The sequence below is a fragment of the Narcine bancroftii genome, chromosome 2 (genome assembly GCF_036971445.1).
Source record: "Narcine bancroftii isolate sNarBan1 chromosome 2, sNarBan1.hap1, whole genome shotgun sequence".
NCBI classification, from domain to species: Eukaryota; Metazoa; Chordata; class Chondrichthyes; order Torpediniformes; family Narcinidae; genus Narcine; species Narcine bancroftii.
In genome coordinates, this window is record NC_091470.1 from 188,480,240 (window position 1) to 188,610,004 (window position 129,765).

Below are 129,765 nucleotides of genomic sequence, written 5' to 3' on the forward strand. Positions count from 1 at the left end.
TTGTGGCACACCACCGATCAAAACACACAACCTTCCTATAAACAAAATCCAGGTAAGATTGGGTTGCTACTTTTTTAAAACTCCTGAACATTTGTCTATAAGCCTCTGGGACTAGTTCATAAGATCGGAGTATAGCCTGCTTTACAAATTCGTAATCAGCTGCGTGTTGTACCGTGAGACATGAATACACTTGTTGGGCTTTCCCTTTAAGAACACTTTGTAGCAGGAGTGACCACTGGTCTGGTGGCCATTTTAAATTTACAGCTACTTTCTCAAAATGCTGGAAATACTGGTCTATTTCAGCTTCCTCAAATGGAAGAACTAACCTTACTTCTCTACTGACCAGAAACTTCTCCTCTTGACCAGCACATGGGTTTTGGGCTTCTCCCTCTCCTTGGGTTAATTTAGCTAGTTCTAGCTCATGTTTCCATTCTCTCTCTCTCCTCCCTTGCAGCTGCCCTTTCCTCCATTTCTGCCTGCCTTACTGCTTCCCGTTCGGCTTTCCTTTCTGCCTCTTTTTTTTCCTATTAACTCTAGTTTTCTCAAAGCCAACTTTATTTCCTCCGAAGTTTTCTCCTTTGGAAACTGTTCTAATGCAGCTTCTTCAAATACCCCCTTTCCTACATAGTGCTTAACAATCTTTTGGGCAACTTCCTTTTTTTCATCCCAGTTTTACTGTAAGAAGTTTTAACTTGCCAACTATAACCATCAGTTCTGACTTTTTAGCCATTTTTAAATTAACCACTAAAGGGTTCGCTATGAACTGGTCAGTATTCATAGTTGCTGGTTTTTCTGCTGGTGATTTATACCCTCACCATTTATTTTTAATTTCAAGCTGGAGGTTGAGTCAAACTCAGACGACTGATAACTAAGCACAAGTCAATCACCCCTAAAGCTTCCAAATTGGTTTGATCCCGGACGATTCCCCCAAATTATGTTATAAGATCAAACCAGCAACCACAAAGAAGGCAGATCACACAGGGGTAAAGATGAACAATTAATTTATTAATAAAAAATTCACCTTCAATTCAAAATCCCCCGGAGGAGTCACGTGATGGAGTAGTGGCCAGTCAGGGAATTACAGCCCTCTCCGGAAAAGTTTAAAAAATCGCACAAAACACAAAGGTACAAGAGTAAAAATTAAAACAAAGTAAAAATAAAGGTGAGAAGAAAATGGCAGCGAAGAGAGAAAAGTCTAAAACAACGGGAAGAAGAGATGAAGAAAGAACGTCGGAAGAAGAAGGTGAAGGCCTTACCTGTCCGAGGAGGCCCGCCGCGGAGAGAGAAGCCCGCTCCCTCAGGTCAGTGGAAGTCTCGAGCTCGGGACTACAAAAATGGCTCGAGGAGCCGAGTAAAAGTGCGCAACCGCGCATGAAAAAAAACACACTGACGGGAGGGGGGAACAGCTGCGGAGTCGATCTCCACAGCTGAGAGAGACACCTGCAGCACAGCAGCAGGTGCAGAACACAGACAATAACGACAACAAGAAAGAAGAGAGTAAAAAGGAAACAAGGAAACAACAGATGGTCAATCCAGAGGAAGAAGAAGAAGAAGAAGAAGATGAACAGAAAGAAGTGGAAGAAGAAGAGAAAGGCAAGACAATGGATGTATATTTTTTTAAAGAATATATGGAATCAGTGAAAGAATGGCAATTACAAGAATTTAATGAGATAAAAAGAAGAATTAAGAGTGCAGAAGAAAAAATGAATAAAATAGAAATGGTCATATCAGAGATACGAAAAAGAGTGGATAATGTGGAAGAACGAGAAATAATTGTAGAAATGGAAGTAGAGGACTTAAAAGAGAAATTAGAAGAATCTAATAAAAAAGTTAAAGAGGCACATGAGCTGTTAGCTCAGAAGATAGATATAATGGAAAACTATAATAGAAGAAATAATATAAAGATAGTGGGCCTTAAGGAAGATGAAGGAGGCAAGAATATGAGAGAATTTATAAAAGATTGGATCCCCAGGGTCCTAGGAAGACCAGAATTACAGGAAGAAATGGAAATAGAGAGGGCACATAGAACATTAGCCTCGAAACCACAACCGCAGCAAAAACCAAGATCCGTTTTAGTAAAATTCTTAAGATATACAACAAGAGAAAATATATTGGTGAAAGCAATGAAGAAAATAAGAGAAGACAAAAAGCCACTAGAATACAAAGGTCACAAAATTTTTTCCTATCCAGACATAAGTTTTGAACTCCTGAAGAAGAGGAAGGAGTTCAATACAGCAAAAACGATCTTATGGAAAAAAGGATATAAATTTATGTTAAAGTACCCAGCGGTACTTAAAATAGTTATTCCAGGGCAACAAAACAGACAATTCTCGGATCCAGAGGAAGCATGAAAATTTACAGAACAACTACAAAACAGGCAGAGAGATGAAGACATGTAACGAGAGTAAAAATGACCACAAACTATGCGTGTATGCGTGTATATGGGTATATATATATATATATATATATATGTGTGTGTGTGTGTATGTATATATGTGTATACATGAATGTATCCGTATTTAGAGGAAAATTATATATTATCTATACTCTATATAAGAATTAATAAGGGAAAGAAAGGGAATAGAGGGAATAAGGAGGGAATTAAAAGAGTGACCTTTGTTATATATGAAAATTGGAATCTTTTCCGGGGGGCGGGGGGCGGCTGGGTGAGGAGGAGTTACGGTCACTGCAAAATCAGTTGACGTTTGCGAATGAATTCACAAAGCCAAATGGAGAGGGGAGATGTGGTTGCCCGACAAGGGATAAAGGGCAACTCAGGAGGGGGAGGGGAGAATGGGGTTAAAGAAGTTTTAAATAGGAGAATAAGGAAAATGTTTGATGTTTTAGAAATGTTGTCTTATGAAGTGTTCAAAACAAGAAAGCAGAAATGGATAAGGAGGAAAGGTGATGATGAGGAAACGGAAAGGGAAGATTAACAAAGTATGAAATGGCTACGTTGAACTATATGACTTTAAATATTAACGGAATATATAACCAAATCAAAAGGAAGAAACTGCTAAATTTACTGAAAAAAGAAAAAAATTGATATAGCATTTGTGCAAGAAACACATTTAACTGAATTGGAGCACAAGAAATTAAAGAGAGATTGGGTAGGACATGTAACAGCAGCGTCGTATAATTCAAAACCAAGAGGAGAAGCTATATTAATCAGTAAAAATGTACCAATTAAAATAGAAGAGGAAATAATAGATCCAGCAGGGAGATATGTAATGATAAAATGTCAGATATATTCGGAGTTTTGGAATCTACTCAATGTATATTCACCTAATGAAGAAGATCAAAAGTTTATGCAAGATATTTTTTTGAAGATAGCAGATACGCAAGGGAACATATTAATAGGAGGGGATTTCAACCTGAATTTGGATTCAAATATGGATAAAACTGGGAAAAAAATTAACAGAAAGAACAAAGTAACCAAATTTATAATTAAATCGATGCAAGAAATGCAACTTTTGGATATATGGAGGAAACAACACCCAAAGGAAAAGGAATATTCATATTATTCGGGTAGACATAAAACATACTCAAGAATAGACATATTTCTGTTATCAGCTCGTATGCAAGATAGAGTAAGAAAAACAGAATATAAAGCTAGAATATTATCGGACCATTCACCCTGGATATTGACAATAGAGTTAGAGGACATCCCTCCAAGAATGTATAGATGGAGATTAAACTCCATGCTACATAAAAGGCAGGATTTTAGAGAATTCATTGAAAGACAAATTAAAATGTACTTTGAAATAAATACGGAATCAGTGGAAGATAAGTTTATACTATGGGACGCAATGAAAGCATTCATTAGAGGGCAAATAATAAGTTATGTAACCAAGATGAAGAAGGACTATAATCAGGAAACAGAGCAGTTGGAAAGGGAAATAGCAAATATAGAAAAATAATCAGCAATGAAGGAAGATACAACTAAAAGAAGAGAATTGGCGGATAAAAAAAATAAAATATGAAACACTACAAACATATAAGGTGGAGAAGAATATAATGAAGACAAAACAGAAATATTATGAACTAGGTGAAAAATCGCACAAAATCCTAGCATGGCAGCTTAAGACAGAACAAGCTAAGAAAATGGTATTGGCATCAAGGAAAAAAGACAAACAAATTACATATAATCCAAAAGAAATTAAGGAAAACTTTAGAGAATTCTATGAACAATTATACCGAATTGAAAACGAAGGGAAAGAAGGGAAAATAGATGAATTTCTAACTAAAATTGAACTACCAAAACTACAAATAGAGGAACAAAATAAATGAACAGAGCCATTTGGAATAGTAGAAATACAAGAGATAATAAAAAAATTACCAAATAATAATACACCAGGAGAGGATGGATTCCCAATAGAATTCTATAAAACATTTAAAGACTTATTAATTCCGCCCCTCCTGGAAGTAATCAACCAGATTGATAAAACACAAAGCTTACCAGATTCATGTAAAACAGCAATAATTACAGTGATACTAAAGCAAGGGAAAGATCCACTCACACCAGCGTCATATAGACCAATATCTTTACTAAACACAGATTATAAGATAATAGCTAAACTATTAGCAAACAGATTAGCAGAGTATGTACCGAAAATGGTAAATCTAGACCAAACTGGATTTATCAAAAAAAGACGCACAAATTTATTAACTTAATTCATGCAGTAGAAGGGAATAAAGCACCAACAGTAGCAGTTGCTTTAGATGCAGAGAAGGCCTTTGACAGAGTAGAATGGAATTATTTGTTCAAAGTATTGCAAAAATTCAGTTTACCGGAGAAGTATATTAATTGGATTAAAGCATTATATAAGGGACCATTAGCGAAAGTGACAGTAAATGGACATGTATCAAAGCAATTTAACTTAAGCAGATCAACACGGAAGGGATGCCCACTATCACCTTTATTGCTTGCGTTAGCTATAGAACCACTAGCAGAATTGATAAGAACAGAAAATAATATAAAAGGAATAAAAATAAAAGACAAGGAATATAAAATCAGTTTATTTGTGGATGATGTTATAGTATACTGAACAGAACCAGAACTATCAATAAAAGAATTATATAAGAAATTGAAGGAATATGGAGAAGTGTCGGGTTACAAGATCAATGTAAATAAAAGTGAAGCAATGCCAATGAATAATGCGGATTTCTCAAAATTTAAGAAGGAATCACCATTTATGCAAATGCAAGCAATAAGATACCTAGGTGTACAAATAAACAAAAATCTCGGCCAACTATATAAACTCAATTATTATCCACTAATGAAAAAATTACAGGGCGATTTAGAGCATTGGAAAGATTTACCATTAACACTAATAGGAAGGATAAACTGTATTAAAATGAACATTTTCCCAAGGATATTATACCTTGGGAATACAGTTGACAGAGAAATTGCCAATACACTTGACAGAGAAATTCTTCAAGGAGTTAAAGAAAATAATAAGGAAATTTTTATGGAAAGGGGGGAAACCGAGGATAGCACTAGATAACTTAACAGAATGGTATAAACAAGGAGGCTTACAACTGCCAAACTTTAAAAATTATTATAGAACCGCACAATTAAGATACCTATCAGATTTTTATCAAACAAGGGAAAAGCCAGATTGGACTAGATTAGAATTAGATAAAATAGGGGAAAAGATACCTGAACACATATTATATAAATGGGATGAAAAATTGGTACAACATAGAAGTTCTCCAGTATTACATCATCTACTCAATATTTGGAAGAAGATTCATGTAGAAAGAAATAAAACAAATTATCAATTACCAAAACTAATATTGACGCATAACAAGTTACTCCCTTTTACAATAGATAACCTTTCCTTTAGAGAATGGGAGAAAAAAGGGATTAAAAGAATAGAAAATTGTTTTTCAGGAAATAGATTATTATCCTTTGAACAAATGAAAGATAAATACAATATAACTCAAGATACAGCGCTGGCATATTACCAATTGAGATCCTACTTGAAGGATAAATTAGGAAGCAGTTTAAGTTTGCCAGAGGGAAGTAACTTTGAATATGTGATTACAGATACAATGATAATCAAAAGATTTATAACAAATATGTATATTAAACTGCAAGAAAAGGAGAATGAGGAAACAAATGGTAAAACTAAACAAAAATGGGAACAAGATTTAAATATAAAGATAAAAAAGGAAACATGGGAGAAGTTATGCTCTGGAACAATGAGAAATACAATAAATACGAGGTTACGTATGATACAATATAACTGGATACACAGGCTATACATTACACCTCAAAAGTTAAATAAATGGGACCCAACAGTATCTGATAGATGTTTTCGATGTAAAAAAGAAATGGGAACATCAATTCATGCAATCTGGACATGTGAGAAAGTAGAAAAATTTTGGGAAGATCTCAATCAGATATTAAATAAAATTACAGAAAACAATATACCAAAAAACCATTCTACTCTGTCAAAGGCCTTCTCTGCATCTAAAGCAACTGCTACTGTTGGTGCTTTATTCCCTTCTACTGCATGAATTAAGTTAATAAATTTACAAATATTGTCTGTTGTGCGTCTTTTTTTGATAAATCCAGTTTGGTCTAGATTTACCATTTTCGGTACATACTCTGCTAATATGTTTGCTAATAGTTTAGCTATTATCTTATAATCTGTGTTAAGTAAAGATATTGGTCTATATGACGCTGGTGTGAGTGGATCTTTCCCTTGCTTTAGTATTACTGTAATTATTGCTGTTTTACATGAATCTGGTAAGCTTTGTGTTTTATCAATCTGGTTGATTACTTCCAGGATGGGCGGAATTAATAAGTCTTTAAATGCTTTATAGAATTCTATTGGGAATCCATCCTCTCCTGGTGTCTTATTATTTGGTAATTTTTTTATTATCTCTTGTATTTCTACTATTCCAAATGGCTCTGTTAATTTATTTTGTTCCTCTATTTGTAGTTTTGGTAGTTCAATTTTAGTTAGAAATTCATCTATTTTCCCTTCTTTCCCTTCGTTTTCAATTCGGTATAATTGTTCATAGAATTCTCTAAAGTTTTCCTTAATTTCTTTTGGATTATATGTAATTTGTTTGTCTTTTTTCCTTGATGACAATACCATTTTCTTAGCTTGTTCTGTCTTAAGCTGCCATGCTAGGATTTTGTGCGTTTTTTCACCTAGTTCATAATATTTCTGTTTTGTCTTCATTATATTCTTCTCCACCTTATATGTTTGTAGAGTTTCATATTTTATTTTTTTATCCGCCAATTCTCTTCTTTTAGTTGTATCTTCCTTCATTGCTGATTATTTTTCTATATTTACTATTTCCCTTTCCAACTGCTCTGTTTCCTGATTGTAGTCCTTTTTCATCTTGGTTACATAACTTATTATTTGCCCTCTAATGAATGCTTTCATTGCATCCCATAGTATAAACTTATCTTCCACTGATTCCGTATTTATTTCAAAATACATTTTAATTTGTTTTTCAATAAATTCTCTAAAATCCTGCCTTTTAAGTAACATGGGGTTTAATCTCCATCTATACATTCTTGGAGGGATGTCCTCTAACTTTACTGTCAATATTAAGGGTGAATGGTCCGATAGTATTCTAGCTTTATATTCTGTTTTTCTTACTCTATCTTGCATACTAGCTGATAACAAAAATAGGTCTATTCTTGAGTATGTTTTATGTCTAGCCCAGTAATATGAATATTCCTTTTCCTTTGGGTGTTGTTTCCTCCATATATCCAAAAGTTTCATTTCTTCCATCGATTTAATTATAAATTTGGTTACTTTGTTCTTTCTGTTAATTTTTTTCCCAGTTTTGTCCATATTTGAATCCAAATTCAGGTTGAAATCCCCTCCTATTAATATGTTCCCTTGCGTATCTGCTATCTTCAAAAAGATATCTTGCATGAACTTTTGATCTTCTTCGTTAGGTTAATATACATTGAGTAGATTCCAAAACTCCGAATATATCTGACATTTTATCATTACATATCTCCCTGCAGGATCTATTATTTCCTCTTCTATTTTAAATGGCACATTTTTACTAATTAATATAGCTACTCCTCTTGCTTTTGAATTATACGATGCTGCTGTTACGTATCCTACCCAATCTCTCTTTAATTTCTTATGCTCCAATTCAGTTAAATGTGTTTCTTGCACATATGCTATATCAATTTTTTCTTTTTTCAGTAAATTTAGCAGTTTCTTCCTTTTAATTTGGTTATGTACTCCATTAATATTTAAAGTCATATAGTTCAACGTAGCCATTTTATACTTTGTTTATCTTCCCTTTCCGTTTCTCCATCATTACTTTTCCTTCTTATCCATTTCTGTTTTTTTGTTTTGAATCCTTTATAAGACAACATTCCTAAAACATCAAACATTTTCCTTATTCTCCTATTTAAAACTTCTTTAGCCCCAATCCCCCCTTCCCCTCCTGAGTTGTCCTTTATCCCTTGTCGGACAACCACATCTCCCCTCTCCATTTGGATTTGCGAATTCACTTGCAAGCGTCAGCTGATTTTGCAGTGACCGTAACTCCTCCCCACCCAGCCCCCCCAGAAAAGATTTCACTTTTCATATGTAACAAAGGTCACTCTTTTAATTCCCTCCTTATTCCCTCTATTCCATTTCCTTCCCTTATTAATTCTTGTCTATACTATCTATATTTTCCTCTAAATACAGATACATTCATGTATGCACATTATACATATACACACATATACCTCTTTACCCACATACATATAAAACGTGGTAATTTTTACTCTTATTACATATCCTCATCTCTCTGGTTGTTTTGTAGTTGTTCTGCAAATTTCCTTGCTTCCTCTGGATCCGAGAATAGTTTTTTTCCATAAAATCGTTTTCTCTGTATTGAACTCCTTCCTCTTCTTCTGGAGTTCAAAACTTATGTGTCTTTTTAGTTCGCAGTCTTTTGTACTCTCGTTACACGTCTTCATCTCTCAGTCTATTTTGTAATTGTTCTGCAAATTTTCGTGCTTCCTCTGGATCCGAGAATAGTCTGTTTTGCTGTCCTGGAATAAATATTTTCAATACCGCTGGATGCTTTAGTATAAATTTTTACCCTTTCTTCCATAAAATCGCCTTTGCTGTATTGAACTCCTTTCTCTTCTTCAGGAGTTCAAAACTTATATCTGGATAAATGAAGATTTTTCGCCCTTTGTACTCCAGTGGCTTGTTGCCCTCTCTTACTTTTTCCATTGTTTTCTCCAGTACCTTTTCTCTTGTAGTATATCTTAGGAATTTTAGATTTTGGCTTTTGTTGTGGTTGTGGTTTAAAGGCCAATGCTCTATGTTCCCTTTCTATTTCCATTTCTTGCTGTAGTTCTGGACATCCTGGTATCCTAGGGATCCAATCTTTTATAAACTCTCTCATATTCTTGCCTTCTTCATCTTTCTTAAGGCCCACTATCTTTATGTTATTTCTTCTGTTATAATTTTCCATTATATCTATTTTCTGAGCTAACAGCTCTTGTGTCTCTTTAACTTTTTTTATTAGATTCCTCTAATTTCTTTTTTAAGTCCTCTACCTCCATTTCTACTGCTGCTTCTCGTTCTTCCACCTTGTCCATTCTTTTTCCCATTTCTGATAAGGTCATATCTATTTTATTCATTTTCTCTTCTGTATTGTTTATTCTTCTTCTTAAATCATTAAATTCTTGCGCTTACCATTCTTTAAATGACTCCATGTATTCTTTAATAAGAGAAAGTATATCCTTTGTCTTGCCTTTCCCTTCTTCTTCTATTTCACTGTACTCTTCCTCTTCTTCTTCCTCTGGGTTGGCCATCTGTTGTTTCTTTGTTGTCCTTTTTTTCTCTTCTTTCTTGTTTTCATTGTCTTCTATGTTCTCCTCTTGCTGCAGCTGTTCTGCAGCTGTCGATGCCGGCTGTGGAAATCGACTCCCCAGCTGGTCACCCCTCCCGTCGGTGTGTTTTTTTTAATGCGCGGTTGCGCACTTTTACTCGGCTCAGCGAGCCATTTTTGTAGTCCACTTTCTACCGACCTGAGGGAGCGGGTTTCTCTCTCCACCGCGGGCCTCTTCGAACAGGTAAGGCCTTCTCCTTCTTCTTCCATTGTCTTCTCTTCCTCTCTTCTTACCGTTGGTTTTTATTTTTCTTTTTTTGCCGCCATCTTCTTTCCACCTTTATACTCAATTTACTTTAATTTTTATTTTTGTGCCTTTGTGTTTTCCTTTGTTTTTTCCGACTTTTCTGGAGAGGGCTGGAGTTCACCGTCCGGCCACTACTCCATCACGTGACTCCTCCCCGGGGTTACAAGATTAACGTAAATAAAAGTGAAGCAATGCCAATGAATAATGCGGATTTCTCAAAATTTAAGAAGGAATCACCATTCAGATGGCAAATGCAAGCAATAAGATACCTAGGTATACAAATAAATAAAAATCTCGGCCATCTATATAAACTCAATTATTATCCACTAATGAAAAAATTACAGGGCGATTTAGAGCATTGGAAAGATTTACCATTAACACTAATAGGAAGGATAAACTGTATTAAAATGAACATTTTCCCAAGGATATTATACCTTGGGAATACAGTTGACAGAGAAATTGCCAATACACTTGACAGAGAAATTCTTCAAGGAGTTAAAGAAAATAATAAGGAAATTTTTATGGAAAGGGGGAAACCGAGGATAGCACTAGATAAATTAACAGAATGGTATAAACAACGAGGCTTACAACTGCCAAACTTTAAAAATTATTATAGAGCCGCACAATTAAGATACCTATTAGATTTTTACCAAACAAGGGAAAAGCCAGATTGGACTAGATTAGAACTAGATAAAATAGGGGAAAAGATACCTGAACACATATTATATAAATGGGATGAAAAATTGATACAACGTAGGAGTTCTCCATTATTACATCATCTGCTCAATATTTGGAAGAAGATTCATGTAGAAAGGAATAAAACAAATTACCAACTACCAAAACTAATAATGATGCAAAATCAGCTAATCCCTTTTACAACAGATAACCTTTCCTTTAGAGAATGGGAGAAAAAAGGGATCAAAAGAATAGAAAATTGTTTTTCAGGTAATAGATTATTATCCTTTGAACAAATGAAAGATAAATACAATATAACTCAAGATACAGTGCTGGCATATTACCAATTGAGATCCTACTTGAAGGACAAATTGGGAAGCAGTCTGAGGTTACCAGAGGGAAGTAACTTTGAATATGTGATTACAGATACAATGATAATCAAAAGATTTATAACAAATATGTATATTAAACTGCAAGAAAAGGAGAATGAGGAAACAAATGGTAAAACTAAACAAAAATGGGAACAAGATTTAAATATAAAGATAAAAAAGGAAACATGGGAGAAGTTATGCTCTAGAACGTTGAGAAATACAATAAATACAAGGTTACAATAAATACAATATAACTGGATACACAGGCTGTACATTACACCTCAAAAGTTAAATAAATGGGACCCAACAGTATCTGACAGATGTTTTCATTGTAAAAAAGAAATGGGAACAACAATTCATGCAATCTGGACATGTGAGAAAGTTGAAAAATTTTGGGAAGATCTAAACCAGATATTAAATAAAATTACAGAAAACAATATACCAAAAAACCCAGAGATCTTCCTCCTAAAAAACATAAAAAACAAAGAATTTGGACTTGATTTGGATGGTGCACAAAAAAGATTTGTTAAGATAGCTCTAGCCATAGCAAAAAAATGTATTATGTCACCCTGGAAATTGGAAGAAAATTTGAGAATACAACAATGGTATATAGAAATGAATAAATGTATTCCATTAGAAAAAATAACATATAGTTTAAGAAATAATATTGAAATATTTGAACAAATATGGGAGCCATACATGAAACACAATAGAGAAAACCTACCGGGGACATTTGCCACCTAAATTAACGAAAGGAGAAGGAAATTAAAAGATTTGACTCAGTGGAATTTCTTGTTTATTTTTATTGAATGGCAACATTGTTTGACTGGTTTAATGTATCTTAGATTTTGTACTTTAAATGAATGGGGGTGAGGTAGGGAGGGTGGGATGGGAGGAGGGAGGGGGGAGAAAATGACACTGTATATATTTGAAAAGGAAAATGTATGTATCTTGGTCAATGTGGTTTATGGTGTGAAAAATAAAAAAATTAAAAAAAAATTAAAAATCCCCCCTTTTATAACAATGCCCACTGGTTACTATGCAAATTTCTATAACAGAGTAAAACTAATAAATTCCCCAGCCTAAATATAACACATGTAATTAAAGTCGAAGTTATATTTCCAACCAGCCCACAGAAACATTTAGATACAAAACACTCACAAAACTTCGATCTCAACTGAAGCAAAGATCATAAACAAAAATCAGTTGGTCTGGTAAACTGAAGCCAAAAGATCTTTGAGAGAGAGAGAGAGAGAGAGAGAGAGAAAGAGAGAGAGAGAGAGAGAGAGAAAGAAAGAGAGAGAACAAAATTCGAAGTTGTCTCGTGTTGATGCAGAGAGAGGAACCATGGGCTTGATCCAGATCCTTCTGGCTGCCTTTGGAATGTTCATCCCTTTTAAAATGCCCAACATTCTAAACGATCCTCCAGACAATGACTCATGCCCTGGGCCTCCTTCCACTCCACAGCACCACCCAGTGGTGGTTTATCGTCCAAGTCCAGAAATTTTTAGATCACTTTCTGCACATGCTCAGTTCGTCTCCCACTCTCTCAGCAGTCCACCTTCACCTTGGCTCTCTAAGGCAAACTGTCACTTTTTAACATAAAACCACACAACACATAGGCCAATACACAACACAGAACTCTGTAACATTGCTCATTTAAATTCCCTGCCCCATTCCCTTGCCAACATGTCTGTCCACGGTCTCATGCACTGCCAGACTGAGACACCCACAAATTGGAGGAACAACACCTTATCATCTGTCTAGGCTCCCTCCAACCGGATGGTGTTAACATCGATATCTCTGGTTTCTGTAACATCCCCTCACCCCACCACCGTCTCTCCTCTCTCCCTATACCCCCTGTCTCCTTTCCTCCATACATATTTATTTTAAATATCGGGGAATACAGGTACATAATTCCCTGAAAGTAGCATCACAGGTAGACAGGGTTGTAAAGAGAGCTTTTGGCATATTGGTCTTCATAAATCAAAGTATTGAATGCAGGAGTTGGGGTGTTATAGTAAAGTTGGATAAGACATTGGTGAGGCCAAATCTGGAGAATTGTTTGCAGTTTTGGTCACCAAACTACAAGAAAGATATCAATATGACAGAAAGAAGGCAGAGAAGATTTACTAGGATGTTGTCTGAACTTCAGGAACTGAGTAACAGGGAAAGGTTAAACAGGTTAGGACTTTATTCCCTGGAGTGTAGAAAGATGAGGGGAGATTTGATAGGAGTATATGAAATTATGAGGGGTGTGGATAGAGTAGGCTTTTTCCACTAAGGTAGGTGAGATACAAACCAGAGGACATGGGTTAAGGGTGAAAGGGGAAAAATTGGGGGAATGTCTTCACACAGCGAGTGGTAGGAGTGTGGAATGAGCTGCTAGCTGATGTGGTGAAAGTGGGCTCCATTTTGACATTTAATAACAGGTACGTGGATGGGAGGGGGTGGAGAGATATGGTTCGAGGTGCAGGTCAGTGGAACTAGGCAGAAATGCAGGAGGAATTCATCAGGTCTCACTGTATCCATAGGAGGTAAAGATACATCACTGACCTTTTGGGCCTGAACCCTTCTTCAAGGTCTTGATGCCTAAAGAACAGAATGAAAGGCAGCAAACAAAGTCAACTCCACTTGCAGAGGGGTTCACCTGCTCTGGCTCTGGGATTTTCACCAAACAGTGTTACGTGCAAAGATTGGGAGGCAGCGAGAGAAAGAGAGGAAGGAATGAAGGGGGAGGGTGCAATACACGAGGAAATGATAAGGCAGCATGGATTGCCATTGGCATCTCTTCCTCAATCTCCATCAGCACTGGAGCACGACAGGAATGAATACTCAGCCCCCTACTCGCTTTACACCTCATGAAAAGCTGCAGGCAGTTGGGAGACTGGCTCACGGGAACTCGCTATCGGAACTGGGACTCGAGAGGGTGCTGAAGACAAAAAGGGTGCTAAAGGCTTCCTCATCATACCCGAGGAGCTTGGGTTGCTGAGGGATCGTACAGGAGTCTGTGCGGCCACAGGAGCGCTAGAGGCGAATCCACGGGCACTCAGTGACTCTAAAGGGACCCTCTTTTGCTTCTCTTTCTCTGACTGTAAGGGGCACCGGGCAATGCTCATGGCAAATCTTTGTCTGCCTATTGGCTCTCTTTACGACCCTATTGTATGGTTCAGTACAACAATAACTCCAACACCATATAGAATTGGATGATGATACCACAGTCGTTGTTCGTCCTTCATAGTTGAAGATGACCATGGCCGCAAAGTCACGTTGGGTTTCAAGTCGTGACTTGTGCTTGACTTGGATTAAAGTGAGGGAGAGTTGTGCAAGTTGTCAGCCTCACCCTCTCACCCCGGCCTATCTGGACCCAGTGGCAAGACATAGTCGAAAGGTTAGGATGCAGTGGATGGCCGGCAGTGTTCTGTGTGTGTCTCACAGTGCCCTCTTAGTGCTCCATGATGCTTTGCTGAGAATCGCCTTTCTGTTCGTTGAACCAGTGATGGTTTCTTCCGCACAGTTCACTGAATTCAGGCTTCACACATGAGGTAGACAGGCCCTGAGTGTTGTGGGTCCACAGCAGTTCTTGCAAGCCTCTCCACCCAATGTTGGGCATCCTCATCCGCCTTTGCAGCCACTGGGAGATGTCTCCTCTTCCGCCTGCTCCGCTGTTGGGGTGATCACCTAGTGGTGTAGTAATGTCACCACCCCTTCACTTGTTTTCACCCACTAGCTGAAGCGGTTTCCAGGGTGTGGCACGAGGAGCCAATAAGTGAGAGATTTAGGAGATGAATGAGGTCCAGGATTGCCTACCACCCCCACCTTAGTGAGACACAGCTATCAGCACCAAAGGTACTCCCTCTCCTCGGAGCTCTTTACACTCTCTATACCACTGTAATGGGCTGTATAATGGGGTGGGGGGTGGGGGGTGGGGGGGGGGGGTGGTTGAGTCAGCATACTGGAGTGGGATTGAAAACTTGGCTAAATGGTGTACGAACAACATCCTCACGCTAAATGTCGACAAGCCCAGTGATCTGGTTGTAGAGTTTTGGAAGGAAAGCCAGAGGTGTACAATCCAGTGATCATTGGGGATCAGAGGTGGAGAGGATGAGCAAATTTAAATTCCTGGAGTCACTATCTCGGAGGACCTGTCCTGGACCCAACACACTAATGGCATCACGAAGGCAGCAGCGCCTCAACTACCCGCGGAAGTCTCGTTCGACATGGGAAATCTTGGCAGATTTCTACAGTTGTGTGGTGGAAAGTGTGCATCACGGTCTGGTGTGGGGACACCAATAACCCCAAGTGTAAACTCCTCGAAAGGGTAGTGGACACAGCCCAGGACACCTATGGGGAACGTTGCCGTCGGAGAGCAGCAGCAATCAAGGATCCACACTACCCAGCGCACGCTCTGTTCTCGTTGCTGCCATCAGCTGGCCTTAACGCCAACGGCTCCATTCAGGCTCAGATGAGCCAACGGTGTTTAATCCTGCAAACACGAAGGTCTAAACCAAAGGTGGCGGCGCCTGTGCTCTGCAACATTCACGCAGGGTTGCCAACTCGGGGTGGGGGGAGCAGTGAGCTAGCGCAGGACACCAGCAAAAGGGAGAACACCCCCCCCCCCCGTGAAGCAGAAGAGGCGACTCTAGAGGATGGTGACCACAGCAGCGTATCAGCGAGGGACTCAGTGGCTGAAGGGCCCACAAAGGCCGTGGGCAACTTACGGTCGAGGGACTCACTCTGGAGACTGGCTCATGAGAACCAGGTGTTGGAACCAGGATTCAGGAGGGCACTGAGGGCAAGAAAGGGTCCCGAGAGTGCTGAAGGTTTCCTGATCGTGTCAGGGGTTCGGATCTGGAGCTCGGGTGGCCAATGAACTGAACAGGAGTCTGCACAGCTGCAGAGGCTGCGGGGGCATGGGAGGCAAATCCACGAACTCTGGGGGGGCTCTTTTGTTTCTGTTTCTCTGACTGTAAGAGGTGCCGGGCACCACTAACGGACCAAAGGCAATTTCATGTAATATTACATTTCAGTTTTATTAAATAGTTTCTGATCTGATCTGATTCTCCCAGAGAGTTATGAATCTGTGGAATTCTCCGCCCAATGAGTTAGAGGCTGTCTCATTGAATGTATGAAGGGAATTAAGAGTTCCTATTGAGACATTTCAAATGCTGGAAGGTGTGGTGATATGTAATTACACCACTAGGTCACTCTGGTGAGTGACCAGAGCTACAGTCTAGTCTTCCGGGTTTGTCTCGCAGAGAGGCAAGACCTATTAGTATACATATTAGTTTATTAAAGCTGTCTTATACTCGCACTGCTGCTGTGGTTATTGTCAGTACAGAAGGTATGGACAGAAAGGATGTTTCCCACAGTGGGAGAGTCTTGGACAAGAGGGCACAACTTCAGAATTGAAGGGCGTCAGCTTAAAACAGAGATGCAGAGGAATTTATTCTGCCAAAGGGTGGTGAATCTATGGAATTTATTGCCACAGGTTGTGGAGGCCGGGTCATTAGGTGTATTTAAAGCAGAGATTGATACGTTCTTGATTAACCAGAGCATCAAAAGGTATGGGGAGAATGCCAGGCAGTAGGGCCGAATGGGGAAATGGATCAGCTCATGATTAAATGGCGGAGCAGACTTGACGGGCTTATCTCTTTTGGGTTATGGGGAACAGGCGGGAAAGTGGAACCGAGTCCACAGCCAGACCAGCCATGATCTTATTGAATGGAGGCTCGACAGATCCTGCTCCCGTTTCTAACTCAACTTACTGAAATGGCACAGCAGAAGATTAAAATTTCACGATTTGTTTGTTTAATCATTTTAATTAACAATTTTTAAACAGCTCCAAATCAGCAGTGAATGGGCACCATACAAGCAATAAAAGTAACTATTCATGTCTTTACATGTAGCTCATTTGAGAAAACAGCTGCAAAGATCCACTGTTTCAGGAAATAAAAAAAGGGTGTGAAGTTTTTGTGTTAACACTGAGATTTACGGAGATGACTACAGGAGACATCTCCCAGAATTAAACGGTCGCAGGGGCTGCGGGAGCGTTGGGGTGGGGGGTGGGGGGGGTTGGAAATCAATGTGTCTCTCTCTGAAGGGTATCTGTTTTGCTTCTCTTTCTCTCCTATTGTTAGGGGTGGCACTAATGGCGACTTTTTGTCTCCCTTACAGCAGGCAGAAGGCAATTTCATGTCATAGGTGACTCGAGACTAGGAACCCCATGCAGGCTGCGGGCTGCTGGCGACTGTGGTCAAGGGACTCGCACCAGGCTGTGGGCTGCTGGAGACTGGCCCAAAACTGGCTGAAAGGGTGCCAGGTATTGGAAACAGGATGTGAGAGGGCTCTGGAGGCTCTGTGACAGAATATAGATAGCCTTCTGGGAGATAAATTGGGGAAGGGTTTTTAGTGTAGGTCACAGAAAAACACTTTAAAACAGATACTGGAGATTTGCTCATGCTAGACATGTTGGAGCCAACAGTCTTTGCAAAAGCTTTGATGAGTGCCCAAGAGATTTCATTAATGGATTGTTGTTTACAAAACGGTAATAGATGAAAGAGCATGTCAGAGCTGCAGACAGCCTGGAGTGGAACTTGCTGTTCTGGGAGGGTCATGTGGTTTTACAAGCAGAGAGAGTCAAACAGGCTTTCTCTCTGAGAGAGAGAGATCATCTTTACAGTCAGAAGCAGCAACTGGAACTGGACAGAACAAGCCTGCAGACGCTGTGATTGTTGTAAAAACACAGAAATGCTGGAATAACTCAGCTGGCTTCACAGCGTCCATACGTTTCTGGCCTGAATGGTATGAGTGAAAAGCAGGCAGGGGCCTGAATTAAAAGGCTGGGGGAGAAGGCCAGGGGAGGAGCACAGACCAACAGAGAAAGGGTGCTAATTGGATAATGGAGGGGACACAGGAAAGGGGATAATTGACTGGAGGAAGGTGGGGGTTCTTTTTAGCTCTGTGGACGCAGAGCTGGGGGGGGGGGAGGAAAGGAGAAAGGGAAAAAGAGTCAGCGCTAGAAAGAAAGAGATATGGCTAATGGAAACCGGAGAAGTCAATGTTAACGCCATCCGGTTGGAGGGTGTCCTGACAGAAGATGGGGCGGTGTTCCTTTGATTTGCAGGAGTTTGAGGTGATGTCCTCCAATTTGCAGAAGGGCCTGTAATCATGCCGTGTCTCTATATTTAAATAAAAATTGCAACACAGAATAAAATTCGTGATGTGAGAAAGTGAATGAATAAACTTCATTTATATTTTTAACTTTCGTCTCTTGACACATGTGTATAGATGGCCTATGTTTGGATTCTTGACTGATACAACTCCAAACGATCTCCTGATCTCTTTCCAGCTGGCACAGGCAAGCAAAGGAGCTTTTCTTTAGAATCCCTCAACCACAGAGAGGTCTGTGCCCAAGATGGCAGCAACTGTGCTTGGCAGCAGCCAAGCAGAGGGGTGCTGACTCTGGGGTGCTGCGGACCGGTGCAGGGCACCAGAAGCGGGGAAAACACCCACCTGTTGAGAAGGAGAAGCCTGGGAGATGACCCTGCAGGACGGTGACCATGGTGGAGGACCAGCGAGGGGCTCAGCGGCTGATGGACCCACGTGGGCTGCAGGCAACCTGCTGTCGGGGGTCCTGTGCGGGCAGCTAGAGACGGGCTCATGGGAACCAGGTATTGGAGCTGGGATACGAGAGGGTGCTGAGGGCGAGAAGGGCGCTGAAAGTTTCCTGATCATGTTCGGATCTGGAGCTCAGATTGCTAACGGATCGGACAGGAGGCTACAGAGGTTGCAGGAGCGCTGGAGGCAAATCCATGGATACTCAGTGACTCTCTTTTGCTTCTCTTTCTCCTGTTATTAGGGGCGCCGGGGAATGCTCATGGCAACTCTTTTTTTTGCCTTATGGTGGTCAAACATTGAAACATATCATGTACAGTAAAACCCCCGGTATCTGGAATTCAATCAACTGGGGAACCCAGGTAACCGGCAAAAAAAAAAATCAAGGAAATAAATATATTTAAATAATGTAAAACAAATAAAAATTTGAATAAAAGTTTAAAATTGTAAATGATCTGTGAATCAACACACAACGCTTTGGTGAAGATGGGAGCAAATATTCAGCCAGCCCTGGTTGTGCCCTGCCTGTTTGAATAAAATGGCGGTGCCCAGGACAAAGAGCCAGCTGATCCACTGGCTCTTGTCTTTTAAACTGTGTATTCTTAATGCAGGTGTATTAGTTGGGCATTGGAAGAGTGAGTCTCAGGCAACCGGAAAATTTGCATATCCAGTATCTGCAATCCCCATAGATGTATCCCCAATACTGGGGATTTCACTGCTTATTGATTTTTTTTTTACATTATTATGTGACAATAGAAGGAACTTTGAATCTTGAGAATGAACAGAAGAGCAGAGTTAGGGTTCAATCAGCTTAAGGACTGTTGGAACCAAGGTAACCAAAGTAATCATGGAAAATATGCCTATGTACTATTCATTATGTATTCATTAATCCATTACTATGTAACAATTTACTATTTACTTCAATTATACTGTTTAAGGGAAATATTAATGCAATTAAGTAACAGCCACAGTATGTAGAAAAGTTGGCTGATTATAGTATGTGTAGAATTTGCTGCCTCCAAATACAAAGAGAGAAAATACTTTAATCCCCAAGGTTACACTAAACTGCTAATTGTAAAGCACAAGTCCAGAGAGAAAGCATCAAAGGCACACATGGAAGTAACAGGATAGCAGATAGGAGAAGTTAGACAGGATGAGGTTGGAGGAACCACAGGGACAGTGATTTATTCTGAAACAGGCCAATGACAGGAAGATAAGTGTATTGCAAGGATTAGTGACTGAGAATGTCAGAGACAAATAAAATGAATAAACCACTTGCGTAGAAATGAGGAGTCATAAGAATACGTGGAAGGTGTTGATTAAAACAACAGAATTTTCTGGCCTTGGAGAATTAAGATAGGAGGTCTACACCATAGATCATTGCAGAGCAGGAAATTGCTTGAGGTAAATCTTATGCAAGGAGTCTATCAAAGAAAGCCAACTCTTGGTCAATGTAACAAGGTTGATCTAGATAAACAGAAGAGACTGGACAGTAGGAGTCAGTCTTGGGGAATAGCTCACCGAGAAGGTGATCTATGAACTAACGTCTGAACCAGAGCTCTGTTAAGCTTTATTCTTTTACTATGTAATAAACTGATTGTGAAACTGAATACCTTCTCCTATCACTTCATTCAACGAGCACGCTGGATTCAGGCGACACATAGACCAAATTGAGGGTAGGGTAAAGCCAGAGTCTGACAGGACACATGGAAGCATCCCCTTTTGGGGAGGGAATCTGGGTACAGGCGTTCAGACAGAACTCCATCTGCACCTCTACAGCTCAACAGCAAGGAGCTTCAGTGGGTTGCTCTTACATTCTGTGCTAAAGTAGGGATGGATGGTCTCGGTGAATGTGTCAGTGAAGGTGTATATGTGATCCATGGTGGCGGAATTGTAAAAGGATATCTGGCCCTCCTCGTAGTCCAGGAAGACCCCCAGTCACTCGGGGGTGACGTCAAGCGACAAGGAGGTTCGCGGGTTGGTGAAGGCGCTGTACTCCTGGTCCCACAGCCCCACGGCCCAGATGCCAGACTCTGGGATGGACTTCCTCGTCACCGAGGACTTTGTGGCGCCAACGTCCCAGGCCGTGTTGCCACTCACATCCACCTCCCAGTAGTGGCGGCCCGTGCTGAAGCCCTGCTGAGCCAGCACACTCAGCAGGAAGCTGAACCGCTCGGGGAGCTCAGGCACCTTGCGCCAGTCTCCCCGCCTCACCTGGGTGTCTCCCTCGGAGAGGATGAGGCGGGGGTGGGCCGTCTCCGGGTCCAGTGTTAGGGAGGCTGGAACTGAAGCAGGTTAGAATCACAATCAGAATTTATTGTCATCAACATGTCACAAAAGATCACTATCTCGAGGATCTTTTCTGGACCCAACACACCAACAGCATCGTGAAGAAAACATGTCAGTGCCTCAACTTCCTCAGGATTTTGAGGAGATTCAGTATGACACCAGAAACCCTGGCAAATTTGTACAGAGGTGCGGTGGAAAGTGTGCTGACCAGCTGCATCATGGTCTGGTGCGGGGACTGTGATATAGAGAATTTAGGTTAAAAAGACTTAAGTTAAAATGTGATGATTAATCATAAACAGGGAAGCCAGAACGGACAGAGAGTTTACTAGCAGTCAAGGACAGAAGGAGCTGCTGAATATGTTTTTTTAAACCTATCTTTTCATGGTCATAGTGAGAGACATGCAGGAGACAAAGGATTGATAAGAAGTGTGAGAAACAGAATTCAGTGAATGTAGAGTTCACAGCGTACGTAACGAACGTGATAATTAATAATGCAGTTATACTTAGAATGTTTTTGTAATACTAACCAATTAAAACAGTTTTAATAAGAAGGGGAAGGGCAAATAATAAAGGTATAAAAATCAATGCACTGTATGTATCGGGGCTTAACTGGTGAGAAACCAGTTGAGTCCAACTCTGCAGACTTGTAAATAAAGCTTGTCGTGTCATCAGTTTTAAAGAGACTCATGTGTGAGAAGTTTTATTTCTGACAGGGACACCAATACCCCTGAGCATAAAGCCCTGCAAGAAGTAGTGGACACACCCCAGGACATCACAGATAAAATCCTCCCTAACATCAAGAACTTCTACAGGGAACACTGTTGGAGAGCAGCCCCAATCATCAAAGATTCACACCTCCCAGTCCTCGCTGCTACTAGCAGCATGAGTTCCACAAGACTCACACCACCAGGTTCAGGAACAGCTGCTCCCCCTCCAACAACAAACTCAATTCAAGGACTCGCACTTTTGCACATTATAGATTTTCTTTTGCTCTCTCTATATTTCAGAGTCAGTTTGATTCCATTGCCCCTACTATCTCCTCTCAGTCCTGTGTTGGTCCCCACACTGATCCCACTCTCTCTCCCCACAGTCCCGTGTCAGTCTCCACACTGATCCCAATGCCCCGCTCTCTCCCCACAGCCTTGTATCAGTCCCCACACTGATCCCACTGCCCCGCTCTCTCCCCACAGCCCTGTGACGGACCCTACACTGATCCCACTGCCCTGCTCTCTCCCCACAGCCCTGTATCAGTCCCCACACTGACCCCACTGCCCCGCTTCCTTCTCGCACCACCATGTTGGACCCCATACTGATCCCTACTTACAAATAAAAAGTTTACAGGTACTCTACAGTATCCCATATAGCTTTGCTACGTGTATAATATGGTGTTCACACACCGTCCACATCACATAATGCCCAATCCAAATCCGTATCGTGGTCGTTAAGTGGCACATACCCTGTATAGGGTTCGGTACGATCCTCGGTTTCAGGCATCGGCTGGGGGGTGGGTGGGTCTTGGAACATATCCCCTGCTGTAAGGGGAAACTGCTGAGATGGACGCCAGCATCGCATTTGCCCTCTTCACCACCGACTCAACCTGCAAGTTAACCTTCAGGCCGTCCTGCACGAGGACTCCCAGGACCCTTTGTTCAGCAAACATTGAGGATGAATGACTCGACCGTACCTGGGTTGATGACTCTCAACATCCGCTTCCACACTATGTACTGCAGAGGCCCAATGGGCTCGTGTAGTTTCAGATCAACGCGCACTTCCGCAGGTTTGATGTAGGGCATCTCGGCACTGTGGCAAGAACAATATTTGCGCAGGGTTAACTGAACATAATTGTCAAGAGTCTTTTTGAAATACCAGTATCAAATAAAACCCTTCGTTCTTATTTTACTGGGGAGGGGGGAAATATAAAATTAAATTTGAAACTGAGATTTAAAACTTTAAATTTAGTCTTTAAAATGTTTGCATTTTAAATTTAGAGATACAGCACCCCAACAGGTCGCCCGATTACACCCCACTGACTGGTACGAAGGGTGGGAGGAAACCCACGCAGACACGGGGGGAGTGCGTGGATTCGAACGCGCGTTGCTGGTACTCCAGCAGCGTGGCGTAAATTCAGTGCAGAGACAAATCAGCCGAGCTATTCTGGTTGGATCTTCAAAAGACCTTTCCATGCCAATCCATGGCACTGCTCGAGCTGCCACAGGAGTGGACCTGGGGCAACAGAGAGCAGAAGCCCGGTGCTGCTCTACTGGGTTCTACTGCCCGCCTCCAAAGCCGTCAGCTCTCTACCAGCTTTGAACGGCCTGTTAAAGGAACAATTTTAGTTTGTTTTAAAATCCCGCAACCCACCGTGGCCGCGTCTGCGTTCAGCAGCGGCCACGAGAGGTTGCAGACGCCAGAAAAAGGGGAGACCACCTCCCGTTTGAGGAGGAGATGCCTATGAGACGACGCATGGGACAGTGACCACGGCGGCAGACCGGCGGCGGGGGTCCGCGGCTGAAAGGCACACACAGGTGGCGGGGCTGTTGCTGACCCGAGGCATGGAACCCACGCGGGCTGCTGGCGAGTGCGGTTGGTGGGGGGGCTGGGAGGGGGCGATTCACGCCGGGTTGCGGGTTGCTGGAGACTGGCTGAAGGGTATCGGAACTGGGACGTGAGGGGGCGGCATGGGCTTCCTGATCAGGCCGGAGGTTTGGACCTGGAACTCAGGTTGCCGATGGTTTGAACTGAAGGCTGGGGAGGCGAATCCACAGACACTCGGTGATGGGGGGGGGGGGGGGGGCCTCTTTGCTCTTTTTCTCTGACTGTAAAGGGCAGTCTCTACTTATAGTGAATCTTTGCCTTGCGGTAGACTAAAGGACATTTTGTGTAATATTAGATTTTCTTTTTGATTACATGACAATAAAATAATTTTGAATCTTAAACATAAGACTCTGTTTTTAACTGGGTAAATTTCAGGTAAACGAGACACAAAACTCATACAAAATATAGACTGTTGTCCGAGTTACCATGCCGTTATAAAAATCCACTCACAACAGACTGACCGGTGTACTAATGGGAGAGGCACAAGTCAGTGGAGGATTCGCCCACCACCACGTTCCGGCTTCAGGAGAAGGGAAACACAGAAGGCAATTCCTGGTCTTCTCTGTGATCAATGTAAGAACACAGAAATGGTGGAGGAACTTGGCCGGTCTCGCAGCATCCATAGGAGGTATAGGTACATTTACCGATGTTTCGTGCCCGAGATATGAGCAAACACCGGGCGGACGCCTAAATTAAAAGACTCGGGGTGGAGTCAAAAGATAGGAGGTCAAGAGAGGAAAGGGAAAGAGGAGAACTGATCGGGGGAGGAGGCGGTTCTGTCTCCCTTGTCTCTCTCCCCATACCCTTCGTTCCCGCCCCCTCCCCGTGTCGCCTCAGCATTTTTCTCTTCTGCCCTCACACCCATACACACCTGTTGGCCTGTATACTCCTACCCCTGCCCCTTCTTTTCCACCTCCGCGCCCCCCCCCCCCACCTTTTCATTCAGGCGCCCGCCTGAGGAAGGGCTCAGGCCCGAGACGTTGGTTTCCTCTTCACTTCCAACGGGTGGTGGTCTCCCCTTTTTCTGGTGTCTGCGAGACCTGTCGAGTTCCTTCGACACGTTTGTGTATCAAACTATATTCGCAGCGTCTGCAGACTTGTTTAACTCCAAGGACTAAGCAAACTGATTTTTATCCAAAAAGAAAAAAACATTTACTTTGAAAGAGGAGAGAAGGAACGGATTACGTACCCTTCAAGTGCCATTTTCACGTCCTAGATGCAAAGAACGGAGAAGGTTAGAGAATAAACTGATGCAGACGTTCTCCTTGCAAAAGCATCAGTTGCACTTTGACGTGTGCAGATGATTCTGACTCGAGACCAGACATCCTCAACCTTTTTATTTTTGGTTTAGGACTCTGCTCAAAGTTTACGGGGCCCCTTCCCTGAAGCAGTCAAGTTTAGATTCACCATATAACCATAAAAAATAGACTATTCAGCCCATCGAGTCTGCCCCTCCATTCAATCATGAGCTGATCCATTTTCCCGACTCAATTGGTTTCTTCTGTACTTCACTCCTACCGAGGACATAACAGAAACCATAAAAAGCCATTTTAGGATTGAGGGAGGTGAGTTTTTTTTCCACTGGTGGCAGAGACTAGAACTGGGGGACATGGCCTCAAGATCCAGGGTTTAGGAGGGGGATGAGGAGGAACTGCTTTTCCCAGAGGGCGGTGAATCTGTGGAATTTGCTGCCCGTTGCAGCAGTGGAGGTGACCTCAGTCAATATATTTAAGACGAGGTTGGATAATTTTTACATAGTCGGCAATGAAGGGATATGGGGAAAAGGCAGGTCGGTAGAGACGAGCCCATCATCAGATCACCATGATCTCATTGAATGGTGGAGCAGGCGCGACGGACCAAATAGCTGACTCCTGCTGCTATTTCTTATGTTCTTTTTAAATTTTAATATTTTTTAAATTAAATGTGGACATACAGCAGTGTACCAGGCCCTTCCGGTCCACGAGCCCCTGCCGCCCAAACACCCCAATTGACCAACAACCCCTCCGCCCCCGTGCGTTTTTTTCAAACAGTGGAAGGAAATTAGAGTGTCCACTCCATACCCTCCCATCCAGTACCTGTCCGAATTCTTCTTATATGTTGAAATTGAGCCCGCATTCACCACTTCAGCTGGCAGCACGTTCCACACTCCCACCGCTTTCTGTGTGAAGACGTTCCCCCTCATGTTCCTCCTAAATATTTCCCCTTTCACATGCCCTCTGGTTTGTATCTTACCAACCCTTAGTGGTACTCTGTCCATACCCCTCATAATTTCACATACTCCTATCAAATCTCCCCTCGTTCTTCTATGCTCCAGGGAATAAACTCCTAACCTGTTTAACCTTTCCCTGTAACTCAGTTTCTGAAGTCAAGCCAACATCCTAGTAAATTTTCTCTGCATTCTTTCTAACTTATTGATCTCTTTTCTGTAGTTAGGTGGCCAAAACTGCACATAAGACTCTAAATTTTGCCTCACCAATGTCTTTTATATCTTTGCCATAACATCCCAACTCCTGTACTCAGTACTTTGATTTATGAAGGCCAATATGCCAAAAGCTCTCTTTACAACCCTGTCTACCTGTGATGCCATTTTCAGGGAATGATGTATCTGTATTCCCAGATCCCTCTGTTCTACCGCACTCCTCAGTGTCTGACTATTTACCGTGTATGTCCTATCTTGATTTGTCCTTACAAAATGTATCACCTCACACATGTCTGCATTAAATTCCATCTGCCATTTTTTCCCAGCTGGTCCAAATCCCTCTGCAAACCTTCCTCGCTGTCCACAATGCCTCCAATCTTAGTGTCACCTGCGAACTTGCTGATCCAATTTACCACATGATCCAATCATAGATAGAGATGACAAACAACAATAATAGTCCCAGCACCGATCCCTGAGGCACCACTCGTCACAGGCCTCCAGTCTGAGAAGCCATCATCCATTACTACTCTCTGTCTTCTCCCATCCAGCCATTGTCAAATCCAGTTCACCATGGATACCTAGCGTCTGAACCTTCCTACTAACCTTTCATGTGGGACCTTGTCAAAGACCTTACTTTAACTAGGAGAGAGCTAAGACCTCCACTGAATACCATTATTGGGCTACCTATTCCTGACTGCCCTGACTCCATTGGTGCTGGGTGTTAGGAGGCATGACCTTTTCCCACCTTCAGCAGCTCTGCCTCCTGCAGGCCCATCCTCCTCTGGATATCCAAAATCCGCTGGTTCACTGCAGAGTTTTCCACGGAGACCACCCTCAGGTTGTCCTGCAACTGCTGCAGGATGTCGTCCTCCTTCTGCTTCACTTTGTTCATCAGGACCATCTCTTCCTCATGCAAATACTGCCGGAGATTGGTAAACTCCAACTCGACGTACTTCCGCATGTCGTCCGCTTGTCTCTGTGGGTGTAAAGGCTCAATGTCCGAATGTAAATAGCGAGGCACTGACCCTCTCTCTCTCTTCACTGCTCACCATATCCTAACCCACTCACGGTTTAAAGTGACTCTTCACAGCTCCTTGTGGATGGGCCTGCCCATGAGGCTCTGTCTTCAATAACCTTTCTCCCCCCAACCCCCAACGCTCCTCACTGTGACAATTTGCTTTGTCTTTTTTGGAATCAGAATAGGGGCAGGGGGGGGGGGGGGGGGGATGCTCAAAACACCAATGGAGGCTCAGCGGTTGAGGCATCCACACAAGCGACTTGCTGTCGGGGTGACCCACACACCAGGCTACCAGTTGCTGGAGACCGGCTCCTGGGAGCCTGGTTTCAGAGCAGGGATTCGAGAGGGCAAGAAGGGTTCCCGAAGGGCCTCAGGCACTGACTGTGGCGGAGGTTAGGATCTGGAGCTTGAGTTGCTAGTGGATCGAGCAGGTGTCTGTGCGGCTGCAGAAGCCACGGGAGCGCCAGAGGCAAATCCACGGACACTGAGTGACTCTGAAGGGACTCCCTTTTGCTTCTTTCTCTCTGACTGTAATGGGCGCCGGGCAATTTCTGCTCAGGGCAAATTTGTCTGCCTAATGGCTGACTCTGTTGCGTTTTATGTAATATTTCACCTATTTTATTACATGACAGCAAAGGATCCTTGAAATCTGATTTAAAAAAAAAGGTATCTTGACTGACTTTGAGCCTCACCTTCAGCTCAACCACGTTGCTCTGTTGATTGACCTGAGATTTAGAAATCTCATCCACTTGGTTGTTGAGGAATTCCAATGCACTTTGCAGCTTTCCCTGAAAGTATTTCAGTAGGGTTAATAAATACATTCTCCTTTTGTTTGAATGGAATGTGTAAAAATTTAGAAATTTAATTTAGACATACAGCACGGTAACAGGCCCACGAGCCCATGCTGCCCAGTTAACCTACAAACCCCTGTATGTTTGTGGAGGGCGGGAGGAAACCGGATCTCCCAGAGCGTCACAGCCCAGGACATCGCAGGCAAAACCCTCCCAACCATCAAGAACATCTACAGGGAGCGCTGCTATCGGAGAGCAGCAGCAATCATCTAAGACCCACACCACCCAGCACATGCTCTGTTCTCGCTGCTGCCATCAGGAAAAAGGTATCAATGCCACATGATGCGCACCCACCAGGTTCAGGACCAACTGTTCCCCCTCCACCATCAGACTCCTTAAAGACAAACTCAACCAGGGACTCATTTAAGGACTTTGACGTGCACTTCATTGATTTTTTTCTATTTCTGTATTGCATTGATTGTTTACATTTCTTTATTTGTTTACATGAATATGGTGTGAACGGTTTTATTACCAACACGTGGGAATTCTGCCTGACCCTCAGGAAAAGAATCTTGGGATTGTATGTGATGTCCTGTATGAACTCTGACAATATGTCTGAAATCTGAATCAGAATCTAGATTTCATATTGCCTTGTCGATTACATATTTGCCTGATAGATTACATACTTGCCCAGCAGATTATATCCTTGCCGGGTAGATTACATACTTGCCTTGTAGATTTCAGCCACATCCCGCAGTGGACTGATCTTGTGCTCCTTGTGTTCCTGAGAAACGGCGCAGACCACGCAGATCGCCGCCTTGTCCCTCTCGCAGAACAGCTTGAGTTTCTCCTCGTGGAGGGAACAGAGAGGATCTCCCGCGTCCCGGTGTTGCTGGCGGAGTTTGCGGGCGCTCTCCACCATGGTGGCGGCGAAGCGGTTGATCCTGAAGCTTTGCTCGGGGCACTCCTCCCGGCACTTGGGACAAGCGATCTTCCCCTTCTGCTTCCCCCAGTAATCCAGGATGCATTCTTTGCAGAAGTTGTGGCCGCAATCTATCATCACCGGGTCCTTGTAAAACTCGAGGCAGAGCGAGCAGGTGGTTTCATTGATGATATTTTCCAATTCTCTCTCCGAGGCAAAATCCTTTTCCCGAGATCAGGCAAACCCCACTTTGTAAACCCTGACCGCTGCTTCATTCACCATCTCCTCCTCGACCTTTGCCTTCAAGGTCTTCTGGTGTTACTTTTGTCATTTTTAAAAAAAAATAGCTTTTCCTCCCCGTAACATTGGTCACTCGCTGGGCTCGAACCAACGACGTTCGCACTGAACGTCTCCAGGAGCTCTGCTGTAGACCCCAACATTGGCCAACAGGCGGCGCTTCGATGCCGGAAGCCCGCAAGGAATTGCAACTGGTTCTATTGCACAAGAATCTAACAGAATCATGCAACACAGACCACTCTTTCCCTACCAAAAAGACCGAAACCCTCCCTATTTCATAACCCTCTAGTTTTCTTCCATCCATGTGCCTGTTTAAGAGTCTCATTAATGCCCCCTAAAGCTTCAGCCTCCACCTCCACCCCTGGCAAGGCATTCCAGGCACCCACAACTCTGTGTAACCCTGACATCTCCCCTAAAGTTTCCTCCCTTCACTTTGTACAGATGTCCTCTGGTGTTTGCTACTCGAGCCCTGGGAAAAAGGTGCTGGCTGTCCACCCATCTTTAGCTCTCATAATCTTGTAAGTCTCCTCTCCATCCTTATTCGCTCCAAAGAACTGCTAACCTTGCCTCATGAGGCTTATGGTGTCCGTAGATTCATTGATTTGTCAAGTTTATTATCATCTGATTGCACAAGTACAACCCGACAAAACAGCGTTCTCTGGTCCTCGGAGCAAAACACGCAGACACACATCCTGACATTACACACAGTACTTGTGCAGGGCCAGTATTCATCTGTACCAATAAATAAATATTATATTGTCAATGATGGTGAGTGTGAGCGGTTCCTTTGGCCGTTCAGCATTCCCACTGTCTGTGGGAAAAAGCTGTTCTTCAGCCTGGTGGTGCTGGCTCTGATACTCCCCTGGATCTCTTCCCCAATGGGAGCAGCTGTAAGATGCTGTATGCAGGGTGGAGGGGGTCTTCAATGATTTTGTGCGCCCCCTTCAGACAATGATTCCCAATAGATCATGTCGATGCGGGAGAAGGAGACTCCAGTGATCCTCTCTGCTACTTTTATGGTCCTGTGGATTGACCTCCAATCCATTTCTCTGCAGCAACTGTACCTCACTGTGATACAGATGGCCAGGACACTCTAGACAGAGCTCCTGTAAAAGGGTGACATAATGGTGGCCAGTAGCCTTGTCCGCTTCAGTCTTCTCAGCAAGTGTAGCCTCTGACAAGTGAGGCGATGTTGATAGGTCTCTAGTTAAGTGAACTCCAAGGAACTTGGGGATCTCCACTCTCTCTACTACAGAGATCTTGATGTGTAATGGAGGGTGGTCATTCCTAGTCCTCTAGAAGTCTATGATTATCTCAAGATGAGTTCACGTTGAGACAGGATGTTACTCTCACACCATTTCACGAGATTTTCCATCTCTTCCCTGTAGTAGACTCATTCTTGCTGCTGGTGAGGCCAACATGTCGCCTGCAAACATGATGAGTCAATTGGAGCTGGATCTGGCGACGCAGTCTTGGCTCAGTAGTGTGAACAGAAGTGGGCTGAGCTGACAGCCTTGAGGTGAGCCAGTGCTCAGTTTGATGGTGCTTGACGTTCTGCTGCCGACCCGGACTGATGGTAGTCTTTCCGTTAGGAAGTCCAGGATCCAGTTACAGAGAGGGGTGTCGAGTCCCAGCGAGGATTGTTTCTCCACCAGCCTCGGTGGAATGATCGAATTAAATAGCGAGCTGAAGTCAATGAACAGTAGAGGCATCATTCTTCAGGTGGGCCATGGTGGAGTGAAGCCACAGCATCGTCTGTGGAATGGTTTCTTCTATAAGTTTTCAGAAATATGATGGTGGAAGGGGAGAAGCTGTTTTTTTTTAAGTGTCATCTTCATGCTCCTATACCTCTTTCCTGATGGTAACAGCAGGATCAGGGCCAAGAGTGGGCATTACACCCCAAGCAAGGTGCTGTGCCCCCCCAAACGGTTGCGTCTATTGCTCGCTGTCAGACCTGCCCCTGCCCCCATCCATGTCACTAGCTCTAGCCTGTGACCCCTGACACAATAAAAGCAGTGCTTTTGTTTTCTATGTCAGAGGATGTTAACGTTCACGGGCAGGTAGGAGCAGCATCCACTCCCCCCCTCCCCCTCCCACCCCCGCCAATGAGCAAGCCTATGAGTGTTGCACTGCGCTCCCCTAACATGGTAATGCCACCCTCTAACATTCGTTCTGGCACCGACCTTGGGTAGCAGCGAGAAGAGGGCATGGCTTACTGGTCCTTGATGATAGAAGCTGCTTTCCTGATGCACTGCCTCTTAAAGATGGCCTTAATGGAGTGAAGACCGGTGCCTGTGACGGTGCTAGCCAAGTTCACAACTCTCTGTAGCCTTTTCTCATCCTGTGGATTGGCACCTCTGTACCAGACAGTGATGCAACTGGTCAGAATCCTCTCCATGGTCCACCTGTAGAAAAGTACAAGTCTTTGGCAGACTCAAAGTGACACGGTTAGTGCAACAGTTAGCGCGATGCTGTTACAACACCAGTGACCCAGGTTCAAATCTGGCACTGTCTGTAAGGAGTCTGCACATTCTCCCCGCGTCTGCATTTGCCTCCTCCAGGTGCTCCTGTTTTCTCCCACCTTTCAAAATATACCGGGGGTTGTAGGTTAATTGGGTGTAGTTGGGCAGCACGGGCTCATGGGCCGAAAGGGCCTGATTCCGTGCTGTGTGTCTAAATTTAAAATTTAATTTGGTGACATACAAAATCTCCTCAAACTGCTAACAAAATATAGCTTCTGATGTACCTTCTTTGTGATTGCATCGACACGATGGCCTCAGGACAAGTCCTCAGAGATGACCTCACCAGATCTGAATTTACAAAGCTTTCTTAGGCTGTCATCCATTTTGAAAGTCACAAAGTTTTGGCAGAGGAATGTGTTGGAAAAAAAGCCATAAAAAAACTCACAAGGACAAAAATAATTAGGAATTTTCCCCAAGGCTTCGTAGTTCAACGTGTCCGAGGACATTGGGTCAATTTTAGAATGTTTAGACAAGTAAAAATATACAATATATCCGGATGTTGCAGTTTTGCCAGCAATTGATGATCTTTGTAGCATTGTCTGCCAGCCCCACACAGCAATATTAACATGCTGCATATCTCTGAATATGTTTGGGTACTAACTGTTTGGACAAATAGGCCAGATGCGTCATAGATTCACGCAGCATGGAAACAGGCCCTTTGGCCCAGATTCAAGATTATTTTATTGTCATGTAATAAAACAGAAAAATTGGCAGGATAACAGCCCATTTCAGCCCATGAGCCCGTGCCGCCCAATTACACCCAATTAACCAACATCCCTGGTATGTTTTTGAATGGTGGGAGGAAACCGGAGCTCCCGGGGTTAAACACATGCAGACACGGGGAGAACATACAAACTCCTTACAGACAGCGTGGGATTCGAATTCAAGTCCCGATCACTGGCGCTATAAAGGCGTTGCGCTAACTCCTACACCAACTGTGCCACCGTTAATATTACACAAAATTTCCTTTAGTCCACCGTAAAGCAGACAAGGATTTTCCATTGGCAGAAATAGCCCGGCATCCCTACAGCCAGAGAAAGAGAAGCAAATGAGAGTCCGCCCCAGAGTCCATGGATTCACCGTTGGCGTTCCTGCAGCCAAACCATCGGCAACCCAAGCTCCAGATCCGAACCTCCAAAATGATCAGGAAGCTCTCGGTGCTCTTGATGCCCTCACCCATCCCAGTTCTTGATACCTGGTAAGCCCTTCATCCAGTCTTGAGCCAGTCTCCTGCAATCCGTGGCTTGTGTGGGTTCCTCACCTCAATGCGCCAACAGCCCGCCACGTGTGTGTCTTTCAGTTGCAGAGCCCCTCGTTGGTCCAGCACCCTGGTCACCCTCCCATGGGTCATCTCCTCTGCTTCTCCTTCACAAATGGGATAGGGGGGTGGTGGTGGTCTCTCCAATTTTATGATACCGTACACAGGCACTGCTAGGCTTAACCAGAATGTTCCCACCATACTTGTGTCATCTGCCAGCATTTGGCCCTTATTCCTCTAAACTGATCCTATCCAAGTTTCTGGTAATGTAAGCGCTGCTGCAGGTCTGGACCTGGGAGAGCGAAGGATGGAGGTACAGTGCTGCTCTGCAGGGTCTTACTGCCTGGTCCTGATGTAGGCTTTTGCTGAGCTGTTACAATGGAGTATTTTTAAAAATTCTGTGACCATGGAGATTTGTGCCCAAGATAAAGGGTTGCAGACTCCAGGGTAGCAGTGCACTGGCGTGGGCCGCCATTAAAGAGGGGAACAACACTGTTGAGAAGGTGAAGCACAGCTAATTCATGCAGTTCAAGGAAATAAGAAGCCAACAGTGGCTGTTGCTTTAGATGCAGAAAAAGCCTTTGACGGGGTAGAATGGAATTATTTATTCAAAGTATTACAGAGGTTCAATCTACCAGGAAAATATATTAATTGGATTAAAGCATTATATAATGGACCATTGATGAAGGTAACAGTAAATTAATATGTATCGAACCAATTTAAATTAAGTAGGTCAACTTGACAGGGATGTCCATTATCCCCCTCATTGTTCGCTTTAGCAATAGAACTATTGGCAGAACTGATAAGAACAGAAAATAAAACAAAAGGGATAAAAATAAAGGAGAAGGAGTATAAAATCAGTTTATTTGCAGATGACATCATAGTATACTTAACAGAATCAGAAATATCAATAAAAGAACTACATAAAAAATTGGAGTATGGAGAAATATGGTTCACAGTGTGAAAAATAAAAAAATTATATTAAAAAAAGAGAAAAGGTGAAATAAAAGTGAAGTGATGCCAATGAGTAATGCGGATTATACAGAATTTAAAAAAGAATCACCATTTAAATGGCAAACACAAGCAATCCGATACCTAGGTATTAGGTTAGATAATAATTTAAGCCACTTGTACAAACTAAATTATCAGCCACAAATAAAGAAATTGCTGGAAGACTTAGAACATTGGAAAGAATGTTAGGGAGGGTAAACTGCATTAAAGTGAATGTTTTCCTATCAAACAAGGGAAAAGCCAGATTGGACTAGATAAAATAGGGGAGAAGATACCTGAACATATATTATATAAATGGGATGAAAAATTGGTACAACGTAGGAGTTCTCCAGTATTACATCATCTGCTCAATATTTGGAAGAAGATTCATGTAGAAAGGAATAAAACAAATTACCAATTACCAAAACTAATACTGACGCAAAATCAGTTAATCCCTTTTACAATAGATAACCTTTCCTTTAAAGAATGGGAGAAAAAAGGGATCAAAAGAATAGAAAATTGATTTTCAGGAAATAAATTACTAACCTTTGAACAAATGAAGGATAAATATAATATAACTCGAGATACAGTGTTGGCATATTACCAACTGAGATCCTACTTGAAGGACAAATTGGGAAGCAGTCTGAGGTTACCAGAAGGAAGTAATTTTGAATATGTGATTACAGATACAATGATAATCAAAAAATTTATAACAAATATGTATATTAAACTGCAAGAAAAGGAGAATGAGTAAACAAATGGTAAAACTAAACAAAAATGGGAACAAGATTTAAACATAAAGATAAAGAAGGAAACATGGGAGAAGTTATGCTCAGGAACTATGAGAAATACAATAAACACGAGGTTACGTATGATACAATATAACTGGATACACAAGCTATACATTACACCTCAAAAGTTAAATAAATGGGACCCAACAGTATCTGACAGATGTTTTCGTTGTAAAAAAGAAATGGGAACAACAATTCATGCAATCTGGACATGTGAGAAAGTAGAAAAATTTTGGGAAGATCTAAACCAGATATTAAATAAAATTACAGAAAACAATATACCAAAAAAAACCCAGAAATCTTCATAAAAAACAAAGAATTTGGACTTGATTTGGATGGTGCACAAAAAAGATTTGTTAAGATAGCTCTAGCCGTAGCAAAAAAATGTATTATGTCAACCTGGAAATTAGAAGATAATTTGAGAATACAACAATGGTATATAGAAATGAATAAATGTATTCCATTAGAAAAAATAACATAATTTAAGAAATAATATTGAAATATTTGAACAAATATGGGAGCCATACATGAAACACAATAGAGAAAACCTACCGGGGACATCCACCACCTAAAATAACGAAAGGAGAAGGAAATGAAAAGAATTGACTCAGTGGAATTTCTTGTTTATTTTTATTGAATGACAACATTGTTTGACTGGTTTAATGTATCTTAGATTCTGTACTTTAAATGAATGAGGGGGGGGGGAGGTAGAGATGGTGGGATGGGAGGAGGGAGGGGGGGAGAAAATGACACTGTATATATTTGAAAAGGAAAATGTATGTATCTTAATCAATGTGGTTTATGGTGTGAAAAATAATTTTTTTTAAAAAAAGTGAATGTCTTCCCAAGGATACAATACTTATTTCAATCATTACCAATTCCCTTAACAGAGAAATTCTTTAATGAACCAAAGAGAATAATAAGGAAATTCTTATGGAAAGGGAGGAAACTGAGGATAGAGTTAGATAAATTAACAGAATGGTAGAAACAAGGTGGTTTGCAGCTACCAAACTTAAAAAATTATTATAGAGCAGCACAATTAAGGCACCTATCAGATTTTTACCAGAGAAGGGAAAAACCAGACTGGACTAAGATAGAACTAGATAAAATAGGGAAGAAGGTACCGGAACATATACTTTATAAGTGGGATGAAAAGCTGGTGCAATATAAAAGCTCACCAGTATTGCATCATTTCCTCAATATATGGAAGAAGATTCACTTAGAAAGGATAAAAAATGAATGACCAAATACCAAAATTATTAATGACACAAAACCCACTAATCCCTTTTACAATAGATAACCTTTCATTTAGAGAATGGAAGAGAAAAGGAATCAAAATAATAGAACATTGTTTTTTGGGAAATAATTTATTAACATTTGAACAGTTGAAGTACAAATATGGAATAACTCATGGTACAATGTTTGCATCCCACCAACTGAAAACCTACTTAAAGGACAAATTGGGAAGCAGACTGAGATTACCAGAAGGAAGCAGCTTTGAATATGTGATTGCAGACACAATGATAATTAAAATATTTATAACGAACATGTCCATCAAGCTGCAAGATATGGAAAATTATGAAATAAGCTATAAACCCAAACAAAAGTGGGAAAAAGATTTAAACATAAAGATAAAAAATGAAACATGGGAAAAGTTATGCTCTGGAACTATGAAGAATATAATAAACACGAGGTTATGCATGATACAAAGTAATTGGTTACACAGGTTATATATCACGCCCCAAAAATTAAATAAATGGGATCCAACAGTATCAGACAGATGTTTTTGCTGTAAGAAGGAAACGGGAACAACAGTACATGCAATTTGGGCATGTGAGAAAGTGAAAAAGTTTTGGGAAGATCTAAATCAGGTATTAAATAAAATCACAAAAAGCAACATACCAAAAAATCCAGAGATTTTTCTTCTAAGTAACATAAGTAAGGAATTAGGCCTCAAATTGGATAAAGCGCATAAAAGATTTATTATGATAGCCTTAGCCGTAGCAAAAAAATGTATAATGTCAACTTGGAAATCAGAAAAGAGCCTGAGAATACAGCAATGGTACATGGAAATGAATAAATTTATTCCATTGGAAAAAATAACATATAATTAAAAAAAATAAAGTCACATTATTTGAACAAATTTGGGAGCCATACATGGAACACAACAGAGAGGGCCTACCTCGGACCTCCACCCCCTAAAATGACAAGAGGACAAAATGACCTGATAAGGTGTGTAAAAGTAGATGACACAATTTTCTTGTTTATTTTCATTGTGTGATGGCATTGTTTAATGGACTTATTGTATTGTATATGTTGAATATTTATTGGTTTTGGAGGGGGTTGGGAAGGGGCGAGGGAGGGTAGGGGGAACAAAATGGAGAAAATGCCACTGTGTATATTTAATGAGCATATTTAATTTGGTTGATATGGTTCACAGTGTGAAAAATAAAAAAATTATATTAAAAAAAAAGAGAAAAGGTGAAGCACAGGAGAGGACACTACAGGGAAGGTGACAACAGCAGCGAACCAGCGAGGGGCTCAGAGGCTGAACTACCCACACAGGGGACTAGTTCATGGGAACCAGGTATCAGAGCTGGGATTTGAGAGGGCGCTAAGGGCAGGAAGGGATCCCGGTGCTCAAGGGCTTCCTGATCGTGTCGGAGGTTTGGATCTGGAGCTCGGGCGGTCAGGGGTCCGTGCAGCTGCAGAGACCGCGTGAGCAGTGGAGGTGAATCCACGGACACTCAGTGTCTCTGAATGGACACTCTTTGGCTTCTCTTTCTCCTATTTTTAGGGGGTACCGGGGAATACTCATGGTGACTCTGTTTGTCTGACATAGTACGTGACCCAACCACCTCATTTAATGCACCCACCACCCTGTGTAAAAATGTTATCCTTCAAATTTCTGTAAAATCTCTCCCTCCCCTCACCTTGAACCCTTGCCCTTGAGCTGCCCTAATCCATGGATTAGTGGCCTGGGTGGGTTAATGGGCTCTTGACTTAGTAACCTCTGCATGGAGACAGTGTGATGGGAAAGGAGAATACATGGACTGCTCCTTGTTAAATATAACATAAAAGTGCTCGAGTTCTTCTGAAAACCACGAGAAGCTGGAGGAACTCAGTGCGTCAAACGGCTGAGTAGAAATCTCCAGGCAACATTTGAATCAGGAACCTTTATCCAAGGTTCCAGTTTATTCATTCTCATTTTTTTTCCAACCAAAAATAGACTTTATTCACAACAAATTATGTACAAAAGGGAAACCATTCAGAGTCTGTTCCCATCCTTAGTTTCATATCTCAACCATATGCCGTTACGTTCAATTCCATTTACACCATTACCACCCCAGTGGCACTTTGTCATTCCTCCCCGTACCCCTGTTGTTTGAGGGACTTCCCCTTGGTCTGAGCCCCTGGGTCCACTAACAGGAGGGACTCTAGACTGTGGTCCATCCCCACAGCACCCTCCCATTGGCTGCACCAAGCCTCGTGCATCCTCAGCATGTACCCCTGCAGCCTGGAATGTGCCAGTTGGCAGCATTCCCCTCACCGACTTTTTCCATGTGCTGACTGACAGGTTTCACCGAGGAGATGGCCTTCCAGCAATTCTGGTTGTCAGACTCTGTGTGTGTTCCCAGGAAAAGCCTGTCGATCAGAGTCCTGTGTCATGCTGCCACTGGGATGAACCATGAGGACTCTCACATCCTCCTTGTATTGGGAAGGGTTTGTGGCTGTCATGTCGGAGGACACCCCAGCTGCCAATCAAGGTTCATGCTGCCACTGGGATGAACCATGAGGACTCTCACATCCTCCTTGTATTGGGAAGGGTTTGTGGCTGTCATGTCGGAGGAAACCCCAGTTGCCAATCAAGGTTTATGCTGCCACTGGGATGAACCATGAGGACTCTCACATCCTCCTTGTATTGGGAAGGGTTTGTGGCTGTCATGTCGGAGGACACCCCAGCTGCCAATCAAGGTTTGGTTCCACCCCACCCATCAGTGCACACCTTGCTGTTGGTTCCTTGTAAATTACCTGGACTGGACTCTCCAGCCTGCCTGTACTTGACCTTGGGCTGTTGTAATTGGATTAACCCTCCTGGCACCGAGCCATTGGCTAACGAACTGGGCTGGACCCTCCAGCACTGTAAAGGTGCCATGAGCTCTTTGTTCTTTCTGCCAGCTTGGGACTACCTTGCTTTACTCCAGGCCTAGAAACATGGAAAGGCGCTGGAGAAACTGTTGTTAAGATGTCCACTGTTAAAAAGGGTTGGCAGCATTTAATTAGTGTCCCTTGTAGCATAGGGCCATGGCTGCACTGAATCAAGGGGTGGTGGGGCATTGTAGTGATTTTTCCTTGATCATTGTATGTACCAGCTCATTGTGTTTGTGTGTGTGTGAGTGCTGCACCAGTCACCATTTCCCCATCAAAACTGTGTTCAGAGTTCTTGCCTTTGAAACCTACCAAACTGGTTTCCTCACTCACACTTCTCCACAGCAAAGAGATAGGTGACAATCTCCACTCCTTCGCAAAAGATTCAGGATTCCTTTATTGTCGTGTAATAATACAGAACAGGTAATATTACATGAACTTGCCTTCTGCCTGCAAATGGCAGAGTCTCCTTTAGACTATGAGAGAAAGAGAAGCAGCAGAGTCCCTTCAGAGACAGAGTGTGCGAAGATTCACCTCCAGTGCTCTCGCAAGTGGGGGGGGGGGGGTGGTATTACAAACATGGAGGGGATAAGAAGCTGGTTAGGTTGAAGTGAAAGGGCCTTGGATCCATTGTGGGAGAGATAAAAGGTTGGTAGAGGGAGAGTGGGGGGGGTGGGCAAGAGGCCACCTGCGCCACCCACCTGCTCAATCACATCAGATACTATTTGTCATGTAATAAAACAGAAATCTAATATTACATGTAATTGCCTTCAGTCTGCCATGAGGCAGACCAGGATTCGCCATCAGCAGAGATTTGCCTGGGGCCCCTTACAGACAGGGAAAGTGAAGCAAAAGAGAGTTACCGAGCATCTGTGGATTTGCCTCCTCTATCCACCCCCCACCACTTACTTTATATAATACCACATTTTTAATATGAGTTAAAACAGCAGTACCATCTCCGCCTGACCCACTGAAGCCATCCGGTTTTTCTTCCTGCGGTTTGTGCATTTCCCTGCGGATAGGGCGAATTAACATCGCGGAACACAAAGGCACTGGAGAAACTCAGCAGGTCACACAGCATCTGTGGGAAGCACATTTTGGCTCGGAGCCCTTTGCTCGGAGAGCCGAAATATATTAATGTAATAAATCTATGTCCCAATACCTCTACAGATCCTTAGGCCCTTCGCCCCTATGAGTCTGTGCTGATCTATTATTCTTAGCCCCACTGACCAGCACCCAGTCTATAGTCTCCATACTTGAATGTTAACATTGAGCCCACATTCACCACTCCAGCAGGCAACTTGTTCAACACCCCCACCAAAATTCCCCCTAATATTCCCTTTAAACCTGTCTCCTTTGACCTCTGATTTGTCTCACATCCACCTTCAGTGGTAAAAGCCTGCCCCTCATAATTTTGTAACCCTCTATCAAATCTCCCCTCATTCTTCTACACTCCAGGGAATAAAGTCCTAACCTGTTCAACCTTTCCCTGTAATTCTGTTCAAGTCCCGGCAATATCCTTTTCAATCTTATTGTTATCCTTTCTGTCATTCGGGGGGGGGGGGGGGGGGCGGTGTTATGGGTTAATTTCATGGGTATTTCACAAAAAGCGGCACTATTTTGCCTACCTTTTGACCAGATGTGGGTCACTGAGCACTGTTTCCAGTAATCATAAATATATACCACTAGGTTTATTGTATCAGAATCAGGTTTGTCATGAATGTGGGGTATGAAATCTGTTGTTTTGCAGCAGTGGTATTATGCAAAATAAGGTGGAAAGTTACAATAGAATTAGTTCTCTTGGGTTCGAATCCTGTGCTGTCTGTAAGGAGTTTGTACGTTCTCCCCGTGGGTTTGTTTCCTCCCACCGTTCTAAATGTACCGGGGGTGGGGAACTGTAGATCAATTGGGGTATTTGGGCTGCACAGACTCATGGGCTGAAAGGGCCTGTTACTGTTCTGCATGTCTAAATTTAAAAAAAAATCATTTAAATTTCAAAAATAACAGTGCATCAAAAGAAAAAGTAAGGTTGTGTCTGGTGGTTCATTGCCCATTTGGAAATCAGATGGCTGAGGGAAAGAAGCTATTTTTGTAAGGTTGGGTTTTCATCTTGAGGCTCCTGAACCTCCTTCCTAATGGTAGCAGTTGTGGTTTTTAGACTATAACAGCACTATCAAGGAATTTTACCGCTGCACGGGCTGTCCAAAAAGGAAAATGCCAGAATTTTGAGTCAAGTCCTGTGATTTATCCTGCAGGATCCCTACAATGTTTTGGAGGAAGCCTGCAATGTAAATTGTACTGTAAAAATTTGTTGATGGTCATCCACTTTACTGCATGCCCAACCACCGGGACTGTTGCACTCAGGTACTTGCAGCTTAGAAAGGCGCCCAGTGTTAACGACCACACGGGCAGTAATTATTTCAATTTTTTTCCTGCAATTTTCCCAACATTGGTCTAAAAACCATAAATGAGAAGAGGGCATGACCTGGGTGGTTGGGGTTCCTTGATGATAGAGGTTGCTTTCTTAAGACGCCCCCTCTCGTAGATGTGAACAAGTCACTACGTTATCTAGATGATTATCCAACAGGTTGGACAGGAAACTGGTCTGAATAAAGGAATTTCCTTGTGCTTGCTCCTGGAGGGTCTTCTGACCTGGCATTTCGAAAATTATTTCCCCATTTCAATCAAGGTTAGATCCACCCTCAGGTGAGACTGCCATGCAATTGGTTCTCCTCAGTCAAGTGACCCCAATGGCCCCCACAGGTCAAGTGGCTGCATCCGGGGCTGGCACCTTTAGCTGACTGCAGCATAACATCCACCTCGTAGAGCAGAGCACCTTCTTTGCTCCCTTGAGAAAACCCTCCTGGTTGTGAGCCATGGGCGACGTTCTGTGAGGTGTGTGCCTGGACAGGGTGGGGGCTATTGTGGCACACACCCTGGGGATAATGTAGTGTCTCACCTGTTGTAGATTGTAACCAGATTTGTACATTTTAGTTACTCGGTATGCCATGTCTGCTAGCGAAAGGGGTGGCGGAACCCTCGCTTCACAATCGGGAGTAATTTATCGGGAGCTGTGATTACACTGGACAACAAATTCCTTTAAAAGGTTGACTTCCTAAAAGAAAATTGGAGGTTACGATGGACGTAAAGCCCCATGGTGTAATAGAACCAGAAATTGGGAATCCCGCGCTGTCCGTAAAAAGTTTGTACGTCTGTGTGTTTTCCCTGTGGGCTCTGGTTTCCTCCCACCATTCAAAACATACCGGGGTTGTAGGTTAATTGGGCAGCAGACTCGTGCTGCAGGTCTAAATTAGAAAAAGGAAACTTCAAGCTGAACACAAAGATAATTTCAGATTTGCTGTATCATGTAGGAAGTTGGAGAAACACTTAGTATGTTTAAGCGATTAAATAATGCTGACACATTGCATCAGTTCAACTGACCTAAAATTGTTTTGCCGCTGATTTTCGTTTGTACTCAGCATCTGATGCCTCTTGTGTCAGTGTCCATTAATTGTCAGTAGCATTGATGGATTCCATTGCTGATACTGTTTTTCCGTGGTGGCAATGACCTGGTGAAACCTTTCACCACATTCGTCACTGACGGCACCACGATCAGCAGGGAAGTGTGAATACACAAAATGAATTCTATTTTTTTAAAAATTTTTTTATTTTTCACACTATAAACCACATTGATCAAGATACATACATTTTCCTTTTCAAATCTATAGTGTCGTTTTCTCCCCCCTCTTCCCTCCTCCCCTCCCTCCCTCCCCTCCCACTTATTTAAAGTTCAGAATATAAGATACATTAAACCCATTAAACAATGTTGTCACTCAATAAAAATAAACAAGAAATTCCACTGAGTCAGTTCTTTTCATTATCTTCTCCTTTTGTCATTTTAGGTGGTAGATGTCCACGGTAGGTTTTCTCTATTGTGTTTCATGTATGGCTCCCATATTTGTTCAAATATTGTAGTTATTTCTTAAATTGTATGTTATTTTTTCTAATGGAATACATTTATTCATTTCTATATACCATTGTTGTATTCTCAAATTATCTTCTAATTTCCAGGTTGACATAATACATTTTTTTGCTACAGCTAGGGCTATCATAACAAATCTTTTTTGTGCTCCATCCAAATCAAGTCCAAATTCTTTGTTTTTTATATTACTTAGGAGGAAGATCTCTGGGTTTTTTGGTATATTGCTCTTTGTGATTTTATTTAGTATCTGGTTTAGATCTTCCCAAAATTTTTTCACTTTCTCACATGTCCAGATTGCATGAACTGTTGTTCCCGTTTCCTTTTTACAGCGAAAACATCTGTCTGATACTGTTGGGTCCCATTTATTTAACTTTTGAGGTGCAATGTATAACCTGTGTATCCAGTTATATTGTATCATACGTAACCTCGTGTTTATTGTATTTCTCAAGGTTCCGGAGCATAACTTCTCCCCAGTTTCCTTCTTTATCTTTATGCTTAGATCTTGTTCCCATTTTTGTTTGGTTTTACCATTTGTTTCCTCGTTCTCCTTTTCTTGTAGTTTAATATACATGTTTGTTATAAATTTTTTGATTATCATTGTATCTGTAATCACACATTCAAAATTACTTCCTTCTGGTAACCTCAGACTGTTTCCCAATTTGTCCTTCAAGTAGGATTTCAGTTGGTAGTATGCCAACCTTGTATCGTCAGTTATATTATATTTATCCTTCAATTGTTCAAAGGATAATAGTTTATTGCCCGAAAAACAATTCTCTATTCTTTTGATCCCTTTTTTCTCCCATTCTCTAAAGCACACATGTCAAACTCTGGCCCGCGGGCCAAATTTGGCCCACGATATAATTATATTTGGCCCGCAAGATCATTTCAAAAATGTATTAGAGGTGGCCCGCTCCAGTATAGCGCATGCACAGTAATACAACAAATCGTCAGCCTGCTAATCGCCCCCACCTCCTCTGTTTACGTTGCAGGGTCTCACCGTGGACTCTGGTTTTGGGGCCTGGCCGGTGTCAGGGGAAGCCAATGCCGCTTCCCAGCACCCGGAACCGGAGGCCTCGGACCTGATCTCGCCAGGACCGTTGCCCACTCCCCCTCCCTGCCGCAGGCCAACCCGCGACTCACGGTGACGGGGCCGCTGATCCGCCGATGCCGCCCTGCAGCGAGAGCCGATGCCCCTGCACTGTCGTTGTCCAACCCGATCGCCCACTAACCCTGCCCTCCCGCACACAGGCCTGAGTAAGTATTATGAACTTTAATCTTAGGATAAAACGATCTTCCAATAGTTTCATGTCACAGTGATAAATATATTCCTGGTTAAAAATGGTCCTACACCTGGATACAAGCTCATTAGGCATAAAACTTGAAAAGTGTGTAAATCAAAGGATATCTGTACCAATGGAAAAAGGGCATGGCAAATAACCCTGCTAGAGTTCATGCCCACAATCAGTCACTCATTTGATTGTTTCAGGAATCATGTTATTCTCCCACATTCTCAATAGCCCTCAGATTTTACTATTCGACAGCACACTAGCAACATTTGACAAATCCTCTATAGAGAAATATTATTTATTGAATATTTTATTTCTCATTTGTTAATGCTTCTGGAAAGAGTTTATCCAAAACTATTATTAAACATTTATTTTAATAAGAAAAAGTTTAACATTACATATGTTGAAAGAAGAGAAAACATGCAGATGTTGTTGAAAATTTTCAATAAATATTTAGTTCGGCCCTCGACTTAGTCCAAGTTTTTAATTTTGGCCCTCCGTGAATTTGAGTTTGACACCCCTGCTCTAAAGGAAAGGTTACCTATTGTAAAAGGGATTAGCTGATTTTGTGTCAGTATTAGTTTTGGTAGTTGGTAATTTGTTTTATTCTTTTCTACATGAATCTTATTCCAAATGTTGAGCAGATGATGCAATCCCGGAGAATTTCTACATAGTACCAATTTTTCATCCCATTTATATATGTTCAGGTATCTTCTCCCCTATTTTACCTAGTTCTAATCTAGTCCAATCTGGCTTTTCCCTTGTTTGATAAAAATCTGATAGGTATCTTAATTGTGCGGCTCTATAATAATTTTTAAAGTTTGGTAGTTGTAAGCCTCCTTGTTTATACCATTCTGTTAATTTATCTAGTGCTATCCTCGGTTTCCCCCCTTTCCATAAAAATTTCCTTATTATTTTCTTTAAATCCTTGAAAAATTTCTGTTAATCGTATTGGTAATGTCTGAAATAAATATTGTATCCTTGGGAAAATGTTCATTTTAATACAGTTTATCCTTCCTATCAGGGTGATGATGGTGGCATCACGAAGATCCTGAGGCAGTTTACCTTGGTCCCAACAAAGCTTGAAAAACTCATGCAGTTTGGCATGCAGAGTTTTGCCGCCAGCCTTCCAGACTTCTGGGGGGATTCCATCCATACCTGCTGCTTTGCCACTTTTCAGTTGTTCGATTGCCTTATATGTCTCATCCAGGGTGGGAACCTCATCCAGCTCTAGCCTTAGGGGCTGTTGAGGGAGCTGGAGCAGGGCGGAATCTTGGACTGAGCGGTTGGTACTGAAAAGAGATTGGAAGTGTTCTGACCATCGGTTGAGGATGGAGATCTTGTCGCTGAGGAGGACTTTGCCGTCTGAGCACGTCTCCAGAATGGAGGACCATCGCCTTCCCAAGATCGTATTATATGGCGAGCTCTCCACTGGCCACCGTGACAGAGGTGCACCAAAGAAAAGGTACAAGGACTGCCTAAAGAAATCTCTTGGTGCCTGCCACATTGACCACCGCCAGTGGGCTGATAACGCCTCAAACCGTGCATCTTGGCGCCTCACAGTTTGGCGGGCAGCAGCCTCCTTTGAAGAAGACCGCAGAGCCCACCTCACTGACAAAAGGCAAAGGAGGAAAAACCCAACACCCAACCCCAACCAACCAATTTTCCCTTGCAACCGCTGCAATCGTGTCTGCCTGTCCCGCATCGGACTGGTCAGCCACAAACGAGCCTGCAGCTGACGTGGACTTTTTACCCCCTCCATAAATCTTCGTCCGCGAAGCCAAGCCAAAGAAAAAAAGAAAGAAAGAAAAAAATCCTTCCTATCAGTGTTAGTGGTAAATCTTTCCAATGCTCTAAGTCGTCTTGTAATTTTTTCATTAGTGGATAATAATTGAGTTTATATAGATGGCTGAGGTTTTTATTTATTTGTATACCTAGATATCGCATTGCTTGCGTTTGCCATCTGAATGGTGATTCTTTCTTAAATTTTGAGAAATCCACATTATTCATTGGCATTGCTTCGCTTTTATTTACGTTAATCTTGTACCCCGACGCTTCTCCATATTCCTTCAATTTCCTATGTAATTCTTTTATATTTCTGGTTCTACGAAGTATATTATAACATCATCTGCAAATAGACTGATTTTATATCCCTTTTATTTTATTTTCTGTTCTTATCAGTTCTGCCAGTGGTTCTATAGCTAACACGAACAATAAGGGTGATAGTGGGCATCCCTGCCGTGTTGATCTGCTTAAATTAAATTGCTTTGATGTATATCCATTTACTGTCACTTTCGCCAATGGCCCCTTATATAATGCTTTAATCCAATTAATATATTTCTCTGGTAAGCTGAATTTTTGTAGTACTTTGAATAAATAATTCCATTCTAAGGCCTTCTCTGCGTCTAAAGCAACCGCTACTGTTGGAGTTTTATTTCCTTCTACTGCATGAATTAAGTTAATAAATTTACAGATATTGTCTGTTGTTCGTCTTTTTTTAATAAATCCAGTTTGGTCTAGATTTACTATTTTTGGTACATAGTCGGCTAATCTGTTTGCTAAATGTTTAGCTATTATCTTGTAATCTGTGTTAAGTGAAGATATTGGTCTATATGACGCTGGTATAAGTGGATCTTTCCCTGTCTTTGGTATTACTGTAATTATTGCTGTTTTACATGACTCTGGTAAGCTTTGTGTTTTATCATTCTGGTTGATTACTTCCAGAAGGGGAGGAATTAATAAATCTTTAAAAGTTTTATAGAATTCTATTGGGAATCCATCCTCTCCTGGTGTTTTATTGTTCGGTATTTCTTTTAATTATCTCCTGTATTTCTTCTATTTCAAATGGTTTTGTTAATTTATTTTGTTCCTCTGTTTGTAATTTCGGTAGTTCAATTTTAGTTAAAAATTCATCTATTTTATCTTCTTTCAGAAAATAAATTTTCGATGACGTTACACTTCCTGGTTTTGTATGCTTGAAGCATGTTGTCAATCATCTGGATGTAAACTTGTTCAGACGTGCACTGAGTGCATGCCCAGGCATTCTTGGACTGACCAAAACAGCTTGCTTTGTGAGCTATATATTAGCAGACTTAAAATATGATAGGAAATCATAAAAATGGGTTATATCTAAAAAAAAGGAAGATTTTGAGGTGATTTTCATAACCAGTAGCCCAAAATATTTAAAATACACCCAAAAGTGTTCAGAATGCAATGGAGTTCCATTACCCTTTTCTGATTCTAAATTAACTGACACTTTCATTGTTAAACATCAGTTGAGGATTTGGTTTCAATTTAGAAAACATTTTGGATGCCATAGAATTTTATTAATCAGTTGTAGTTGCCCACTACCTAGGAGATGGCCTGACATACAAAAGGGCGGTTGAACGCAGCAATCGCACAAGGCCTGCACAGGCTAATTCCTTAGCACACTGATGCACGGTCAATTGCACAAAGTCTGAAGTAACCGAAACCGAAGGCTGTTATTTGCAAGAGATGAACAGCATTCCTGTGTTGGTTGCTCACCTTGACCCGAAATTGAACGGGGGGGGGGGGGGGGGGGAAGCTTTTAAAATTCCTTGGTATTAAAACTCCCTGAAGATTTGGAATTAAAGATGATAGAGATTTAAAATATTAAACCAAATACAAAAAAGTTGTCAGTTATTTGTGAGTTATTACTTGATATGGTAATTTTCTGGACAAGTGATGGGACCAAGATTTTCTGATGCTATGCGAGATTCTTAAAATGTCTTCCCTTGTTTTGTTGTTTAAACACTGAAAGAAGTGATTTGCTGTTGCTTCCGGACTGGTTTTAAAAAAAATGACCAGTTCTCCAAGAAAAAACTTTTATCCGAAATAGGCTATTTTGGATAATCGAGCTTACTTTTCCGAAGTTCAATTGGCTAAATTTTATTCTAATTTCTCGTCAAAGTGTGAAAGATGTAAGACTGAAGAAGGTATGTTATTTCACATTTTGGGCACGTTCCTTGCTTTCCAATTATTGGGAAAGTATCTTTCGTACCTTGCCCTTTGTTCTTAATATTAATTGGCTCCTAATTCTTTTCTTGCCCTATTTGGGGTAAGGCAGACAGCTGATTTAAATTTGTCTGGGCTACAATCCCATGTAGTTGCCTTTGCTCTTCTCATTGCCCGAAGATGGAAGAATGCCGTCCCTCCTACTCAATGGTTATTTGATGTGATGGCATGCTTTACTCTGGAAACAAATCAGATGCTCTACTAATATAATAAACCTTATATTTATGGTTGTTTCCTTACTTGATTTCAGAGTTTAGGTTTTTGTTTTGTTCTTGCTTTCATGCATTAATGGAACATAGATGTTTAATCATAACTCCACGAGGGATTCTACTAGAATTGCTCTTTGGAATAAGTAGTTTAATTCTGCCTCACAATCCCATATCGTTGCCCTTACCTCCTTGATTGCAAGGAGGGCCATATTAATGATAGAAAGCTGACGTCCCTCCCACTCACTCTCAATAGTTGTCCAAAGTGATGGCACGCCTGACTTTGGAAAAAAAATTAGACGTTCCACGACTGAAATTAATCTGAACTTTGTTTCTTTATGGGGTTCCTTAATTAATTACAGTGCAGTACAACTCGGATATCCTCATTGATCCTAATTTTTTTTTTGGAGCTGAATTGAGCAGTACCCTCAGGTTCCCAGGACGAGCAGAGCCTTGGTGGGAAGCGTCGACGACGGCCAGCATATTTTGGTGAGAATTAAACATAAGGCTTAAAATGCTTTCCCTTGTTGTTTACTAGTGATTTGCTGTTGCTACTGGGGTTTAAAAGTTCGAAAAAAAATTATTCGAAATGGGCCTGGTCCCGACCATTTTGGATAATCAGAGTTGTGGTGTACTTTCAAAATTTGAGAGATTAACTTGTTTTTGAACCCAATGTTTACCTTCCTTTTTTATGATTAGCAGTGGATTGTTTGTGTCAAGTCAGAAGCCTCCAAAGGGAGGGGATTGAATTAGATAAAACACCTGATTAAATATCTTTCTTATTAATGTAACATAGGTCTCAGTTCTATTTGTATTGCTATATGAGATTTGTTCATATATTGTTATATACCTATGGAATATTTTGATGAAACATAAAAGCAATAAAAATATTGCAAAGAGGAAGCAAATCCTTCATTGTCCAGGGTTATCTAACGAGGGTCTGATGAGCACGGTTTGTGTGCGTACGTGTGCTCCCTGCTGCGAATTCCTCCGTGGGTAAAGATCACTGTTTTCTCCTGATACATGCCCAGCACTTGTTACTCTTTGAACCCGCCAAACATATTCTCATCACTGGAAAAATCTCCAATCACAGGGATGGACAGAGTGGGTGAAGTGGCTCATCCAAGGTCCTTCACACAACCAATGAATAAATTTGCCACTTTAATTATGCAGATTATCATGATCTGGCGCTTGGTAGACATTTGCTGATAACTTTTTAAATAGATAAACTAATCTCAACTCTCCAAGGCACGCAAGACATTTCCCCAATCATTACTACCCATGTTATCCCGTGAGCAGGGACGAGGGTCTACGTTTCCACACCATTGTTGTGTGGCACGGGTACGTAGCCATCGCAGCGCCAGCAACCCGGGTTCGAATCTGGCGCTGTCTGTAAGGAATTTGTACGGTCTCCCTCCCACCCTCAAAAAACAGACAGGGTTCCAGTGCATCATGGGGTCGTGAACAGGAAAGGCGGTCACCATGCTGCAAGACTAAAGTTTTAAAAAAATGTAACGACCTATGGGTGACATTTCAACCTTCTCCCTCAAAGAGGGCAGGCTTCAAAGGGACATTGGACAGAGTGGGATGGCCAGCTCCAAAGCAAGTCACACCGTGACTTGTTTATGACTGCAGGGAACAGGCCTAACAGCCCAAAGAGCCTGTGCTAGTGAACTGTTTCAGCCAGGAAAGGTTTAGACAAGTTTTTAAACAGTTCCCTAAACTCACATTCCATCTTAAACAATCCTTATGCCACAAGTGCTCTGTGATTAGTAAGGAATTGCTTAAGGTGGTATGTGAATGGGAAGGGAAGGCTGAGAACCACTGTTCTAGACCCAATTGTTACTGAAACAATTTGGCTTGAGAAAAATTGTCACTGGCCCATTCATTTGGAGTTATGAATCTGCACATAACACGTCAATTAGGGACGATTAAGTTGTTTTCAAACCTTTTTCTTTCCACTCACATACCACCTTAAGCAATCCCTCACTAATCACAGAGCACTTGTGGCATAGGGATTACTTAAGGTGGAATTTGAGTTTAGGGTGCAGCTTGAAAACCACTGGTTTAGAGGGACATGGGACGAACACCCTCTGGTGTTGGAGCTCATTGGAGTGAACAGCATCAGTGGGAGAGAGACAGGCCAGCTCAGGGAGACACCTTGCTCCATATAGATCAGATGGGCCAAAGGGCCTGCCACAGATCACTTCAAAGTGCTCAGGTCCAATCAAGTGTTCAGAATCAGACCCTTGGCTGCAAACCCCTCCCAGGGATCTGAGCAGGGTGGTGAAATTTAACCCACTTCCCTCAGAAAGGAAAATACCCCCCACCCCCCCCTTGAGATCACAAGCAGAATAGACGGGGAGATGCAGTGGATGTAATGTATTGAACTTTCAAAAGCCCTTTGATAAGAAGCCATACACAAGGCTGATGAACAAGACGAGAGCCCATGGAATGAGAGAAGGACACTAGCATGGGTAGAGCATTGGTTGATCAGCAGGAGTGTGGGAATAAAGGGATCCATCTCTGGTTGTCTACTGGTTACCAGAGGTGTTCTGTGGGGATCGGTGTTGGGGCTATGGAATACATGGCTTTGTGGTTAAATTTGCAGGTGACACCAAAATAAGTGGTGGTGAGGTGGTATGGAAAGGCTGCCAAATGATTTGATAAAAGAGCCTCTTGGGCAACAAGGTGGCAGATGAAATACAATGTTGGAAAGTGAACGGGGTCATGCACTTTGGTAAAAGAAATATTCGAGCAGACTATTATTTAGATGGGGAGAAAATTCAAATTTCCGAGGGGGTCCTGCACGAGGACTTGTGCAGGTTAACCTTCAGGTTGTTTGATGAAAAAGGGAAATGCAATGTCAGCATTCAGTTCCAGAGGATGTAATGTTGAGACTCCATAAATGAGACCTCATTTGGGGAATTGTACTTTTAGGCGACGTATTTAAGAGAGTTCGAGTGGGTTCAGAGATTTAGTGGAATGATACCAGGAATGAGAAGGTTAACCTACGAGGAACGATTGTCAGCTCTGGGACTGTACTCAGAGGATGGGGGTTCCTGAGACATTTTGAATGCTCAAACACTTGGGACAGATTAGATGTGGAAAGGATGTTTCCCATGGTAGGGAGGTCTAGTATAAAAGGGCAACAATTTAAAACAGTTTTTAATTTTTATTTAATGCAGATGAATTTCTTTAATCAGAGGGCCATGAGTCAGTGGAACTGTGGAATGGTGGTTGTGGAAGCAAGGTCGTTGAATGCATTTAAGGCAGAGATTGACAGGTATTCGATTAGTCAGGGCATCAAGGATTACAGGGAGAAAGTTGGGGAGTGGGTGGATGGATCAGCCATGATTAGAATGGTGGAGCAGACTCATTGGGCCTATTTCTGCTCCGACATCTTGTGATAAAAATCCATTGATGAAGTTATGCAGAATTAATACAACTGGGCATTTATTGGCGAATTCAACACCAGCATAGGAGGTATTTACTTCTTCTTGGACACGCCGACTGTGCGCCCCCTCCGCCCTGTGGTCTTGGTATGCTGGCCACGCACACGGAGACTGTTGATTAAAGAAGCGGGATTAGGGGCAGAAACTTGAAGCATCCAGCGGGCTTGTAAACAGATATGACCACCCCCCCACAACCCCCAACTCAACCCATGGAATCCACAGGACCTGTCATGACAGGTCAACTTAACCCACGTTCACACTGGACCTTGAGGATCCCTGGTGACTACGGCCAGATTCACACCCAGCCATCAAATCAGGGCAGAGCACAGAGGTCTTCTAGCTGACGTACTATTGTACACAAGATAGAACCACTACCCGGCTTCTCTAGAGCCAAAACAGCTGGAATCAGGCTGTTCGGCTCAACACATCTGTGCCCAGCTGTCTGGGATGTTTCTCCCCATATGAGCAGTAAGTGGCCAACTTTCCGGGGGCGAGAAACTGTACTGGGCAGCAGCATGACTTACCCCCAGAAGTGGCGCAGGCCCCTGTGCGCACGGATCTTCTTTAGCCGCTCCAGATCCTCGCGCAGTTTGTTATCCAGACCGTTGGCCAAGACCTGGGAGATCACAGAGCAAAAAGCGGGGTGAACATGCTGCGAATTAACTGCCCAGGAACGGGGGCTGGAGGCGCCCAAGAGCATGACCACGGGGAAACCAGCAGTGCAGTGACGGGGAGGAGAGAGCATCGCTTAGAGCACAGACCTGCCAGGAGAGCCTGTTCCTGTGTTACAGATGCAATACAACACACACCCTCCCTCCCGCCTCCACTAGGTGCTCCCACTACCTCCATTGGCTGCACACACACAGGCAATCTTGTGCGCTGTGTCCAGCACCAGCATGCTGCAGGAACCACAGGGGCCGTGACGCGAACTGGGATTCAGATGCCGCCCGTACAGGACAAAAATCTCAAGCACTGTACAGGGCCTTCTGCCCCAGTATTGTCGACCCAATTGCCTATTCTAACAACTGGCTAGAATTTCCCCACTGCATATCTCTCCATTTTCCCAACTCCACGTACTTATCTCAGTCTCTTAACAGATCCTACTGCACCTGCCTCCTCCATTACTGGCAGCACATTCCATGCACCCACCATTCCCAGCACCTTAAAAAAAGGTCTCCTCATGTTAGCTGCTGGCCATCCAATCAACCCCCTCTCATCATCTTGTACAGCTCTAGTAGGCCACATTATGGAGAAAGACGACACTTCCATTCCTCCCCAAGGCACTGATCCCCAAGAGATGCTGAACCAACCTGGGAGTTCTTGTGCAGGATGGCCTGAAGGTAAACCTGCAGGTTGAGTCGGTGGTGCTTGCATGAGCCCTCACGTGGGGCACTGCAAGCACTTGTGGGCTCCTCAATTAAGAAAGGATGTGCTGACATTGGAAAGGGTTCAGAGGAGGTTCATGAGGACGATTCCACGAATGAAAGGGTTATCATACGAGAAGCGCTCGGCTGTACTCTTTGGAATTTAGGAGAATGGGGGTGGGATGATCTCATTGAAGCGTTTTGAATGTCGACAGAGTAGATGTAGACGGGTAGTTGTTGAAGGACTTGGACCTGGGTCGTGTTAGGTCTGCTTTGTTCATGAATGAGTGAGACAAACACCAGACTGAGTCGAAATCAGGGTTCTTTGTTCTTTATTACCGGATTGTAACACTTGCAACTAACCATGTTAGTCGGAGAATGCATTCTGCCGTTATCAGCAAAATGGTGATTTTTTATACCCTTGGATACATGCTTAGAACATCATCATATCATTACTTGTCCAATGACTAAAACTGTTGCTATCCTTTCCCTGCTAGCTTCCTGCCTCTCAATCCATCAATGTCTCTCTTATCTTGTAAGTACAAGGATGCATTCACATCTTGTTACTGCCCTGTACAGGGTAACTCCTTACACATTCCCATCTCATGATGTTTTACCTTACAGTCGCTGGCGCCAACCATTGCCTTTTCCATACCTGGCTGTACTTGCCATCCTTGACATCCTTCTGTCGGTTCAGGAACCAGTCGGGGATCTTGTACTGCCGTGGATTCTGCATTATAGTTATGATGCGTTCGACCTGCACGGCGAGGACAGAAACAGACAGGAGTCACCTGCAGTGGCTAGCCAGGTCGCTGCTGTGGGCCTGCCTTATCGTTTGCTACACAGGATGGATTGAGAGGGGGCCTCAGGCACTTGAAGGCTTCTTTTCAGAGGTTTGGATCTGGAGCTTGAGTTGCCAAAGGATGGAACAGGAGTCTGTGTAGCTGCAGAAGCTCTGGAGATGAATTCACAGATACTCAGTGACTCTGAAGGGATGCCCTTTTGCTTCCCTTTCTCCATTTGTTAGGGTGCCAGGCAACGCTCATGGTGACCCCATTTACCTTATGGCAGACAAAAGCTGGCTCATCACGTAATTATATTTTTATCTATTATTACGACAAGGTTCTTCCACTCGAACTCCATTTTATCGATGACTACATTGGCCCCTGGGGCTCTCTTGATGAACTGGTCAACTTTACTCCCAAGTTTCACCCTAACCTCAAATTCACTTGGTCCATCTCAGGCAACACTCCCCTCTTTCTTGCAATCTCAGGAGACCAATTACCTATCAATTCCTTGCGTCTTGCCCCCCTCCCCAACCTTTTATTCAGGTGTCTTAGACCTGACTAAGGGCTCAGACCTGAAATGTTTTCTAGGATGCTGCGTGACCTGTGGAGTTTCTCCAGCACCTGCTGACTTTTTGTTCATCTCCCAGGTCTTGCAAGCAAGGAGGCCGATTGCCTAAGATGGTTAGACATGGCACAGCAACAGGAGGCAGGCAGCCAAACCTCTTCCCCCACCCCCCCGTACATCCCAGAGCATCAATGTGCTGGCAGCTGAGAGTTCAAAGGACACTCACAAGGACGATTCATGGGACAAAATGGTGATCACGTGAGGAACGCATGACAGCTCTTGGCCTGCACTCGTTGGAATTTAGGAGAATGGGGAGGGATCTTGTTGAAACATTTTGAATGTTGAAAGGCACCACAGTCGATGTAGACTGTTGGGATCGTCTCTGACAAAAGGGTACAACTTTAAGGTTGAAGGACGCTGGCTTACAACAGAGATGCAGAGGCATTTCTTCAGCCAGAGGGTAGTGAATCTGTGGAATTTGTTGCCACAGGCAGTTGTGGAGGTTTTAAAGCAGGGATCGATAGGCTCTAAATTAGCCAGGACACCAAAGGTTAAGGCGAGAAGGTCAGGCAGTGGGGAAAAATGGATCAGCTCATGACTGAATGACAGAGCAGACTCGATGGGATGAATGGCTTAATTCCACCCAACATCTTATGAAAAGTGACACAATAAATTACCACCAGGTAATACGACAAATAAGCAAAAGCTCAATAAAAGAGACAGGTTTAATGCTAGCAATGATGTGTCGAGATTTGTAGAGGGAACTGAGGACCAGGAACAGGGAGAGGCAGCGATTTGTAGAGGGAACTGAGAACCAGGAACAGGGAGAGGCAGCGATTTGTAGAGGGAACTGAGGACCAGGAACAGGGAGAGGCAGCGATTTGAAGAGGGAACTGAGGACCAGGAACAGAGAGAGGCAACGATTTGAAGACAAACAGGGTTAGATTATTTGAGAACAGACCAGAGGCCATTTCACTGGTGTAATGGTAGTTTAGCAACTTCAGGAAGGGGATACCAGAGGGATACAATCCAGTGATCATTGGGGGAAATCAGAGGTGGAGAGGGTGAGCAAATTTAAATTCCTGAGAGTCACCATCTCAGAGGATCTTTCCTGGACCCAACACACCATTGGCCTCGTGAAGAAAACGCATGACATCGAAAATCTTGGCAAACTTCAACAGATGTGGAGTGGAAAGCGTGCTGACCAGCTGCATCACGCTCTGGTATGGAGACCCCAATAGGCCTGAGCATAAAGCCCCACAAAAGGTAGTGGACACAGCCCAAGACAACGCAGGCAAAACCCTCCCCCACCATCGAGAACATCTACAGGGAGCAATGTTGTCGAGAGAGCAGCAGTGATCGTCAAGGATCCCCACCACCCACCGTTCACATCGCTACAATCAGGAAGGGGTAGAGGTGCCACAAGACTGGTGCTATCTCTCCGCCATGAGAATCAACAACAAACTCTGATGCATTGAACGCCTTTTACTTGCCCTTTTCTTATTACTGAATTATTTTTTAAGCAGGGCAGTTTATTTATATTTCTCTGTTCTGTATGTTCATCTTTTGAGTATAGTTTCTACACTACTGATTAAGTAGAAATTTTGCCTGGCCTGCAAGAAAATAAAAGTCTCAGGGTTGAACTTTTGAGTCGGCTAACAGTCTGATAGATTCTTGTGCAATGAGAGGGACACCGGAATCAATAGAACCATGGACATTACATTACAGCACAGAAATGGGCCTATCATCCCTTCTAGTCTATGCCGAACTATTATTCTGCCCAGCCCATCGACCTATACCCAGCCCACACCTCTCCCATCCAAGAACCTGTTCAAATCCTTCTTAAACGAAGAAATTGAGCGAACCTGCATTCACTACTTCAGCTGGAAGCTTGTTCCACACTCCCACCATTCTGTGTCAAGAAGTTCTCCCTAAAGCCCCAACCCTCCCCTTACCCATGTCCTCTGATTTGTAACTCACCTATCTTCAGTGGAGAAAGCCAACCTACATTTACTCTGTCTATACACCTCATTCTTCTATGAACCAGGGAATAAAGCCCTAACCTGTTTAACCTATCTTCAATACAGTGGCTCAACTCTGCTGGTAAGAACAGCAAAGCAGGGTGAAGGGTCAACAAGCCACTTTTTTTTAATGGATCCCTAAATACTAATAGACTTCATTCCCATGTTACCGCAGTTGAAGAAAGAGGCTGAAAGAAGGGGACAGATAAGATGTACTGTGGAAGAGATTGAGTATCCCAGATGATACACTGCATCCCTGGTGCCAGGATCCAAGATACCTCAGATAGAGTTCAGTTCACAGCATTCTCAGGTGTGAGTAGCCAGGTGTCATGGTCCATGCAGGGACCAATGACCTAGATCGGAAGGGTGAGGAAGTCCTGCAAGGAGAGTTCAGGAAATTAGGCTCTAGGTTGAAGGACAGGACCTCCAGGGTTGTGATCTCATGATTGCTACCCGTGTCAGGTGCCAGTGAGGTTAGAAATAGGAGGACAATACAGCTTAACATGTGGATAAAGACACGGTGCAGGAGGGTGGGTTTATAATAGATTTGTAGGGAGAGGGGAACCAGAGTGACAAAGAAGAGGAGTGGAGAGGGGAAAAGATGTTAAAATTGTATGCACCATTAGGTCAACAGGTTGAATGTGGTGGAAATGTTCTCATGTCTATCTATTTCAATGCAAGGAGTGTTGCAGGAAAGGCAGACAAGCTTAGAGCGTGGATTGGTACGTGGAAGTACGACTTTGTGGACATTAGAGAAACTTGGTTGCAGGAGGGGGCAGGACTGGCAGCTCAATGTTCCATTGCTTTAGACGTGATAGAGTGGGGGGATGAAAGAGGGAGGAGTCGCAATGCTCTTTAGGGAAACTATCACAGCTGTGCTCAGGCAGGACAGACCAGATGCTTTGACAATTGAGACTATATGGGTGGACGGTAACAGACTGCCCAATAGTAAGCAAGAATTGGACGAGCAAATCTGTAGAGAGATAGCAGAAAACACAAGGTTCTGATAGTAGATTTTAACTTTCCACATATTGACTGGGACTCCCATACTGTAAAAGGCTGGATGGCTTGGAGTTTGTCAAATGTGTTCAGGGATGTTTTCTAAATCAACATAGAGAGGTACCAACTGGAGAGAGTGCAATAATGGATCTCCTATTAGGGAACGAGACAGGACAGGTGACAGAAGTATGTGTAGGGGAACATTTTAGGTCCAGTGATCATAATACCATTTGTTTTAAGTTAATTATGGAGAAGGATAGGTCTGGGCCTTGGATTGAGATTCCAAATTGGAGAAAGGCCAAATTTGAGGAAACGAGGAAGAATCTCGACTGTGTGGATTGGGATAAGTTGTTTTCAGGCAAGGATATACAAGATAAGTGGAGATGAGAACCTTCAAAGGTGAATTTTTGTACGTTCCCGCCAGGATCAAAGGCATAGGGAACCTTGGTTTTCAAGAGATATTGGTGATCTGGTTCAGAAGAAGAGGCGTATAACAGATATAGGCAACATGGAGCAAATGAGGTACTTGGAGTATTAAAAAAGGCAAGAAAACCTCAAGATATCAGAAAGGCTAAAAGAAGGCATGAGGTTGCTTTGGAAGATAATTTGAAGGAAAAGACGTGGCAAGGCTGGTGTAGCGGTTAGCCCAAAGTCTTTACAGTGCCAGCGATTGGAATCCCACGCTGAATGGAAGGAGTTTGTACATTCTGTGTCTGCGTGGGTTTTCTCCTACCCATGGAAACGTTCCAGGGATATAGGTTAATGGGGTATAAATTGGGCAGCACAGACTTGTGGCCAAGATGGCCTGTAACTGCGCTGTATGTCTAAATATTTTTTTTTAAATCCTAAAGGTTTCTACAGGTATATTAAGAGCAAAAGAAGGGACAAAATTGGTCCACTTGAAGATCAGAGTGGTTGGCTTTGTATAGTGTCAAGAGATGAAAGTAGATCTTAAATGCTTTGCTTTCATCAGAATTCATTCAGGAAAAGGGGAGTAAGGAAAACAAGCAGTGAGGACATGGAACCTATACAGATTAAAGAGGAGGAAGTGCTTGCTTTCTTAAAGCAAAAAAAGGGTAGATAAATCCCAGGGCCTGACAAGATATTCCCTTAGTCCTTGAGGGAAGCTAGTGTAGAAATATTTAAAATGTCGTTCACCATGGGTGTGGAGCCAGAGGATTGGAGGGGAGCTCATGTCATTCCATTGTTTAAAAAAGCTCCAAAAGTGGAAATTATAGGCCGGTGAGCCTGACGCCAGTAGTAAATAAATTATTGGAAGGCATTTTAAGAGATCAGTTACACAATTATTTTGGTAGCCATGAAAGTGGCATCACAGGCAAATAGGGTTGTAAAGAGAGCTTTTGGCACATTGGCCTTCATTAATCAAAGTACTGATTACAGGAGTTGGGATGTTATGGTAAAGAGAGCAGAGATTTACTGGGATGTTGCCCAGAGTTCAGGAACTGAGTTAAAGGAAAAGGTTAAACAGTTTAGGACTACTCCCTGGAGCATAGAAGAATGAGGGGAGATTTGATAGAGGTATTATGAGGGATATAGACAGGGTAAATTGAATGTGGGCTCAATTTTAACATTTAAGAGGAATTTGGACAGGTTCATGGATTGGAGAGGTATGGAGGGCTATGGATTGGATGCAGGTCAGTGGATGAGGCAAAAAATGGTTTGGCACAGACTAGAAGGGCTGTATGTTCTATGCTCTAAGAGCGGCAAGGTTAACCAGCAAAATAAACACAGTCTTTACGAGTGCATTGTTTGCCAACACCTTACCTCCTCTTCAGAAAGCTCTCCGGCTCTCTTGCGCAGGTCAATGTCCGCTTTCCTCAACACTACATGTGCGTAACGCCTCCCGACACCCTGGCAACAGATAACCGCAGACGATTAAGAGCTGCACGACCGACAAGAGCAAAGAGCCGGAGGAAGTGCGGCTGGGATTGGTGGGGGACTAATCAGCCAGCACCTTCCAGCAGCCACAGCCTGCAAAAGTACCTTCCTCGCAGAACTCCGCAAAACCAGGGGTATTTAGAATTCAATCAACCGCAAACCCAAGCAGCAGGCAAAAAAAAGGAATTAAATAAAATTTAAAGTAAGAATCATCAAAATTTCAAATCAGTAAAAGTTCCCCGAAGCAACACAACCCCGTGGTGAAGGTGGGAACAAACATTCAGCCAGCAGAGCACCCTTGGTCGTGCCATGCCCGCAGCTGCTGTTTGAATAAAATGGCTTGGCCCAGGATGAAGAGCCAGCTGATGCCGCTCACCTCTGGAGCGACTTTCCCAAAGGGTCTCCCTATCCCTGCCCTTGTGGGGGTGGGGGGTGTGTTAATTATGACAGCGGCACAGTTAGTGCAGCGGCTAGCACAACACTGTTTCTGTGCCAGCGATCAGGGATCGAATTTAAATTTTCAAAGTATGGGGAATTATCTGATTAAAGTGAACTTTACATGATTAAATACAATACTGATTTAAAAAAAATTACTTTACATTTTGCACTGTCTTTTGTCCTTTAACCTTTTAAATGCAGGTGCATTGTAAGAGTGTGCTCAGGCAACCGGAAAATTCACACATTCATCATGCAGGTGCCGGATAATGGAGATTCTACTGTACTGAGGTCCTAAATGCCTGCGCAAGGGGGATGAGGGGTTTTGAAAAGCAAAGCAGGGAGAAGGAGCAACAACTACACCCATTTGATGTCCATCCCACAAGCCTGTGCCTCCCAAATATCCCAACTAACCACACATTTCTGGAGGGTGGGAGGAAACCAAAGCACCCAGATGAAACCCACGCAGATATAAGGGAGAACGTACAAACCCCGTGCAGACAGTGCTGGTTTGAAGCCAGGTCGCTGGTGTTGTAATGGCACTGTGCCTCCCATTTCGTGTTAGATCTCTAGGAGCAACATTACTAAGCCACCCGAAGCAGAGCTTGGAAGTGACAACCTGATCAGTGCTAATCCCTGTTACCGTCACAACCAAATGTGTGACTGGTTTAGGATCTCTCCTTTCATTCTGATTTACATCTTCTGCAACTTCTAAATCTTGGGCCAAGACCCCGAGGAGACTCCCCCCCCCACCACCCCATTGAGAAGCACAGGGGAGATAACCCCACAGGAGAGTGACCACAGTCCCGCACCAACGAGGGAGCTTGCGGCTGAAGGACACACAGGTTGCAGGTAACTCGTGGTCCAAAGTCTCACACAGGTGGTGGGCGGCTGAAGACAGGCTTACAGAAACCAGTTATCAAGCTGTTGGCGACTCGTAGGTGAGGAACCCACACAGGCTGTGGGATGCTGGTTTTCTTTGGCTTGACTGCACGGACGAAGATTTATGGAGGGGTAAATGTCCACGTCAGCTGCAGGCTTGTTTGTGGCTGACAAGTCCGATGCGGGACAGGCAGACACGGTTGCAGAGGAAAATTGGTTGGTTAGGGTTGGGTGTTGGGTTTTTTCTCCTTTGTCTTTTGTCAGTGAGGTGGGCTCTGCGGTCTTCTTCAAAGGAGGTTGCTGCGCACCGAACTGTGAGGCGCCAAGATCCACAGTTTGAGGCGATATCAGCCCACTGGTGGTGGTCAATGTGGCAGGCACCAAGAGATTTCTTTAGGCAGTCCTTGTACCTCTTCTTTGGTGCACCTCTTGTCACGGTGGCCAGTGGAGAGCTCGCCATATAACACAATCTTGGGAAGGCGATGGTCCTCCATTCTGGAGACGTGACCTACCCAGCGCAGTTGGATCTTCAGCAGCGTGGATTCGATGCTGTCGGCCTCTGCCATCTCGAGTACTTCGATGTTAGGGATGAAGTCGCTCCAATGAATGTTGAGGATGGAGCGGAGACAACGCTGGTGGAAGCGTTCTAGAGCCTTAGGTGATGCCGGTAGAGGACCCATGATTCCAAGCCGAACAGGAGTGTGGGTATGACAACGGCTCTGTATACACTAATCTTTGTGATGTTTTTCAGTTGGTTGTTTTTCCAGACTCTTTTGTGTAGTCTTCCAAAGGCACTATTTGCCTTGGCGAGTCTGTTGTCTATCTCGTTATCGATCCTTGCATCCGATGAAATGGTGCAGCCGAGGTAGGTAAACTGGTTGACCGTTTTGAGTTTTGTGTGCCCAATGGAGATGTGGGAGGGCTGGTAGTCATGGTGGGGAGCTGGCTGATGGAGGACCTCAGTTTTCTTCAGGCTGACTTCCAGGCCAAACATTTTGGCAGTTTCCGCAAAACAGGACGTCAAGCGCTGAAGAGCTGGCTCTGAATGGGCAACTAAAGCGATGTCGTCTGCAAAGAGTAGTTCACGGACAAGTTGCTCTTGTGTCTTGGTGTGAGCTTGCAAGCGCCTCAGATTGAAGAGACTGCCATCCGTGTGGTACTGGATGTAAACAGCGTCTTCATTATTGAGGTCTTTCATGGCTTGTTTCAGCATCATGCTGAAGAAGATTGAAAAGAGGGTTGGTGCGAGAACTCAGCCTTGCTTCACGCCATTGTTAATGGAGAAGGGTTCAGAGAGCTCATTGCTGTATCTGACCCGACCTTGTTGGTTTTCGTGCAGTTGGATAACCATGTTGAGGAACTTTGGGGGGGCATCCGAGGCTGGTAACTTGAGGTCAAAAGACTCACACAGGTGGAGAGCTGCTGGAGACTAGTGCAGAACCAGGTACTGGGATTTTAGAGGTGCTGAGGGCCAGGAGGGCTCCTGAAATCTTCCTCATCCAGTTGGAGGTTTCGAACTGGGGTTGGGTTTGCCAATAGTTTTGAAATGGACTGAGAGGCGAATTCATGGACACTCAGTGACTCTGAAGGGGCCTCTCTCTCTCGTTGACTGTGAGGGGTGCCAGGCAATGCGAATGGTGATTCTTTTATGGCAGACAAAAAGGTGATTTTGTGCATTAAACTTGGAACCCGAATTCTCACCTTGATGGCAGTGATAGCGAACGCAACTTTTCTTCGCCCGTCAATGTTGGTGTTGAGCACTCGAAGAATGTGCTGAAACTTCTCGGGTATCACCAAAGACTGAAACACAAAAGGACACACTTGTTAACAGAGAAAAAAAACCCAGTAAAGCAAAGCCTGCAACTGAAACCCGAATTCTTGAGTACTACACATACCACTCACACCATCAGACGCAGGAACTCTGCCATTTGAATTGTGCATTTTTCTTCTCAACCCAGTCCTCCCCATAAACCTGATGCCCTTGCTCATCAAGAACCTCTGTTTTAAAACTAACCAGACTTGGCCTCCACCACCATCTGTTGCAACAAAATCCAGAGATACACCTCCCCAGGCTGAAGAAATTCAATTTTTTAAAATGTCATTAAACAACAGGATTTCATACAATTCAGTACAAACAAAAGCAAACATCATCGCCAAAGGGTAGACGGGGAGGGGAGGGAGGGCTTTCAGCCTAGTTAGCCTGTGCCCACATTACCAATCGGGGCAATTTCCTGTCTTTATCTCATTTTCCAATGATTTCCTCCCTACAGCACGAGGTTGGTAGTTAGCTCACTGCCTGGGATCCTGAGACCTAGGTTTGATCTTGACCTCTGCAGCCTGCATAAATTTCCTCCAGGTTCCACATTCGTATTTCAGACGAGAACTCCCAGACCCGTTGGAATATTCTGAATTGATCGGGTCACGCACCCTATACATTCGTCACGAAGGCACGGCAGCGCTTACACTGCCTAAGGAGGTCGAGGAGGAGCAAGGCAACCTGTCCACGTCTTGACAACATTGTACAGGAGCACAATTGGGAGTGTCCTGTCTGGCTGCATCATTGTGTGGGATTGTAGCTGCAAAAGATTGGACTGGAAGTCAATACAATTGATCACCAAGAGGCCAAGATCACTGTGGTCTCCCTTTCCTCTATAGTCAACATTCACTGGTCATTTAAGCAGTGGTTAAACAGGGCTCAAAGAATTATTGAGGGGCATATCCATCCAGCACATGATATTTTTAACCTGCTACCACATCAAGGGAGGGGGTGGTATAGAAGCATCAAAATCAAGACCATCACAGCATCTGCAGAGTTTGTTGGAGTTGATTGAATGGCCTCATATTTCAGACAAGAACTCCCAGACTCACTGCAGTCTTCCGAATTGATCGGGTTGTGCACCCAAATACCGCCAGTTTGTACAAAGCGGTAATAAACACACATAGGATATGGAGAAAGTAAGTGAGAGTCTGACAGGAGCAGGAAAGAAAGTGCAGTGAAACCCAAGTCAGCAGATGCTGTGATTGTAAAAACACAGCATTTGTTGGAGATTCTAAGAATAACCCAAAGTTTAGGGTCCGAATCCTTCATCATTAAGCAAAAAGCAGGCAAGTGCCTGAATTAAAAAAGGTTAGGGGAGGAGGGAAGAAAAGGCAAGAGCACAGGGGAACAGGTGGTAACCCGACAGGGATAGAATAGCAGAGGAAGGTGAGGCTCTGAATGCAGAAAGGAGTCAGAGGGATAGGGGAAGGGGAAAGACTGGGGGTGGGGGGGAGATTGTTCCATCAATTTGTGGGTGATCTCAGTCTGGCAGTGCATGAGATGATGGACAGAAATGTTGGCAAGGAAGCGTATGTGACATTAAAATGGGAGGCTATTACTGAGGACAGAGGCGAGGTGCTCAACGAAGTGATCACCAAGTCTGTGCCCAGTCTCTCCAATGAAGAGGAGACCACAAAGGAAACAGCGGACGACCCTTGCACATTCACAAGTGAAATGCTACTTCACTTGGAAGGACAGTTTTGGGGGCCCAAATAGTGGTGAGGGAGGAGGTGCGGACACAAGTGGAGCTCTCCCACAGTCACAGGAGTAGGTACTGGAGGATGATTGGTGGAGAGGGAGGAGTGGACAAGGGAGTCAAAGAGGGATCCGTCTGGTGGTTGGATCAGATGGAAGGTGCTGGATGTGTTGGATGCGGGAGCTGGTGGGGATGCTTGGTGAGGACAAGAGGAAAGAAAATTACCTTTAATTTAGAGGAACAAAATTTAGCAAAGTTAAAGATACATAACCAACATTTCAGACTTGAGCCCTTCACCTTTCTCTTCGCTGTCTGAAGTACATGGTTTGATCTGCTAAGTATCTACTGCATTGCTATTTTACTTCAACCATGGTGTCCGCACATTTTCATGTTTTACTCCTTGGTTTGAAGCTGGTACCCAAGAAGCAGGCACCCCACAAGTACCTCCATCCCCAGGCAACAGCTCCTTCCCCCACCACCCATCTACGCCAGTCTGGGCTCCCCCCTCTCCTCGCGCAGACTGAGTTCCACCTTCTTCCCCCAGGCCAGCCTCTAGGCCTCCACCCCCAGGCCAGCCTCTACCCCTGCCCCCTCCTTCCCCAGGCCAGTCTCTACCCCTGCCCCCTCCTTCCCCAGGCCAGTCTCTACCCCTGCCCCCTCCTTCCCCAGGCCAGTCTCTACCCCTGCCCCCTCCTTCCCCAGGCCAGTCTCTACCCCTGCCCCCTCCTTCCCCAGGCCAGTCTCTACCCCTGCCCCCTCCTTCCCCAGGCCAGTCTCTACCCCTGCCCCCTCCTTCCCCAGGCCAGTCTCTACCCCTGCCCTCTCCTTCCCCAGGCCAGTCTCTACGCCTCCCTCTCCCCTGCCAGGACAGTCTCTCCCCTCCTCCTTCCCCAGGCCAGTCACTATCCCCCTCCTCCTTCCCCAGACTCGGCTCAATCTCCGCCACCACAGCGCAGGCCCGTGGCCTCTTCCCCGCGTTATTCATCATCCCCCGCTCCCCAAACCACCCCCGGGCCGGGGACCCCGTGCCTCCCCGCCGCCCCCAGCCCGTCCCGGGCGGCGGATGGAGGCGGATTGCCCGCCGCCCTCTCACCCACCATGATGGCCGCCACTCCAGCTGGGACTGAAAGAGAAAGCGGAAGTCGATGGCGCCGATTATATTGGGCCGGGAAACAACTTCCGGTGGGTGCTCCCGAGACTGGTTCCAGCTGTCACTGTGTCACAGTAAGAAGAGCCCTTCCCCAAGTCAGCTCCAACACCCAGACAACTGTGCAATTCATTCAAAACCGGCCACCCTGGGGTTCATTTAGTGCAAAAACGAGATGGCCATCATCCTGCATTTAAAATGTTTATTGTGCAAAAGCATCATAACAATCTAAAGTTAAACAAATCACAATAACCTATCACCATTAAAATGAAAATGTGAAAGGTGCAGGAGTATTATTAAGCAGTAACATCAAGAATGTAGGACATACAGCACAATTCTTTGGAGTTCGCCTAACTAGTGACCGATCGTGGACACCAACATCTCCTCACTTGACAGGAAGGCGCAACAGCGACCCCATATCCTGAGAAGACTGAAGCGGGCGAGGCCGCCCGCCGCCATCATGTCAACCTTCTACAGGAGTGCTTCCTGGCAGCTGCTGCATCACGGGTTGGTACGGTTGCTGCAGAGAAATGGATCGGAGATCAATCCGCAGTACAATAAGAATGGCAGAGAGGGTAACTGGAGTCTCCCTCCAACACCCCCCCCCCCCCACCGCCCCATTGACCTGATTGACTGGGATCTTTGTCTGAAGAGGGCATGCAAAATCATTGAGGATCCCTTCCGCCGTGCCCACAGCATCTTTCAGCTTCTCCCATACGTGGGAAAGGGATACAGGAGATTCAGAGCCAGCACCACCAGGCTGAGGAACAGCTTCTTCCCACGGGCAGTGAGAACACTGAATGACCTACTACTTTCTACTATCAATATTTCCTTCTTGGACACTGGGATGATGGAGGCTGCCTTGAAACCCGCAGGGTCAGTGGACTGATGTACTGAGATGTTGTAGATGTTCGTTACAACCTCTGTCGACCTGCACAGAGCTTCAGCCCCCGACCAGGTATGTTACTGCTTTGTGTGGGTTCACCCTGGATAGGATCTTCCCCACCTCAGCTGCAGCTATGCAGGGTGCCTGTTCCTCAGGGGAATCGAGGCTTTCTTTGAAATCACCTTGATTTTCTCGTCAAACCATGCTTAGGAAGTATTGAACCTGTCCAGAAGGGAGGCATCATTGCCTCTGATCCGCAGGGTTGACTTATAGTCAGTTATGGTTTGAATACTCTGCCACATGCACCTCATGTTGCTGGTGACTGTGCCTCCCCAGCCTTTTCTTTCCTGCTTGCAGGGGAGAGTTCAGCTCTTGCTGATCTTGTCCCCTTACATGAAAGCAGCATTGCCAGCTCTGAGTGATGCACGAACCTCCACAGTTCGACATGATTATCGATTTGTGATGGATGTGACGCAGTTCATCACCATGACCTCTTAACAGAGCCAGGCCTTTTCTCTTTGGAACGACGAAGGATGACGGGTGTCATAGAGGGGCTCAGAACTGACAGTCAGACCCTTTTTACAAGGTGAGTGGAGGAAGGTTGAAGGGAGATGTCAGAGGTAAGTGTGATGGGTGCCTGGAGCTCATTGCCAGGGGTGATGGTGGAGGCTGGTATAATAGACATTCAAAAGATTCTTAATAGGCACAAGGGGTGCAAGAAAAATAGAGGGTTATGGGTATGTGATGGGGTAAAATGAAACGGTCCCGACTGAGATAAACTCCCTCTGTCCCGGGGATGGGAACGGCTGGGAGACGGGATGGAGGGGAGGTTTTCACATAAAACCCGTCATCCACCCGCCAGATGCTCCAGTCTCCGGGGTCAGGGGGAACCTTCCCTTCCTCCCCAGACTCTGCGGCGACTCCCAGCCTCCAGCCCCGATTCCCCGACACCTCCACCTCCCAGTAATGTCTCCCCGAGGTGAATCCCTCCGAACCCAGCGCACAAGCCCGGTCTGTGAACCTCTTCCCGGTGTCGGAGAGGTCGATCCGAGGCCCCGGACCCGGGCTGTTTGACAGCTCTGCCACTGGAGCGGAGACACAGCGCTGCTCCGCAGGGTCCCACTTCACCATGGGTCAACACAGGGGTTCAATGGCCTTTGAGTGGAGCCGGCCGTAAAACCCTGCAACAGCGGGGTCTGTGTTCGGCAGCGGCTCCGAGGGGTTGCAGACTCCGGGGGAACAGCGATCGGCGAGGGCACCAGTAACGGGGAGAACCCCCTCCCCCCCCACTCCCCGGAGGAGAAGGAGAAGCCGAAGAGACGACCCTACAGGACGGCGGACCAGCGAGGGGCCCCGTGGCGGAGGGACCCACGCAGGATGCAGGGAACGTGCGGTCGGGAACCTCGTGGGTCGCTTGAGACCGGCTGATGGGAGCCAGGTATCGGAGCCGAGATTCAAGGGGGCGCTGAGGGCGAGCAGGGCTGCCGAAGGGCCTCAGGCGCTGAAAGCTTTCTGATCACGTCCAAGGTTCGGATCTGGAGCTGACGGATCGAACTGGAGTCTGTGGAACTGCAGAGGTGAATCCACGGACACTCAATGACCGGGGTGGGGGACACGACTCTCTTTCTCTGACTGTTAAGGGGAGCAGCCTTCTGAGATGGGGTTTAGTCATGTCAATCTGTCCTGGACTGAGTGTTTGTCAGTGTTGTCACCTTCTGAATGTCTGGAGTTCTTTATCAGGTTTAACATGGACTGACACATATGGACGGTCCTTCAACATCACTTTGTGTATTCTGGGTGGGTGAGGTAGCCCGGTGGTCACTATTCCTGTTTACCATGCCAGCTGACCTCAGATCTGCCACAGTGGATTCCTTAATTTGAGCACATAACCACTTCACATGCCTGTGAGATGGTGGGTGGCATCCCCATCGCTGCCAGGCGTGGAAGTGTGGGGATCCTCTCTCTCGGTCTCAGTACTAGGAGTACAACCAGTGTACAACTCCGGATCTGTACAACTATCAGATATAAGCACATCCCTACTGTCAGCAATCTCACTAAGCTCGGGATCCCTACCTACTGGCAACCTAGGACGAACAGACCCCTCCATTCTTATTGTAGCCTGCAGTTTCAACCATTACACGTACCTGCATTGTGTATATTTATCAGAAAGAAGAAGGAGTAGAAAGACAAGTTATTGTAAAGAACAAAAATGATGTAGACATCACTACTTCGAGGTTGCTAACTCAGGGAGGACAACCACGTTAAAGCAGTTTTTCCAAATCCACAGTCTTATCTAAATCTGACCACATGTTAATCCTGAAATGCAGGGAAGGCAGCGCAGTGTCAAGATATCTTCAAGCTGATCTGAAGATCGAAAGGGTCACAGCACCTGTGTAACGGGTTCATGTAGGTCCTAGAAAAATAGACAACTCAGGGAATTGTTTTCCAGCATTTATTCGCTCCCTGCAGAAAGCGACAACATCCGTACTGGCAGGAAGCAACATAACTCATCAATTGCCTTCTGGTTTTTCATCCTTTCTGCCCCTGTTCTCCTAACCATGCAAAATAACAGAATTTGCATTATGAAATCTCAGCCACACGATGTTGGTCACATGATCAGCCCAGGGGGATGGAGCCAAAGCACAAGTGAGTTAAAAACGTCCATCAAACTAACATGAATGGTCAAAACAATACAAAACCATCTGTAACACGTAATAATATCAGCAATAAACAATATACATTAAGACTGATAACTTAACCCAAAGAAAACAATGAAATAGCCCAGCAGGAATTCCCCCTCACACTTCCCTTTCGCAGTGAAACCAGCAGTGTGAGGAATAGGAAAGGAGGGGCAGAAGAGGGGGTGCACCGCAAAAGCTGTTCCCTCCGCAAACATCATTAAAATAGCAAACGACTCACTGAGATCAAATTCCCAAATACAGAATTGAGAATAAAAATGATTAAAATGCATTTTTAACCCTGTTACACACATCAGTGTATACACCTGCATATGCATGCACAGTGATGTCTATGCACACCCACATACAGGCACAAACACAGCACATGCACACAAATCGATCGTGCAAACACACCAACGAAAGCACACGAGCGCAGTGCTTCATGCACACTTCAATTTACATGGTCTCACTGGGTTCCAGGTTCCTTCACCACTGAATTGACTGAACTCATTCATAGACATGCACACTCTCTCTCTTGTAGATACTGCCCAAATTATTGGTGGACATGCATGCACACACACAAATGTACAACCATGCAGACACACACAGGCACCTGCACATAAGCCCAAACACAGGCCGGGGGCCAACTCCTGCTTCGAATTATTTTGTTCTCACGAATTATGTACAACACTCCCATCCAGTGGTGTGCATCCACAATGACAGGGCATGCTGAATTGCGCTCAACACTCCCACTCAGGGAAGTCACGTGATGGAGTAGTGACAGGTAAGAAAATACCAGCCCTCTCCAGAAAAGTAAAAAAAAGTAAAGAAAAAGCAAAGCCACAAACACAGAAACCATAACAAATTAAAAATAAAAGTGGGGAGAAAATGGCAGAAAAGAAAGAAAAACCAAAAACAACGGGAAGAAAAGAAGGAAAGACATCGGAAGAGAAAGGTGAAGGCCTTACCTGTACGAGGAGGCCCGCCATGGAGAGAGCAGCCCATTCCCTGAGGTCAGTGGAAACCCTGAACTCAGGACTACAAAGATGGCACAACCGTGTGCGCAACCGCACATATGCGATGCACACGACAAAAACAACACTGATGGGAGGGGGGGACCAGCTGAGGAGTAAATCTCCACAGCTGAAACAGACAAGTATAACACGACAGCAAGACTCTCAACAGGAAAACAGAGAAAATAGAAAATAACAGGAACAAGAAGGAAGAGAAAAAAGAAAGGAAATCAGAGAAACAACAGATGACCAACCCAGAGGAAGACGACACTTCTAGTAAAAATAATAAAAACAAAAATACCCAACAAACTAAAATAAATAATCCAACAAGAAAACCAGAAGAGACAAAGGACACAGATCCTGGAGTGGACTCAGAAGAAGAGGAGGGAGAACATCAAACTCTACACAGAGAAATGGAAGATGAAGGGAAGGGACAGTACATGGATAAAAAATTCTTTAAAGAAAATATGGAAACAGTAAAAGAATGGCTGACACAAGAATTCAGTGAAATAAAAAGAAGAATAAAAGGTACAGAAAAAAAAGTGAATAGATTAGAGATGATCATGACAGATATAGGAAAAAGAGTGGACAAGGTGGAAGAACGAGAAACAGCCATAGAAATGGAAGTAGATGACTTAAAAAAGAAATTAGAAGAATCTGATAAAAAAGTTAAAGAGACACAGGAGCTGTTAGCTCAGAAGATAGATATAATGGAAAATTATAATAGGAGAAACAATATAAAGATAGTGGGCCTTAAGGAAGATGAAGAAGGCAAAAATATGAAAGAATTTATAAAAGAATGGATCCCCAGGGTCCTAGGAAGACCAGAATTACAGGAAGAAATGGAAATAGAAAGGGCGCACAGAACATTAGCCCCTAAACCACAACCACAACAAAAACATTCTAGTAAAATTCCTAAGATATACAACAAGAGAAAATATATTGGAGAAGGCAATTAAGAAAATAAGAGAAGACAAAAAACCACTGGAATACAAAGGTCAAAAATGATTTTTCTATCCAGACATGAGTTTTGAACTCCTGAAGAAGAGGAAGGAGTTTAACACAGTAAAATCGACCCTATGGAAAAAAGGTTATAAATTTATGTTAAAATATCCAGTGGTGGTTAAAATAGTTATCCTGGGGCAGGAAAGCAAACATTTCTCAGATCTGGAAAAAGCATGAAAATTTGCAGAACGCCTATGAAACAGACAGAGAGATGAAGAGATGTAACAAGAACAAAAATGACAACAAACTATATATAAAAAAGAAGAATAAAGTATAAGTAAGAAATAAGAAGGGAAAGAAAGGAAGTAAGGAGGGAATTAAGAGAGTGAGCTTTGTTATATATGAAGATTAAAATCTTTTCTGGGGGAGCTGGGTGGGTAAGAATAACAGTCACTGCGAAATCAGTTGACGCTTGCGAGCGGGTTCGCAAATCCAAATGGAGAGGGGAGATGTGGTTGCCCAACAAGGGACAAAGGGCAACTCAGAGAGGGGAGGGACTATTGGGGTTAAAGGAATTTTAGATATGGGAATAGTGGAAATATTTTATGTTTTAGAAATGTTGTCTTATAATGTGTTCAAAAAAAGAAAGCAGAAATGGATAAGAAGGGAGGGTGGTGATGAGGAAACGGAAAGGATAGATAAACAAAGTATGAAATGACTATGTTGAACTATATGAATTTAAATATTAATGGAATACATAACCAAATCAAAAGGAAGAAACTGTTAAATTTACTGAAGAAAGAAAAAATTGATATAGCATTCGTGCAAGAAACACATCTAACTGAAGTGGAACACAAGAAATTAAAGAGAGATTGGATAGGGCATGTAACAGCAGCATCATATAATTCAAAAGCCAGAGGAGTAGCTACATTAATCAATAAAAATGTACCAATCAAAATAGAAGAGGAAATAATAGATCCAGCAGGGAGGTATGTAATGATAAAATGTCAGATATATTCAGAATTTTGGAATTTACTCAATGTATATTCACCTAATGAAGAAGATCAAAAATTTATGCAAGATATCTTTTTGAAGATCGCAGATACACAAGGGAATATACTAATAGGATGGGATTTTAACCTTAATTTGGACTCAAACATGGATAAAACTGGAAAAGAGGCTAACAGAAAGAACAAAGTAACCAAATTTATAATTAAATCAATGCAGGAAATACAACTTTTGGATATATGGAGGAAACAACACCCAAAGGAAAAGGAATATTCATATTATTCGGGTAGACATAAAACATACTCAAGGATAGACCTATTCCTGTTATCAGCCACATTCAAGGAAGAGTTAAGAAAACGGAATATAAAGCTAGATTGTTATCGGATCACTCACCCGTTATTGGCAATAAAGCTAGAGGACATCCCACTGAGAATGTATAGATGGAGACTAAACTCCATGCTACTTAAAAGACAGGATTTTAGAGAATTCATTGAGTTAAAATGTACTTTGAAATAAATACGGAATCAGTGAAAAATAAATTTATATTATGGGACGCAATGAAAGCATTCATCAAATGACAGATAATAAGTTATGTAACTAAGATGAAGAAGGACTACAATCGAGAAATAGAACAGTTGGAAAGGGAAATAACAAATACAGAAAAAGAATTAGCAATAAAGGAAGATACAACTAAAAGAAGAGAATTGACAGACAAGAAAATAAAATATGAAACACTACAAATATATAAGGTAGAGAAGAACATAATGAAGACAAAACAAAAATATTATGAGCTAGGAGAAAAAACGCACAAAATTCTAGCGTGGCAGCTTAAGACAGAACAAACTGAAAGAACGGTATTGGCATCAAGGAAAAAGGACAAACAAATTACATATAACCCAACGGAGATCAATGAAAACTTCAGGGAATTCTACGAAGAGCTATATCAAACTGAAAACGAAGGGAAAGAAGACAAAATAGATGAATTTCTAACTAAAATTGAACTACTGAAATTACAAACAGAGGAGCAAATAAATTAATAAAACCATTTGAAATAGAAGAAATACAGGATATATTAAAAAAACTACCGAACAATAAAACGTCAGGAGAGGATGGACTCCCAATAGAATTCTATAAAACATTTAAAGACTTATTAATTCCTCCTCTCCTGGAAGTAATGAACCAGACTGAAAAAACACAAAACATACCAGATTCATGCAAAACAGCAATAATTACAGTAATACCAAAGATGGGGAATGATCCACTAATACCAGCATTATATAGACCAATATCTCTACTGAACACAGATTATAAGATAATAGCTAAACTATTAGCAAACAGATTGGCCGACTGTGTACCAAAAATAGTAAAACTAGACCAAACTGGATTTATTAAAAAAAGACGAACAACGGACAATATCTGTAAATTCATTAACTTAATCCATGCAGCACAAGGAAACAAAACTCCAACAGTAGCGGTTGCTTTAGACACAGAGAAAGCCTTTGACAGAGTAGAATGGAATTATTTATTCAAAGTACTACAAAAATTCAACCTACCAGAGAAATATATTAATTGGATTAAAGCATTATATAAGGGACCATTGGCGAAAGTGACAGTAAATGGATATATATCAAAACAATTTAACTTAAGCAGATCAACAAGGCAGGGATGTCCACTATCTCCCTCACTATTTGTGTTAGCTATAGAACCACTAGCAGAACTGATAAGAACAGAAAATAAAATAAGAGGGATAAAAAAAAGAGAAGGAATATAAAATCAGTCTATTTGCAGATGACGTTATAATATACTTAGCAGAACCAGAAATATCAATAAAAGAATTACATAAGAAATTGAAGGAATATGGAGAAGTATCGGGGTACAAGATCAATGCAAATAAAAGTGAGGCAATACCAATGAATAATGTGGATTTCACAAAGTTTAAGAAAGAATCACCATTTAGATGGCAAATACAAGCAATTTGATACCCAGGTATACAACTAAATAATAATTTCGGCCATCTATATAAACTCAATTACCATCCATTAATGAAAAAATTACAAGACGACTTAGAACATTGGAAAGACTTACCATTAACACTGATAGGAAGGATAAACTGTATTAAAATGAACATCTTTCCAAGGACACAATACCTATTTCAATCGTTACCAATTAACCTAAGAGAAAAATTCTTCAAGGAGCTAAAGAAAATAATAAGGAAATTCTTATGGAAAGGGGGGAAACCGAGGATAGCCTTAGATAAATTAACAGAATGGTATAAACAAGGAGGCTTACAACTACCAAACTTTAAGAATTATTATAGAGCAGCTCAATTAAGATACCTATCAGATTTTTATCAAACAAGGGAAAAACCAGATTGGACCAGATTAGAACTAGATAAAATAGGGGAGAAGGTACCTGAACATATACTATATAAGTGGGATGAAAAATTGGTGCAACGTAGGAATTCACCAGTATTGCACCATCTGCTCAACATTTGGAAGAAGATTCATGTAGAAAGGAATAAAATAAATTATCAACTACCAAAATTAATATTGACACAAAATCAACTAATCCCTTTCACAATAAATAACCTTTCCTTCAGAAAATAGGAGAGAAACGGGATCAAAAGAATAGAAAATTGTTTTACGGGAAATAAATTATTATATTTTGAACAAATGAAGGACAAATATAATATAAGTCATGATACAATGTTTGCATACTACCAACTGAAAACCTACTTGAAGGACAAATTGGGAAACAGTCTGAGGTTACCAGAAGGAAGCAATTTTGAATATGTGATTACAGACACAATGATAATTTAAAAATTTATAACAAACATGTACATCAAACTGCAAGAAAAGGAGAAGGAGGAAACAAACTAAACCTAAACAAAAATGGGAACAAAATTTAAACCTAAAGATAAAGAATGAAACATGGGAAAAGCTATGGTCCGGAACTATGAGAAATACAATAAACACGAGGTTACGCATGATACAATATTACTGGATACACAGGCTATACATCACACCCCAAAAGTTAAGTAAATTGGACCCAACAGTATCAGACAGATGTTTTCGCTGTAAAAAGGAAACGGGAACAACAATTCATGCAAATTGGACATGTGAGAAAGTGGAAAAGTTTTGGGAAGATCTAAACCAGATATTAAATAAAATCACAAAAAGCAATATACCAAAAAAACCCAGAGATCTTCCTTCTAAGTAATATAAGAAATAAAGAATTTGGACTTGATTTGGATGGAGCACAGAAAAGATTTGTTATGATAGCCCTAGCTGTAGCAAAAAAATTATTTTGTCAGCCTCGAATTAGAAGATAACTTGAGAATACAACAATGGTACATGGAAATGAATAAATGTATTCCATTAGAAAAAATAACATATAATTTAAGAAATAACATTACAATATTTGAACAAATATGAGAACCATACATGAAACACAATAGAGAAAACCTACCGGGGACATCTACCACCTAAAATGACGGAAGGAGAAGACAATGAAATGAACTGACTCAGTATATAAAAGTAAAAGACAAAAATTTCTTGTTTATTTTTATTAAGTAACGACATTGTTTAACGGGTTTAATGTATCTTATAGATTGAACTTTAAATAAATGGGAAGGGGGTGAGGGAGGGAGGGAAGGGAGGGGGGAAAAAGGGGAGAAAATGACACCGTATATATTCAAGAGAAAAAAATGTCTATGCATTTTGGTCAGTATGGTTCATAGTGTGAAAAATAAAATATTAAAAAAATACTCCCACTCAGTGGATTCCATCCGCAATGACAGGGCGTGCTGAATTGCGTTCAATACTCCCACGCAATGGTGTTCGTCCGCAGTGACAGGGCGTGCTGATTGAGGACAACACTCCCATCGTCCGTAATGACACACTCACCTCCACATTAACTTCCAGACCTCATTGTGGACAGGCACCAGTGGGTGGAAGTGTTGAGCTCAATTCAGCTCGTTCTGTCATTGCGGACGGATACCACTGGGTGGGAGTATTGTCCACAATTCAGCTGGTCTTGCCATTGCCGATGGCCACCACTGGGTGGGAGTGTTGTCCATCATTCAGCTGGTCTTGCCGTTGCCGATGGCCACCACTGGCTGGGAGTCTTGTCCATCATTCAGCTGGTCTTGCCGTTGCCGATGGCCACCACTTGGTGGGAGTGTTGTCCATCAATCAGCTGGTCTTGCCATTACCAATGGCCACCACTGGGTGGGAGTGTTGTCCATCATTTAGCTTGTCTTGCCCTTGCCGATGGCCACCACTGGGTGGGAATGTTGTCCATCATTCAGCTGGTCTTGCCGTGGCCGATGGCCACCACTGGGTGGGAGTGTTGTCCATAATTCAGCTCATCTTGTCATTGCAGACTGACACCACTGAGTTGGAGTGTTGTCCACTATTCAGCTCCTCCGGTTTTGTTAGAGGTGTGGACAAGATGCTTCAAGGCTTTGATCATGTGGATGGCCAGAGGCTTTGTCTCAGAACTGCAATGGTTAACCTGAGGGGTCTCAGTTTTATGGTGGTTGGGTGTAAGTACAGGGTGCTTAATCACTTAGAGAGCAGAACCAACTCAAATTAACCCCCTTCTAAATTCTAAGTGCACGTGTATGTAATGTGTGTGTAAACTTAAGAAAAGTTCCTTGGTTCACAGTTCAATCTCACTTCTCATTCTTCCAAGTTCACTGGTTGCAGGCAATTCTTATACTGTGCACAGAATTTAACATGTATTACGTTCACCAGGCTTTGGCACTCAGGAAGGTTCTTGTAGGGTTGGCAGAGAGAGATTTGTTGTTCCAGGATTTCCATAAATGAGGTACCACGATTAGTCACCTCAATCTCTCGCTGATGAAACTTGCCCCATCAGGGTTCTCCAGATGATAACCTCTTTCTTTCAGGCTAGCACAGAGTTCCTTTCTGTTCCGCTTATTCCAAGAGAAACATCAGACAGATAGCACTTCTAGCAATCTGCCACTCTGGAGCTTCTGTTTCCAACAAGCTTCTCCTGCTTGTTTCAGCCATCTTCAGTGTCTCACACACATTAGCTGAGAGAGCTTGTTTAACCCCCCTCTCTCTCTCTCCAACTTCTAGAAAGCCCATGTGACTCTCTTACTTGCCACAAAACCACCACCTTCTTCAGCAAACAACAGGAGTTATCCTTCTTTGTCAAGCTGTTGTCTTAGGTATAGAAAGCCCAGGCTTGACTTTTCAGTGAGCACTTTGTAGAAAGGTCAGAAGCCTTGTAAACAGCCAAAGTGTCTCCAGTCCAAACAATAGTCTATTCATTTTATGACATCATTTCAATTAGCACCTACTTGTGAAATGTGCATAGCATTCTCCATAGTTTCTGTAAAGTCCACTGAATATGAATTCTTCAGTATTTCAAATAAGATCTGTTTTAAAATGTGTGTAAATTTAAGAAAAGTTCCTTGATCCAATTATCTCCCAAATATATATACATTACAGTGGAGCCAGGCAGCGGGGCCTGCCACCAGCACAACACACTACCAGTGAATCCCAGTTCACTGTATTCACCCCTTCCTGTAGAATTTAGGTTCTGTGAATGAAGACAGAATATGGATTCAGAAACAAATGGTTAAAAATTTACAGATTTAAGTAGTCTGGGGGTCTGGAGATCATGGTGGAATGCCTTAGCACTGGGGGCCTTGAACTCTTTGGGCTTCCTGGTCACCCTGAGATGGAGGAGTGGTGGTCTGGGTCTCAGCTCGATGGTGGAGGGGGATACACTTTCCTCCTGAACCAGATCCCCTGAGGCCCTGACTGGGGGTGGCGAGAATGAGGTCCGTGGCTCACAGGTCACTTGAGGCAACGAACCCTCTGTTCTGGCAGGTGCCAGGTCCCTGATGGAGATGGTGTCCATCCTGCCATCCAGGTACTCCACATGGGCATACATGGGATTGGCGTGGAGCAGTTTCATCCTTTCCACCAGAGGGTCAGCCTTGCCTCTCCTCATGTGCTTCCTAAGAAGGACTGGACCAGGAGTGGTGAGCCAGGTTGGGACTGTAGTTCCTGATGCTGACCTTCTCTCGAAATTGAATAGAAACTCATGAGGTGTATCAACCAGATGGAATGGAGCACCATCAAGAAGACATCCTGCCAGCGTGAGTCTGGAAGGCCATTTGACTTCAGGGCCAGTTTGACAGCCTTCCAGACCATGGCATTCTCCTTTTCAACTGGGGGTTGTAGCTAGTAGACCTGCTGGACGCAATGCCCCTCTCCAGCAGGTACTGATGTAGCTTGTCACTCATGAAGGATGAGCCCCTGTCGCCAAGGATATAGCTTGGATACCCGAACAGGGCGAAAATGGAATCTAGGTCTTTCATGACTGATGAGTTGGACATGTCTGGGGATGGAATAGTGAACAGGAAGTGGGAATACTCATCAATGACAGAGAGGAAGAAGGTGTTCCTGTTTGTGGAGGGGAGAGATCCCTTAAAATTGATGCTGAACCATTCAGAGGGCCTGTGTGACTTGATCAGATGCACCTTTGCAGGGCAATAGAAGTAGACCTAGTCATTTCCCTGATGTCTTCCATGAAATAGGGCAGATTGTGTGTCTTGACAAAATGAGCCATGTGGGTAACCCCTGGATGGCAGAGTTCATTACGCAGAGACCAAAGTTGGCCGGTGTGTGCAGAGGCACAGCTTTCTCTGGATAAGGCATCTGGAAGGTCATTAAGGGCTCCTGGCTGATAGGCAATACCGAGCGCTGGTCAGTGAGGAGCATGAATCTTCTACCAGCCAGGTAGTGTCTCCAGTGCCCTACAGCTTCTACAATGATGATTGGTTCTGGAGCTCATGGCCTTGCAATATCCATGAAAAAAATGCAACCGCCTGCCCACCTGTGTGGCCAAGGCTACGTCCGAAGCATCGTTTTCCACTTGGAAAGGCACATTCTCATCCACCATGTGTATGGTGGCTTTCACAATGTGGTTCTGGAAGTAGTTAAAAACCATTTGGCCTTCAGCAGAGAGGGGAAAATTAGTGGCTTTTAAGAGAGAGTGAACCTTATCAGCATATTGTGGGATCCACTGGGCCTAAAATGAGAGAAGCTGCAGGCATCTCCTCAAAGCCTTTGTAGTCCTGGGGATGGGAAGCTCTAACAGGGATGCATCCTATTGGGATTAGGGCCAATTATGCCATTCTCTCCCACATAGCCAAGGAGAGCCAGCCGTTTGTTGCTGAACACGCACTTGTCAGAGTTATGTGAGGTTCAGGGCTTTTGCCGTGTGGAGAAAACTCTGGATGTTGGTGTCATGGTCTTCCAAGGTGTGGCCACAGATGGTGACATTATCGAGGTAGGGGAAGGTAGTCTACAACCCATGCTCATCAGGTGATAAGGCCCACCGCAGAACAGAGTTGGCCTTACTAAGAGTATACAATGACTTGCCACTGACTCAGGAAGTTCTAGCATTCTAATTCTTCTTGACCTTAGTGCAGCTAAGGAGGATCATGTCATTTTAATAGATCGCCTCCAGCTGAGGGTCAGTGTTGATGGTGTGGCCCTGAACTGATTTAAATCTTATCTCAGAGATAGGACTTTCTCAAATTTTCATCCTCGCCTGTACCCTTTTCTGCGGCGTCCAAAAAAGGGTCTATTCTGGGCCCCATTCTCTGCCCCTTATACATGCTTCCCCTCAGCCATGACACCCAAAAACACAGCATCTCCTTCCACTGCTACGTTGATGACACCCAGCTCTACCTCCCCCTGAACTAGTGTCTGGAGGACATGAAGTGCTGGATGGCTCAAAACTTCCTGCAGCTAAACAAAGGCAAATCTGAAGTCATCCTATTTGGCCACCACCTAGCTCCACCAAAATTATCACCAATACCCTTGGCAACTTAGCCACCCTCATTTAAACCACACATCAAATCCCTTGGTGTGATATTCGATTCCTCCTTCAAGTGTGACAAACAAGTCAATGCAGAGTAAAAGCTGGCTTTTCCCAGCTCTGCCAAAATCAAATCATTCCTGTCACTGAAAGACCTCGGGGAAAGTTATCCACGCTCTCATTTTTTTCCTATTTATACCACTCCAACTCTCTTCACATGGGAATTAGTCATCATTATCCCTTCTGCAAATGGTTCAGAATGCAGCAGCAAGATTCCTGACAGGAGCCAGGAAAAGGGATCATATCACACCTATTCTCACCTCCCTCACTGACTGCAAGTATGGCTCAGGATACAGTTTAAAGTTCTCCAGTTTGTTTACAAAGGCCTTAATGGACAGCCCCCTCCTGCATCACCGATCTCCTGCACCCGACTCTACTTCAAGCCCCCTCAGATCGCCCAATTTAGGGGCCTGGTTGTTCTGCGCTCAAATCACTCCTTCACCATTAGCATCTCTAAAACTGTGGAACAACATTCCTCCCCATCAAACGAGCCCCTTCCTTTAACTCTTTCAAATCCAGGCTGAGGTTGTATTTTCACTCCCCAAATGTTTCAAGGTGACTGTTGATTGTTACCATGTTTTATGTACAATTTTAAACCTCGGGGAGCTGTTTTATGCCGCACTTTAAACGGCTGCTCAAGTTAAGATGTAATTTATGATCTGCACAGCACTTTGATTAACATGAGTTGTTTTAAATGTGCTGTGTAAATAAATAAACTAAACTAAACCAGTAACAGTGGTGGAGGCAGGTACAATAAGTCTGTTTAGAGGATATTCCATAGGTGCATGGAACTGAAGAAAATGAAGAGTTATGCAGTAGGGAAATTTGTCCAGCAGTTCAGCACACTGTGGGCTGAAAGAAATCTACAACATGCCCATGTTCTATGTGGGATGTGGCCACGAGTGTGTTGGAATCCATCAGAACTGGAGATACCTCTCCCCTCAATAAGAGAAAAAAAAACAGGCGAATATCTGAATAAAAATGTGGGGGTAGGGGCAGAGAAGAGGGAGGCAGGGGAAGGAGGAGAGGAGGGAGGGAGGGGTAGGGGAGGAGGAGAGGGAGGGAGGGGTACGGGAGGAGGAGAGGAAGGAGGGAGGGGTAGGGGAAGAGGAGAGGAGAGAGGGAGGGGCAGGGGACGAGAGGGAGGGAGGGCAGGGGAGGATGAGGAGAGAGGGAGAGGCAGGGGAAGGAGGAGAGGAGGGAGGCAGGGGCAGGGGAGGAGGAGGTGGGAGGGGTAGGGGAGGAAGAGAGGAAGGAGGGAGAGGTAGGGGAAGAAGAGAGAGGGAGGGGCATGGGAATAACAATGGAACAGCGCAAGGCTGTCCTAAAACAGCAACAAGAGAGTTTTGAGCTCATACAATCAAAATTAATGGACCAGCTGGCAGCAAAAATTTCTGTGGGAGCTTTAATCGTGGAGGAAGGTGAGCCTGCCAGACGCATTAATGAACTCTGTCACTAAGTTTAATTATGACTCGGAGTCGTGCACTTTTGAAATTTGGTATAGAAAGTATAAAGACTTGTTTTCAATAGACTTTTCCAAGTTCGGTGAGGCATGGAAGATTAGACTGTTGTTGAGGAAGTTGGTCACTCGAGAACACGGGCGCTACATAAACTTCATTCTGCCAAAATTTCCCCAGGAGCTCAGTTTCAGGGAAACCCTTGAGGTAATGGCAGAAATATTCGGTGAACAAATATCACTGTTCAACATTCGGTATCAGAGTTTAAAAATGACCAAGAGGGATACCGAAAATTTAATGGCATACGTGAGTATGGTAAATCGACAATGTGAGTGTTTTAAACTCTCTATGCTGACTGAAGACCAGTTCAAGTGTCTAGTCTTTGTATCAGGAATGCGGTCGCACCAAGATGTAGGTTTCAGAACACAGTTGCTGACGAAGATTGAACAGGAATCTGACATGACCATTCGAAAGTTAATCACCGAATGCCAACGCTTAATTCATTTGAAACGTGACAGTAAAATGGTGGAAGTGGCACACTCATCTTCAAGACAGTCAAGTCAGCAGACCCCACTAGACCAAATAAAAGTGTGACCCACCCAGCGCCTGTTGGAACTGCAATGAGTGGCCCTACGCTCGTGACTGCCCGTACAGACGGCAGCGTTGCAGTAAATGCAAGCATCGGGGACATAAACCGGGAATGCTGTGGAGGGAAAACACCCGTTAAGTTAGATTCACACACAAAACTGAAACCAATCGAAGCAACTTTTAAGGTGGCAACCACCAAATGCAGGAAATACGCGAAAGTGAACATTAACGGCACTCCAGTGAGGCTGCAAATTGATACAGGGTCTGATATAACCCTAATATCAAAGAAAATGTGGAAACAGATTGGTCAGCTAGAGGTGACTCCAACCGAAAACGCGGCACGGAACGCTTCTGGGGGGATCCTGGAGTTGACCGTTCCATCTGCTTAAACGGTGCAGAAGGAAATGGATCGTGTTATTTGGTAAAATGTCCTAACCTTGATCTCATGGGCCTCGACTGGATCGAAAGGTTGAACCTACTTGACCATCCACTAAATGATATTTGTCAAAAGTTGGAAGTGGCACATCCCCCCAACAGCGGCAAATACCGCACAAGAGTTGCTGATACAGATGCAGCAACATCATGCACAGGTATTTTCCGAAGACCTCAGATGGTGCACTGAAACAAAGGCAAAATTATGTCTTCTGCCAAATGTGAAACCGACTTTCAAGCCGAAACGACCTGTCCCATACACAGCCCTAAAGATGTGGAGCATGAATTGGAATGGCTGCAACATGAAGGAGTGATTGAACCAGTCAATGACTCATTTTGGGCTGCACCTATCGTGGTGGTGAAGAAATCTAATGGATCCATATGTCTGTGTGCTGATTTTTCAACTGGTTTGAATACAGCATTGGACGAGCATCAATACTATTGCCATTGCCAGATGACCTTGTCGCAAAACTGAATGGAGGCAAATGCTTTGCGAAGAGCGACTTAGCAGAGGCAGATCTACAGGTGGAGGTTGACGCCGAATCCAGAGAATTGCTGACCATCAACATGCATCGAGGACTGTTCAGATACACCTGTCTACCATTTGGAATGAAGACTGCTCCAGCTATCTTTCAACAGACCAGAGACACAATGCTGAATGGTGTTCCGGGAGTTGCAGTGTACCGAGATGACATCCTGGTCATGGGAGCACATGCTCGTGAATGAAATCAGTGAAATATCTGGGTTTCATCATTGTCGGAGATGGACGGTGACCAGATCCTCAAAACACTGATGCTATCAGGCGCATCCCTGCACCCACAGATGTGATCACACTACGTTCATCCTTGGGTCCTTTGAATCACTACAGTTCATTCCTGCCGGAGATGCATAAACTCCGTGATCCACTCAACAAGCTTCTTATACAGGGTAGCAAATGGAATTGGACCTCAAAATGTCAAGAGTCATTTAACTGAGTTAAGATGATGTTAAAATCAACCCTTCTTTTGACGCACTACTATCCAAACTTGGATATTGTTGTAGCTTCAGGTGCATCACAGTCTGGGGTGGGTGCAATCATTTCACATATATTCCCAGATGGGAAGCAAAAAGCCATAGCACACGCAGCGCGCTCTCTAACCACTGCAGAGTGTAATTATGGACAAATTGAAAAGGAGGCTCTAGCAATTGTTTTTGCGGTGAAGAAATTCCATAAAATGCTCTGTAGATGGCAATTCACTCTTCTGACAGATCACAAGCCGCTATTAGCAGTATTTGGTTCAAACAAAGGAATTCCAATTTACACGGCAAACTGACTGCAAAGATGGGCAACCATGCTCCTTGGGTATAATTTCAAAATTAAATATCTACTGACTACAAGTATCGGACAAGCTGATGCTTTGTCACGACTTGTTAGTGAACAAGAACCAGAGCCGGAAGATATTCTTGTCATGGAACTCTCGGTAGAGACAGAGATCAACTAAGTATTTAAAGATGTTATTAACTCACTGCCTGTTACAGCAGAAAGAGTCAGACAAGCAACGAGCGAAGATGACATTCTTCAATAAATAATGTGTTACCATTGTACAGGGTGGCCAAAAACCTGTCCAAGAATGGCAATTCAACCATTTTTGAAAAGCCAAGGATCATTAACAATCTCTAATGGCTGTCCTTTGTTTGCAGAAAGGATTGTGAAACCACAAATTCTGCAATCAGCAATCCTATAATAATTTTTAAAGTTTGGCAGTTGTAAGCCTCCTTGTTTATACCATTCTGTTAATTTATCTAGTGCTATCCTCGGTTTCCCCCCTTTCCATAAAAATTTCCTTATTATTTTCTTTCACTCCTTGAAGAGTTTCTCTGTCAGTTGTATTGGCAATGCTTGAAATAGGTATAATATCCTTGGAAAAATGTTCATTTTAATACAGTTTATCCTTCCTATTAGTGTTAGTGGTAAATCTTTCCAATGCTCTAAATCGTCCTGTAATTTTTTCATTAGTGGATAATAATTGAGTTTATATAGTTGGCCGAGATTTTTATTTATTTGTACACCTAGGTATCTTATTGCTTGCATTTGCCATCTAAATGGTGATTCCTTCTTAAATTTTGAGAAATCCGCATTATTCATAGGCATTGCTTCACTTTTATTTACGTTGATCTTGTAACCCGACACTTCTCCATATTCCTTCAATTTCTTATATAATTCTTTTATTGATAGTTCTGGTTCTGTTAAGTATACTATAACATCATCCGCAAATAAACTGATTTTATATTCCTTGTCTTTTATTTTTATCCCTTTTATATTATTTTCTGTTCTTATCAATTCTGCTAGTGGTTCTATAGCTAACGCAAACAATAAAGGTGATAGTGGGCATCCCTGCCGTGTTGACCTGCTTAAGTTAAATTGCTTTGAAACATGTCCATTTACTGTCACTTTCGCTAACGGTCCCTTATATAATGCTTTAATCCAATTAATATACTTCTCCGGTAAACTGAATTTTTGCAATACTTTGAACAAATAATTCCATTCTACTCTGTCAAAGGCCTTCTCTGCGTCTAAAGCAACTGCTACTGTTGGCGCTTTATTCCCTTCTACTGCATGAATTAAATTAATAAATTTACAAATATTGTCTGTTGTGCGTCTTTTTTTGATAAATCCAGTTTGGTCTAGATAGACAATAGACAATAGACAATAGGAGCTGGAGTAGGCCATTTGGCCCATTGGGCCAGCACTGCCATTTTAGATCATGGCTGATCATTACCATCAGTACCCCTTTCCAGCCTTATCCCCATAACCCTTAACTCCGTTACCCACAAGAGTCTTATCTAACTCTCTTTTGAACATAGTCAACGAATCCGCCTCTACCACCCTCTGTGGCAGAGCATTCCACAGATTCACACTTCTCTGGGTAAAAAAATGCTTTCTCATCTCCGTCCTAAAGGGCCTACCCTGTATTCTTAAACTATGCCCTCTAGTCCTCGTCTCCCCCATCATTGGGAACAAGTAATCAGACTCCACCTTGTCTATCCCCCTGATGATTTTGTATACCTCAATCATGTCCCCCCTCATCCTTCTAAACTCCAATGGATACAAGTCCAGTTTTTCTAGCCTTGCTGCATATGACAACCCTGCCATCCCTGGAACTAACCTTGTAAATCTGCGCTGCACACCCTCTATAGCTAGTATGTCCTTCCTCAAGTTTGGAGACCGGAACTGGACGCAATACTCCAGGTGGGGTCTCACCAGGGCCCTGTATAACTGCAGAAGGGCGTCTCTGTTCCTATACTCCAATCCCCTCTTTATGAAAGCCAACATTCCATTTGCCTTCTTCACAGCTTTCTGAACCTGCATGCTAGCCTTCAGTGACCGGTGAACAAGTACACCCAGATCCATTTGCACTTCCCCACTCCCTAGCTTGTCTCCATTTAAATAATACTCAGCTTTCCTATTACTTCCCCCAAAATGAATAACCTCACATTTGTTCACATTGAAATTCATCTTCCATTTAGCCGCCACTCCTCCAGCCTGTCCAAGTCCCTCTGCATTTTCCTTACATCCTCCTCACACCCCACACTGCCACCCAGTTTAGTGTCATCTGCAAATTTGCTCATGTTATTTATAATCCCCTCATCCAAATCATTAACATAAATTACAAACAACTGAGGACCCAACACCGATCCCTGAGGCACTCCACTCATCACATCCTGCCATTCTGAAAAAGACCCATTTACTCCAACCCTTTGTTTCCTATCTCTTAACCAATTTCCTATCCATGTCAGCACCTTACCTCCAATACCATGCTCCCTGATCTTGCCCACTAGACTCCCGTGCGGTACCTTATCAAAGGCCTTCTGGAAGTCCAAATACACCACATCCACTGGCTCTCCCGAGTCCACCTTCTTTGTCACATCCTCAAAAAATTCCAGAAGGTTAGTCAAGCATGACTTACCCTTAAGGAATCCATGCTGACTAGCCCTTATACTATTATTACTGACTAAGTGTTCTGCTATTTCTCCTTTTATGATGGACTCCAATATCTTCCCCACCACTGATGTCAGGCTAACCGGTCTATAATTTCCCATTTTCTCCCTCCCTCCTTTCTTAAAAAGCGGCACCACATCAGCCACTCTCCAATCCTCAGGGACCTCCCTGGAATCTATGGAACTTTGGAAAATTGCCTCCACAATTTCCATAGCCACCTCTTTAAGCACCCTAGGATGCAGCCCATCAGGCCCTGGGGATTTATCAGCCCTCAGTCCCAACAATTTACTCATAACCTCCTGCTTCTGGATCCGGATATCCATTAGATCCCCTACCTCCCAGGTAAAGTTCCCCAAGTCTCTTGGTACCGCATGACCACTACCCCCTAACTGACTATAACCTATATCCTCCTTGGTGAAGACAGTTGCAAAGTATTTGTTAAATTCCTCTGCCATCTCCTTGTTTCCGGTAATAATTTCACCCTTGCCCATTTTCAAAGGGCCAATTTTAGACCGAACCAATTTCTTCCTCTTCACATACTTAAAAAAGCTTTTGCTATCCTCCGCAATATTATCTGCTAATTTCCTCTCGTACTTCATTTTCCCGTCTCTTATGGCTTTCTTAGTTACCCTCTGATGTTCTTTGAAGGTTTCCCAATCCTCTAATTTCCCACTCCGCTTCGCTATCTTATAATTACTCCCTTTGGACTTGATTTCCTTAGTTAGTCAGGGCTGCCATTTGCATCTCCTAGAGCCTTTCCTCCACTTTGGAATAAATTTGTCCTGAATCCTGTGAAAAATGTCCATTAAAAACCTGCCATTTTTCCCCAGTTGTCCTCCCAGCTAGTGTATCTTCCCATTTTATTTTGGATAGCTCCTCCTTCATAGCTGCAAAATTCCCTTTATTTAACTGAAGTACAGATGCTTCCGACTTCCTTTCCATTTCCCTTTCTAATTGCAGCTTAAAAGTAACCATACTATGGTCACTATTCCCTAATGGCTCCCCTACATCAAGGTCACTTATTAAGTCTGCGTCGCTGCACAGCACCCAGTCCAGAATCGACTTCCCTCTGGTAGGTTCCTCCACTAGCTGTTCCAAGAAAGTATCTCGTAAACATTCTATAAACTCGCTCTCTTGTGTTCCTGCCCCCGTCTGATTATCCCAGTCCACCTTCATGTTGAAGTCCCCCATAACTACCATATTGCTACCACTTTGACATGCCACTCTTAATTCCTGATTTATACTACTACCAATATCTGAGCTACTTTTCGGAGGCCTGTAAATGACCCCCATTATATTCCTCTTGCCCTTGCAATTTCTTAATTCAATCCAAACAGACTCTACCTCACCTGTTTCAATGTCCTTCCTTTCAAATGCCTGAATCTCATTTCTTACCAACAGAGCTACCCCACCTCCTCTTCTTAACTTTCTGTCCTTTCTAAAGGACGTGTACCCTGGAACATTTATTTCCCAATCCTGCCCTTCCCGCAGCCATGTCTCCGTTATTCCGACAATGTCATAACCTCCCATCGCCATTTGCGCCTCAAGCTCATCCATTTTATTCCTTACACTCCTTGCATTCATACACAATACCTTGATGCCATACCTCCTTTCTCCCTCCACCTTGGTTCTTGGTGCATTCGTTCTTATTCTCCTATCATTTTTAGCTCCCTTATTCCTTATTGTTTTCACCGTCTATCGGAACCACCCCTATATTCTCTCTCCTATCTACTTCCCTATCAGTCCTGTTCCCTTCCCCCTGCCAAATTAGTTTAAATCAGCTCCGACAGCTTTATTAAACCTAACTGCCAGTATATTGGCCCCCTTCGCATTCAGGTGTAAACCATCCCTCCTGTATAGGTCCCATCTTCCCCAGAAGAGATCCCAATGGTCAATGAACCTGAATCCCTGCACTCTGCACCATTCCCTCAGCCACACGTTTAACCTCTTGATTTTATCTGTTTGCTAATAGTTTAGCTATTATCTTATAATCTGTGTTAAATAAAGATATTGGTCTATATGACGCTGGTGTGAGTGGATCTTTCCCTTGCTTTAGTATTACTGTAATTATTGCTGTTTTACATGAATCTGGTAAGCTTTGTGTTTTATCAATCTGGTTGATTACTTCCAGGAGGGGCGGAATTAATAAGTCTTTAAATGTTTTATAGAATTCTATTGGGAATCCATCCTCTCCTGGTGTCTTATTATTTGGTAATTTTTTAATTATCTCTTGTATTTCTACTATTCCAAATGGCTCTGTTAATTTATTTTGTTCCTCTATTTGTAGTTTTGGTAGTTCAATTTTAGTTAGAAATTCATCTATTTTCCCTTCTTACCCTTCGTTTTCAGTTCAGTATAATTGTTCATAGAATTCTCTAAAGTTTTCCTTAATTTCTTTTGGATTATATGTAATTTGTTTGTCTTTTTTCCTTGATGCCAATACCATTTTCTTAGCTTGTTCTGTCTTAAGCTGCCATGCTAGGATTTTGTGCATTTTTTCACCTAGTTCATAATATTTCTGTTTTGTCTTCATTATATTCTTCTCCACCTTATATGTTTGTAGTGTTTCATATTTTATTTTTTTATCTGCCAATTCTCTTCTTTTAGTTGTATCTTCCTTCATTGCTAATTCTTTTTCTATATTTACTATTTCCCTTTCCAACTGCTCTGTTTCATGATTATAGTCCTTCTTCATCTTTGTTACATAATTTATTATTTGCCCTCTGATGAATGCTTTCATTGCATCCCATAGTATAAACTTATCTTTCACTGATTTCGTATTTATTTCAAAATACATTTTAATATGTTTTTCAATAAATTCCCTAAAATCCTGCCTTTTAAGTAACATGGGGTTTAATCTCCATCTATACATTCTTGGAGGGATGTCCTCTAACTTTACTGTCAATATTAAGGGTGAATGGTCCGATAGTATTCTAGCTTTATATTCTGTTTTTCTTACTCTATCTTGCATATGGGCTGATAACAAAAATAGGTCTATTCTTGAGTATGTTTTATGTCTAGCCGAGTAATATGAATATTCCTTTTCCTTTGGGTGTTGTTTCCTTCATATATCCAAAAGTTGCATTTCTTCCATCGATTTATTTATAAATTTGGTTACTTTGTTCTTTCTGTTAATTTTTTTCCCAGTTTTGTCAATATTTGAATCCAAATTCAGGTTGAAATCCCCTCCTATTAATATGTTCCCTTGCGTATCTGCTATCTTCAAAAAGATATCTTGCATAAACTTTTGATCTTCTTCGTTAGGTGAATATACATTGAGTAGATTCCAAAACTCCGAATATATCTGACATTTTATCATTACATATCTCCCTGCTGGATCTATTATTTCCTCTTCTATTTTAAATGGCACATTTTTACTAATTAATATAGCTACTCCTCTTGCTTTTGAATTATACGATGCTGCTGTTACGTGTCCTACCCAATCTCTCTTTAATTTCTTGTGCTCCAATTCAGTTAAGTGTGTTTCTTGCACAAATGCTATATCAATTTTTTCTTTTTTCAGTGTCCTACCCAATCTCTCTTTAATTTCTTGTGCTCCAATTCAGTTAAGTGTGTTTCTTGCACAAATGCTATATCAATTTTTTCTTTTTTCAGTAAATTTAGCAGTTTTTTCCTTTTAATTTGGTTATGTATTCCATTAATATTTAAAGTCATATAGTTCAACGTAGCCATTTTATACTTTGTTTATCTTCCCTTTCCGTTTCTCCATCATTACCTTTCCTTCTTATCCATTTCTGTTTTCTTGGTTTAAACCCTTTATAAGACAACATTCCTAAAACATCCAACATTTTCATTTTTCTCCTATTTAAAACTTCTTTAGCCCCAATCTCCCCTTCCCCTCCTGAGTTGTCCTTTATCCCTTGTCGGACAACCACATCTCCCCTCTCCATTTGGATTTGCGAATTCACTCGCAAGCGTCAGCTGATTTTGCAGTGACCATAACTCCTCCCCACCCAGCCCCCCCAGAAAAGATTTCACTTTTCATATGTAACAAAGGTCACTCTTTTAATTCCCTCCTTATTCCCTCTATTCCATTTCCTTCCCTTATGAATTCTTGTCTATACTCTCTATATTTTCCTCTAAATACGGATACATTCATGTATGCACACTATACATATACACACATATACCTCTTTACCCACATACATATAAATCGTGGTCATTTTTACTCTTATTACATGTCTTCATCTCTCTGCTTGTTTTGTAGTTGTTCTGCAAATTTCCTTGCTTCCTCTGGATCCGAGAATAGTTTTTTTCCATAAGATCGGTTTCGCTGTATTGAACTCCTTCCTCTTCTTCAGGAGTTCAAAACTTATGTGTCTTTTTAGTTCGCAGTCTTTTGTACTCTTGTTACACGTCTTCATCTCTCAGTCTATTTTGTAATTGTTCTGCAAATTTTCGTGCTTCCTCTGGATCCGAGAATAGTCTGTTTTGCTGTCCTGGAATAAATATTTTCAATACCGCTGGATGCTTTAGTATAAATTTATACCCTTTCTTCCATAATATCGCCTTTGCTGTATTGAACTCCTTTCTCTTCTTCAGGAGTTCAAAACTTATATCTGGATAAATGAAGATTTTTCGCCCTTTGTACTCCAATGGCTTGTTGTCCTCTCTTACTTTTTCCATTGTTTTCTCCAGTACCTTTTCTCTTGTAGTATATCTTAGGAATTTTACTAAAATAGATCTTGGCTTTTGTTGTGGTTGTGGTTTAAAGGCCAATGCTCTATGTGCCCTTTCTATTTCCATTTCTTGCTGTAGTTCTGGACGTCCTAGGATCCTGGGGATCCAATCTTTTATAAACTCTCTCATATTCTTGCCTTCTTCATCTTCCTTAAGGCCCACTATCTTTATGTTATTTCTTCTGTTATAATTTTCCATTATATCTATTTTCTGAGCTAACAGTTCTTGTGTCTCTTTAACTTTTTTATTAGATTCCTCTAATTTCTTTTTTAAGCCCTCTACCTCCATTTCTACTGCTGCTTCCCACTCTTCCATCTTGTCCATTTTCTTTCCCATTTCTGTTAAGGTCATATCTATTTTATTCATTTTCTCTTCTGTGTTGTTTATTCTTCTTCTTAAATCATTAAATTCTTGCGCTTGCCATTTTTTAAATGACTCCATGTATTCTTTAATAAGAGAAAGTATATCCTTTGTCTTGCCTTTCCCTTCTTCTTCTATTTCACTGTACTCTTCCTCTTCCTGTGGGTTGGCCATCTGTTGTTTCTTTGTTGTCCTTTTCTTCTCTTCTTTCTTGTTTTCGTTGTCTTCTATGTTCTCTTCTTGCTGCAGGTGTTCTGCAGCTGTCGTTGCCGGCTGTGGAGATCGACTCCCCAGCTGGTCACCCCTCCCGCCGGTGTGTTTTTTTGCATGCGCATCGCGCATGCGCGAGGAGTGGCGCATGCGCGGTTGCGCACTTTTACTCGGCTCAGCGAGCCATTTTTGTAGTCCACTTTCTATCAACCTGAGGGAGCGGGTTTCTCTCTCCACCGCGGGCCTCTTCGAACAGGTAAGGCCTTCTCCTTCTTCCTCCGTTGTCTTCTCTTCCTCTCTTCTTACCGTTGATTTCGATTTTTCTTTTTTCGTAGCCATCTTCTTTCCACCTTTATACTCACTTTACTTTAATTTTTATTTTTGTGCCTTTGTATTTTCCTTTATTTTTTCCGACTTTTCTGGAGAGGGCTGGAGTTCACCGTCCGGCCACTACTCCATCACGTGACTCCTCCCAATCAGCAATCCTAAAACAGTTTCACTGGGGACATCCTGGAACAAATCGCAGAAAAGCCCTTTCAAGAAGCGATGTTTATTAACCTCTGACGGATGACCAGATTGAACAACTAACACGGTCATGTATTAGATGTGCCATGGCTGTGAAATTCCCTGACAAGACGAATTTACGTTCCTGGCCACAACCAAGTGGGCCCTTAATCGTCTCCATGTAGACTATGCAAGGCCAATTAATGGGGAGTACTATCTAATCGTAGTGGATGAATACTCCAAATGGCCGGAGATCATCAAGGTAACCCGACCAACTGCATCAGCTACAATTATGTTACTCAAGTCCATGTTCAATCATTTTGGTGCTCCTGCAACATTAGTTTCGGACAATGGGACACAATTCATGACAGCTGAATTTGATTTATTCTGCAAACAATATGGCATCACTCAAATTCACTCACCTCCTTATTATCTGCACTCCAATGGTCAGGTAGAATGCTTTGTGAATACATTCAAATGGGCTCTAAACAAAGCCAAGAGGGAGGGTCCAACAGAGGAGATCTTATAGACATTCTTGTTAAATTACAGGATCACTCCAAAGCCACAAAGTCCTGGTGGCACTTTGCCTGCAGTAGGAAAATTAGAGCACCATTTGACATTATTTTCCCACCAAAGTCAGAACCTGGAGGCAGCGATTTGTATACGGAAAGACAGTTTAACCACCGGCATGGATCAAAACAAGGAACGTTTCAGGATGGACAACATGTGTTGGTGCGAGACTATAGGGTAAGATTGGGTGAGTGGCATCTGGGGAGAATCCTGAGGAAGATTGGGGAGGTTCTCTATCATGTGCAGGTTGGACCAGACAGATGGACTAGACATGCCAACCAGTTGAGACCAATCGAATGTAATCTCACTGAGACATCTAAGCAACTCAACTTGGATGCTCTGTTGGAAACTTTTGAACTGCAGAAACCAGTGACCAACCAAGAACAACCATCACAGGAAAATGAGATTTTACCTGCTGCACCACAGGAACCTGTACAAACTTCACAAAGAGTTCGCCAACTAGTAAAGCCCTTCCAAGTAGACCCAAGTCTACACTCGTGTGAATAACAACTCAAAGGGGGAGGTGCTAGGGAGTCCTAATCAGAGTGACCCACAGTCACCAGGAGTGGGTGTTGGCATACAGTTCTTTTAGCTTGCTCTGATTTAAGTTGCCAGGCCAATATTTTATGAGTTTTTTCTCCCAATTCGTAATACCTTTGTTTTGTTTTCATTACATTTGTAATATTTCTTTTTTTTTGTTGCATCCCTTTTATTGCCATCTCCCTTTCCAGCTGCTCTTCTTCCCGGTTATATTCCTTTTTCATCTTGGTTACATAGCTTATTTTCTGTCCTCTAATGAAGGCTTTCATTGCATCCCATGGTATGAACTTATCTTTTACGGACTCTGTGTTTATCTCAAAGTATGTTTTGATTTGGTGTTCAATATATTCCCTAAAATCCTGTCTTTTGAGCAGCATGGGGTTTAACCTCCATCTATATGTTCTTGGTGGGATGTCGTCTAGTTCTATTGCTAATACCAGGGGGGAATGATCAGAAAGTAGTCCAGCTTTGTACTCAGTTTTTCTGACTCTCCCTTGGATTTGGACCAACAACAAGAACATGTCTATCCTTGAGCATGTCTTGTGCCTACTTGAGTAATATGAATATTCCCTTTCTTTTGGATATTGCTTCCTAAATTTATCAATTAGTTTCATTTCTTGCATCGATTTAAATGCGAATTTGGCTACTTTATTCTTTTTGTTTATTATCTTGCCAGTTTCATCCAACACTGGGTCCAAGTTAAAGTTAAAATCCCCCCCATCAGAATGTTTCCCTGTGTATCTGCTATCTTCAGAAAAATGTCTTGTAGAAACTCTTGATCTTCTTCATTAGGTGCGTAAATATTTCTGTGTCTTCTCTCTTTCTCCTCTGAGCATATCTTTCACCCTGTCCGCTGGGTCTGCTATTTCTTTATCTTGATTGGTACATTTTTTTATTGACTAGTAAGATTTTGAACTGTATGATGCTGCCACTATGTAACCTACCCAGTCTCTCTTCAATTTGCTATGTTCTGCCTCGGTTAAATGAGTTTCTTGTACAAATTCCTGTCTATTCTGTTCTTTTTGAGCAGTGCTAGTAGTCTCTTCCTTTTAATTTGGTTGTGTATTCCATTAATATTTATGGTCATATAATTCAATGTAGCCATCTTGTACCTTTGTTTTTAAAACACAACATACCCCTAAAATCCCCACAACAAATTACTCAAAATATACTTTTAACCAAAATAACATTAACCCCCCCCCCCGCCCCCCCGCCCGCTTTGGGTTGCCCTTAGTCCCTTCCCGGACAACCACAACTCCCCTTTCCATTTGGTGGGTGATAATACTCACAAGCATCAACCGATTTTGCAGTGACACATTTCCCCCTCCCCAGCCCCCCCACCAGAGAAACACTATTCATTTTTCATACATTTGACAAAGCCCTCTTTCTTTTTTCCTCTTTTTCACTTTTAAACCTCTGTATTTATATTGTCTTTTTTTTAACTACTTGTTTTTATACATTTTCTTGTCAGTCTTTGTTCATGTTACTCTTCCTCATCTCGTTTCCTGTCCTGCAAACATTCTGTGAACCCTTGGACCACCTTTGGATCCGAGAACAGTCTATTCTGTTCTCCAGGGATGAATACCTTAAGTACTGCTGGGTGTTGCAGCACAAAGTTGTAGCCTTTCTTCCACAATGTCGTTTTCACCGTATTAAACTCCTTCCGCTTTAAAAGTTCAAAACTAATGTCCAGGTAAAAAAAAAATATTTTTTGCCCCTTACATTCCAACAGCTGTTTATTTTCTTTTACTTTGTTCCTTGCCCGCTCCAATATGTCCTCTTTTGTGTATCTTAAAAGTTTTATTAAAATGGATCTCAGCTTTTGGTGTGGTTGTGGCTTCGATACCAGTGCTCTGTGTGTTCTTTCTATTTCTATTCTTTCTTGTAGATCTGTCGCTCCCAAAACCTTTGGGATCCATATTTTTATAAATTCCTTCATGTCTGTATCTTTTTCACCTTCTCTTACGCCCACTATTTTTATATTATTGTGTCTACTGTAGTTTTCCAACATATCAATTTTCTGGGATAATAAATCTTGTGTCTCTGTGTCTTCCGATTTTCCTCTTAGTTCATTTATTTTCATTTCTACAGCTGTCTCTTGTTCTATTTTTTATCCTATTTCTGCAATGGCCAACTCTACACTTTGCATTCTATCTTCTGCTTTTACCATTTTCCTTTTAATTGTATTAAATTAAAGTGTTAACATCTCTTTTAATGATCTCATGTGGTCTTCATAAAAGTCTTTATCTATAGTCTGTCTGTCTCCTTTACCTTCTTTCCTGTGTAGATCTTGGTCTTCTTTCTTTTCTTTATCTGTGTCTTCTCCCTCTCTCCTCTGTGTCTCTTTTCTCTGTTGTCTCCTCTTCAGCCCTTCCAGGTGAGCCACTCCTGTCCCATTGTCGGGCCTCCTGCTGCAGGACATCCCATTGCTGGGCGTCCGGTCGCTGGTCTCCCCTTTCCTGCTCCTCCTGTCACTGGGCATCCCTCGGCTGAGCGCCCTGTTGCTGGCCGTCCCTCAGGTGAGCACCCCTCCCATCAGCATTTTCTTTTGTATGCACACTGTGCCATGTGCTTCTTTGTCTGGCTCTGAGAGCCATTTTTGAAGTCCGCCACTCGGAATGTTACCGCTCCACCAGGCACCTACCAGCTTCGGAGATTGAATGATCCTCTTTCCGGGGGCTCCCTGCTCCCGTGTACAGGTAAAGTCGTCTTCTTTCTTTTCCGGCATTTTTCTTTCTTCTTCTTTCTCTGTTGTTCTGGCTTTCTCTCGTTTGGAACCATCTCCTGGTTCTTCTTTGTTACTTTATCCTTTTTTTCTTATAATTTGTTGAACTTCTGTTTTTTTCCTGAACTTTATTCTTTTCTCTGGGGAGGGCTGGTTCTTCCCAGCCGGCCACTACTCCATCACGTGACTCCTCCTGGATTTCCCCTCTCCAAGGCAGGGGGGCATCAGAACAAGGACAATATGTTATGTTGGACAGTACTTTTATCTCCTCACCAAGCAAATCCTCAAGCCCTTATCCTCTGTGTGCTTGGGATGTGACGTTTGTCGTTCATCTGGATTCCATCAGAGTTATGTTATAGGGAGGAAGGGATCAATTCATCTAACAGCTTAAGAGAAGAACCGGGAAAGTGTCCCGTGGGCCCATTCTTTAGTCTTTAGATGCTAGTTCAGCCGGTCACTGACACCATCCAGTAAGCATTTCTCAATCTTGGACTCCTGGCTGGTTTGCCAAATGTATTGAAACTGCCACTTCCCGATGCAAAGAACACAGAACTGGTCCAGTAAACACCAAGTTAACCTGAGAGAACTCTTACTGCTTTCAGACTTGAAAGCAGTCTCTAGAGGTCTCTATTCATTAAATGGATGCATCAACTTTTATACATTCAAGAAAACAAATTGAACTAAAAGATGACATCATTATTCTACATACAAGATAAATCACATCCCTTATTACTACTCCCCCCACTGCACAGTTTTTCTGATCAATTCTCCGAACTTCCTGTTCATTTCTGTGTGCACATTCTTTCTGGAGGACTTCCACGGGTATTAATGTCCCCCCTTCTGTCAATGGGATCCCCAATTTTACGACATTAGTCTGCCAACATGCAAGTTTAATTCTCTCCTTCTTTCTTGTGCCAGTAGTCACCATTTCCCTATTATATTCCTAGCTTTCTCATTTAATATATGCTTCCAAATCAACTGCTGTGCCTCTTTTATTAATTCATTATCCCAATTTTACCTGATCTCTGATTCAAAGCCCCCAATACTTTACATATAATTTTATCATCTTCTGGATATTTCTCACACATTGTCTGTATTGGTGAACTCCATTCACTTACTGTATCCATACCATTACCCATAAGGTCTCCAACCTCATCTGAGCTCCCGGAGCTCCTTTTCAACCACGGTCCTGGACCGCCGAGTTCCCTGAAGTCTTAACACAAGTCTGACCATTCGCTGTCTATCGTTAAATTCTGTCTGGTCTCTCAGTCCCTGGCCACAGAATCACACAGAGATTTTTCATTCAGAGCAGGGAAAAGATCAAAGATGTACCTGCTCCACTGGCAAAATCCCTGATGTGACCAAACTCACTCCACTTCGTTCCATCTGCCAAAGATCTTCAGAGCCTTTGGAACCCCACTTCTGACACCAAATGTGGATTCCGGTTCTTTCGGTGGACTCTATGAAATGACGTTACCAAAACTTTCACCCTGGTCAGAATTTTTATTCTGCAGAATTGTGAATTATCTGCACAGAGTCTCACAGAGATGCTCTCTCTGTGAAAGCTGGCAGAGAAAAACTGACCTCGTGTTTCAAAGCTTTTCCTTTGTTGGTTCAAACATGGGCAGAGTTACATTTGGGCCAATCAAAAGTTCACTCAATACATTCTTACCCAATGCAATTGCTAATAAGTACAAATTCCATTGCTACAAAAGATTGACAGCCTCTCATCAGACCTGCTCGCTGATTGGTTCAGAGTAAATTCCTATAGTTAGTCAACGTGCTAATTGGTCCCTTTGAATTGCCTTGCCTGCCTTACTAGAATGCTTCAAAACGTAGCTACACTATGCCTAGCTGTTAACTCTTTCCTTTCACAAATATAAATGCAGTTTACAGTAAAAACGTAAAATGAAAATCGTACAGGAAACATAGGACATTGAGCAGACCACACATGAGAAATTCCTGTTGAATGGTGATTGGTACACCAATATCTCAATTGAATGACATATGGAGGGAGAGAGACACGTGCTGAAGTCAGAGAGGGAGCAGAAAGAATTCCAGACTGATAGCAGTTTGCTTTGTAACTTTACCCCTGGGTTGCAGCCTGTGCCACATGGTATGGGGTCACAGGGCTGGAGATTGAGTGAGTGCAGGCAGTCGATAAGAGATGACAGAGCGATCCAGAAAAGTTGCCAACAGTGAGAAAGCCTTGGTCAAGATGGAAGCACAGGGAGAGTGAGAAGTCAGGTGTTAGTGTTTTGACGAAGCTTGTTAACGAGTTAACTAAGGAGTTCTTCTTTTACATAGATCCTGCTTAAATTTCAACTCACGGTTCCACTTTTACATTCATTATCTGTTTACTGTTCTTTATTACTTTACATGATACACTGTGTACAGATTTTTTTGCACTCCCAATAAGTGGGAATTCTGCATCGTCTGCAGGAAAAAGGGATCTCAGGGTTGTTTGTGATGCCATGTATGTACTCTGACAAAAAATCTGAAATCCAAACTGTGAAGATTGCAGGTGGTTGTGGAAAAAGATCATGGGAAAACCACAGGAACTGAGAGAATTAAAGAAACAAGTACATGCATGGAAAAGGGTGTCAGTTTATCGTCAGAAAATTGACTGTGAAATCAAATAATGTCAGGAGAATGGAGAAAGAACTGTCTAAAAAACTGTGCCTTAAGAGATAACCGACAGCAATAAATCCAACAATAACTCCAGGAACCCGACAATTACAGAAGAAGACCCCCAGTCTCTGAGTCGGAGAAGATCCCACCACATTAAACCCTGGCTGGGATCATCCCCTTGGGTAATTTCAAAATGGATTTTGGGGGGTTGTGACGCTAAGTTTAAGTAAGTAAATGGTTAATCAGTGATCTGAGTTACACATAATAAATCTATCAACTGTATGAAGTAATCGGCATTGAAAAAAAAGTCTCTTCCAGTGAGCACTCACTGCCACCACTTCCGCACCTTTCTATATATAATCAAAGTTACTCAGAACCTGGGGGAGTCACACATCATACTTTAATATTTCTACTCAGGTTCAAAGGGTAACCCTCCTTTAATTGTCATATGATAACACATTAATGATGTGATGTATCTGATATATTTTACCTTTAAAGTCAAAGAAAGATTCGCCATCAGCATTCCCAGAGCCCCTAACAGGATAAAGAAAAGCAGAAGGGAGTCCATTCAGAGACACTGAATGTCTGTGGATTCACCTCCAGCGCTCCCACAGCCATTACACCGGCATGGACTACAGGATGGACCATTGACAACCCCAGCTCCCGTTCCAAGCCTCCTCAGTGTTCTTAGACCCTGCTCTACTCACTTTACACCTATGACTGTGGGGCTCGGTATGAAAATACCATAGTAGTGTGTTGTATAAAGGAAAGGGATGTGTCAGCGTAGAGGATGGAGATTGAAAACTTGACAACCAACTTGCACTCAATGTCACCAAAACGAAGGAACTGATTGTTGGCTTCAGGAATGAAAAGACAAATGTAGACAATCCAATGATCATTCGGGGATCAGAGGTGGAGAGGGTGAGCAAATTTAGGTCCATGTGAGTCAGTATCTCAGAGGATATTTCCTGGACCCAACACACCAATGGCATCGTGAAAAAGCACGTCAGCAGCTCAGGAGTTTGCGGAGGTTTGATATGACACCAAAAACCTGGCAAATTTCTTTAGACGTGTGGTGGAAATATGCTGACCAGCTGCATCATATAGTGACACCAACACCCCTGAGCTTTACGTGATGAACAAAGACCAGGACATTAAAGGCAATACTCTCCTCTCTATTGAGAATATCTGCAGGGAACACTGCTGACAGATGGAAGCAGCAATCATCAAAGACCCACACCACCCAGCACACGCTCTGTTCTCACTGCTGCCATCAGGAAAGAGGTATAGGTGGCACAAGACTCACACCACCCGGTTCAGGAACAGCTCCACCATCAGATACCTCAAGGACAAAAGCAATCAGGGACTCATTTAAGGACTCTTATTTGTAGTTTATTGATTTTCTTTTGTTCCCCCATATTACAAAGTCAGTTTGGTTACATTTCTTACCTGTTTACAGTTCTTTTATTTGCTTGCATGTTTACACTGTGTTCAGTTTATTTTTGCACTACTAATTAGTAGTAATTCTGCTGCGCCCACAGGAAAAAGGAATCTCAGGGTTGTATGTGATGTCATGTCGATACTCTGGCAAGAAATCTGATATGATGAGTAAGCATTCAGTGCTCGAGCTCTTCACGTGACCTTCTTGCCCTCAGCACCTTCTCTGATCCCGATTCTGGTACCTGGTTCTCATCAGCCAGTCTCCAGCAGCCCAGAACCCTATGTGGGTGGGTCCTTCAGCCACTGACACCTCGCTGGTCTGCTGCCGTGGTCACCGTCCTGCAGGTCGTCTCCCAGGCTTCTCCTTCTAAACGGGCAAGTGTTTTCCCCATTTCTGGTGCCATGCACCAGTCCGCTGCTTCCCCCAGATTCTGCAGCCCCTCCTGGTTCACTGCCCATCACAGGCGCGACCATCATGGGCATTGACCCAATGGTTGAAGGCTTTGAAAAAAAACTGTCAGCTCCTTTAACCAGACCTCAAAGCCTGTGCAGAGTCGCCAGTAACTTAAGGGGCAGTAGGACCATGCGGAGCAGCGCTGACTCCGCTCCCATTCCAGCAGCTCTGACAGCGTCGCTCTTTATTTGCGGGCTCATTGCGGTTTTCCAATGAGGAATTTGGGGATTCAATGGGACCTGTTCAGCACCCAACTGTTGTCACTGGGGTTTCTCTCCCACCCTCCCTGACGCCGGTCCCGGGACCCGAGGCATATAGAGATCCAGAACGGGACCGGGGCAGATTCTCAGCCACTTGTTCTCATCCCCAGTCCCGAAAAAGGGATAAAGTTTCCCGTGAATTTAGTCCCAGTGAAAGTGTGGAGACGGTCCCGGGACTCGTAACTGAGATAAACTCCCACTGTCCCGGGGATGGGACCGGTAGGGAGATCGGATCAAGGGGAGGTTTTCACATAAAACCTGTTACCCACCCGCTCGATGCTCCAGACTCCAGTCTCCGGGGTCAGGGGGACCCTTCTCTTCCTCCCCACAGACTCTGAGGCGACTCCCAGCCCCGATTCCCCGACACCTTCACCTCTCAGTAATGTCTCCCCGAGGTGAATCCCTCCGCTCCCAGCGCACAAGGCATGATCTTGAACCTCTTCCGAGTCTTGAGCCTCCCCCTCCCTCCGAGTCCAGGTCCATCTCATCCTCTTCTGATCCTCAGACACTTCGAGCATCGGATGCGCTGTGTCCACATCCAGGGTTAAAGAGTTTGGGGGGAGGAGAGACAGAGAATTAGAGACCCCGGAGATCAGGGAGGGGGAGGGGAGACTCCGGCAGCGCGACCCCGGGACTGGGGACAGGCCGCTCGGACTCGGGTGGCCAACAGAAAATTATGGCAGGCTCTTCACCCAAGGACATTGGATGGAAAACTACATTGTCCTGGAGTGAGGAAGTTGGGGCTGGAGAGTTGGGGTGAAGTGTTGACTAAAAGTGTTGCTTAGGAATGGGAAATGCAGGCGCAGCGATACAAGCGGGGGCTGGTTCGCCACGAGAGATGTGCACCGCCACAGCTTTGCTGCAAAGAATGTGTTTGACCTGCTGAGATTCTCTGGAAATTTTCTATGTTAAATTACAATCACCACGTCTGCCCGCTCTCTTGTTTAACACCAGGTTAAATTAACATTTAAACTCACTATTCCCTGATTTCATGACATGACAGCATGACCTTCAGCCCTTCTGTTCTGTGCAGAACTATAAGTTCTACCTTGTACCACGGACCTGTACTTATTCCATATCCGTCCCTTCCATCCACGTATCTGTTCAAATTTTCCTTAAATGTTAAAATTGAGCACAATTTCGCCACTTCAGCTGTCAGCTCATTCCGTACTCCAACCACTCTCTGTGTGAAGCTTCCCTCCAATATTCCCCAAAAACTTCTCCCTTCTGTCCTCTGGTTTGTGTCTCAGTGGAAAAAAGCTGACATGCATTTACTCTATTTCCACCAATCATAATTTTGTCTACCTCCATCAAATTTCCCTCATTCTTCGACATTCCCAGGAATAAAGTCCTCACCTGTTTTAACATTCCCTGTAACTCAGCTCCTCAAGTCCCAGCAACATCCCAGTCAATCTTCTCTGCACTCTTTCAATTTTATTGATATCTTTGCTGTGATTATGTGACCTAAACTGCAATGATGGCCTCACAAATATCTGGTGCACCTTCACCACAACATCCCAACTCATATACTCAATACTTTGATCTATAAAAGCCAAAGTGCCAAAAATGCTCTTTACAGCCCTAGCTACATGTGTCACACCATTTTCAGGCAATTATACATCTGTATTCCTAGATCCCTCTGTTCTACTACACTCCTGAGTGACCAACTGTGTTTCTCCTAACTTCTTCTTCCAAAACAACACATCACACTTGTCTGCATGAAATTCCATCTGCAATTTTACAACCCACTTTTTCAGCTGCCTTGGATTCCTCTACAAGCTTTGAAGGCCTTCCTTGCTGTTCACGACACCTCCAACTTCATGTCATCTGCAAACCTGCTGATCCACTTTACCAAATTATCATCTGGATCATTGATGTTGATGACAAAACATAAGGGTCCCAGTACCGATCCTTGGGGCACTTCACTAGTCACAGGCCTCCAGTCAGAGAGGCAATAATTCACTACCACTCTTCCGGCTTCTCACATTGAGCCAATGTCGAATCAAGTTTTCTACCAAGAACTGAACTTTCCTGACTAATCTTGCATGTGGGACCTTGTCAAAGGCCTGACTAAAGTCCATGTAGACAATATTCTCAGCTTTTGCCTCATCAACCTTCCTGCTAAACTTCTTGAAACAACTGAAACACTCTGATCTTCAAGAGGATCAATTTTGTCCCTTAATATCCTTGTGCTCTTAATATCCCTGTTGAAGCCCTTCAGATTTTTCTTCAATCTTCTCTGCCAAAGCAACCCCATGTCTTCTTTTAATCCTCCTAATTTCCCTCTTTACTTTTGTCCTGGATTTTTCAAACTCATCAAGTCGATCCTTTGCTCCTTGTTGCCTCTATCTGCTATACACCTCTCCATTTTTATCTGGATCCCCAATTTTCCTTGAACAACAAAGTTCATCATGCTTGTTAACTTTGCATTTAATCCTTGAAGGAACATATTGTCGCTCACTATTGGGTGGTCTGTGGGGGCGTGGCAAGATGGCGTAGGGAACAGACGTGCCTTCCAGACCTCTCCTGACTCTGATTTATTGTTTTGTCTTTAAGTGCCCGTTAAATAATAAGAGGTGCTGAATTAATACCTAATGGTTTATATGCAAAAAAAGTAAAAGAAAACATCAACAGACTGTTAAAAAACATTTTCCGAAATTATCTGAGCCTACTTGTTTACAAGAAGCCAGGACTCAACGTAGAATGGATCCAGAAGAAGACTTACAGAATTCGGCATTGAAACTCTGTTTTGAACCGGTAAGGCTCTCTGAAGGTCGCACTCAGCAGCTTTCAGAACAAAGAGCTGGCCGGGTGCCAGTATTTTACACAACGGCCACTGTGAGTGCTGTTACTGAGACTTTAACAGTTGAATCAACAGGGGCGCCACCAGCTGGAGAGTTAAAGAGCTGTCATTCGACTGCTACAGTGGTGGCGCTGCAAAATGCATCTTCAATTACAATGGTTTTTCCAGACATCGATTCAGTGAAGATGATTACAGAGATTTGGCTTAAAGATAACTCTGATCTTCAGTCTCCTGGCATTACTGGGGGAACTTTGAGAGGGATTTTTATACAAAGTCAAACTGCTAGAAAAGATACTAAATTAAGGGAAGGGACAGAAGATCCCGTGGTCTCTAAGGAACAGCAAGATCTCATTATGCCTGAATCTACTTCTGTTGAAATGTCTGTTAAGGATCTTGAAGATAAGATATATTCTGTATCGAGTCACTTAGCTAATTTTGTGAACCTGTTTATTTCCAAGATTAATGCGATGGCGGAAGCCATTAATGGAGCTTTTAAGCTTGAAACCATTGAAAGATTTGAAATGTGTGATCAAGGTTTAGTTGATGTACAGGATCAACTGCAAGATGAAAATAGAATAATTGAAACATTGCAGATACAAAATAAAAATTTAGAAAAAAAGGTTGATTATTTGGAGAATCAATCTAGACGGAACAACGTGAAAATTGTTGGTTTGCCAGAAGGCATAGAAGGACTAGATTCAAGAAAATTTTTTACTGAATGGATTCCACGAGTGTTAGGACAGGATAAATTCCCTGAAGGTTTAATACTGGAACATGCTCATAGAGTTTTAAGAAGAAAATCTTTTTCAGGACAGAATCCAAGACCTGTTCTGATCCGTTGTTTAAACTATTGTGACAGGGAGACAATTTTATGTACGGCTATTAGAAATGCCCAGCAAAATAGATCTCCTTTGATGGTTCAGAATAATCCTGTTTTCTTCTATCAAGATTTGAGTCAAGAAATTATGTTTCAACGACACGAATTTAATTCTGTGAAAGAACTGTTGTGGAAAAAAAGACACAAGGCAACATTCAGGTATCCTGCGGTACTGAAGATTTTTCAGGATGGAAATCAGCCAAAGTTCTTTGACAATCCTAAAGAGGTTATGGACTTTGCTCAGTCTCTACCAATCATGCAGTTTCAGGAACGATGTAGTCCTTCAAAGTCTCCAAAGAGAGTAGAGATGTAAGGTGGGATCCAGATTTTTAAAAGAAATGGAAGCAATGGTGACCGAAGTGGTAACGTTGATTTAAAAAAAATAAATCTTTTATTTTCTTTTTTTAGAAGAGTTTAAATAATGATAGTTTAATGAAATGGGAGTTGGGAGAGGGAACTGGGTGGGCACTAGTTTCCAGAAGTCATCAGCTACCTGTGAGTTATCTCACACCCAATATTTTGGGGGAGTTACCGCTTTGGGCGGTTTAAACAGGAGGAGGTAGTCGTGACCTCCGACCTGTTTTTTTTCTTTTTAATTTTCGGGTTAAGAAGTGAAGTTTTTTAAAAAAATTTTTTTAAATAAAAAAATTTTTTTTAAAACTGTTTTCTGATTGTAATTGAGAGGGAATTAGGAGGGTTTTTTTTCCTCATTTTTTTCCCCTTTTTTGGGGGGTTTTTTTTCCTCTTTTTTTCTCTCTTTTTTAAGAGGATGATGTCACAGAAGATAAGTCAAAAATTGAGGATGTTGAATTAGATGAAGAGGAAGATGAGGGGAAAGGTGAGAAGAAGAAAAAGAAGAAAATTAAGTACAAATACATTGAGGGAGAAGAGTTTAATAAAATTAAGTTAATTTTTATAGAGAATTTTGAAGATGTTATAAATGAAGCATATGGAGAATTTTATAAGAGTTTGAACTTTTTTCTTTTTTTTTCTTTTTTATATAAGGGGAGGGGAAGGGAATAAAAAGTTTATCTGATTGTTTTTCTAAGGGATGTTTTTGTTCTCTCGATGAATTATAAAGGAAACTTGGTATTAATGGAAATTCTGTATTTATGTATTATTAATTATGATTTTTTTGAATAACAGATATGTGGTTGATATATGATTTTAATATTTGAACTTAGTTTTAAAGTGGATTTCATTTGTTAAATACATGTATTATGTTTGATTTAAATATATGTTTAAGGGTATTATTTTAGTATTGATATTTTTTTGTTAGTAATTTTTTTGTTGTTAAGTTTTATCCTTTTTTTGTAAGTGGGGTTTTTTCTATTTTATTTACAATATTGTTAATTAATTCTTCACTCTTTATTTTGGGGGGGAGGGTTGGACTAATTTTAAATTAGATGATTAATGTTGTGTTATAATTATTGGGGGGGTTAATTTATGTAGTTTAATGATGTAGTGTTCTAATTTTTATTATCTTATTTTTTATTATTTCTTTAAATGTAATTTTTATTTTATTCATGTCATAAAATTTTAAATAAAGTTTTTAAAAAAAACTATTGGGTGGTCTGTAATATAACTGCATTAATATGGTGATAGCTTTCCCATTCCTAAGCTCTCGCCATACAACTACAGTAGACAAGCTCTTTAATTTGTCCTGCCTAAGAACAGCTGTGATATTTTCCCTGACGAGCAATGCCACTCCTCCCTCTTTCATCCCTCCCACTCTATCGTGTCAGAACCACTAGGAACCACTGGGAATCCCAGAATACTGAGCTGACAATCCTGCCCCTCCTGAAACCAAGCTTCACTTTGGCCACAATGTCAAAATTCCATGTGGAAATTCACTCTCAGCTCGTCTGCCTTTCCTACACTATTCCTCCTTGCATTGAAATAGACCCCCCCCCACCCCGGGAATAATATTTCTACCACGTACAAGCCTTTCATTTCCTTCTCTACATGCAGTCTTCACATTATCTTCCCTCCTCCATTCGACTATCTGTTCTGGTGGTCTGTGTCCCATCAAATCTACTTTAATGATTCCCCTCCCCACTCCAGGAGCAGAACTAGCAAACCTTCCCGTGAGGATATTAGTCCCACTCCAGTTCAGATGCAAACACTCCTGCCAGTACAGGTCCCACCTTCCCTGGAAGAGAGCCCAATAATCCAGAAATCTGACCCCCTCTCACTTGCACCATCTCTTCAGCCTCTTGGTAAACTGCATTGCCGTATTTCTACCCTCACTTGCATGTGGCACAGGGAGCAATCCTGCAATCACTAATCTGGAAGTGCTGTCCTTCAACTTCACACCTAAATCCCTAAAGTCCCTTTGCAGGACCTCATCACTTTTCCTATCCAGATCATTGGACCCTATTTGGAACTCAACTTCTGGCTACTTACCCTCCCTCTTGAGGATGTCGTCAGCTCGATCTGAAATAACCCGGACCCTGACACCTGGGAGGCAGCATACCATCTGGGATTCTCGATTCTTCCATGGAACTTCTTATCTGTTCCCCTCACAATTAAATCCTCCAGCTTCCATGGTTGGATTCAAACTCATCTCATGGGGAGTTGTTAAAGGGGGAATGGGTTCACCATCCATTTGTTCATTGAAACAGCCCATGTACAAGTTGTATTGTGCTCGTGTATTGTTGGGCTCATGGATCTGACATCTTGGGTTGAAAGCGATGGCATTTTTTTCTGAATAAAAAAATCATTTTCATATATTACTTACAACACAGTAGAAACCAATTCTGGCAATCCAAACCCATCCCAACAGACAGAGCCAGATTGGAACTCGGGTCACTGGCAATATAAGAGGATAGTACTATCTGCTTCGCTAAACAGGCTGCCCAAAGTTTCATATTCACCCCATTATTAAGGGCAGTTTTTACACCAAATGTCAACCTGAAAGTATTTCACCCACAAAGACAAAGGTAACTGTTCATGTTTTACCTCGATTGATGGCATCACATGTTTCTTTAAAAACAACGTTCAACAAGGACGAGTGATCAAATTTTTCAATCTGCAGGGCACCATCTGTCACTGATAAAGATTCGCCGCCATCACTCATCCTGAAAGTATTAAACCACATTGTATAAACCGAGCATCAGGCTTCTTTGGAGCTATTTTACAATTCCATGCAGAGTTTCAGCCAAGAGCATTTCCTACCTCCTCTTCCGACAAGTTTCTTCCTGAAGTAAATGAAACACAAGTCTGAATTGGTCAAGACTGGATGTCCACATCCCCACACCAGAGACTTCAACCAAATTATTAAAACCTGCTGCAAACACCCACTTCCCAACCCTCACTCCCGCTGACACTCAATCAGAAAGAGAGAGATGGAGAAACGTGGAAGATCGGTCAGTAAAATTTGTGAAAAATTTACCCACGAATGAGTGGATGCAACTTTCAGGCTGTGTCGTTTGATGTGGATGAGATGTTGAAGATGATCTGGCAGAGGAATTTGAGATTATCGATGCATTTGACTGGGTGGGAGTGGATCAGGTATCTCTGCTTCTGAGGAGGCCAAAATTCAAACATAAAATGTCAATTTGTTTTCAAAAATCCCCATCAGAAATTGAATGTGCTTTGCAGCTGTCCAGAGATACTACGACCATTGTGTGAGGATTTTCAGTTTGGGAACAAGAGCATTTCAGCCGCGGAATTGACAGAACATTTATCGAGTTCAGAAGAACTGGAAAAGGCTGCATTTATTTCTGAACTGTCATGTATCATTCTGGGACTGTTCATTTCCACTGAAACAACCCGTGATGTAATCCCTCACCTTCAGAAATATCACACTGTCTTTTTCATCCATCTGCTCCTGCAACTTTGACATTTCCTCCTGAATCAAATTTAAATTCTCTTCGATCTCTTGAAGATTTTTCTCCATTGGTTTCAGAATCCTCTCCTCTTCTTCCCTGAGATTCTGGTGTAATCTCTGCTCTTTCGCTGTGAGAAACTCGTGCATCTCATTAAATTGGGAAGTGATCTGGGAGTGACAGCTGCACGTCTCCTCCTGATAAATGAAATATGAAGATCAATAGAAATGTGTTCTATTTCCCATGACACTGCCGGTGAAATTTGCCACAAGAATCCTGGATCATTGAGCCACGGAGCACAGTAACAGGCCCCTTGGCCCTCCACATCAATACTGATCTGTGTACTTCCTGATACCAGTCACTTTTACTTACGCTGTGTCTGTGGCCTTCTTTGCCTTGACAATTCAATCATAGTAATGTGGTGAGGGTAATCTCATCATCCCATCAACCCCATTTCCCCTACTCTTTCCCCACATCGTATTCTCTTTCACATCCCATGAACTCCCACCTGATTCACCTGCTGCAACGATCATTTGCTATAAAATGGACGTGGCCATGAGAATGTGCAAACCACATGAACAGCACCAGGTGCAACGCACAAATGTGCTGGAGAAATTCAGCAGGTCTTGCAGCATCTATCGGAAGTGAAGGGGATTCAATGTTTTTGCCTGAGCCCTTCATGAAGGCAAGAACGAAAAACAGACAGGCACCTGATTTAAAAGGTGGGTTTGGGGAGGAGAGGAGAGGAGAGGAAGGGGCAAAGGGCAGGAGCACAGCCTGACAGGTAAATGGTCATAGGTTGAGTCAGATAAAGATGTGATTTGGGAAGATAAATTGAGGCAGGTTTTTTAGTGTCGCTCACATACAAACACTTCAAAACAGATCTCATTTAAAACACTGGAGCTCTGCTCAAGCTAAACAGGCCGGCTCCAAGAGCCTTAGCAAAAGCTTTTGGAAGTGCCCAAGAGACTTCACTAATGGATTGTTGTTTTGAAAAGCAACAGATGAAAGAACTCAGTCGGAGCCGCAGTCTGTCTGAGTGCTGCTTGCTGTTCTAAGAGGGTCATGTGGTTTTGCAAGCAGAGGGAGTCACATGTTTCTCTCTGAGAGAGAGAGAGAGAGAGAGAGAGAGAGAGAGAATTCAGTTCTGCAATTCCACAATCAACAATATGAGCAGGGACTGGAAAAGGACAAACTGGAAAGCTTGTGAAAAAAACACATTTTTGAATACGGGTTGTGAGTGCTTAGTTCAGCCTGGTCAAAGCCCTTGTGGTTCATGTAAGAGGAGAGGACTGGCTGCCTAATGTTTCACTTGAAATAAGAGAAACAAGATAGAACTCTGAGAAGACCTGAAAGAAAGAGGTTATCATCTGGAAAACCCTCATGGGGCATGTTTCTTTGGCAAAACACTGAAGAGGTTGATTAAAAAGAATCAGTTGTGAATGTCCAGCGAACATCAAATCTCTCTGAAAACCAACAAGAACTTATCTGAGCGGTAACCATTTACCATTCAAGCACCAAGCCTGGTGAACTTCATAAATGTTAAATTCTGTGCACAGTATAAGAATTGCTTGCAACCAGTAAACTTGGAGAAATATGAAGTGTGATTGGACTGTGAATCAAGGAACTTTTCTAAATTTACACACACATTATATACACGTGCGCTTAGACTTAGAAGAGGGATAAATTAGATTAGTTAATAGTGATAAGTAAAAGAGTGATTTTCTTTGCATGTTTCAAGGTAATTTAAAATAATTTTTGTTTAAGTAACCATTTGTTGTTCTGACTATCAATTGCTGCTGGGTTTTGGGGTCCTCTGGGCTAATAACAAAGTGTATACAGGTGGGTGGGTGGAAGAGAAAAAAGCTAATGGGGAAGGTATAGCTGATTGGGAAGGTATTGGACAGGGGATGTAATGGGGTCGGGAGCTGGAGGATAGAAAATAAAGGGATAGTGAAAGAGAGAAGAATAAAATGTAAACATCTGCAGACAACGTGGTTGAAGTAAACACAATGCTGGAAAATCTCGGCATGTCAAACAGCCAGGAAGGATAGAGAATTGGGGGAGGAGTTTTTTTTTACTTTCAGCAATTTTTTTTAACTTTGAGCAAAGCAGCACAGTAACAGACCCTTTCGGCCCCTGAGTCCATGCCACCCAAATACACAAGTTAACCTTCAAGTCCTGCACATTTTGGAATATAAAATTAGGATGGGTAAATATAGAGAGAACACAAGCAGGTTTATTATAATGAGGTTAGAAGATATTAAATTGAGAGGGCATGGGTTAAGGGTGAAAGGTGAAATGTTCAGGGGAAATGTTCAGTGGGAACAGACTTCCTGCAGAGATGGGTGGGTGTGTGGAATGAGCTGCCAGCTGAAGTGGTGAACACAGGCTCAGTTGTAACATTGTAAAAACATTTGAGGGGTACCTGAGTGGGATGGGTAGGTAGGGGGTGCTCTGGTCTGGGTGCAGGTTAGCGGGACAGTGTAGAATAATAGTTTGGCAGGTCACTGATATTGTATTAGCTTTCCACTAACTTTGCTCCTCTAATGTGCTGCTCCAATTTACAGGTTGCCTCAGATTGGAAGTGCACGAGGCTGTCGATAGCCATGTTGGTGTGGGAATGATGTGTGGAATTAAAATGGTTGGCCACAGGCTGATCTTTGCAGTTGCAGTGCACAGATCAAAATGATTACCCAGTCTGTATCCTGTCCCACCCATGTAGGAGGCCACATCGGGAGCACCAGATGCAGTAAATGACCCCTGGAGATTCACAGCTGAAAGTTGCTCCACTTGGATTTTTCAGGCCTCAAATAGAGGTGAGGGAGATGTGGGCACAGGGGTAGGTTCAGGCAATTTGTGGGAATGATTGGATGAGGGGGTCGAGGGGGAATAGTAGCTGATGAAAGTGGTCTGGTGGTGGGGTCACAATAATATGTTCGATACAGTGGCTGACATGGTGTTAGGTGAGGTTGAGGGGAATTCTGTCCTTGTTGTATCTTGGGGTGGATGGAACCAAGGAAGTTGTGCAGGATAGAGAGAAGATGCAGTAAAGGCTGAGTTGATGGCAGAAGAGGGGTAGCCAAGTTTTTAAAAGAAGAAATATATTGCATCTTTTGGAATAGAATACCATGTCCTGGGAGCAGATGTGATGAAAACAGAGGAAGTGGGAGAAAATGGATGTACCCTGACAAGGAAAGGGCACGAAGGTTATTGACAATGTAACCATTGGAGTTGGAAAGTTTATAAAAGATATATTTGGAGAGTTCATCTTCCAAGATGGAGACAGCGAGATCAGGAAAGGGGATAGTGTTGCCAGACATGGACCTTGCAGATCTGAGGTTGGGTAAAAGTTAACAGGAAAGTGGAAAATGTTACCGAGTTTATCATGCGTGCAGAAGGCAGCAGCTACGTAGTCATTGATGCGGCGGAGGGTGATTTGAAAAACCTTGCCTGTTTCGGCTTGTAGTCTAGTTTGCATAGCTGGACTGGGCAGAATAGTTGGCATTAGAGAGGGGCATTACTGATGTAGCAGCGCACTGCTTTTACAACACCAGCAATTGGGATGGGGTTCAAATCCCACACAGTCTGTAAGGAATTTGTACATTCTCCCTGTGTCTGCGTGGGTTTTCCCCGGGGGCTCCAGTTTCCTCCCAACATTTGAAATGTACTGGTGGTGTTGGTTAATTGGGTGAAAAATGGGCAGCACTGACTCGTGGGCTGAAATGGGTGTTTGGTTTGCTTGGTATTTTAAAATTTTTTTATTTATTTTTCACACTATGAATCATATCAATCAAAATACACACAAACATTTCCCTCTTGAATATACACAGTGGCATTTTCTCCCCCTTTTTTCCCCCCTACCTTCCCTCCCACCTTCCCACCCCCCTCCAAACCCATTAAATGTTCAACATATACAATACAATAAAACCATTAAACAATGTCATCACACAATGAAAATAAACAAGAAAATTGTGTCATCTACTTTTACAAACTGGATCAGGTCATTTTGTCTTCACATTTTATCATTTTTAGGGGGTGGAGGTTTGCGGTAGGCCCTCTCTGTTGTGTTCCATTATGGTTCCCAAATTTGTTCAAATAATGTGACTTTATTTTTTAAATTATATGTTATTTTTTCCAATGGAATACATTTATTCATTTTCATGTACCATTGCTGTACTCTCAGGCTCTCTTCTGATTTCCAAGTTAACATTATACATTTTTTTGTTATTGCTAAGGCTGTCATAATAAATCTTTTTTGCGCTTTATCTGGTTTGAGGCCTAATTCTTTACTTCTTATATTACTAAGAAGAAAGAGCTCTGGATTTTTTGGTATGTTGCTTTTTGTGATTTTATTTAAAACCTGATTTAGATCTTCCCAAAACGTTTTCATTTTCTCACATGGCCAAAGTGCATGTACTGTTGTTCCCGTTTCCTTCTCACAGCAAAAACATCTATCTGATACTGTTGGATCTCATTTACTTAACTTTTGGGGTGTGATATATAGCCTGTGTAACCAATTACATTGTATCATGCGAAACCTTGTGTTTATTTTTCATAGTTCCAGAGCATAACTTTTCCCATATTTCATTTTTTATCTTTATGTTTATATTTTTTCCCACTTTTGTTTAGGTTTATAGCTTATTTCATCATTTTCCTTCTCTTGCAGCTTGATGTACATCTTTTAATTATCATTGTGTCTGTAATCACATATTCAAAGCTGCTTCCTTCTGGTAATCTCAGTCTGCTTCCCAATTTGTCCTTTAAGTAGGCTTTCAGTTGATGGTATGCACATTGTATCATGAGTTATTCCATAGTTGTACTTCAACTGTTCAAATATTAATAAATTATTTCCCAAAAAACAATTTTCTATTCTTTTCATTCCTTTTCTCTTACATTCTCTAAAGGAAAGATTATCTATTGTGAAAGGGATTAGTTGATTTAGCATCAATAATAATTTTGGTAGTTGGTAATTTACTTTTTTCCTTTCTAAGTTAATCTTCTTCCATATGTTGATTAAATGGTGCAGTATTAATGAACTAGTACACTAGTACTAGAACTGCACCAGTTTTTCATCCCATTTATAAAGTATATGTTCTGGTACCTTCTCCCTTATGTTATCTAGCCCTCTCTTGGACCAATCTGGTTTTTCCCTTGTTTGATAAAATCTGATAGATACCTTAATTGTGCTGCTCTAATAATTTTGAAAGTTTGGTAGCTGCAAACCACCTTGTTTGTACCACTCTGTTAATTTATCTAGCGCTATCCTCAGTTTTGCCCCCTTTCCATAAAAATTTCCTTATTATTCTCTTTAGTTCATTGAAGAATTTCTCTGTTAAGGGAATTGGTAATGATTGAAATAGGTATTGTATCCTTGGGAAGTCATTCATTTTAATGCAATTTACTCTCCCTATCAATGTTAGTGGCAATTCTTTCCAATGTTCCAAGTCATCCTGTAATTTCTTCATTAATGGCTGATAATTTAAATGTATAGGTGTCCTAAATTATTATCTAATCTGATAACTAGGTATCGGATTTCTTGTGTTTGCCATTTAAATGGTGATTCTTTTTTGAACTCTGTGTAATCCGCATTATTCATTGGCATCACTTCACTTTTATTTGTGTTGATCTTGTACCCCGATATTTCTCCATATTCCTTTGATTTTTTATGTAGTTCTTTTATTGATATTTCTGGTTCTGTTATGATGTCATCTGCAAATAAACTGATTTTATATTCCTTCTCCTTTATTTTTATCCCTTTTATTTTCTGTTCTTATCAGTACTGCCAATGGTTCTATTGTTGAAGCGAACGATGAGGGAAATGATGGACATCCCTGCCTAGGTGACCTACTTAATTTAAATTGGTTCGATACATATCCATTTACTGTCACCTTTGCCAATGGTCCCTTATATAATGCTTTAATCCAATTAATATATTTTTCTGGTAGACTGAACCTCTGTAATACTTTGAATATATAATTCCATTCTACCCTGTCAAAGGCTTTCTCTGAGTCTAAAGCAACAGCCACTGTTGGTATCTTATTTCTATAGACATTGTCCATTGTTCGTCTTTTCTTAATAAATCCAGTTTGATCTTGTTTTACTATTTTTGGTACACAGTCAGCCAATCTGTCTGCTAATACTTTTGCTATTATCTTATAATCTGAATTAGGTCTATATGATGCTGATGTTAGTGGATTTTTCCCCGTCTTTGGTATTACTGTAATTATTGCTGTCTTACATGAATCTGGCAAGTTTTTTGTTTCTTCTGTCTGGTTCATTACTTCCAGGAGAGGAGGAATAAATAACTCTTTAAATGTTTTATAGAATTCTATTGGGAGTCCATCCTCTCCAGGAATTTTATTGTCTGGTAGCTTTTTTAATATATCCTGTATTTCCTCTATTTCAAATGGGTTTATCAATTTGTGTTGCTCCTCTTCTTTCAATTTCGTTTGTTCAATTTTAGCTAAAAATTTTGTTTTCTTTCCTTTTGTTCTCAGTTCGGTATAATTGTTCATAGAATTCCTTAAAGTTTTCATTGATCTCTGTTGGGTTATATGTAATTTGTTTGTCCTTTTTCCTTGATGCCAATACGGGTCTTTTAGCTTGTTCTGTTTTAAGTTGCCAGGCTAGTACTTTGTGCACTTTTTCTCCTAGCTCGTAATACTTCTGCTTTATTTTTATTATGTTCTTCTTCACCTTATACATTTGTAATGTTTCATATTTTATTTTTTTGTCTGCCAATTTTCTTTTTTTTTGTTGCATCTTCCCTTGTTGCTAGTTCTTTTTCTGTACTTACTATCTCCCTTTCCAACTGTTCTACTTCCCGATTGTCGTCCTATTTCATTTTAGTTACATAACTTATTATCTGCCCTCTAATGAAGGCTTTCATTGCATCGCATAATATAAATTTGTCTTTCACTGATTCCGTATTTATTTCAAAGTACTTTTTAATTTGCCGTTCAATAAATTCTCTAAAATCCTGTCTTTTAAATAGTATGGAGTTTAATCTCCATCTATATGTTCTTGGTGGGATGTCCTCCAGTTCTATTGCTAATAATAGGAGTGAATGATCAGATAACAATCTAGCTTTATATTCCGTTTTCCTAACTCTCCCTTGGATATGGGCTGAGAACAGGAACAGATCAATCCTTGAGTATGTTTTATGTCTACTCGAATAATATAAGTATTCTTTCTCCTTTGGGTGTTGCCTCCTCCATTTATCCAAAAGTTGCATTTCCTGTATTGATTTAACTATAAATTTGGCTACTTTGTTCTTTTTGCTAGTTTTTTGTCCAGTTTTATCCACCTTTGGGTCCAAATTAAGGTTAAAATCTCCTAGTATCAATATATTCCCCTGTGTATCTACAATCTTCAAAAAGATATCTTGCATAAACTTTTGATCCTCTTCATTAGGTGCATATATATTGACCAAATTCCAAAATTCTGAATATATCTGACACTTTATCATTACATACCTCCCTGCTGGATCTATTAGTTCCTCCTCTATTTTGATTGGTATTTTTTTTTGATTAATATAGCTACACCTCTGGCTTTTGAATTATATGATGCTACTGATACGTGCCCTACCCAGTCTCTCCTTAATTTATTATGTTCCACTTCAGTTAGATGCATTTCCTGCATGAATGCTATATCTATTTTTTTCTTTTTTCAGTAAATTTAATAGCCTCTTCCCTTTGATTTGGTTATGTATTCCATTAATATTTATAGTCATATAGTTCAACATGGCCATCTCATACTGTTTACACCTCATTTCCGCTTCTTCAACACCACCTTTCCCCTTTTCCCCATTTTCATCTCTCAGTTTTCCCTTTTTGAACTCAATGTTTGACAACACTTCTAAAACATAAAATACTTCAACAACTCCCGCATCTAAAATTCCCCTAACCCCAAGTTCCCCCCCCTCTCTGAGTTGCCCCTTGTCCCTTTCCGGGCAACCACAACTCCCCTCTCCATTCGGATTGTGAACCTGCTAACAAGCGTCAACTGATTTCGCAGTGACTGTTATTCTCTCCCACCCAACTCCCCCAGAAAAGATGTTTATCTTCACATTTAAACAAAGTTCACCCTCTTCTTCTCTTTTTCCCCCCTGTTCCTTACTTCTCTTTTCTTTCTCTTCTTTAGTTCTTACTTATACATTATTTTTATATCTCTTCATCTCTTTTTCTGCTCTGCAGGCGTTCTACAAATTCTCGTGCTTTCTCCGGATCCGAGAACAGTCTGTTTTGCTCCCCCGGGATAACTATTTTAAGCACCGCTGGATACCTTAACATAAGTTTATAGCCTTTTTTCTATAGGATCGATTTTGCTGTGTTAAACTCCTTCCTCTTCTTTTGGAGTTCAAAACTTATGTCTGGGTAAAAAAATATTTTTTGACCCTTGTATACCAATGGCTTTTTGTCTTCTCTAATTTTATTCTTTGCCCTCTCCAATATATTTTCTCTTGTCGTGTATCTCAGAAATTCTACTAAAACTGATCTTGGTTTTTGGTGTGTCTGTGGTTTTGGGGCTCATGTTCTGTATGCCCTTTCTATTTCCATTTCTTCTTGTGTTTCTGTCATTCCCAGGACTTTTGGGATCCATTCTTTTATAAATTCTTTCATATCTGTACCTTCTTCATCTTCCTTTCGGCCCACTATCTTTATATTGTTTCGCCTACTATAATTTTCCATTATATCCATTTTCTGAGCGAACAACTCCTGTGACTCTAACTTTTTTGTCACTTTCTTCCAATTTTCTTCTTAAGTCGTTCACTTCCATTTCTACAGCCGTTTCTCATTCTTCCACATTTTCTAATCTTTTACCTCTTTCTGTCATGACCAGCTCTATTCTACTCACTTTTTCTTCTGTACTTTTCATTTTTATTTGCATTTCACTAAATTCTAATGTCAACCATTCTTTTAATGCTTTCATTTCTTCTTGAAAATTTTTAAAGATCTATATACTGTCCATCTATTTTACCTTCTATTCCTCTGTGCAGAGCTTGGTCTTCTTCTTTTGTTTCTGCTCTTGCGTTTGTGTCTTCTACTTCTCTTTGTATCTGTGTCTCTTCTGACTTTCTTGTTGAGCTGCTTGCCTCAGTTTGTTGGGTGTTTTTTTGCATGGCTTCTTGTTGTTGGTCCTCTTCTTCTGGGCTAGTTATCTGTTGGGCTTCCTGTTCCTGTTTTTCTTTGTTATCGCTCCCTTTCCCATTGCTTTCCTCTTCTTCCAGCTGAGAGCCCTGCTGTCTGACATCACTCAGTTGGTTGCACTGTGTAAGTTCACTCCACAGCTGGGCCCCCCTCCCGTCGGTGTGTTCCTTTTCCTTGGTGTGCTTCTGTTTGCACTTCTGTTTGGCTCAATGAGCCATTTTTGCAGTCAGGAGGTCGAGACCCTGCGGGGTCTCCACTAACCTTGGGGAGTGGGCTCCTCTCTCCACGATGGCTCCCTGCCTCTTCATGGAGGTCAGGCCTTTGCCTTTCTCTTCTGGTGTCTTTCCTTCTTTTTTCCTGTTGTTTTTGGTTTTTCCTTCTTAGGTGCCATTTTCTTTCTTTTCTCCACACCTTTATCTTTTATTTGTTGTGTTTTGTGTTTCTTGAGCATTGCATTTTTTTTCCACTTTATTTCTTTTCTGGAGAGGGCTGTTATTCTCCTACCGGCCACTCCTCCATCACGTGACTCCTCCCCATTTGGTCTGGGACTGATGAAGAAATATCGGGCTGAGATGTTCATTGTGAAGAATGGAGGTGTAGAGGGTCTGATCAACCACAGTGAAATGAGGGGGTCCATCTAGTGAACTCGTTGAAGTGATGGAGGGCCTGTGCGATCGTGGATGGAGGTTGGAAGTGACGGGACCAGGATAGTTGGGTAAGAGGTAGAACCGGTCAGTGTGGGGTTGGGTCCTGGGATAGAGTGGGGATCGGACCTGGTGACCAGAACTAGGCGATATTAGCACGACCTGCCCCACGACAGCATGCATCACAGAGATCAGATCGACACAAGAGCAGGAAATCGAAAGTGGGAACCCTCACCTGAACCCGAGAAATCCTCAGTTTCTGTTGCTGCTCCAGTAGTTCGATGGCTGATTTCTTTTCAGTGAGCGATTCCAAGGAAGATTTCACCTGATTCTGGGGTTGAGAATCAGAGAATAAAAGTGTCAGACAACGAGGAACAATTATGCAACCACTCTCCTGGTCCCGTCACTTCCAACCTCCATCCACGATCTCGCACAGGCCCTCCATCACTTCACAGAAATTGCTCGAGACAAAAATTGAGAACAAAGAACATTTATTATACAACAATGCAAAGTTGGGTGCTTCCCCTTACCCTGGGAATACACACAGATACTGGGGCTGACCCAACTTTTATACATTTCATTTCAGTACAGAGATACCTTCCCCCCAACATTCTTCTGCCTCCTGGATTGGTTTAGCATTAGGTAATTCTGCCCACGTGGATTCTAACTTCTTATCAGTTCATGTGTCTTCCTGCACTCTTGTTAGCCAGAGAAGTATCATGTCTTTGTTCTTCACTCATTAATCAATCCCTAAGACTTGCTAAAGCTATCTACTTGCTATCCTGTTTTGAAGATCCTTAGTTTATTACACTTTTACAACCCTTCCTCTCATTCCAGCATCCCTTCACCCTGATTTCACCCATAATACTTCATCTCTAATGAGCACTTGCTTGACTCCTCACATTCCAGCATCCCTTCACCTTAAGTTAACCCATAATACTTTATTCTTAATTGGCACTTGCTTCCAGTATCTCTGGACTCCTAACATTCCAGTATCCCTCACAATCCACCCTTTTTCTTTAGCTACGCTTAGTAAATCCCCATTCGGTAGTGTTCTGTTAAGCTTGGTCCTTTTCCCAGCGTGTGAGTAAATGAACTGCGGCCTCAGCATCATCAGACGGAGTTTGGGAAGCATACATCATTTGGGTTGTAGTGACCTGCCGAAGGGCCCGTTGGATTAAACACTGCACACAAGTCTTTAGGCAGGGGAGCACCATAATGGCTATGGATATCAGACTCCAGTTACCAATAAAAAGTCTAGTTCATCCCACACCGGACAGACCAAGGTTGCCCCGTCTGAACCTGGGCATGGGAAGATTTTCGAACTCCTGAAGAAGAGTCTTTAACCGCCTGACTGTTGTGAGCATTGTCATTAACAAGTCTTTCACAAACGCTGCCTTCAGCAGCCAACGAGTAATCGAGAACCAGGCGGTTTTGTTGAACTGTGGCTCGTATCTGTCGTATTTCTTCAGCCCCTAAATTCAGGGCCATTACTATCTGTTCGGTGATGATCTCCAAGGCTGCTTGGAGTCTGATTAAACGATTTACATGCCAAGCAGCTTTAGTATTCTGGAGCAGCTTACTTCGTTTACAGCTGGAACTCCCCTTACAGTGGTGGTTTTTTTAACATTCCTAATGTCTGTGTGACCCAAAGGATGCTTTACAGGAGACCAAGTTGGGGAGGGGTGTTTCTTGTCACTTAACCTGTGAGTTGCAGCTTGTCTGCGAACATTAGCATAAGTATCACTGAGCCTGTGAGTTGCAGCCTGTCTGTGAACATTAGCGTATGTATTAACTCTATCTCTGCCACATGTACAATCCTGACTAACATTCTGTCTGTCATTGCCCCACCATCTTCTTTGTGCTATCCCTTTAAAACTCCTCTCTTTAATACCTGTAGAGGCCAAAATACAAATCAAATCTACTCCTCTAGAGCCGTTCTGTTCCCCTGGTCCATGTTGGGATCCTATATTAACCCATACCTCACTATGATTATACTCTATATCTATGCCCTGTCTACATTCTAAAGGTAAATAATTGTCACCTCTGCTGCCCCTATTCCAGGAGGACTTAATACATCGTGAGTAATTTAGGGATGTTCCAAAAACGGGGAACCAACAAGTAAACAACACAGTAAATGGTAAAAACAACATTACAGCACTTTTTCCCGGCGTAGTGTAACTTTCAAATCAGAAGGATGAAGGACAGCACGCCCGGTGGAGGGTAGATTATCAATGTCTTTAGTCCGTGGATCAGCAGCTTGTTTAATTCATTGTATTTGAGTCCACCCCTTTTCTTTCGTTCGCACTGCAGTGTCTGTAATCAAAAGTACACAATAGGGGCCATCCCAGACAGGTTTTAGTTGGTGATCTTGTCATGCTTTTACATATACCCAATCACCAGGTTTAAGAATGAATAGGATACTCCAGGGGTGGGCAGTAACAGCTGCATGTCTATTTTCTCCGTGAGCGCAGCCTGTTTGCCAGCTGCATCTGCCTGTCTGTTCCCCTGTGCTTCAGGACTGTCACTACTTTGATGGCTCCGTACATGAACTACAGCTATTTCCTCAGGTAATGTAAGAGCATCTAGAGATTGGACAATTAAGTTTTCATGGATCAACTTTTGTCCTTTTCCAGCTATCATTCCCTGCTCTTTCCGGATCTCCCCAAAGGTGTGCACTACACCAAAAGCATACTCTGAGTCTGTGTAGATCGTGCCCACCTTGTTTTCTAGACCCTGGAGCGCTCTACAGAGGGCATACAATTCACAAGATTGTGCGGACCAATGACCGGGAAGGTGACCGGCTTCAATCACCACTCCTTCTTTCCCATCCACTACACTATACCCGCTATAGCGAGTGCCATCAATGCAACGAGAAGATCCATCAATAAACCACCTTTCACCCTCCTGTAAAGGCTCATCACTTAAATCCTCTCTAATTTTGGTCTGTAAATCTATTACCTCTAAACATACATACTCTAACTCATTTATGGTATTGTCAGAATTTGGAGAAACCAAGAAAGCTGCTGGATTGTGTTCTTTATTCGTAATCAGGGTCAAATCATCCCTATCCATTAGGATCGCTTCATATTTTAAAATTCTAGAGTCTGTGAGTCACCTTCCAGCACATTGTAAGAGAATATTGTGGACTGTGTGAGGGGTGTGAACTATCATCGGGGCACCAAACATAATCTTTCGTCCTTCCTCATCTAAAATAGCAGTGGCTGCGATGGCTTGCACACACTCTGGCCAACCACGACAAACAGGGTCTAAAACTTTTGACAGAAAAGCAACTGGCTGTCTACAGCCTGCCCTCTCTTGTGTTAGTACTCTGGTGGCTACACCTCCTTTCGCATTGGTATATAAATAATGGCTTATTTAGGTTGGGTAAAGCCAACACTGGGGCACTAATAAGGCACTGTTTCACCAAGTTAAAATATTTAATCTCTTCCTCTGTCCAGACAACAGCTTCACCCCCTAGAATCGTGAGTTTATAATAGAGAAATCTGACCAGGCTAGAATAATTTTCAATCCAGATTCTACAGTATCCCACTAAACCAAGGAATTTCCTAAGTTCTTGGACATTCTTGGGAGGAGGGGGGGGGGATTCTGTAGAATACCACGTATCCTCTCTGGACTTATTTTCCTAGTTCCCTGACTTACCAGATGACCTAAGTATTTAACTTCTGATTGAACAAATTGTAATTTGGATTCACCCTGAGACCCTTATTCTCCAGAAAATTCAAAATTTCAACAGTATACTGTTTAACTAATTCGTAAGTTTTTCTCGTAATTAACAAATCATCAACATATTGTATCAACTGACAATTCTCTCTCCGAGGAGCCTCATCTAGTATTTGTTCTAAGACCTGGCCGAATAAATTTGGTGATTCTGTAAAGCCCTGGGGAAGGACAGTCCACCGGTATTGATTCTTGCGTCCAGTAAAAGGATTTTCCCATTCAAAGGCAAACATGTCTCTGCTCTCTGTTGCTAACGGACAGGTCCAGAAAGCATCTTTGAGGTCAATCACACTAAACCATTTACTATGTGGATCGATTTTACCCATTATCGTATAGGGATTAGGTACAACCGGGTGACAGGTGAGAATAATTTTGTTCAGCTCCCTCAAGTCCTGCACTAATCGATAGGTACCGTCAGGTTTTTGGACAGGTAAAATTGGGGTATTAAAGGGTGACATACAAGGTTCGAGTATACCATCTTTCACCAACTGGTCAATTACTGGCTGCAGCCCCTTTCGATACCATTTTCGTCTAATTACTTGTTCAGAATCTTTTAAAGTAACTTGCAGGGGAGGAATATCTAACACTTCTCTATTGCCTCTTTCTGCCCATACTCCAGGATTTATTAGTTCTCGATCTTCCTCGCTTAATACATACAATTGAACCCTGATACTTGATTCCTGTGGTCTGGTGCCGATAGCCAATTGGTCCTGTAAATCTCGTCCTAACAAACAAACTCCAGCTTGGGGAACTAGTAAAATATCCTCTTATTATCTTTTCTCCCATTTGTATTCTTACATCTCTTAATAGAGGGACCGTAAAATCTCTTCCTCCTACTCCCGAAATCATCACTGACCCCTCTATCCTAACACCCTCGGGTGGTTGTAAAATACTAGTCCGGGCTGCCCCAGAATCTACTAAAAAGGTCATCTTGTCACTGTGGGGTTCTATGGTTAAATTTACCAATGGTTCTCCGTGCAGCCCCACAGTGTGTATTGACTGACAACCGTGACCCCCCCCCCCCCTATTCATAATCTGCCTCCATCTGTCTGACTCTGGCTTTACCCTACCCTTAATTTAGTCTATGTGTCGTCTGAGTCCAGCGTGTTCGTTAAATGAAGTGATAGGAGAATCAGTTTATTTCACAGCATAAGAACAAAGCTTAACAGAGCTCTGGTTCAGTCGTTAGTTCATAGGTCACTTGCACAGTGAGCTATTCCCCAAGACTGACCTCTACTGTGCAGTCTCTACCAGTTTGAATAGCTCAACCTTATCATACAGAACAAAAGTTGGCTTTCTTTGCTAGATTTCTTGCATAAGATTTATCACAAGTAATTTCCTGCTCTGCAGTTATCTGGGGTGTAGAGCTCCCATCTTTTTTTAATCCTCAAGGTCTGAATATCCTGTTGTTTTGATCAGAAATCAATTCATACCCCAGATATTTCTAATTATTTCTTTGTTCTCATCTGGCCATATTCTTCTGTTCTACTAAACACCTCCTTCTGTCTTAGCTTCTTACTGATTCCATTCTCTTTGTTTCTGACAGTCTCTGTCAGGATTCTTTTTGTTTATGTTAATCAACACCTCCTTTTGCCTTAACATTCCTACTAAATTGTTTCATACATATCCTCCTCTTTTGTATTTTGGGAGCAGGCAATTCTAAACCTACTGTAATCAGCCAACTTTGCTACATACTGTGGCTGCCCCTTACTTACATTACTCTTTCCCTTCACCATGAGGTAAATATTAAATTGTTACATAGTACTGAATTCATGTATACAAACTGAATAGTACATAAGCATATATTCTACATATTTTCTATGATTAATTAACCCCTATATTCCAACACATCAGTGCGTAAGGTCGCATCTCCCTGGCTTGCATTGGGCATTCTCTCTTAAAATAACGCACCTCCGGACTAGTCAGGGGCACATTTACAAAACCGAGACCCCCCCTCCCATGGGAACTTCCAGTAAAGGTCTCATCCAGTTAGTTTCTGGCTTATCCTTGTTGGAATCTAGGGGTTAAAACAGTATGAAATAAATGATTAATTAATAAGTGTATATTTACTGCATGGTTCAGGGAAAAAGGAATGTGATTAAGTGGCAATCACAGCATGGAGCAAAGTTGGCCGAGCAAAATTGTCTGCTCCCAAATACAGGGAGAGGAAATGCATAAAACGATTTAGGAGGAATGCTCAAACTGAAGGAGGTGGGGAGTAGCACAGGAGACACAGGCCAGACCAGAACAAAGAATGGCCTGCAAGAAACAAAGGGAATGGAAAACCAGTCTAGGAGGAAGATTAAGGCAGCAGGAGGTGTTAAAGAGAACAGCAGAAATTGGCCAGACAGGGACAGAATGGTGATTAGAAATATCTGGGGATGAATTAATTTCTGATCAACACAACAGGATAGTCTGGCCTGGAGGATTAAGATGGGAGTGCTACACCCCAGATATCTGCAAAACAGGAGATGACTTGTGATAACCCTTATGCAAAAAGATCTAGCAAAGGAAGACAACTTTTGTTCTGTATGATAAGGTTGATCTATATAAACTGAGCCAACTGGACAATAGGGGTCAGTCTTGGGAAGTAGCTCACTGTGCAGGTGACCTATGAACTAACGATTGACCCAGAGCTCTGTTAAGTTTTATTCTTGTGCTGTGTAATAAATTGACTGTTGAACTGAATACCTTCTCCTATCACTTCATTCAAAGAACACGCTGGACTCAGACCACACATAGACTAAATTAAGAGTAAGGTAAAGCCAGAGTCCGACAATTTGGTGACCCCGACGTGATGAAGATGGAGAAGTGACAGAAGAAAAAGATACGAAACACCGGTCGATTGTGGTGTGGTGATAACAACAAGTGGCCATTCAACAAAGGGAGGTAAGCAGACGCCTGTTTAAACGAAGTTCTGCTATTGGCAACGATAAAATTGTGTGTTGTCACTACTCTGCAAAAGCCCTAGTTAAAGCCAAAGAATAAAAGCTTCAGGGGTTAGAGTCCCCTGCAAGAAACGGGGGTTAGAGTCCCCCGTAAGGAGCGGGGGTTAGAGTCCCCTGAACAAAAAAGGGGGTTGGAGTCCCCCTAGTAGAAGGGGTTGGAGTCCTCCTAGTAGAACGGGGTTGGAGTCCCCCTAGTAGAACGGGGTTGGAGTCCCCTCGTAGCAATCTCGAGAGATAGGTTTAGACACTTGGCCAATTAGAATAAGGTGTATTGTGATAGTTATTTGTTTTTATAGTGTGTAATAAGTATTTGATTAAGGATCGTGTACCATAGTAGTGTATAATAAGTATCTGTATAAGGTATCTGTTATAGTTATTTGCTTCTATAGTGTATAAGTATCTGTTTAGGAATCGTATAGTGTATCATAATAGTTTATAATAAGTATTTGTTTAAGGATTGTGTACAGTGTGCCGCTGGTGTTTATAATAGTGTGGGAAAGGTCGAAGTAGATTGCAGGGTGTCAAAATCCTACCAGGGGAGAGACCCAGTGAAGTACGAAGTCTAAAGGGTTAAAAATCGGAACAGAGATGGAAGGAGTAAATAGGGATGTTGGGCAAGAGCTCGGGGAAGACAGAGGAGTTCCCCCATCTGTAAATCGACAGTGGGAAAAAACAAGGAATCAATTACTGGGAGGATTACCGAAGGGAGAGGAGGTACAGGCTATGGCACGGTACGAACAGATATGGAAAGAGTCAGGGGAAGGTACCACGAGGGTTTGAAAAAATCCGGCTGGAGGGAAGCAGCCAAGGAGGTACAGGAACACGAGGCAAAGGGATAAGGATAAGGATCTATATGGAATAGAAGAAGGCTTAAACAACAGAAAGAAGTGAAGGAACAGAGAAGGGCAGATTTACACATTATGACATTGGCTTGCATGGCTGTGGAAGCGAACCTTCAACATGATATTAAAAAGGGATCCCATATCACTAAGGAGAATACGGGGGAGGTTAAGCCGTCAGCCCCGCTATATCCAAAGTTACCGGAGACATTGCCACCACCTTTTCCTATTCCCCAAATGCCAGCGATGCAGATAAGTGAGGGAATAGTGAATGTCACTGGGTTAACAGGTCCAGAACTACATGAGGCGAAGGAGAGACTGAAGAAAGTTGCGCAGGAGAGAGTGGAGGAAACAAAAGAGTGGGTGCACGAAGTACAGAACGATATATGTGCAGTAAGGGAAAATAGTAGGGGCTTGGGAAATACAGATGAGAGAGCTGGGACAAGAGGAGAATAGGAAGGGAAATGACCCAGCGAGTGTCAGATGGGAGCGGGAGAGAGAGCAGAACGAGAAAACTGATATAGCTAGTGTGAGTGTTGAGAGTGAAGAGGAGGAACAGCCAGTCACGTTCAGGGGAAGCATGATCACACACAGAAGACAGGGTCAGGATAACCCTCGCTCCCCTTTGGGATATGCGTTGCGGGACAGGGAGGAAGTACAGCTTCCAGAAAGGTATAGACAGATGCCGCTAATTTATGAGGGTCCGCAAATTGGGGAAAGGTATCAACCCTTCTCATTCACCGACATGAATTGTATTTTGGACAAAATGCCACCTCCGACTGAGGGAGGTGGAGCGCGGATGGGAAAGTTCTGCCAATATACGATGGGACATAAGATAGCCATAGGGGATTGGAGAGCATTATTGGGTAAACAGCTTGGGCTGTGGGAGATACAGCAGGTAGAAATGATCGCAGGAATCACTAGGTGCCTCGATGCCGAACCATTTGCCAACCATGCTACGGCAGTAGGAGGGGCAATGCGGGATAAGTTTCCCGTTCCCCCTGGTGTCATGCAGTCCCTGACCTTTTCCATTAAGGAGGATGAGGAGATCTTGACCTTTTTGAGTCAGTGTAAGGAGAGTTGGACGGATAAAGCAGGAGTACACCCAGCCACAGACCCCTTGCAGACTACACTCTTTAGGGCTGCAGTAACGAGCGGACTGCCAGCTGTAGTTAGGGAGGCGTTAGAGAATAACCCTGATATTCCTGGCTGCTCGAATGAGCAATGGGAAAAACATTTGACCCATCACATGAAACGTTACAGGGCTAAGCAAAAGGAGGACAAACAAACTACGGAGTCGGCACAAGTGCAACTCCTTAAGCTTCAATTGGAAGAGGCTAGGAAAAAGGCAAACAAGGCAAAAAAGATTTCCTCAAAGGGTGCAAACCAAATGGTTCAGCAGCCGCCGCAGCCACCACAAGGGAATAATATGAGTTGGCACCCGGCCCCATATTGGGCACAGGGTCCCACCTATGTGGGCAGAACGGGAGGTCCAATGGGGGGATTCCGAGTAAGAGGGAGAGGTCAGGGTGCTCCACGAATGCAGCCAGCCGTATGTTTTGTATGCGGTCAGCCAGGACACTGGAAGAGAGACTGCCCCCTAGCTTGGGATCCTCGGGACACTGGGGGAAGGGGATATGAACCACCACAAAATGAGCATTGGGTCCAGCCCCAGAGATCGTCAGTGCCACCCCCGGTACATCAGGCACCCTATGCGGCTCTATCTCCGAAGAGACAATTCCCTTTGCTGACAGAGGAGGAGCAATATTGCCCACAGTGACGGAGCCCGAGCACCCACGAGCAGGCTAGGTTGGCAGACCCTTTCCTGCAGATTAAAGTAATGGACATGGAAGTATCCTTTTTAGTGGATACGGGAGCCAGATTTTCAACACTCACTGGCGCTGAATTTCAAGCCAAAACATCATCCTCTAGCATCCAACTGATAGGGTTCTCAGGTACACCAGAAAATCTGCCGTTTTCTACACCACTAGTCACTTCTGTGGCGGGACAGACTTTTACACATTAATACATTTTGTCAGCCAGGTGCCCTACCAATCTTTTGGGCAGAAACCTGTTGGTCAGGTGTGGAGCATCGATCCTTTGTGGACCCAGCGGAATAGAGGTCACCTTTCCAAATGGATATTCTATGAACTGTTCATTAACTACACTTCATTCCAGTTCTCAGATGTTGTTGGCGGCAGCTGGAGGATCCGCGTCTGAGGGACAATGGGCTGACATTTACTGGGGGCTGTTGGAACCAGAGGACCCACAGAAGGGAGGGCTGCTAAAGCTTTATAATCAATGGAAGCTGTGGATCCAGACATTACACCCGTATACCCCTCCCTCGGACCCCCCCCATATGACCCTCTTTTTCGATAGGGATGGGGATGAAATGTATCAGCATGCCTTTTATGAAGAGGTAGAGGGCATGCTATTGGAAATTAATTCGGACTACATAGTGGTAGGAAAGGAGGGAGTGGCCACTACGGTGGCACTGACATCTGAACAGCTGGAATGGTATGTGATGGCAGGTGAGGCCATTCCTCATGTCACCCTTGCAATTGGCACTACTCACCAGGCAAAAGATTTGGGACCGATGTGTCGGAACTTGATGTCCTTTAGTGACTGGTCTGACACCCAAATACCAACAGTGCAGTTCTCCTCATCTGGTCAGGCATACAGAATTTTGTCTCTGACATATGATCAAGTCCTCCTTGAGCATAGACAGATTGAACGCTTTCATGGTAGAGAGAAGATGGATCACCCCGACTCGGCCCCTATGCTAGATTCTCTCCCTGAGAACCTGTGGTCAGTGGGATCAGCAGATGTGGGTTTTTGTCAGCAGGTTGATCCCATAACCTTCGAACTGTCAGATTACACCCCTATTTGGCAGATGCAGTATCCCCACAAACCTGAAGCTGAGGAAGGTTTGGCAGATACCATTGATGGCCTTATGTATTCAGGGATGTTGGAACATTCGTGTTCTAGTTGGAATACACCCATCTTACCTGTTACTAAACAAGACACGGGCAAATATCGGATGGCCCATGACTTAAGGCGCATCAATGGTATCATGTGAACACCCACAGTTCCAGTACCAAACCCATATACTGCCATGACTGCTTTAACCCCTAACCACAAGTGGTTCTCTTGCATAGATTTAGCGAATGCTTTCTTTTGCTTGCCGCTGGCAGAACCATTAAGAGATGTGTTTTCGTTCACGTATAGAGGTAGAAAGTTGCGGTATACTAGGCTTCCGCAGGGCTTTATCTTATCTCCAGGGATTTTCGATCAGGTGTTGAAAGAACAGCTGGGGGGGCTAGCACTGCCAGGTGGGGTAGTTCTGATCCAGTATGTAGATGACATCCTATTAGCAGCACCTGATCATACTTCCTGTTTGGAGGCCACCTGTCTCCTGCTAGTGCAGCTGTTCAAGGCAGGCTTTAAAGTCTCTTGCTCAAAGCTGCAATGCTGCAGACAGGTGGTCACCTTTTTAGGTAGAATGGTCTCAGCGAAAGGCACAGGGATTTCCCCTGCACACCGAGCAGCGATACTACATCATCTAAAACCAAAGACAGTTAAGGAAATGTTTTCGTTTTTGGGTTTGTCAGGGTATAGTAGGCAGTTTATCCCATCGTATGGTGAGTTGACACATCCACTTTCAATGTCAAGGCGACTGTAAAGCCACACGGAGGACGATTCCCGTTACCTAAGTTACCAGGGCAGGAAATCGTACTTGATTATACGGACATGATTGATACCTCTTAGTAGCAGTAGATGTGTTCACAGGGTGGCCGGAGGCAATCCCTGCCAAAAGAGAAGATGCAAGGACGGTATGTAAATTCCTGATCAACCAGTATATTCCGAGATACGGAGTTCCTAGAAAAATTAGGTCCGATAATGGAAGTAATTTTAAGAATAACGATCTTCAGGAGGTAGAAGCAATGTTGGGATTGAAACATGCCTTTGGAACGGTGTACCATCCACAATCCCAAGGGATTGAACCAAACAATAAAAGGTAAGATCGGGAAAGTACAGGCACAGACCAAACTAAATTGGGTGGATGCGTTGCCCCTGGCATTAATGTCAATAAGGAGTTCGGTAAGTTCTGTGACAGGATTTACTCCATATGAACTACAAACGGGGCACCAGTTTCTGGGACTGGAATCCGGAATTCAGACTACGAAGAATGAGGTAAGTTCAATGGGA

The 129,765-nt window shown here is 42.7% G+C and overlaps 2 protein-coding genes across 4 annotated transcripts; both read right to left on the bottom strand.

Moving 5' to 3' along the window:
* Nucleotides 1-16,980: 16,980 nt before the first annotated feature.
* LOC138754806 (E3 ubiquitin-protein ligase TRIM39-like) lies at nucleotides 16,981-29,297 on the bottom strand. 3 transcript variants are annotated; one of them, XM_069919647.1, is made up of 7 exons: nucleotides 28,638-29,292; nucleotides 27,809-27,904; nucleotides 26,844-27,074; nucleotides 24,869-24,891; nucleotides 22,769-22,884; nucleotides 21,010-21,080; nucleotides 16,981-18,359 (listed from the first exon to the last, which is right to left on the bottom strand). In XM_069919647.1, the coding sequence occupies exons 1-7, from the start codon at nucleotides 28,965-28,967 to the stop codon at nucleotides 18,069-18,071; spliced, it is 1,158 nt and encodes a 385-aa protein (XP_069775748.1). In that variant the 5' UTR covers nucleotides 28,968-29,292; the 3' UTR covers nucleotides 16,981-18,068. The 3 variants fall into 3 exon arrangements, with proteins under 3 accessions (XP_069775748.1, XP_069775750.1, XP_069775749.1); XM_069919649.1 differs by lacking the exon at nucleotides 21,010-21,080 and having other exon boundaries at nucleotides 18,129-18,359; nucleotides 28,638-29,295; XM_069919648.1 differs by lacking the exon at nucleotides 16,981-18,359 and having other exon boundaries at nucleotides 20,646-21,080; nucleotides 28,638-29,297.
* Nucleotides 29,298-51,784: 22,487 nt separating this feature from the next.
* Nucleotides 51,785-65,469, bottom strand: rps18 (ribosomal protein S18). The gene is made up of 6 exons (XM_069919651.1): nucleotides 65,366-65,469; nucleotides 62,455-62,553; nucleotides 59,323-59,409; nucleotides 53,820-53,921; nucleotides 52,325-52,416; nucleotides 51,785-51,911 (listed from the first exon to the last, which is right to left on the bottom strand). The coding sequence occupies exons 1-6, from the start codon at nucleotides 65,366-65,368 to the stop codon at nucleotides 51,836-51,838; spliced, it is 459 nt and encodes a 152-aa protein (XP_069775752.1). The 5' UTR covers nucleotides 65,369-65,469; the 3' UTR covers nucleotides 51,785-51,835.
* Between the last annotated feature and the right edge of the window lie 64,296 nt (nucleotides 65,470-129,765).

Coding starts and splice junctions, on each gene's coding strand:
- LOC138754806 (XM_069919647.1), bottom strand. CDS start 28,967: ATGATAGATTGCGGCCACAACTTCTGCAAAGAATGCATCCTGGATTAC. Junction 24,892..26,843: donor AGGAGGCAGAGCTGCTGAAG/GTGGGAAAAGGT, acceptor CTTTGCATCTAG/GACGTGAAAATGGCACTTGA. Junction 18,360..21,009: donor TCTCCGAGGGAGACACCCAG/GTGAGGCGGGGA, acceptor ATTTAAATATAG/AGACACGGCATGATTACAGG.
- rps18 (XM_069919651.1), bottom strand. Junction 53,922..59,322: donor GAGAGCTTTCTGAAGAGGAG/GTAAGGTGTTGG, acceptor CTCGCCGTGCAG/GTCGAACGCATCATAACTAT. Junction 51,912..52,324: donor GGCCTGCGCCACTTCTGGGG/GTAAGTCATGCT, acceptor TTTAATCAACAG/TCTCCGTGTGCGTGGCCAGC.